Source organism: Acomys minous, assembly GCF_964271855.1.
Source record: "Acomys minous genome assembly, chromosome: 7".
Taxonomy (NCBI): domain Eukaryota; kingdom Metazoa; phylum Chordata; class Mammalia; order Rodentia; family Muridae; genus Acomys; species Acomys minous.
The window spans coordinates 74419783-74563961 of NC_140488.1; the positions used below are offsets into that span (position 1 = coordinate 74419783).

Sequence of the window (144179 nt, forward strand, 5' to 3'; positions counted from 1 at the left end):
CTTGTGTAGAAATGTTTACTGTCTAGCCCCCTTGGCAACATAAGAAATAAACCCTCAAATGCTGCTTCAATTTCTTGGATTCACTGAACAAACAGTGAGCCATGGATACGAGTGCAGAGAAAGTTGTTAATAATGTTATTTTCTTCTGCTCCATGGAATCACAACAAGTAGTGAAAAAAGAAAGCTCACCACACAAACCGTCCTGGACATTGCCTTGGCTTTTCATTAGATAGACTAGCAAGCCCCTCCCCCAGCAAGTAGCCACCTTTTGTGAAGGCGCTCAGCTTTTCTGCTTTAAGAGCAGGCATCTCAGATTCTCCTAGCAGATGTTTAGGCCTTCTTGATTAGTGCATGATAATTAAGTCAAATTTGTTAGATGTCAGCTCGTGTTCCCAGGCGGACGGCTATTTGATTCATCAGAACTGATCAGGGGTTCCTTCATCTGGGAGGGGAGTCCCAGGCTGCTATTATTACATTTTGCTGCTATGAAAAATTGCACTGTGAGACTCCTGTAGCTCAGCAAGGAAAACGTCAAAGAATCGGTCCAGGAACCTTCCAATAATAGCGCCTTGGAGGTTTGGTTCCAGAGACTTAACAGGTGAAGCATATCTTCTTCAGCCAATAAAATAACATTTGCCAAAATCTCTATATTCAAGGCACTGTGGGGAACATAAAATGGAAAAGACAAAATCTTTGCCCTCAAGGAACTTCAAGTCTGGTTATTTAGACCCAAAAGATCACTTCAGAATAATACCGGGGATTATTGGAATGAGGTACATTTGACTCTAGAAAGGGACCTTCAGATTAGAGCGGGTCTGACAATGGAGGCTTGCGCTGGGCATTGCTTTGAAGGTGGTGCTTTTGTGCTCCTTGCACTTTTTCTTTTCTATTTACCCCCACCCACCCACCCTGGTTTCTTCCTTTTTTTATGCAGCAATTCTAAATCTATCAGCTGTTTACGTTCTAATTCCAGCCTCTGGTACTCCAACTTTACTATCCCTTGTAGCATCCCCAGAAGTGTACTGATTTAAAGCTCAGGAGTTTTTTTTTTTTTTTGCAGTAGTACCATGAGCGCTGGATAAGGAAGCTGGGAGATGCGTGCCCAGTTGCAGTCACTAAAAGATTTTTCCAAAGGTTAAATGAAGCTGAATGAAGCGCATTGACACAGCACCCCAGGCTCTCCAGCTGTGTGGAGATATTACTCCAGAGGCCCCTTGGATTTTGTAGCCAGTCACAATGTGCATGCAATGTTATTCGTGTGGAAGTCGAAGGGAAACTTGATGGAATTCTCTCCACGTTTGGTGACTGAACTCAGGCCGCCAGGCTTGCAGAGCAAGCGTCTTCACCTGCTGAACCATCTCACTAGCCTCCCCCATATTTTTAAAAATTGGAATAAGATTAAAGAAAACCAAACTGGTTTTGTGGTCATATAACACCATTAGCCAGTGAACTTATGAAATGATCACTTCTTTTTTTTTTCTTTTTTCTTTTTCCTTTTTTCTTTTTCCTTTTTTTTTTTTTAAATCATTTCTTATTTGGTGGGTGCTGTGATGAAAACAGTGACCAGCTGGAAAAACAACACAGCTGTAACCATGAAAGCCTTAGGAATACATTATGAAAGGTAACTTTGTGCAAAACAAAAGCAGAAAAGCTTAGGGCAGGCATCCTGCTGAGGTCTACCCAGTAGTCTTTAAAGATGTGAGAAACATAAAGATATTAGGGTTCAAAGACCTGTCAGGTCCACTTACCTCTTCGGTCATCGCTTGACCTATAAACTAGTTAGTTTATCATAGTTTATCAAAATAAAGGCAATTCTGAACCTGATCTCGGTCCTTCAGGCCTGGAATCTCAGCACTTAGGAGGTTGAGGAGAAGCTCCTCCCCAGGGATGCATGAATGAATTCCAGGTTATTCTGAATTACAGTGTGGGACTTGTCTCAAAAACAAAACAAAACAAATAGCAGCCCGACATGGTGGCGCACGCCTTTAATCCCAGCACTCAGGGAGGCAGAGGCAGGCGGATCTATGTAAGTTCAAGACCAGCCTCATCTACAGATTCATTTCCAGGACAGCCAAGGCTACACAAAGAAGTCCTGTCTCAAAGAAGGAAAAAAAAAAGTCCAAAACAAAAGCTGGGCGTGGTGGCGAGGCCAGCCTGGTCTACAAAGCGAGTCCAGGATGGCCAAGGCTACACAGAGAAACCCTGTCTCGAAAAACAAAAAACAAAACAAAACAAAAAAGTCCAAAACAAAAAGCGACAGCCCAGGGGGGCTAGAGAGATGGCTCAGAGGTTAAGAGCACTGTCTGCTCTTTCAGAGGTCCTGGGTTCAATTCCCAGCAACCACATGGTGGCTCACAACCATCTATAATCTGGCCTGCAGGTGTTACATGCAGGCAGAGCACTGTATACATAATAATAAATAAACCTTTTAGAAAAAGAAGAAGAAAAGTGAGAGCCCAGAACCTTGGTTCATCCTTCCAATCCAAGTCTACCATGTAATGTCCAAAAAGATGTTCACAGTGTACAGCCTGAAACCATGTGCAAAGAGAGAATAAATAAATAAAGAAAGAAAGAAAGAAAGAAAGCCACTGAGGAGCTCAGAATATCAAAGTAGAGACTTGCATCTTCTCCTTATGGCTTATGTGCCTGTGGTACTATTTTCTGTGCTTGTAGCTAAAAGGCTATTGTCTGCTCAGTTCTCTTCCTGATTCTTTTCAAGTGGGAGCAAACTCTTCCCTAAAGAAGAGAATCACGGTTTATTTATTGGCACCAACAAGACTTTCACTGCAGAGGAGGCCTGGAGTGAGTCATGCTGCCCCACTAGTTTACCCAGTGTGGCAGAACAATGAAATCCAAAGGATCTCTAAGGGCTCTCCAGCCCGGAGGCTATGTGACTGACAGTGTGTGCTGTCCTTTAGATTTTGGGCCTGACTCTTTCCCTGTGGTTTCAGCAGACAGTGCTGATCATACGGTCCTGAGAAGCCTTCCAGATAGGCTTGCAGAGGACAAGGAAGAGAGCGGAGACAAATCACGCTAAAAGACAGATGGAAGAATAGTACAGGTGCTAGATAATTCTTTTGTTGTTTTTTCTTTTTCTTTTCTTTTCTTTCTTTCTTTCTTTTTTTTTTTTTTTTTGGTTTTTCGAGACAGGGTCTCTCTGTGTTAGCCTTGGCTGTCCTGGACTCACTTTGTAGACCAGGCTGGCCTCGAACTCACAGCGATCCACCCGCCACTGCCTCCGGAGTGCTGGGATTAAAGGCGTGCACCACGCCCGGCTTGTTGTTTTTTCTGGGTGGCTCTGAGGACCTTTTTTTTTTTTTTTTTTTAAACTGGAGCTTTCCTGTCCACGGTAGGCACTTCACGGTAGAACTGAACACTCAAATGGCAGATTTGGCTTTTCTGAACAACCAGATGTAGAAGGACAATTGGCTGATCTAATTGAGCATTCTGAAAATGGAGCTCTTTGTTATTCAAGATCTACTTTGTCTGAATGTGCAATTTCCTCTGTTAGATTGACCAATCCAATATCACAGTGCATGTGCCATTTGCATTATGTCAGCATATTCTAATAGATTTATTTCCAAAAGTACCTTACCAAAAAAGTGAAGATTTTCTACTATTGCTGAGAGATTATGAAAACACTGCACCTTGCATTTTGTCACCAAGAAAAAGAGTTTTGAAACACAGTTAACAAATTCTCAGTGCTATAGAATTTTTTGGGCTGCTGTAACTATTTCAGTTATATATTTGAAATTTTAATCACTTTCTCAGCGAGGGGGGTGGCATATTGCCTTGATGTGTTTTTGGTTCTTTGTTTGGAGGCAGGGTTTCTCTTTGTAGCCCTGGCTGTTCTGGAATCACTCTGTAGACCAGGCTGGCCTCAAACTCACAAAGATCCTCCTGAGTGCTGGGATTAAAGGCGTGTGCCACCATGCCTGGCTGGTTGTTTTGGTTCTTTAAGAAGGAAACTCTAGCCAAGAGTGGTGTTCAGTCTAGGCCACCCAAGGCCACACAGACAAACCCTGTTCAGGGGAAAAATTTTTCATGAGTACCCAAACAAAAGTTGAATAAAGTTTTGGGGTTTTTTTTGGTTTTGGTTTCGGTTTTTCAAAACAGGGTTTCTCTGTGTATCCTTGGCTGTCTTGGACTCACTTTGTAGACCAGGCTGGCCTCATACTTACAGAGTTCTGCCTGCCTCTGCCTCCCAAGTGCTGGGATTAAAGGCATGCGCCACCTTGCCCAGCTGAATAAAGTTTTTTAAACTAGACATTGTCTCTTTTAAGTAGCCTATATTTGTTTATTTTGAGACAGGGTTTCCTGGCTGTTCTGGAACTTGCTATGTACACCTGACTTGCCTGAAACTCACAGAGATCTCCCCGAGTATTGAGATTGAAAATTTATGCCACCACGATAGGCCAGAGCCTGTTTTTGTTGTTGTTGTTGTTTGTTTCTTTGTTTTAGAAAGGGTTTCTTTGTGCAGCTCTGGCTGTCTGAGAACTTACTCTGTAGATCAGGCTGGCCTCAAACTCACAAAGATCCATCTGCCTCTGCCTCCCGACCTGTTTCTAATAAACCATGTAGCTAGGCAGTGGTGGAACATGCCTTTATTAATCACAGCAATTAATCAGAAGGCAAAGGCAGGTGGATCTCCGCGAGTTTGAGGCCAGCCTGGTCTTCAGAGTAAGTTCTACCTAGGACAGCCAGGGCTACATGGAGAAAACCCTGTCTCGGAAAACCAAAATAAATAAAGAGAGCATGGTAGTAACCGCTTGTAATCCTAGTACTTAAGAGGCAGAGACAGGAGAATCAGGAGTTGAAGGCCAGCTTTGGCTATGAAGAGAGTTGGATGCCGTCGTGGCTAGACAGTCAGATCCGGTCTCAAAAATAAATAACCGACCCTAAGAAATTGGATTTTTCTGTTGCTTTCATTTTCATCGATGTTTTGTGCATTTTAAAAATATTTCATTTATTTATTTTATGTATATGAGTGTTCTACCTGCATGTACACCTGCATGCCAAAAAAAGGGCATCAGATCCCTTTGTAGATGGTCGTGAGGCATGATGTGGTTTCTGGGAATTGAACTCGGGGCCTCTAGAAGAGCAGCTAATGCTCTAAACCACTGAGCCATCTCTCCAGGCCCTGTTTTGTGTGTTTTTAAAAGTAGCTTTGTGGGCTGGAGAGATGGCTGGGCGGTTCCAAGCACCAGCTGCTCTTCCTGAGGTCCTGAGTTCAATTCCCAGCAACAACAGGGTGGCTCACAGCCATCTGTAATGTGATCTGATGCACTCTTCTGGCCTGCAGATGTACATGCAGGCAGAGCATTGTATACATAATAAATAAAAAATTTTTAAGTAGCTTTACATTTTTAAAAATCTTGCCAGCCAGGCGTTGTTGGTGCACGCCTTTAATCCCAGAACTCAGGAAGCAGAGGCAGGCTGATCGCTGTCAGTTCTTCCAGAGGTCCTGAGTTCAATTCCCAGAAACCACATGGTAGCTCACAATCATCTATAATGTGATTTGATGCCCTCCTTTGGCCTGCAAATATACATGCAGGCAGAGCACTGTGTACATAATAATAAATAAATAAATCTTTTCTTAAAAAAAGAAATTAGCCGGGCAGTGGTGGCGCACGCCTTTAATCCCAGCACTTGGGAGACAGAGGTAGGTGGATCTCTGTGAGTTCAAGGGCAGCCTGGTCTACAAAGTGAGGCCAGGACAGCCAGGGCTGTTACACAGAGAGACCCTGTCTCGAAAAACAAAAACAAAAACAAAAAAAAAGAAAGAAAGAAATTTTTAAAAATAAAAAAAGTAAATACATACATAGATTAAAATTTGTTTTTTGGGGTTTTTTGTTTGTTTGTTTCTTTCTTTCTTTATTTCTCTGTTTTTCGAGACAGGGTTTCTCTGTGTAGCCTTGGCTGTCCTGGACTCACTTTGTAGACCAGGCTGCCCTTGAACTCAGTGATCTACCTGCCTCTGCCTCCCAAGTCCTGGGATTAAAGGCATGTGGTACCACCACCCTGGCGATAAAAATTGTTTTTAAATAGTCTTTGTTTCTTTTTGTTGTTGTTGTTGGTGGTGGTGGGTCTTTTTGTTGTTCTTTTTTGTTTTTGTTTTGTTTTTCCAAGACAGGGTTTCTCTGTGTAGCCTTGGCTGTTCTGGATTCATTCTGTAGAACAGGCTGGCCTCGAACTCACAGTGATCCACCTGTCTCTGTCTCCCAAGTGCTGGGATTAAAGGCGTGCGCCACCACCGCCGGCTCCTTGTTCCTTTTAACCTAGTAATTTGGGGTCATTTTTCCTCTGAATCAGTCATCAGTGCAGCAGTTGTTATTTTCAAAAGTGCAGCCTTGCAATTTGGCACTTCAGGAGGCCTTGCCCAATTTGAAAGAAAAACGTTTCCTTTTCACATGGGAAAAAAAAAAAAAACAACTCTGAGATACTTGTTTCCATCCTTCTCCCTGTCCAATTCCTCTTCCCCACCCCCTCCTCCACCCCTGCAACCAAATCCCAACAAAAAAAGCCTGCGAAGAGGCTGGCTCCCATGAAATCGGATAAATAATAATAATAATAATAATAATTGAAAGTAAAAGCGCAGCACTGTGGGTTCTGCTTTCTTCTCCAGCAATCCTCAGTGTGGGGACAAGCAGGTGCTGCAGCTGCACGGCCATGGCTGATTTTTCCATGGCTATTTAGTATTCTGAGCAATTAATTTGGATAGCCCTTAAGTGAAGAGTGTGAAACACACTCAGGTGGTCCTATTTACTGGCAACAAAAGGACTTTTCTACCAGAAGCCTACTTCTCCTTTCATTGTCGTCTGTCTCTTCTAATACTTTAATTGTACATCTGACAATGCTGCCTCGTTTATGTTGTGCTTGGAAATTAATCCACTTACAAAATTAAGATTGAATAGCCAAGCTTGAATTCTAGCTTTACAACCAAATGTGAATTTCAGTTTTCATATATTTATTCTTTCCACACCTTAACTAGGAGGAAAGGGGGTTCATTATGCCTCCTGCAGTTAATCTCTGGTTATTTAAACAAAAAGGTTCAGGTTTGTCTTTGGTGTATTTGTAACTTCTAATTTTTAGAATGTCTCAAGGATCCCAATGCTTATTCTTTTGGTTTGTTTGCGTAAAAACCAGCCCACCATCTTATCATTTCTTGGGAGAGGGCCATGCAAAGTTTCAAAAAAAAAAAAAAAAGGTAAACAATAAAAATAGAAAAAAAAATTAAAAAACAGAAAAATTACCATCCTAACCATTTTAAAATATTTTTTAAGATTTAGTTTTATTTTTAAGTGTGTGTGTTACAGGTGCTTATGAGCCACTTTGTTGGTGATCAGAATCAAACCTGGGTCCTCCGAACGCCAGTCCTCTCAAGAGCACTTTGTGCTCTCTATTAACTGCTGAGTATTTTCCACACCCAAAGCAAAACTTTTTTTAAAAAAATTTTTTATGCAGGGTCTCACCATGTAGCCCTGGCTGTCCTAGAACTCACTATGTAGACCTGGCTGGTCTTGAACTCATAGATATCAGCCTGCTTCTGCTTCCTAAGTGATGGGATGAAAGGAGTGTACCACCACACCCGTCTTAACCATTTTAAATTACATCTTTTATTTATTTACGAGGGGAGGGAGTCACATGTGTCACAGTATGCTTGTGTAGGTCAGAGAACAACTTTGAGGACTTGGTTCTCTCCCTTTACCATGTGAATCCCCCAGGGAATGAAATTCAAACCACGGGTTTAGCCAAAACAGCCTTTATTACCTGAGCCCTCTTACTGGACCGTCTTAATCAGTTTTTTTCTTGTATTTTGAGACAGGGTCTCACTATGTAATCCTGGCTGGCTTGGGATGAAGGAACCCCTGATGGCTCAGAGGTTAAGAAGCACTGCCTGATCTTCCAGAGGTCCTGAGTTCAATTCCCAGCAACCACATGGTGGCTCACAACCATCTGTAATGTGATCTGGTGTCCTCTTCTGGGGTGCAGGGGTACATGCAGGCAGAGTACTGTATAAGTAATAAATAAATCTTTAAAAGAGAGAGAGAGAGAGAAGCCAGTCGTGGTGGTGCACGCCTTTAATCCCAGTACTCGGGAGGCAGAGGCAGGCGGATCTCTGTGAGTTCAAGGCCAGCCTAGTCTACAAAGTGAGTCTAGGACAGCCAAGGCTACACAGAGAACCCTGTCTTCCCTGTCTTGAAAACCCAAAGAGAGAGAGAAAGAGAGAGAGAGAGAGAGAGAGAGAGAGAGAGAGAGAGAGAGAGAGAGAGAGATCCTGTATATGTGTGCATACATTTTTTTTGTTTTTGTTTTTGTGCACCCATTTTTTTTCTGCTCCTGACTGAACACGATGTACTAGTCATTTGAAGTTCCTGCCTTGATGTCCTCACCACAATGGTAGACTGCTAACTGGAATTATAAACTGAAATAAGCCCCCTTCTCCCCTAAATTGCCTTTGCTGGTATTCTGTTTGTTTACTTGTTTTTGAAACAGAGTCCTTCTGTGCAGTTCTTGCTGTCCTGGAACATAATGTAGACTAGGCTGGCCTCGAACTCACAAAGATCCACCTGCCTCTGCCTCCTGAGTGCTGGGATTACAGGCGTGCACCACTGTGCTGGCTCCCTGGCTTTCTAAAAATTGAGTCACAGCAGCAGAAATGAGATTAGGGCCAGGCAGAGGTCTATGCCTTTAATCCTAGCACTCCAAAGGCAGAGGCAGGCAGTTCTTTGTGAGTTTGAGGCCAGCCTGGTCTATAGAGCAAGTTACAGGACAGCCAAGGCTACACAGACAAACCCTGTCTCAAATAACTTTAAAAAAAAGTGTTCATATTGTTATGCAACAGATCTCCAGAACAAATGGAAACTCTGACCCATTTAAAAACAACTCCAAGGGCTGAGGATGTGGCTCACGTGGTACAGTGCTTGTGGTGTGCACAGAGTCCTGGTTTCCACTCTCGCACTGCAGTAAAGAAAGGGGGCACAGGGCTCTAATTCTAGCACTCAGTCACAAGTTCAAAGGTGTTGACTCTGGTTTGGACTATGTATCACGTTCAAGGCCACTCTGGGCTACAGGAGACCCCACCTTAAAAAACAAACAAACAAACAAACAACAACAACAACAACAATAATAAATCCCCTCCGTGCTAGGGGTGGTGCCAAACAATAATCCCAACAGTCAAGGCAGAAACAAAAAGAGCCTCAGAATTTTGAGGCCAGTCTATATAGTGACCCTCTAGCAAACAAACCTCTCCCTTCACGGGCGCCTGTAGTGACTACTCTCTACTCCCACCCCACCCCCACAGAGAGAGGAGGGAGGGAGGGAGGGAAGGGGAGAGGAGGGGAGGGGAGGGGAGAGGGTGAGAGGGAGATAGAGTTTATGGGGCAGGGACTGAAGAGGGCTTCATGAATGTTAGGCATACACTCTTTTTTGTTTTGTTTTGTTTTCCCGAGACAGGGTTTCTCTGTGTAGCGTTGCCTGTCCTGGACTCACTCTGTAGACCAGGCTGGCCTCGAACTCACAGCAATCCGCCTGCCTCTGTTTCCCAAGTGCTGGGATTAAAGTTGTGTGCCACCACCACCCGGCTAGGCATACACTCTTAACAACTGAGTTATCCCTAGCCCCAGTATTTATATGTTTATGTATTTCTGGCCCCATCCGATAACTCACCCAAGTTGAGGCTTAACAATTAAAAGCTCCAGCTGCTCCTCCAGAAGACCTGGAACTCAACTCCCAGCACCCAGACGGGAGCTCACAAGCATCTATCTATAAGTCCAGTGCAAGGGAGGGTCTGGTACCTTCTTCTAGCCTCAGCAGGCACCAGGCGCACAAGTAATACACAAACATACATGCATACTCCATACACACAAAACAGGTTTAAAGTCATCTGATTGACTTCCTTGATGCCTTCTACACTATTCCTTCACAGCAGCTCCTTCATCGGTGTTTGAGTAAGTTCCTGGGAGAATATATGTGTGCCCAGACTGGGTGCGAACACTGGGTACTGTCCTAGGATTCTGCCTACTCATAAATGGCAATAAGTGCCGGATGGTGGTGGCGCACACCTTTAATCCCAGCACTCGGGAGGCAGAGGTAGGTGGATCACTGTGAGTTCGAGGCCAGCCTGGTCTACAAAGTAAGTCCAGGACAGCCAAGGCTACACAGAGAAACCCTGTCTCGAAAAACAAACAAACAAACAAAAGGCAATAAGTAACCCTGAAAATAGAGGGAGAGTGCCTACCAGGGTGGGAAAGGCTGTCATGTAGTGTCATATTCTAAGCTCAACGTTCTTTTCTATTATGTTGGTTTGTTTATTATAAGGTTTTTTAAAGATGTATTTATTTATACAGTGTTCTGCCCACATGTGCTCCTGACCACCACAAGAAGGCACCAGATCTCATTACAGATGGTTGTGAGCCACTATGTGCCTACTGAGAATTGAAGTTGAGACCTTTGGAAGAGCAGCCAGTGCTCTTAACTCCTGAGCCATCTCTTCAGCCCTAAGTTTGTTTGTTTTTTAAAAAATATTTTATTTAATTTTAAATGTGCCTTGGTATAGGGGTGTCAGATCTTAGAGTTACAGACAGTTGTGAGCTGCCATGTAGGTGCTGGGAATTGAACCCTGGTCCTTTGGAAGAGCAGGCATTGCTCTTAACAACTAAGTCATCTCTTCAGCCCCCCTAAGTTTGTTTTTTTTAATTTATTAATTTTACATCTGGATTGTAGCTCCTTCCCTTGTCTCCTCCTGGTCCAACCCTCTCTCCCTCATCCCCTCTCCCCCTCCCCTAGTCCTCAGAAAAGGGAGCCCTTCTCCCCTACCATATTACCTCAGCCTAGCAAGTCTCATCTGGACTGCCTGCATCCTCTTCCTCTGTGGCCTGGCTGTCCCACTAGGGGGAAGTAATCAATGAGTGGGCACCAGAGTCCATGTCAGAGGTAACCCCTACTCCCCTTATTACGGGACTCACAAGGAGACCGAGATGCCTATCAACTACATCTGAGCAGGGGGTCTAGTTCCTCCCCATGCGTGGTCTTTGCTTGGTGCATCAGTCTCTGCAACGCGCGTGTACCCACACCCACACGCACATACACACACACACACACACACACACACACACACACACACACACACACAAATGCACCCTGCCCAGATTTGTTGGCTCCATTAGTCTCCTTGTGGAGCTCCTGACCCCTCCAGGTCCTTCTATTCCCCAACTCTTCCATAAGATTCCCTGTGCTCCACCCTTTAATTCGGCTGTGAGTCTCAGCGTCTGCTTTGATCCCCTGCTGGGTGGAATCATAGGCTCGCTTCCTGTTGCCTCTCTTCAAGCACTATTACTTTGTGTGATCACGACACCTGAGTGTATGAGGGTCGGGGCAGAGGACATGTGCATGCCAGGACATACCTGCGGAGGTCAAAGGACAACCTGGACAGTCAGCTCTCTCCTTCCACCATGTGAATCTAAGGGATCCAATTCAGCCCATCAGCCCCGATGGCAAGACCCACTAAACTATTCACGACATGTGGAACTTGTATTTATTTACTCATTTATTTATTGTTGAGACAGTGTCTCTCTACATAGTCCTGGCTGTCCTGGAACTCACTATGTAGACCAGGCTGGTCTCTAATTCAGAAAGCTGCCTGCCCCTGCCTCTGCCTCCCAAGTGCTGGGATTAAAGGTGTGCACCACCACCCAGCCCTAGAACTTTTACTTAATTGCTTTTTTTATACATGTATGGGTGTTTTTTCCCTACATGTACGTATGTATGCACCTGGTGCCTATGGAATCCAGAAGAAGGTATCAGATCTCTTGAAACTGGAGTTACAGATGATTGTGACCCACTATATAGGTGCTGGGAATCGAACATGGGCCTCTTCTAGAAGAGCAGCCAGTGCTTGTAACCATTGAGCCAACTTTCCAGCCCCCATACATGAGACTTTAGGTATAATATAGCACTAAAAAATATCAGAATGCACACCTGTAATCCCAGAACTAAGGAGACAGAGGCAGGTATATCTCTGTGAGTTTGAGACCAACCTGGTCTATAAAGCAAGTCCAGGACAGCCAGGGCTACACAGAGACACCCTGTCTTGGATAAAAAAAAAATCAGAACAGCTTGGTTCTATATTATTCAGGGCTTTGTGCTCCTAACTGAAGGATTTAAAAGAGGGAAACAAGCAAGTTCAGAAAGCTAATATTATCTGGCACCTGAAAACCTTTTTGGTTTTGTTTCTTTTCTTTCTGATTTTTCAAGACAGTGTTTCTCTGTGTGTCCCTAGCTGTCTTGGAACTCACTCTGAGGACCAAGCTAGCCTTGAACTCAAAGAACAGCTTGCCTCTACCTCCAAGTGCTGGGTTTAATGTCCTGTGCCACTACTACCCAGCTAGCACCTGAAGAAAAGAATTATTTAATTATTATTATTATTATTATTATTATTATTATTATTATTATTATTAGTTTTTTAAGACAGGTTTCTCTTTGTAGACCACGCTGGCCTTGAACTCACAGAGACCCACCTGCCTCTGACTCCTGAGTGCTGGGAATACAGGCGTGTGATACCATGTCTGGCTGCCCCTGAAATTCTTTGATTATTTGTCTTTACATGTGCAGACAGGATATATTAGTAATAGAGACCCCATTCCCAAAGATCCTACCAGCTACTTCTGGGTTGAAGAACTGGACCATAAAATAGCATCAGTGGAAAGGAAAAATACCCCAGGCCTTATATTGCATGCTGAAAATAGGTGAAAGGGTGTGGGACCAGAAGAACACATATGAGATACCAAATTAGCTCTGGAATTCAGCCTGGACCTCTACCTCAGTGCTGCTCCCCTCGGTCTTCACCAACTACAACTGCTCTCTACAGCTGGGCACTAGTATCACCTGACTGGTCTTCCACACTTGAACTTAGGCCACTGCAGATGCAAGCCAGAATGAAGCCAGTATCCTGCATTAAAGGCCTCCGTGGCCTTATGTCATCCAGTTTCCTGCACAAGGCCCTCCATATGTCAGCTCCCTGTACTAACAACAGCCACATCTGCTGCCATTTCTCTAAAAAGATCAGACTGCTTCACACATCCAGCTCTGCCTTTCCCTCTCTCCTCCTCAAGCCAGAATGCCCATCCCCACCATCCTTGACTGCTTAACAAATTCTTTTATTTCATTTATTTTTTTAATGGTTTTTGAGACATGATTTCCACGCACCCCAAGCTAGCCTCAAACCTGATGGCTTTGAAGTTCTGATTCTAGTTCTTGCGTTATAGGTGTGGGCCACCATACCTAGCCATTTGATTTTTGATTTAGTTAGGTTTTCTTATTTTGTAGGTATGGGTACTTGTACATCTATCTGTACACCATATGTATGCAATGTCGCTAGATGCCAGAAAAGGGCATCACATACCCTAGGACTGGAGTTGCAGAGCTGCATGTAGATGCTGGGAACTCAACTTAGGTCTTCTGCAGAGTAGTCAGTGTTCTGTTTTTGTTTTTTGTTTTTGTTTGTTTGTTTGTTTGTTTGTTTGCTTTTCAAGACAGGGTCTCTCTGTGTAGCCTTGGCTGCCCTGGACTTGCTTTGTAGACCAGGCTGGCCTCGAACTCACAGTGATTCTCACAGAGATTCACCTGCCCATGCCTCCTCAGGTGCTGAGATTATAGGAATGTGCTGCCATGCCTGGGTAAAGCAGAACGTTGGGTTTGAACCCAGCACCTCCAGACTTAAAGTCTGGAGTCTTGCCAACTGTGCCATCTGAGGTCTCTAGCACTGTTTTTCTTTCCTTTTCTTTCTTTCTTTCCTTCCTTCCTTTATTTCTATTTCTGCCACTGTTTTATTTGTTTTGTTTTTGTTTTCATTTTTTTGAGACAAGGTTTCTCTGTGTAGCCCTGGCTGCCCTGGACTCACTTTGTAGACCAGGTGGGCTTTGAACTCACAGCGATCCGCCTGCCTCTGCCTCCGGAGTGCTGGGATTACTGGGATGTGCCACCACTGCCTGGCTCTCCTCTGTTTGGTTTTGTGTTTATTTTTCAAGACAGGGTTTGTCTGTGTAGCCCTGGCTGTCCTGGAACTCACTTTGTAGACCAGGCTGGCCTTGAACTCACAGAGATCCACCTGCCTCTGCCTCCCGAGTGCTGGGATTACAGGCGTGTGCCACCACGCCCAGGTGAAGCAGAACGTTGGGTTTGAACACAGGACCTCCAGACTTAAAAGTTTGGTGTCTTGCCAACTGAGCCATCTGAGGTCTTTGCTACTGTTTTTCTTTTTTTTTTCTGCCACTGTTGTGTGTGTGTGTGTGTGTGTGTGTGTGTGTGTGTGTGTGTGTGTTTTGAGACAGGGTTTCTCTGTGTAGCCTTGGCTGTCCTGCAACTCCCTTTGTAGACCAGGCTGGCTTTGAATTCACAAAGATCTGCCTGCCTCTGCCTCCCAAGTGCTGGGATTAAAGGTGTGTGCCACCATGCCCAGCTCAATATCTTAGTGTCAATAACTTACAAACAAAATATTTGTATTTAAATGATCCAGTAGTGTTATATAACAATGTTTTAATACATTATATATAAATTTATGCAATTTTTTCCTAGTAAAAATATTTTAGAAAATGCTCCATAATAATCAAGAAACAAAGATCACAGGCAACATTTTTTTTTCAAGACAGAGTTTCTCTGTGTAGCCCTGGCTGTCCTGGACTTGCTTTGTAGACCAGGCTGGCCTCGAACTCACAGAGATCCACCTGCCTCTGCCTCCCGAGTACTGGGATTAAAGGCATGCACCACCACGCCCAGCCAACATTTTTTTCTTTTTTAAAAATTTATTTATTTATTTTATGTATATGAGTGTTCTATCTGCATGTACACCTGCAGGCCAGAAAAAAGAAGGCATCAGATCACATTATAGATGGTTGTGAGTCACCATGTGGTTGCTGAACATTGAACTCAGGACCTCTGGAAGAGCAGACATGCTCTTAAGCCCCAACATGTTTTTTTTTTTCTTAAGAGGAAACTAAATATATTTATGCCCAAAATTAATTGCATTGGAAAATCCTATTCTAAAATTTAAAACGTACTGCATGGATTGATATTAAGAAGCAGAGAGCCGGGCATGGTGGTGCACGCCTTTAATCCCAGCACTCGGGAGGCAGAGGCAGGCAGATCTCTATGAGTTTGAGGCCAGCCTGGTCTACAGAGTGAGTCCAAGAGAGCCAAGGCTACACAGAGAAACTGTCTCAAAAAACCAAAAAAAGAAAAAAAAAAAAAAAAAAGAAAGAAACAGAGGAAGTCGGGCATGATGGAATTAAGGGTGTGTGCCACCACCTCCCTCTCAGCTTCTAGTTTGCTTTTTATTGCTGTAATAAAACACTGAGTTGGAGAAGAAAGAATTTCTGTGATTACAGCCCCTCGGCAAGGTAAACCAGGGCAGGAACCTGGAGGCAGGAACTGAAGCAGGAACCATGGAGGAATGCTGCTCACCAGCACAGCCTGCTTTCTTACATAATCAAGGGCTACCAATCACAATAGGCTGGGTGGGCCCTCTCAAGTTCATCATTAGTCAAGAAAATGTCCCATAGACGTGCCCACACTGCCAATCTGATGGAGGCTGTTCCTCAGTTGACATTCTTCCCAGGTATCTCTAGTTCATGTCAAGTTGACAAGCATATGCATGTATTTAGCATGTCTATCTTCATATGTGTATGCACGTTGTCATGTGTATGGGTACAAGTGTGTGTGTGCCGGTGCACACGGGGGTATGTATATATGTGCATAGAGCCAAGATTGATGTCGGGTGTCTTCCTCCATTACTCTCCACCTTGTTCTGGGGATCGTGGTTTCACTTCCCCCACACTGGGATGATGGGTGACCATGCCCACCTGGCTTTTACATGGGTTCTGGAGATCTGTATCCAGTCTTCACACTTGCAGAGCAAGCACTTTACCCACTGAGCCACCTCTTCGATTTGAGAGAGGGTCTCATGTCACCTAGGCTGGCCTTGAATTCCTATCAACCTGCCTCGATTTCCCCGGTGTGGGGATTACAGGTGTGCACCGCCACTCTTTATTTTTGTGATATTGGGACTCAAACATAAGGCTTTGTGTATGTTAGGGCAACTAAGCTTCATCGCTAGCTCTTTTTGTCCCTTTATTATTTAGTCTGGGACCCCATCCCGTGGGACAAGTCCTGCCCGAATTCACAAAGAGTCTTTTTTCCCCCCTCTGTTAAATCTCTCTGACAACAAATTCAAGGCAAGCCCAGATGTGTGTCTCCTAGATGAATCTTTCTTTTAAAATTATTTTATATATAAGTGTGTGTGCATGTCTACACATGCTCACTTGTGTGAATGCAGCTGCTCAGGAGTCCAGCAGAGGATATTGGATGCCCCGAAGTTGGAATAACGCAAAGCTGTGAGCTGTCTCATATGGGTACTAGGAATCCAAACTGAGTCCTCTGCAAAACCAGTATGTACTCTTAGTTGCTAAGCTACTGTCCAGCCCCTAATAGGGGCATCTAAATCCAGACAAGTGGACAATAAAGGTTAACCATCACAGCTAAACATTTATTTATTTATTTATTTATTTAGTTAGTTAGTTAGTTTTTTAAAGACATGGTTTCTCTGTGTAGCCCTGGCTGTCCTGGACTCACTCTGTAGACTACGGTGGCCTCAAACTCACAGAGATCCACCTGCCTCTGCCTCCCGAGGGCTGGGATTAAAGGCGTGCGCCACCACGCCCCACCCATAGCTAACCCTTTAGATCTGATAAAATCAACAAAAACATGACTAGAGATGTTGTTCCCGTTGTTTTTGAAAATGAAGCCGGACTAGAGATATTGTTCTTTTAGGTGTATAAAAAGTGAAATGTATCTAGGGAAAGTGAAAGAAAACCTTCTCTAGATTATGCACGTAAGCAAGTAAGGCTTTTTACAGGGGCATGGAAAATTCCAGGCAAGTTTTTCTCCCCAGACTCAGGATTCTCTTTTCTGTCTTCCCATCCCACCTCACAGTCTTGCCCTAACTGCTACCTGAATGCTAAGACTGTCACATGCCCTGGCACCTGCTAGACATCTGTATCAGGTCTCCAGACACCGGAAAGAGTACATGCTTCAAATGGAAACACACACACACACACACACACACACACACACAGGCCAATACAAGGAAAGCGCTCTTTGCGGAGCTTCTTCTGCCCTCCTCATTCCCCTCTGCTTTAATCTTCCTCAGCCAGGGAATTTCCAGTGTTGTCAAGGCTGACTTCTTGCAGCAATGAAAGCAGTTTCCTGATGTCCTCTGTGTGGGCGAATGTGTGTCATTCAGTCTTCCTGGAAGCTGAGCCTCCAACAGGCTTCTCCACATCTCCCTGCATTCTGGAAGGCCGCTCTTGAAAAAAAAAAGTGTCTTTTCTGCCCAGTCAGCCTTTGTCATTGTTGTTGTCAATAAATAGCTGTGACAAATGTAGACTTCATCAGGAAACAGGAATCTGAACTCATTCTCGACTCTCCAGAGACACATGTAACCAGTCAGTCCTGGAGTCCTGTTATTTTTATCTTCCAGTCATTTGATTCTTGTCCTTCCTGTTTATGCTAATTACCACTTCCCTGACATTTTTTTCAGTACAGGGGAATCAATGTAGGTCATTGGACATACTAAGAAAGCTCTCTACCACTAGGCAACATTCCTTTTTTTATTTTTATTATGTTTATGTGTGCTGTATGTGCGTGTGCATGCATGTGCATATGCATGAGTGTGTATGTGCATATGTGTGAGTATACACATGCCATGATGCATATGCATAAATCAAAGGACCACCTGCAGAAATTGGTTCTCTCCTTCCTCCATATGAGTCCCAGGTAATGGACCCAGATCATTAGGTATATCGACAACTTTTCTATTGCTGTGATAAAGCAACTTATAGAAAGAAGGATTCAAGGGCTGTGCATGGTGGCGCACACGTTTAATCCCAGCACTTGGGAGGCAGAGGCAGGCGGATCTCTGTGAATTCGAGGCCGGCGTGGTGTAGAAAGGAAGACTGGGACAGGCAGGGCTGTTACACAGAGAAACCCTGCCTCAAAACAAAATAAAACCAAAAGAAAGAAAGTGGTGGGGGGGGAGAGAGAGACATGGGGGGGAGGAAGGAAGGGTTTATTTGGGGCTCATAGTTTCTTTTTTTTTGTTTTGTTTTGTTTTGTTTTTCGAGACAGGGTCTCTCTGTGTAGCCTTGACTGTCCTGGACTCACTTTATAGACCAGGCTGGCCTCAAACTCACAGTGATCCGCCTACCTCTGCCTCCCAAGTGCTAGGATTAAAGGCGTGCGCCACCACTGCCCGGCTGGGGCTCATAGTTTCGAAGGACAGGAGTCATTCACCGTCCTAGCAGGGAGCACACATCAGCCAGGCAGGCATGGTACTGGAGCAGCAGCTGAGAACTCACATCCCGATCCACAGACGGGAAACAGAGAGCAGTTGGAAACAGCTCATTTCTTCTGAAACGTCAAAGCCCCACTCCCAGATCCCAGATCCAATTCCAGGGGATCTGAAATTGGACTTACAGATGGTTGTGAGCTATTATGTGGGTGCTGGGAATCCAAACCAGGTCCTCTGCCGAAAACACAGCCAGTGTTCTTATCCCTGGAGCCATCTCTCCAGCCTATAGGGTTGCACGTGTGCTCTTTGGATCTAAGCTCAGGTCAACCGACTCAGGTGTCATTTACTCAATGACTCATCTCCCCAGCCCAGGTAGTCTTTCTCACAAAATTTCAAAGAATTTCCATACTGCTCTCTACAGAGGCAACATCTTCTGACACTCTTATGAGGGCTTTCATTTCTCCACATCCTCACTCACCCTCGTTAGTGTTCCTTCCTCTTCCTCCTGATTGTTTTTGTTTGTTTGGTTGGTTTGGTTTTTCGAGACAGGGTTTCTCTGTGTAACCTTGGCTGTCCTAGACTCACTTTGTAGACCAGGCTGGCCTCGAACTCACAGTGATCCACCTGGCTCTGCCTCCCGAGTGCTGGGATTAAAGGTGTGCGCCACTATGCCCGGCCCTCCTGATTGTTTGTTTTTTGTTTTTTTTTTTTTTTGCTTTGTTTGCTATGTAGCCAAATTCAAACACTTGGCAGTTCTGCTGTCTCAGCCTCCTGAATGATTCTTTTAAAATTAAGTTTTAAGACAGTTGCAGTGACACATGCCTGAAATCCCAGCAGCAGGCAGCGCCAGGCAGATTGCTGTGAGTTTGAGGCCAGCCTGGTCTATAATTTATTTTTATTTTATGTGTATTGATGTATTGTCTGCATGTATGTCTGTGCAAAAGTGTCAGATCTTACAGACAGTTCTGAACTGCCATGTGGTTGCTGGGAATTGCACCTGGGTCGTCTGGAAGAGCAGCCAGTGCCCTTAACTCCTGAGCCGTCTCTGTTATTAAATTACCAGTACAGCCTAATAATGTTTATTGTCAGGCTTATAATTATTATTACAGCAGTATAACCTGCTAGCAATCAATCAAGACACAGACACCTGTTATATTTTTTGTTTGTTTATTTTGAGACAGGGTCTCTCTGTGTAGCCTTGGCTGTCCTGGACTTGCTTTGTAGACCAGGCTGGCCTCAAACTCACAGCGATCTGCTTGCCTCTGCTTCCTGAGTGCTGGGATTACGCATGTGCACCACCATGCCTGGCCCAAAATAGAATTTGATAGGAGAGTCTGATTCTGTAGAAGGATAGGATAACTATACTCTATAACCATTTTGGCTATATTTGAAAAAATATCAAAAACAGTCTGGTGTGGTGTGGTAGGGCTCATCTGCAATGTCAGCACTTGAGAGGTTGAGATGGAATTATTGTGGAAAGTTTACAGATGGCCTGGACTATCTAGTGAGTTTCAGGCCAGCCAGGGATACATAAGAAGATGCTGTCTTGGGCTGGAGAGATGGCTCAGAGGTTAAGAGCACTGGCTGATCTTCCAAAGGTCCTGAGTTCAATTCCCAGGAACCACATGGTGGCTCACAGCCATCTGGAATGAGATCTGGTGCCCTCTACTGGTGTGCAGGCAGAATGCTGTATATAAAATAAATCTTAAAAAAAAGAAGAAGAAGAAGAAGATGCTGTCTTTAAAAAAGAGGCAGAGGGAGAAGAAGCTGTGTCTGGTTGCAGAAGACTGTACTTCTAGCACTTGGGATATAAAGGCAAGGACCAGAACGTCAAGACTAGCCTCAATTATATAAAATCACGTTGTCAGGATGGCTCAGAGGATAAAGGCTCTTGCCTACATGGCAGAAAGGAAAGATCTGCTACCTACAAACTGTCTTCTGACTGCCACAAACACTGTTGCACATGTGTAGTCCCCACACACTAATAAATAAATGTAACATTCAAAAATAAAACCTCAGCCAGGCGGTAGTGGCGCATGCCTTTAGCACTAGCACTCAGGAGGTAGAGGGAGGTGTATTGCTGTGAGTTCGAGGCCAGCCTGGTCTACAAAGCAAGTGCCTGAAGAGGTCAAAAGAGGGTGTCAGATCCCTTCGTACTGGAGTTACAGATGTTTGTGAGCCACCATGTAGGTGCTGGGAACCAAAGCCAGGTTTTCTGCAAGAGGAGCCAGTGTTCTTACTTGCTGAGCCATCTCTCCATCCCCAATAAATAACTTTTAGTGGTGGTGGTGGGAGTTTCTCTGCCATAAAATAAAGTACTATTTTAAAGGAAGTCGGTGTGCAGCCTACACCTAATGATTAGAGAGTACTGGCCACCTCCTTAAAGTCAGCATCTAGTCCCCACAATTACTTGGAATGCCTCTCAGACGGACACTGTGTCTTCTCTTTCTTTATCTAGTTATTCGATCACTATTTCTATTAGTTCGGACTCAGATGTATATACTTTTTAAGCTATTGTTTACTCTCATCAACCAAGCAGCAATATAGTGGTTTTACGTGACAGTGCTAGCACACTGCTTCTGACACTGGGAAACCCTTCTCTGGGGCGGGGAGTATGGATACCTCCCCCTTACACACCCCCTCTCCTGTATGTGTTTGGAAACAAATGTTTTGTTTTGTTTTGGGTTTTTTGTTTTTGTTTTGTTTTCTTTTTCTTTTTTCTTTTTTGGGGGTGGGCGGTTCAAGACAGGGTCTTTTTGTGTAGCCGTGGCTGTCCTGGAACTTACTTTGTAGACCAGGCTGGCCTAGACCTCACAGAGACCCACCTGCCTTTGCCTCTGGAGTGCTGGGATTAAAGGCACATGCCACCACTATCCACTCTGGAAAAAAATTTTTTTTTGTTTTTTGTTTTTCCTGCATAAAAAAAAGGTTTGAGCCAGGCGTGGTGGCGCACACCTTTAATCCCAGCACTCAGGAGGCAGAGGCAGCCGGATTGCTGTGAGTTCGAGGGCAGCCTGGTCTACAAAGTGAGTCCAGGATGGCCAAGGCTACACAGAGAAACCCTGTCTCGAAAAACCAAAAAAAAAAAAAAAAGGTTTGGCGGCTGGAGAGATGGCTAAGGGGTTCTGAGTTTAATTCCCAGCAACCACATGGTGGCTCACAACCATCTATAATGAGATCTGGTGTCCCCTTCTGGCCTGCAGGCAGAATATTGTTTCATAATAAATAAATCTTTAAAAAACTAAACAATTTATTAGTCGGGCATGGTGGCAAACACCTTTAATCCCAGCACTTGGGAGGCAGAGGCAGGGGGATCACTGTAAGTTCAAAGCCAGCCTGGTCTACAGAGCGAGTCCAGGCTAGCTAAGGCTACACAGAGAAACCCTGTCTCGAAACAAACAAACAAACAAACAACAACAACAACAAAAAGATTTGGGGCTGGAGAGATGGCTCAGAGGTTAAGGGCACTGTTAAGGACTTCCAGAGGTCCTGAGTTCAATCCCCAGCAACCACATGGTGGCTCACAGCCATCTGTAATGTGATATGGCGCCCTCTTCTGGCCTGCAAGTGTTATGTGCAGGCAGAGCACTGTATACATAATAATAAAAAATTTTAAAATCTTTTAAAAAAAGAGATTCTATTAACAACAACAACAACAAAATGAAACCAAAAAGTACCACAAAAGGAGAAGGTGAGTGAAGGGAGGAAAGTAAAGGGAAAATGTGTAGGCAGAAGAGAAAAAGGAAAAAGAAGAAAGGGAAGAGGAAGGTGCCTGGTAGGAGACTGGGCAAGAAGCAGGGTTAGGACGAGCACAAGACCCTCTGAATTTGAACAGTGCACAACACACAAAGCGGTCTCTGTAAAGCGTTCATACAGACCCACTAGACAAGATGCCGATCACACTGCTGCCGGGGAAGCGCTAGCTGCAAGTGTCTGGCTTGTGACAATGAGACCACTGGAGAGGCTGAAGAGGTGGCTCATCCAGGAAGAGCACTTACTGCTCTTGCAGAGGAAATGGGCTGGGTTTCTAGCACCCACGAGCTGGCTCACATGTATCCATAATCCCAGTTCCAGAAAAATCTAATGGCTTCTTCTGCCAGCACTCAGCACAAGCATGCTACAAAGACGTACAAGCAGGCAAAACCACTTATTCACACAAAAATCATGTGTATATACACACACATATACATATATATATATATATATATATATATATATATACACACACACACACACACACACACACACACACACACACAGTGTTGGTACTGGAAAGCTGGTTCAGCAGTTAAGAGTTTTTGTTGTTGTTTGTTGTTGTTCTTGTAGAGGACCCAAGTTTTGTTTTGTTTTGAGGCAGGATTCCCATAATTTTGAGGCTAGCTGGAGTTGCACACCGAGTTTTATGTTTACATGGTGAGTTTCTTTTTCTTTTTTCTTTTTTTTTGTTTTTTGTTTTTTGTTTTTTCGAGACAAGGTTTCTCTGTATAGCCTTGTCTGTCCTGGACTAACTTTGTAGACCAGGCTGGCCTTGAACTCACAGCGATCCGCCTGCCTCTGCCTCCCGAGTGCTGGGATTAAAGGCGTGAGCCACCACCGCCCGGCTTTTTTTTTGTTTTGTTTTTTGAGACAGGGTCCTGAACTGGCTTTGTAGACCAGGCTGGCCTAGAACTCACAGCGATCTACCTGCATCTCTGCCTCCTGAGTGGAGTTTCTTAGTTATTTATTAGCATGTGAACATGTTGTGTACATGAGGAGGTTAGGGGACAAGTTTACAATGTTAATTCCAGGGACTGAACTCAGGTCATTAGGCTTTTGAGGCAAGTGTCCATACCCACTGAACCATCTCACCAGCCTTCAGGCAACTATTAAAAGTGACCATTGAGCCAGGCGTGATGGTGTGCATCTTTACTCCCAGCACTCGGGAGGCAGAGGCAGGCAGATCACTGTGAGTTCGAAGCTACAAAGCAAGACTAGGACAGCCAAGGCTACACAGAGAAACCTTGTCTCGGAAAAAATAATAGTGACCATTGAACAGTGTGGTGGTGGCAGCACATGACTTTACTCCCAGCACTCAGGAGGCAGAGGCAAACTGATTTCTGTGAGTTTGAGGCCAGCCTGGTCTACAAAGTGGAGTCCAGGACACCCATGGCTGTTACACAGAGAAACCCTGCCTCAGAAAACTGTGACCATATGGAGGCTGAAGAGATGGCTTAGCAGTTAAGAGCACTGGCTGCTGCAGAGCATCTGGTTTCTATCCCTAACACCACATGGTGGCTCACAACCATCTGTAACTCTAGTTTCAGGGGATCAAAAGGCATCTTAGGGCCTCCATGGATACTATACTTAGGAGATACATTTAGGGTGACACTAACACATGGAACCTTGTTTTTGAGACAAGGCCTCACTACATAGCCTTAGTTAACCTGAAGCTTCCTATACAGATTAGGCTGGCCTTGAACTCACCTTCCTATGCCTCACAAGTAAATGCCTGGTTGAAAGAGGGGTTTTTGTTGTTGTTGTTGTTGTTCTGTTTTGTTTTTTGTTTTCATGCAGCACAAGCTGTCTTTGAGCTCAAAGTAGTCCTCCTGTCTTAGCCTTCAGAGTTCTGGGATTATGCATGTGTACAGTAACACTGGGTCACTTGGGAAGCTTTTTTTTGTTTCGTTTTATTTTGTTTTGTTTTGTTGAGACAGGGTTTCTCTGTGTAACAGCCCTGGCTGTCCTGGGCTCACTTTGCAGACCAGGCTGGCCTCGAACACACATGGATCAGCCTGCCTCTGCCTCCTTGAGTGCCGGGATTAAAGGCGTGTGCCACTATGCCTGGCTGGGAAGCTTTTAATACTAGTTTCTGGGCAGGTGAGAGGGTTCACAGGGTAAAGATGCTTGCTACCAAAGCCTGTTGATGTGAACCTAGGCCCCAATTTACTTTGTGGAAGGAGGGAACCAATTCCCAAAAGCCTTCCTTTTTTAAAGATTTATTTATTTATTATTATGTATACAGAGCTCTGCCTGCATGTACCCCTGCAGGCCAGAAGAGGGCATCAGATCACATTATAGATGGTTGTGAGCCACCATGTGGGTGCTGGGAATTGAACTCATGACCTCTGGAAGAGCAGTCAGTGCTCTTAACCGCTGAGCTATCTCTCCAGCCCCCAAAAACCTTCCTTAGACCTCTACAAGTATGACACTGAATGCTGTATGCCCCCCCCCCCACGGAATCAGTGTAAAACGTTTCTAAGACTCCATACCAGGCACACTAGATCTGATTATAGAGAGGCCTAGAAACCTCAACAGGTACCTCAAATGGATAATCAGATTTGTTGCAGGGGTTGCTGAGAAAAAACACCCATAGGTATCAGGATGTCCAAGGCAAGCTCACCACCCCTGTGAAAAAATCTGAAGTGGATATGGTATCTATCTTATAGTGACACTAAAAGGAGAGGCAAATTGTAAAACTCATAAAATTATTATTGTAGAGAGAAAGTGTGTGTGTGTGTGTGTGTGTGTGTGTGTGTGTGTATGAGAAACGTACTTTGTTCTGGTATTCTGTAAAATGCCCAACTCCACTCTGATAATAACAAACAGTATCAGACAAATCTACAAAATACTATGGATTCGCTGGGCAGTGGTGGCACACGCCTTTAATCCCAGCACTTGGGAGGCAGAGGCAGGAGGATCTCCATGAGTTCGAGGCCAGCCTGGACTACAGAGAGAGTTCCAAGACAGCCAGAGCTATTACATAGAGAAAACTTGTCTGGAAAAACCAAAACAGAAAAGAGAGAGAGAGAGAGAGAGAGAGAGAGAGAGAGAGAGAGAGAGAGAGAGAGAGAGAGAGAGAGAGAGAGAGAGAGAGAGAGAGAGAGAGAGAGAGAGAGAAATACTATGGACTCTTCCAAGATAAACTAGTCATAAAAGGCATAATATCTAAATGGAATATGAAATCCCAGATTGGATCCTGCAATAGAAAAGATGACAGTACAAAAAAGTAGTAAAACCTGAACAAATGAACATAGCTCCTGAAACTGTGCCACTGCTCATTTCCTGGTATTATTATTATTATTTTTTAAAGATTTATTTACTTATTATGTACACAGTGCTCTGCCTGCATGTAACACCTGCATGCCAGAAGAGGGCACCAGATCACATTATAGATGGTTGTGAGCCACCATGTGGTTGCTGGGAATTGAACTCAGAACCTTTAGAAGAGCAGTCAGTGTTCTTAACCTCTGAGCCATCTCTCCAGCCCACTTCCTGGTTTTAGTACCTGTATCATGGTGGGTGCTGGTGTAAAGGAAGGCAAGAAAGGGGCGATATAGCAACTCTCTGTTGTCTCTACAATTCCTCTGTGAGCTAGGTGCACACCTATAATCCTGGCACTTTGGAGGTAGAGACAGGAGGATCAAGATTTTAAATCACCCTTAGCTACTTAGGAGTTTAAGGCCAGCCAGGACTATATGAAACCATGTATCAAATGAACAAGAAAAGAAAAACTTCCCTGTGAGTCTAAAATTCTTTAAAAAGTAAACTTTACTTTTTTGTTGTTGTTGGTTTTAAGACAAGGGTTCTCTGTGTAACAGCCCTGGGTGTCCTGGAACTTGCTTTGTAGACCAGGTTGACCTCAAACTCACAGAGATCCACCTGCCTCTACCTCTCAAGAACTGGGTTGAAGCTGGGCGGGGTGGCACATGCCTTTAATCTCAGCACTTGGGAGGCAGAGGCAGGTGGATCGCTGTGAGTTCGAGGCCAGCCTGGTCTACAAAGCGAGTCCAGGACGGCCAAGGCTATACAGAGAGACTCTGTCTCAAAAAGCCAAAAATAAACAAACAAATAAATAAACAAACTGGGTTGAAGCTGGGTAGTGGTGCATGCCTTTAATCCCAGCACTTGGGAGGCAGAGGCAGGTGGATCTCTGTGAGTTCCAGGCCACCCTGGTCTACAAAGTGAGTCCAGGACAGCCAGAGCTGTTACACAGAGAAACCCTGTCTCGAAAAACCAAAAAACAAACACAAAAAAACCAAAAACCAAAAACCAGCAACAACAACAACAAAAAAAAAAAAAAAAAGAAAGAAAAGAAAAAGAAAAAGAACTGGGTTGAAAGGCTTGTGCCACCACACCAGCTTAAAATTACTTTTCTTTTAATAAAACTATTGAAGAAAAGTGATTTATCTAAGCTAGGCAGTGGGTACACATTCAGTTTTTAAAAATTCTGTTCTAGGTGTGGGGTTTATTGGTAAAGTATATGTTTAGTATATGCAAAGGCCAAAATACATAAAAGGAATAGATACCAGTTTAAACTCCCAGCAGGGCTGTATAAGAGTACACGCTGGGGATGGCTCAGAGGCAGACCATATTCTTAGTATGCAAGACATCCTGGGCTCTGCCCCCAAGCTTGTATATGAACAGGCTCACACACCCGCGCACACACACTCACTCACTCTTTACCGAGAACCAAACATTAATCTAAGCACTGCAGGATATATTTTTTTCTTTTTTCCCTTTTGAGACAAGGTCACCCATGCTGCCTAGGCTGGCCTCATCCTCTCACTCAGCCTTTCAGATAGCTGAGACTACAGACACTCAGCAAAGTGCTTTGGACGCTCATGTTTACAATGATCTTATCGCCTTTCATCTACAGAAGATAAACTAAAGCCTAGAGGATTTGCCGGAAGGTCAGAATGTGAGCAGAGCAGCTTCCCTCCAGGGACATGCCGGAAGGCAGAGCAAGCTCCAGGAATTTTTTTTTTTTGTTGTTGCTGCTTTTCAAGACAGGACTTCTCTGTGTTGCCGTGGCTGTCCTGTACTCATTTTGTAGACCAGGCTGTCCTCAAGCTCACAGCGATCCACCTGCCTCTGCCTCCCAGAGTGCTGGGATTAAAGGTGTGCACTACCACACCTGGCTTTCCAGGGATGTTTTTAAAGTTGTTTTTGGCTTTGGTGTTTTTTTGTTTTTTTTTTTTTTTTTTTTTTTGTAATTTGACTCAAAACTTACCCTGCCTGTAAGACATGCAGGGATAAAGATAGAACAGATTGAGAAGACAATAGGGGAAATGTCCAACCAAAGCCTGGCCCAACCCAAGACACCCCTACCCCACCTCCCCATGGGAGAGAGCCAACTCTTGCTTGCAGACAGGAGCTTAGCAGAGTTGTCATCTGAGAGGCTCTACTCAGTAATGGTTAGAAACAGATGCTAAGGCTCACAGACAAACATTGGGCAAAACAAAGGGAGTCTTGTGGAAAAGTAGAGGCAAGGATAGAAGGACCTAGAGGTGACGGAAGCTTCAGAAGAAGGTCAGCAGAGCCAACTAACCAGGGCCCAGAGGGGCCTGTGGAGTCTGAAGCACCAAGGACCTTGCATGGCCTGGACCTAGGTCCTCTACATAGATGTAGCCGATGGGCAGCTCAGGCTTCATGTGGGTCCACTAGTAAGGGGAGCGGGGGCTGTCTCTGACATGGACTCTGTTGCCTGCTCTTCGATCACTTCCCCCTGGTGGGTCTGCCATTGTCAGGCCACAGGGGAAGAGGACACGCTCAGTTCTGATATTACTTAAGGAGCTGGGGTAGATAAGAAGAGGGGACTCCCCTTTTCTGAGGAATAGGGGAGAGAGGATGAGGAAGGGTGTGACTGGGAGGAGAGGAGGGAGGGGGCTATAAGTGTGATGTAAAAAATTAATTACCAAAAAGGTATTTTTTGTTGTTGATGTTGTTGCTCGCTTTTTGGAGACAGGCGCTCTCCTGGCTGGCCTGTAACTCACAAGAAACTGCCAGCCTCTGCCTCCCCAAAACTCCTATTAAAATAAGGACTGTGAGGAGTGCTAGGATTAAAGGCATGTGTTACTACACTTGGCTGTATTTTAGATGTTTAAGTGTTTTGCTTGTATGTATGTATGTGCAGTGCATTCCTGTCTTGTGCCCATGGAGGTCAGCTTTGAGTTGCTGTGTGGGTGCTGGGAACCAAACCTAAGTCCTATACAGGAACGGCAAGTGTTCTTAACCTTACTTCCCCTCCTTTCTTTTTTTTTTCTTCCTTCCTCTTTTTTAATTTTTTTGCTTTAAAAATATTTATTATTATTATTATTATTATTATTATTATTATTATTATTATTATTATGTACACAGTGCTCTGCCTGCATGTACACCTGCATGCCAGAACAGGGCATCAGATCACATTGTAGATAGTTGTGAACCACCATGTAGTTGCTGGGAACTGAACTCAGGACCTCTGGAAAAGCAGCCAGTGTAACCTCTGAGCTGTCTCTCTAGGCCTTGTTTTGTTTTTCTTTCTTTTTTTATTTTTTATTTTTTTTATTTTTTGGTTTTTCAAGACAGGGTCTTTCTGTGTAGCCTTGGCCATCCTGGACTCACTTTGTAGACCAGGCTGGCCTCGAACTCACAGCGATCCGCTGTTACAGTATTTTCCAGCATATAAGACGACTTTTTAACCCCCCCCCCAAAAAAAAAGTCCGTGCCAAAGTCAGGGGCCTGCAAATAGACACATGCCCAAGTCTGCTGCACAGGGTGTGCATTGGAAGAGTAGTCGTCTCATATAGTGAGTATATTCCAAATTCTATTAGTAATACTAATATTATATCACTTGTCTTCTATGCCAGAAAATATGGTATATAGTTTTCAAGGAAAACAAGTTTATTTAGCTTTTGTTTTGGAAGAAAGTTCAAACTTGGGTAACCCCATCAATCCAGCCTCTGGTGAGGATCTCCTTGGATGTGTCACATGATAAAGGATGGCATCATGTGAGAGTTAGAGGTTATGAGGTGAGATAGAGAGTGAGGAGGCGCTACTCTTACAGTCTTACTCTTATGATGATTCACCATCTAAGGTTCTGGCTGGACTTCCAGATAGTATTTGACTCTCATTTCAGGGCAGCACCCCTAATGACCTAAGGAGCCTCAGTGAGGATGCCACAACCTCCTAACCATGGCACACTGAGAAGAAAGCTGACCACATGTGGGGCACATTCAAGCAAATCACAGCAGCCACATGCTTTAATGACAAAATCACCCCTGAGGAACACAACCTGAACTGTTCAAGGTCACCAACAGTGCAAGCCACCCCACATAACAAAGACTGCAATAGCACACCTCACATTACAATCCTAAGACACTTGGGTCTGAAATGTGCAGTTTTTAAAAAAAAAAAAGATTTATTTATTATTATTATGTATACAGAGCTCTGCCTGCATGTACATCTGCAGGCCAGAAGAGGGCACCAGATCTCATTACAGATGGCTGTGAGGCACCATGTAGTTGCTGGGAATTGAACTCAGGACCTCTGGAAGAAAAGCCAGTGCTCTTAACCACTGAGCCATCTCTGCAGCTCCGAAATGTGGAGTTTTGCTAAAATGTTTTCTTCCTTCTGGTCCAGATAGCACTTGAGCTGGAACCTGGAGCCCCAGCTGGCATTTCACTTAGAAGGCTGGAGGAGGTAGAATGAATGGAAAGTTTACTTCAAGCAAGAAAAGTATGTTGGCCAAAATTACCTACTATAAATCAGAAAACCCAGCCTGCAAATTGGCTATGACTCTTAATCTCAAAATACAAAACTATTTAACTATAGATGTGTATTTCTGTTTTCATGGTCACCTAGAACATTATTCTTTTTTTATTGGTTTGTTTGTTTTGTTTTGTTTGAGACAGAATTTCTTTGTGTAGTTTGTAGCTTTGGCTGTCCTGGAACTAGCTCTATAGACCAGGCTAGTCTGGAACTTAGAGATCTGCCTGCCTTTTCCTCCTAAGTGCTGGGATTAAAGGTGTGTGCCACTACAACCTGGCAGAACACTTGTTTTTTATTTTTTATTTTTTTAAATACGTGAACAATATTAAGACTTCTGAAGAAAATTTCTTTCTCTCTCTCTTTTTTTTTTTTTTGGTTTTTTGAGACAGGGTTTCTCTGTGTAGCCTCGGCTGTACTGGACTCCCTTTGTAGACCAGGCTGGCTTGAACTCACAGCGATCCGCCTGCCTCTGCCTCCCAAGTGCTGGGATTAAAGGCGTGCGCCACCACGCCCGGCTGGAAAGTTTCTCTTTTTAAAAATACTCTTGGGGTTGGGGATTTAGCACAGTGGTAGTGCAAGGCCCTGAGTTTGGTCCTCAGACAGGAGCAGCAAGCACGGGGCCTCCACTGGGTCCTCTGCATATATACTGTGGCTTTCCGTTTAGTCCTTTTGGGGCGGGGTGTTGAGAAAAGGGTTTCTTTGTGTAGCCCTGGCTGTCCTAGACTAGCTGTGTAAGACCAGGCTGGTCTCGAACTCACAAAGATCCATCTGCCTCTGCCTCTTGACTGCCGTTTAGTCCTTTTATGGGACTCCTGAAGGTGTGAACATCTGATTCTTGTGCCTTCCCTTCGGGCTCTTTGATTTTTCTGCTGGCTTGTCCTGCCCAACTCCAGTATAAGGCTTCTGCTTTATATTATTTTAAAAATAAAATTAAGGGCTGGAAGATGGCTCAGTGGTTAAGAGCACTGCCTGCTCTTCCAAAGGTCCTGAGTTCAATTCCCAGCAACCACATGGTGGCTTACAACTATCTATAATGAGATCTGGTGCCCTCTTCTGGCCTGTGGACAGAACATTGTATACATAATGATAAATAAATCTTTAAAAAAAATTATCTGAACACCTAGTCACGGAAAAAATAGTTTGGCAGTTGCTTATTAGATTATTAGAGTTATCAACTAGCTGGGCAGTGGTGGTGCACACCTTTAATCCCAGAACGCACTTAGAAGGCAGAGGCAGAGAAACCCATTCTCACCCCCTGCCCCCGACATACAAAAGAACTAGCAACTACTTTTGTGAGAATTGTGTTGCCCAGGCTAGCCTTGAACTCGTGGGCTTTAGTTGCCAGTGATCCTCCCATCTCAATCTAAGAGTGTGGGGCCACAGACAACATGACATTCAGATTATATCTAGCAAATATTGTACTGTAGTTTCTAAGATCCCCAAACCTCAGAGAAAACTTAAGCTACAAATAGAAGTAACCTTCTTAGTTTTATTTTTTTCAGACAAGCTTTCTCTGTGTTAGCCTTGGCTGTCCCAGAACTCACTATGTAGACCAAGCTGGCCTCCAACTCAGAGATTCATCTGCCTCTGCCTGAGTGCTGGGATTAAAGGTGTATGCCACCACACCCAGGTATTTTAATTTTTTAAAAAAATGATTTTTTTTTAATGTGCACTGGTGTTCTTCCTGCATGTATGTCTGCATGAAGGCTTTGGATCACCTGATACTGGAGTTACAGACAGTTGCGAGCTGCCATGTGGGTGCTGAGAATTGAGCCTGGGCCCTCTGCAAGAGCAGCCAGTGCTCTTATCTCTTATCCACAGAGCCAATCCTCCAGCCCTTGCCTTTGGGGGGGGGGTTCGAGACAGGGTTTCTCTGTGTAGCCTTGGCTGTCCTGGACTTGCTTTGTAGACCAGGCTGGCCTTGAACTCACAGCGGATCTACCTGCCTCTGCCTCCCTGAGTGATGGGATTAAAGGTGTGCGCCACCACCGCCCAGCTCTTGCCTATTTTCTTTAAAAAAAATTTTTTTTTTCTCCTTTTAAATTGTGCGTGTGGGTGGGGAGTTATATGCAAGAAGGCATCTGCCTGCAGATGCTAGTTACAAAGAGTTGTGAGCTGCTGTGCTGGGGAATCAAACTCTAGTCTTCTCCAAGAGAAGAATATTCTTTTTTGTTCCCTGTATTGGTGGTTTTATCTAAACACAAATAAAACACGCACAAGCCATCTACTCATTTTCTTTGCTGCGCAGTCTGGTGTTGGAATTGGTGACTCTGATGCTAGCTGTGCTGATCCTTTTATGATGGCTTTTTGCTTCTGGAAGAAACGTTATGGGCTATCAAAGCACAGCAGCGTTTCCAGCTCCTTGACATTGTGGATCAGAAACTTCCAGAAGCTGCCAGGCAGCATGTCCTTGGTTTTCTTGTTGCTCCTGTAAGAATGTTGGGCATCAGGATCCGGCCCTTGAATCTTCTCCACACCCTGTTGTCCATACCTCTGGGTGCCCCTCCCTGTGTCACTTGATTTTGTCCTATCGGTCTGACTGGAGCCTGATGAGCATCTTGGTCCTCTTTTGATGAATTTGGGCTTCACCAGAGGCTGCAGGGCAGCCACGATGCCACAAAAGAGTCGGCAGCCACCTCGCACCTCAGGAAGAAACACAGAATATTCTTTTAACCCAAGCCCAACCTAGTCAGTTCACACTGAATTGCCAACACAACGTAAAGGTCACTTTTCCAGGCTCTATGTCACTCCTACTGGCTTACCCTTACTTTTAGGAGAAAAACAAATCTTACCAGGATTCACAATGACCAGGGAGAAGGGTTTGTTTCTTTCCTAGTTTTTTTTGTTGTTGTTGTTGGTTTTTTGTTTTTGTTTTGTTCTGTTTTTCAAGACAGGGTTTCTCTTGGCTGTCCTGGATTCACTTTGTAGATCAGGCTGGCCTCGAACTCACAGTGATCCACCTGCCTCTGCCTTCCCGTGCGCCACCACGCCCGGCCTCTTTCCTAGTGTTTGCAACGAATGAGTGTCTCTCTGTCTCTGTCTTTGTCTCATTCTCTCTGTCTCTCTCATACACACTAAATAAATAAGTCCTTTTAAAAAAAGTAATCTTCCAACCTAAGGCTAATTATTTCTCCTTGTGTGAACACAAACCCGTTACCTCCTTTTTAAACTGAAATAGCTACTTTCCTAAAAAGTTCAGGGTTGGATAAGATCAAGGAAAGAACATACCCAAACCAGCGCCTAAAAATGATGCTGATTTCTACAAGCTACTTGCCATCTGGTTTCTGCATTCATCATTGCCAAGAACCTGCTTTTCCCAGGCTCCTCAATTTCCACATCCAAATCACAACACTTAGGTCTTCTGTGACTGGCCATTCCTAAGTATAGGAAATTGACCACCACTCTGTCCTTTGAAAGACTCTTGGTAGGCTTTGAACTTTTTCAAACCTACTTTATTTGGGGTTCTTTAGTGCTATGCCTCCCTTCCAACCCACCTATCCTAGAAAGGAGAGAAAAGAGGTTACTGGGAACTGGAGAAGTAGACCTTTCTGGATGCAGCTACTTGGAGTGACTCCACTAATTGTCCACAGGACTCCAGCAGACTGTTAAACCAGCAATTCAGCAAAGTTGACTACAACCGCAGTAGCCAATTTTTGAGAGTATTTTTTTTTTTTTGCTGGGCGTGGTGACGTATGCCTTTAATCCCAGCACTCTGGAGGCAGAGGCAGTCAGATCACTGTGAGTTTGAGGCCAGCCTGGTCTACAAAGTGAGTCCAGGACAGCCGAGGTTACACAGAGAAACCCTGTCTCAAAAAATCAAAAAAGCATGGCCAGGTGTGGTGGGCTACACCTTTAATCCTAGCACTCTGGAGGCAGAGGCAGGTTGATCACTGTGAGTTCGAGGCCAGCCTGGTCCATAAAGCTAGTCCAGGACAGGCAAGGCTACACAGAGAAACTCTGTCTCGAAAAACCAGAAAACAAAACAAAACACAAAACAATACAAAGAGTATTTTTTTCACTGCTTCTCATAAATTCAAAAGTTGTTTTCCCAGTGCTGGAGATGGGATGTAGGCCTTCACACACACTAAGGAAGCCTTCTATGGGTGGCCATTGGACTACACCAGCCCTACATCTCCTAATTGTAAAAAAGTGCTTTAATTTTGCCAATGACAGCTGCACAGCAAAGCCTGCTCTGACCATTAACCTAGCACCTACATCTCACATTCTTCACAACACTTTTGAAAAAAATGTTTTGGGGGCCAGACATGGTGACACATGCCTTCAATCCCAGTACTCGGGAGGCAGAGGCTGGCAGATCACTGTGAGTTTGAGGTCAGCCTGATCTACAAAGTGAGTCCAAGACAGCTAAGGCTACACAGAGAGACCCTGTTTCTAAAAACCAAATAAAAGAAAATCTATTTTGTGAAGTGAGGTCAGCAAGATGGTTCAGCAGCCAAGCCTGACAACTTGAGTGGGATCCTTGGACCCATATGATAGGAGAAACTCCTGCAAGTTGCCCTTACACACACACACACACACACACACACACACACACCATAGTATCTATATACAATTACATAAAGCATAAAACATTACTCTTTAAAAATTGAGGTGCCGGGCAGTGGTGGCACATGCCTTTAATCCCAGCACATTGGAGGCAGAGGCAGGTGGATCGCTGTGAGTTCAAGGGCCAGCCTGATCTTCAAAGGGAGTCCAGGACAGTCAAAGCTACACAGAGAAACCCTGTCCCGAAAAACCAAAAAAAAAAAAATAAATAAATAAATAAAATTTGAGGTAGGGTATTGCTTGCTAATATAGCCCAGCATGGCGTCGAAACTGCCATTACAGGACTGGAGCGATGGCTCAGTGGTTAAAAGAATTTATTGATCTTGTAGAAGGCCTTGGTTTGATTCCCATCACCCACATGGTGGCTCACCAGCATCCATAACTCCACTAACAGGGGATCAGATACTTTCTTCTGCCCTCTGCAGGCACCAAGTACACTTTAAATACATGCAGACAAAATACTAATATATAAATGAAATAAATTTGGTGCACTCCTTTAATCCCAGGCAGAGGCAGGTAGCTCTCTGTGAGTTGGAGGCCAGCCTGGTCTACATAGTGAGCTTTAGGACAGCCAGAGCTACACAGTGAGATCGTCTCTTTAATAAAAGGGGCAAAGCAAAAGGTAAAATTGTAAACTTCTTGCCTCAGATAACCTTCCAAGTGCTGAATTAAGGCAGGAGCCACCATGGAGCTTTGTCACCAACCTATTTCTTATAACCAGGTCCCCTGTGTGTGTGACAGAGAGTCATATTATTTAACCCTGGTCTAGCACACAATGTATTTTCTCCTTCTATACCCTAACAACTGTGTTGCTAAGAACATCTGGAAGAAAAAAAAAAGGACAAATAAGTTGGTACCATCTACAACGAACACTGATCTGACTGACCCTGGTGGCAAACATCTGTAATTCTAGCGCTTGAGAACTGGGACAGGAGGGTCATTGAGAGTGCGAGGCCAGCCCTGACTGCTTAGTGTGTTCCAGGATAGCCAAGGACCATAAACCAAGTGCCTACCTCTCCTCAAGCCCAAAGACACTAAGCCAAAAGGAAACAGTACTTCTCCTGTATATTAAATGCACAGTAACTCTTTGATGGAGCTCCTCGCCAGCTCTAGCTCCCGCTCATCCTTGGTGACCATTAGGGAAATAGCAACAAGAAAACTAGTAAGATGGCAAGATGGCTCAGGGCCTAAAACAGTTCCTGAGCAAGCCCAACCTGAGTTCATTCTCCAGGGCCCATGTAAAGGTTGGAGAGAAACAACTCCCTCCACAAACTTGTTCTCTGACCTTCACACAGCTCTGGTATGCTTGTGCGCTCTCTCTCTCGCTCTCTCTCTCTCTCTCTCTCTCTCTCTCTCTCTCTCTCTCTCTCTCTCTCTCTCTCTCTCTCACACACACACACACACACACACACACACACACCTTGCCCATTTCAGCTCAATCTGAGGTGTCAACAGTTCAAAGGGCATCTTGTTCAGTACTTTTTATACTAAGTACATGAGCATAGAGTAAAATCCTCCTTTGTTCAAAGGAAATCGAACCCTGCCTATTTTATGACTTCAAGGATATCGCTCCATACTAGCAGGTCATATACTTTCTTCTTTTTTCCCCCGTTTTTCTTTTTGCCTTTTCAAGACAGGTCTCTCTGTGTTACGCTTGGCTGTCCTGGACTCCCTTTCCAGGGCAGGATGGCCTTGAACTCACAGGGATCCACCTGCCTCTGCCCCGCCCCTCCTCAGCGCTGGGATTAAAGGCGAGTGGCACCACCGCCCAGCTTATACTTTCCTTATTAACGACTATATAGTTTTCCACTGACTATACAGAGAAGCTTCCTCCCACAGCAGAGGGAAACGCAGAGATCCACAGGCAGACATTACACATATACATGACATGAAGCGCCCTTCAACACAAGTTATGGCAGCAAGTCCAGAAGGTTCGATCCAATAACTACGTAAATAATGGCTAAAGAAAATTGAGGACCAGATCCCCTTGTGACGCACAGTTGGAATAAGCAGTCGAAGCCTAGGAAGTTTTCTTCTTCTTGGCAGATGGTGCCTCCCAGCTGCCTTTTGTTTAAAGAACTCGGTGTGCTGGGCACTCTGTTGGCCCTACGCAGAGTCAAAGGAAGTGCTATCTTGATCCACAAGGTGGGTGTACTTGGTGCGGCCACAATGTCCAACCTTCTTGACCTGCGTGACCTTTGGAAGCACGGGTTTTGTTCAAATGGTCCTCCAGAGTAGGTGCACTACAAATCCCTCCGGTGCACGCCTTCACCCTCATCCATGAAGAAGGCACCAGTGATGATAGTTTAGTGAGAAATTGTACTTGCCTTTAACAGCCTTGTTGGTAATGACTTTGCCTTTTGCCCGAAGTTCGGCCTTCCTTTCTTCCTCACTCAGGTTTCGTATGTGGTCCACTTTGGCTTTCGCCTTTGCGAGAGTTTCTCCATCTTCTCTGTCCCTCTTGACTCTTTTGAGCTCTCGGACTGTCCATGCCTCCAAGTCCTCCTTGTTGTTTTTGTCGTTGATATTGAGTGAGTCCAGGGCGGCGAGGGACCTCTTGTTCTCTTTAGCTCTTTCTGGGGCTCTTCTTCTACAATCTTTAGTGTGCACCTGCGCCGCTCCCCAGCCATGTGCTTTGCTAGCTGCTCCAGCGCCTTCTGTTTCAATGTGTTTGTCATTCTGGACCTGTCATTCTGTCCTCCTTCCGAATGAAGACAGGCGTCAGTCGAGGCTCCATTACATCTTCACTGTCCGTCTCCTCCTCATCTTCTGACTGGGACTCTGACTCCTCCGCAGAGCAGCCTCCATCTATCATTTCCATGAATTCTTCTGTCTCTTCATTTCTCCTCCCGCACATCATGCCACGGCGCCGCTCTATTTCCTTGTCCTTAATTTCTTCCTCTTCACTGCTATCTTCTAGTTTTGTTTTGTTTGTTTGAGACAGGGTTTCTCTGTGTAGCCTTGGCTGTCCTGGACTTGCTTTGTAGACCAGGCTGGCCTCAAACTCACAGCGATCCGCCTGCCTCTGCCTCCCAAGTGCTGGGATTAAAGGTGTGCGCCACCACCACTGCCTGGCTGGATACTTGATTTTTGACAAAGGAGCGAAAACCATATACAATGGCAGAAAAAAAAAATACAGCATCTTCAACAAATGGTGCTGGTCTAACTGGATGTCTACATGTAGAAAAGTGCTAATAGATACCTATTTTATCATCCCACACAAAACTCAAGTCCAAGTGGATCAAGACCTCAACATAAAACCAGACACACTAAATCTGTTAGAAGAGAAGGTAGGGAATGGCCTTGAACTCATTGGCACAGGAGACACCTTCCTGAACAGAGTATCAACAGCTCAGGCTCTAAGATCAACAACTAATAAATGGAACCCCATGAGCGGCTGGAGAGATGGCTCAGAGGTTAGGAGCGAGCACTGGCTTTTCTTCCAAAGGTCCTGAGTTCAATTCTCAGCAACCACATGGTGGCTTACAACCATCTATAATGAAATCTGGTGCCCTCTTCTGGTGGGCAGGTGTACATGCAGGCAGAACATTGTAAGTATAATAAATAAATCTTTAAAAAATAAAAATAAAAATAAAACAAATAAAAACTTCCCAGTGGCCCCCACCAGGCGCGGTAGCATATGCCTTTAATCCCAGTACACGGGAGACAGAGGCAGGCAGATCGCTGTGAGTTCGAGGCCAACCTGGTCTACAAAGCGAGCCCAGGACAGGCAAAATTACACAGAGAAACCCTGTCTCGAAAAACAAAAACAAAAAACAAAAACAAACAAACAAAAAAAGGGACCCCATGAAACTGAGAAGCTTCTGTAAGGTAGAGGACACTGTCAATAGAACAAAACAATACTTTACAGATTGGGAAAAGATCTTCACCAACCCTACAGCAAACAAAGGGTTAATATCCTAATTATATAAAGAACTCAAAACATTAAACACCAACAAACAAAATAACCCAATCAAAAAATGGGGCACTTAATCCCAGCACTCGGGAGGCAGAGGCAGGGGGATCGCTGTGAGTTTGAGGCCAGCCTGGTCTACAAAGTGAGTTCCAGGACAGCCAAGGCTACACAGAGAAATCCTGTCTCAAAAAACAAAACAAAAAACAAAAAACAAAAAACAAAACAAAACAAAAAAAGAGCAGATACAGTAAAGACTGAGGAAATGCCCAATCAATGACTGGCCTAACCAGAGACCCACCCCATGGGAGAGCGCCAACCCCCGACACTATTAATGGTACTCTGCTCTGCTTGCAGACAGGAGCCTAGCAGAGTTCGTCTTTGAGAAGCTCCACCTAGCAGCAATTCAAAACACGCTGAGACTCACAGCCAAAGTTTGGGCAATGCATAGAGTCTTGTGGAAAATTGGTGGTGGTGGTGGTGGTGGTGGTGGTGGGGCAGGCAGAGAAAAATGTCTTGGAGACAGGAACTTCACAAGGGGACCAACAGAGCCAAGTAACCAGGGCCCAGAGGGGCCTTCTGAGACTGAACCACCAACCAAGGACCTTGCATACACTGGACGAAGGCCCCTTAGACAAATGTAGCACATGGGCAGCTCAGGCTTCATGTAGGTCCTCTAGTGAGTCGAGCGGGGGCTGTCTCTGACATGGACTCTGTTGTTTGGTTTTGGATCACTTCCCCCTGGCAGGACTGCCTTGCCAGGTCACAGGGGAAGATGACAGGCTCAGTCTTGATGCAACGTGATGGGCTGAGGTGGATGGGAAGTGGGGCTGTCTTTTTCTGAGGAGCAGGGGAGGGTGGGAGGGTGCGACTGGGAGGTGAGGAGGGATGGGACCAGCAGGGTGCAAGGTGAATAAAAAAAAATTACATTCTAGATTCCCCAGATCAAGAGCAGGCCACATCAGCCAGAAGAACTAAGAGCCAAGAGCCTAGAACCTAGCCAAATCATCATCAGGGAGGCTTCATCCAACAACTAATGGGAGTAGATGCCAAACATTACACAGAGGTTGAAGAACACCAAGGAAGACGGGGAGGAAGGATTGTGGGAATCAGAGGGGTTGAGGACACTACAAGAGCATGCATAATGCACAGAATCAACTAAGTAGGGCTCATAGGACTCACAGAGACTGAAGTGACAATCACAGAGGAGGAGCCTCTGCATGTGCCTGCGCTAGGCCCTCTGCATATATGTTATGGTTGTGTAGCTTGGTGTTCTTGTGGGAGTGGGGAGGGTCTCTGACTCTTACACCTGTTCCTAGGACCATTTTACTCCTACCGGACTGCCTCATCCAGCCTTGATATGAGGATTTGTACCTAGTCTTGTTATAACTTGCTATGCTGGGTTCTGCTAACACACTTGGGATACCTGCTCTTTAATGAAAGGAAATGGAGGAAGAGGGGAAAATAAAAACTTACTTTCTAGGAATTCAATTAATAACTAGTACCCATTAGTAGTTTAGGCATTGGTAAGTAATTGGTCATTGATAGCAAATGGTGGCAATCAACCACAGCCTTTCCCTTTCCTTTCTTGCTATGTGACCATAGCCAAATCCTTTAATGGTCATTGTGCTGTTTTGTTTTCATTGTAAATTTGACATAACCTGCAGTCACCTTCTTAAGAAGAAATAGCCCTGAGGGCATGACTTTGGGGGATATCATGATCATGAATCTATGTAGGAAGACCCAGCCCATTATGGGTATCATCATTCCCTAGACAAAGAGTCCTTAGTACATAAGACAACAGGAAACTAGATGAGAACCAATAGGCAGCAAAGATACATTCCTTTCTCTCTGCTCTTGACTGTAAATGGGATGTGGCTGGCTGGATGTGGTTCTTGCCTTGACTTCACTTCAGTGATGTACTGTAATATGGAATTGTAAGCCAAATAAACTCTTTTCCTATGTTAAAAAAATTCTAGAAACCCTTGCCAGTCTTCCTTTTTCATCCCAAGTGCCAACTGGTAATTTAGTCCTGTTGATCACACCCCTTGCCGTCCCACTTATCCCCCATTCCAATGGCATCACTATACTTTAGGTTCCATGCCCCTTAGCTTGAATTACATTTGCTTACCCCTCCAAACCACTCTTCACACTGTTGTCAAAATTTTTTAAGTTTTATTATAAAAATAACATGTACTATAAAATTCAAATGATACAGAAATAAAAGCAGAATACCTACCTACTGGTACATATAAACCACCTCCTCTCCACTCCCATGCCCCAGAGGTTATCACTGTGAACAATTTTACGTTATTCTTTCACATCTTTTCCTTTGCACATACAAACATGTCATATACACCTGATTTTTTTACTCTTAGCACAAATGTGATCATACATGTCATTATTTGACTCAATTTCTGTCTTCAATCAAGATTCAGAAAATTTCTGAAACAAAACTTCATTTCTTTAAATATAAAATTACTTAATTCACTGGTATCCAATGCAAATCTCTCTCTCTCTCTCTTGCTCCCTCTTTTTTTTTTTTTTTTTGGTTTGGTTTTGGTTTTTGGATACAGGGCTTCTCTGTGTAGCCTTGGCTGTCCTGGACTCACTTTGTAGACCAGGCTGGCCTTGAACCCACAGTGATTTACTGCCTCTGCCTCCCAAGTGCTGGGATTAAAAGTGTGTACCACCACCGCCTGGCACTTTTTTTTTTTAAGTGTTTTTTAGACACATTTTCTCAGTTTAACAGCCCTGTCCTGGAACTCACTTTGTAGACCAGGCTGGCCTTGAACTCAGAGATTCACCTGCCTCTGCCTCTCGAGTGCTGGGACTAAAGGCGTGCACCACCATGCCTGGCTCAAGTGCAAAGCTCTTGAAGGTATGCTTCCTGTCCGTCTTTCAGTGTCATGTCTAGTCACTCCAGCATCCTTTCTGAAACAAGGCAGGTACAAACAAACAAGGAACATGTTCTGTCATATCTGGACTGCGACCGTTCCCCTTCATGGTAACATGCTGCCTGGACTTGTGAGCTGGTACACTCCTATCAGTAACTTCTCATCAACTTCCAGGTGGAAGACTTCCCTGCTTTTCCACACATGATCTCGTCTCAATTTTTTCCTTATACTTTACAGCTAGCTTAATTGTACTCGTCTAAGAGTTCTATGATTTATCAACATGGTTTGAATTCCACCCTCCCTGCCCCAACTTGATGGTGCGCTCTTATTTAACATTTGCACTTCAGGGATCTGACAGAGAGCTTGGCATGGAATAGATACACAGTAACATATCTGTTGGGATTTCATGATTTTAAGAACATTAACTGAGCGGCTATTTTGCATGGAACCATATCCTAAGCATCAAAAAAAACAAAAAAGACAGTCTTTGCCCAAAGGAACTTACCATTCTCCTATAATTTTTCCTAGGGTGGGGGAGAGCACATTCACATGGCCACCCATCATTTTGGATACACAGGCTGTTTCAGAGATTTACAGCCACGCCCCTGTAAGCCATTTAGGAACGAGGTATTGTATATCCAAGTGAGTAATACACGAATAAACCATTTGTCCAATAGGTTTGTATCTTAAGTGCGCTACAGAGCCAGCCCATCAGTACCGAATTCTCTATTCTAGCAGAGGAGTTTTCATCTATTCCAGTCTGCAAGTTAGAGAGGGAAATGGTGCCATGCCTATACACCAGAAATAATAAATGGCACTAAAGGAGTGTAGTGGGGAGGGGTGAGTCTGCTCTCTCTTCTTAATAGTGGCTAGGGGAAAGAACTTGCTACTCCAGGATCTGGAGAGGTGATTATTATTTTACTCATTACTAAAGCTAAGGTATTAATCTGGTAATATCATTATTAGTCACTATACACAAACAAACAAGCTGGGGAAAAGGTAGTAATCAACCTAGGCTGACTAAAGAGGCTTAGTTAGGAAGCCTCATTCATCAGAGTCCAAGTCACTGTCTCCAGCAATGGAGTGGAAATCCTCACTGTCCTCCTCATCCTCTGACAGGTGGACCTGGCTTAGTACGCTGGGCCCAGAGCGCTGCTCTTCCTCATCTTCTTCCTCCTCTGATACCTCATACCCACCGATGCTGCTGAAGCTTGTGTCCTGGGTGTTCGACTTGGGATCAGGCTCCTCATAGCTCCCATAACTGAGAAGAGAAAACAACATCTCTCAAGCTTGGGCACCATCCCCTAGCTGAGCATTTGCATGCTTTGTACTGTCAAGGGATCAGGCCATCTCACCTCCCCTGGACACTAAAATAATGGGCTCTCGAGGGTTTCATGTGCCCCTAAGAAGAAATGATACATTCAAAAACATCAACTTGCTGGGCTTGGTGGCACATGCCTGTAATCTCAGCGCTTGGGAGGCAGAGGCAGGCAGATCACTAAGAATTCGAGGCCAACCTGGTCTACAAAGTGAGTCCAGGACAGTTAAGGCTACACAGAGAAACCAAAACCAAAAAAATAACCAAACCAAAAACAAACACCCAACAACAACCAAAAGCATCAGCTTGTTGACTTTATATACGTGAGAACCTGAAATAAACTTCCACACTGACCACAACTCACTACTGGCTACCATGACCACAGATTCTATCAAGCCCCAAAGTTTTATACTTAAACATTTTATATTTAAAAATAAAATGCTTGCCAGGAGTAGTGGCACATGCCTTTAATCTCAGCCCTCGGGAGGCAGAGGCAGGTAGATCTCCAAGTTTGAGGCTAGCCTGGTCCACATAGTGAATTCAAAGATAGCCAGCATTTCATATGGAAACCTGTCTTGAAATAAACAAAAAATTATAAAAAGATTTTAAAAATAAAAATAAGGCTGGGCGTGGTGGTGCATGCCTTTAGGGCATGGTGGCACACACCTTTAATCCCAGCACTTGGGAGGCAGAGGCAGGCGGATCACTGGTCTACAAAGTAAGTCTAGGACAGCGAGGGCTATACAGAGAAACCCTGTCTTGGGAAAAAAAAACACAAACAAAAAATATGCTTATTCTTCAGAAATTTGCTTTTTTCAATAATGACTACAATAAACATCCTTCTGTGTCAATACAGTCTACAGCATAATCCCCTGGGTGGTTTTCTGAGACAGTCTTACTACTTAGTTCAGTCTAGCCTGAACTTTGTGATTCTTCTGTCTCATCCTAAGTGCAAGGATTACAGTGTATCAGACTTAACAGCTGCATGGTATTCTGGTATATATATGGCTATAACATGATTTACTTAAGGGTCTCTCAATAGTAGGTTAGCTGTTTCTGATTTATTTCACCATTAGAAACAATGGCCTGTGATAAAATCTTTGTACATTTTCTGTTTGTTTGTTTGCTTGTTTGAGATAGGATCTCACTATGTACCTCTGGCTGTCCTGGAACTGGCTTTGTAGACCAGGCTGTCCCAGATCTCATAGTGACTGGCCTCATACTGTGCTGGGATAAAGGGTGTACACCATCACATCCAGCTATACAAACATCTTAATAAAAGTGTTCACATAGGATAATTTCCTAAATGTGGTATTTTAGATCCAAAGGGGGTACATATTTAATTTTTTATTTATACTGAAAAAATTGTTATATTTCTCTCCCACTCACCCTATTTACATATTATTACCAGCCATTTGGGAATGTCCTTTTTTTTCCTCATACTCTTTTAAAAAAATGATCACCAAATTGACAGGTAAGAAGCTATAAAATATAGTCTTGGCCATTTGAATTTGTGATTTTCTTAGTTCACATCTTTTATTCTCTGCTCTTTAGGACACAGAACAATTGTTCTAAAACAAAAGCAGATCATACCGTTCTCTTAACGTGTCCCACAGGGGCTCACAGAGACTGAACCAACAACCAGGGAGCCTATATGGGACTGACCTGGGCCCTCTGCACATGTGTAACAGTTGTGTAGCTTGGTCTTTAAGCAGGACTCATAACAGCAGGAGCAGGGCCTATCTCTGACCCTGTTGTCTGCCTTTGGGAAGCATTTCCCTGATTTGGGCTGCCTCGTAAGCCTCAAGAGGAGAGGATGAGCTTAGAATTACTGCAACTTCATAAGCCAGGGCTGGTTGGTATCCATGGGAGACCTCCCTTTTTCTGATGGAAAACAATAGATGGGGTGAAGGAAGACTGGAGGACGAGGACGGAGGGGAAACTGTGGTCGGGATGTAAAGTAAATAATTTTTTTTTGAGACAGGGTCTCTCTCTCTGTGTAGGCTTGACTGTCCTGGACTCACTTTGTAGACCAGGCTGGCCTCAAACTCACAGCGATCCACCTGCCTCTGCTTCGAAGTGCTGGGATTAAAGGCGTGCGCCACCACCGCCCAGCTAATAAATAAAAAGTGTCTCGTGCCTCTGGGTTTTCACAACGCCATTCTGAGTCTCTGGGATACCCTATGCTTCTTACCCTATAAAACTACCATTCATATTTGACTCAGTGTCCTTCTCTAATCAGCTTCCCTCCCCACCCTCCTGCATGCCCCAGAAAACCCTGTGGTTGCCTGTCATGTCTCTCATGTCACACTGCTACATAATCCCTGATAAGCAGGACTCCTTAAAGGAAGGAATCTCATGGCTTGTGTTGTCACTCATGATAAATACATGCCAGATAAATAAATAAAAGACTTTATCTACTTGCTGGCAAGATGGATTGTTTGTGCAACATAAATCCAACATATTTGAAGGCAAAATCACTTTCCCATCCTTTGTTTTTCTTCTTTCCTCAATAAAATCTCCTTATTTATCAGGCTTAATTCCCAAATTCAAACTCAATACTGCTGTTATCTGTTCCATATGCCATAAAAGTTATCTAACATAAAAAGCTGATGTTCCTTTCTCTTCCTTTGGTTGTGTAGCCCTTGCTTTGAACTCACCCTGTAGCTGAGGATTATCTTAAATCCCTATCTTCCTACGGCTAGCTTGCAAGTGTGCACAGGTGAGCAACACCACACCCAGATAGTTTTGTTTGTTTTTAGATAGCACTTTAATACTTAGCCCATGTTTAGGGTTTTCTTTTTTCTTCCTTTTTCCTTGGAGGAGGAGGACACAGGGTTTTACTGGCTTGGACTTCACATTATACACCTGGCTGGCCTTGAATTCAGAGACCCACCTGCCTCTTCTTAGGCATGCACCACCACATCTGGCTAGCGTTGAATTTAGGGTCCTCCTATTTCATACCTTAAGTACTGAGATTATAGAAATGTGCCAGCAACTTCCTTTTCCTCAAAGTACAGACTCCTAACAGAACAAAATCCAAATACCTTGGCATGCCACTTATGGTCCTCCATATTTATATCTCTTACTATTTCAAAAATCTTTTTAAAAAATATTTACTTATTTATTGTTACATATACAGTGCTCTGCTTGCATGTACACCTGCAGGCCAGAAGAGGGCAATCAGATCCCAGTATAGATGGCTGTGAGCCACCATGTGGTTTCTGGGAAACTGAACTCAGGACCTCTGGAAGAACAAGTCAGGGCTCTTAACCTCTGAGCCATCTCTCCAGACCTATTTCAAAAGTCTTAATTCCCCACCCACCTCCCTTTTCTCTTGAACACACTTTATGTTATATTTCTATGCCTCTGACATATTATTTCATCTGTAAAGATCCATCCCTCTTGCTGTCATTGCATATGCTTAGCAGACTCCTATCCATCCTTTAAGCATAAGTTAAATGCTTCTACATGAAATTTACCCTGATTACTTCAAAGCACAGTAAGTCACTCCCTAGGAATACCTCGGCACTTTATACTTACTTGTGCTTAGGTACTTAGGACATCATACCTATAATGATTTGTGTCAATCTCTTCCACTACAAGTGATCCTCAAGGGCAGGTTATATTTTCTTCCTATGTGTATTCCCAGAGCCTGCCCAAGCAGAGGTGCTCAGGAAATGTTTGACAAATGAAAGCTTTCTTATGCTAGGCCCTTTGTCACCACAGCTGGGAAATGATGCACGGCCCCGTAGTATATTGCTGTCTATTACCTCATGTTGCTATCCTCCAAACCGTGGGACACCTCGCCACCATCGCCCTCATAGGACATCATGCTTTCTTCGTTTTCCATGTCCATTCTTGTATTCTCCTGAAGCACACGGGGCTGTTTGGGTCTTATACTGCCGGATCCCACATCAGAGTCGCTTCCACTTTCACTGAGCTGAAGACCTGTAAAAATAGATTGTGGTTCATTAAGAGATCAGCTTGATGGACTAAGGGTATGGCTCAGTGCTACAGTGTTTGCTTAGCATGCACAAGATAGTTATGTTTATTTTTTTTATCAAAGATTTATTTATATTTATACAGTACTCTGCCCACACGTGTGCCTGTCCACCACAAGAAGAAGACAGCAGATCTCATTATAGATGGTTGTGAGCCACCATGTGGTTGCTGGGAATTGAACTCAGGACCTTTGGAAGAGCAGATGGTGCTCTTAACCTCTGAGCCATCTCTCTAGCCCCCTAGATAGTTATGTTTAAAACAACAAAGACAAAACAAGAGCTAGCGAACAGAAAAGGAAATTCTTGTCAGAATTAGCATCTTTATCTAGTATTTTAAAATTAGTCTATATGGCCTTCGAGTATATGGTCCTCACCTCTCAAGCATGCATCTCTTTTAACTACCAAAGGTCAATAGTGGCAAAATACATAGTTTAGAACCACTAACTTGTTTCCTCTATTTTAGTCTAATCTATCTGTTTTCTATCATCTCCAATATTTTACTTTCTTTTTTTTGTTTGTTTGTTTTCAAAACAGGGTCTCTCTATGTAGCCTTGGTTGACCTGGACTCACTTTGTATACCAGGCTGGCCTCGAACTCCACCTGCCTCTGGGATTACAAGTGTGCACCGCTGCACCAGGCTCATCTCCAATACTTTTACCTTACCATTTCTATTATTTTGCTTACTTTTCCTTTCCTATTCCCAAATACAACCCTTCAAAGCTGCTACTTGGGCACTGACTTTTCTACTGTTACCTTTGTGCCTCCTGTGTCTGTTAATCTTCACTCCTCTGAGCGTGGGTTCAGTATTCTCAGGTCCACTAAATAGGACTCCAATAAAAGAGATAGCTTTTTTATACAAGCATATAGTAAGAAGCAAAGACTTTCCTATTCAGACCTGAGGTACAACAGAAACAGAAGCAAAGGAGCAAGACTCACCAGAGAACGGGTTATCTCCTTCTTCATCACTCCCAGCATCTTCCTCATCATCCTCTCCTTCAGACATAAGTAAATCCTCATACAGGACACTGGCTTGGGGCTGCTGTACAGTTCCTTCCTCTTCATCTGCAAGATCACCTTCTCTGTCTTCACCTTCCTAAAGGAGTCCAGGCGGCAGTCCGATCAATGACTAAAATCCCAGCACACCTTCTTTCCCCCGCACAACCCATTTGCTGCCTCACAAGAACTTAAATAATTGTAGTGGATGGATTTGTCTAGCTTGTTTCAAGAATCCTAAGGCTGACTATGGAGAGACTCTAAGATGTCACCTTGGGCTTTGGCCTGCCCTGCATGACTGGGGCTCCTCCTATCATATAAATATAGAATGTAACCATAAGCTTTCTGGGGCTGGAGTCTTAGGTTTCCCATCCTCCTTCCCCTCATACCCTTCAATATCTACACCAGAGTCTTTCTCGCCCAGCCTACCTCGGCCCTGGCGAATCTGAGTAAGGAACACAAGTAGCACACCATTGAAGGATGTGCCTGTAGGAGTTAAGCAATGGTTCTTTATCTAGGACAGATGTTCTTCCCTGATGACCCAGCCAACCCCATCGCTAGTGGAGGCTGTTTACACAGCTCAAGGCATGTGTATTTTCCCCAGTCATTCTTTGGAAATAACAGACAGGGCAAGAAAAACCAAAGAACAAGGAAGGTTTTGGTCCACTCTTAACTGTCATCAGAAGGGATGTTTCCTTTCTAACCCAAATTTTTGAGATAAAAAAATCCTTCTGGGTTTTGTACTCTCTTATGGAACTTTGAGAATGGGTACAGTTTTAGATGAGAATTATTTTTTGATACCTCTGGCAAAGGCCAGTATACATAGTTAGAGCTGGGCGTGGTGCCTCATGCCTTTAATCCCATAGAGACCCTGTCTCAAAACACCAGAAAAAAAATACACACACACACACACACACACACACACACACACACACACACACACACACTTTAATTTGATTTATAACTTTTTTTCCCCTGAGACAAAGTCTCTCTGTATTAGCCCTGGCTGTCCTGGACACTTTGTAGACCAGCCTGGCCTCAAATTCACAGTGATCCTCCTGCCTCTGCCTCCCTGAGTGCTGGGATTAAAGGTGTGTTCCAACACCCCAGCACCAGTTTATAAGTTTTAAGAGACACAAAACAGTACACCAATTGTTGTGAACTGAACTCTGTCTCTGAATGCAGCTGTTCTTCCTATTAGGCTGCTCTGATGCCGCAAATATTTTCCCTGAAGGTTTGCTGTGCTTAAATTACATTTCAAAGCCTTGTTTTCAGGGCCAAAGGATCCAGCCATCCTTCATGGTGCATGGTATCAGTCCAGCCCTCCACAATCACCCACCAGGCAGACCACCAATCTCACGAGAAATAACATCCTACCTGTGCTAGCTGCTTTTCTGAAGTAGCACCGGGAATATCCAAGACAGACATATTGCTCTCATCTTGATATACAGAAGCATCTCGAGAAACACCGAGGGATGTGCTGTTATACAAATCAGGAGGCTGTGGCATAAAACATACAACTAAGTGTCTACCAAGAAAACAGCTAGAAGAAATACAAAGAATTCTCCTTTACAACATTTACTGAAGAAAAAGGACATGCAGGACAACCTAGAGGAAACACAGCCTGGACCAACTTTGTAGCCACATTTTTAGAATCCCATGATTAACAGCCACTCTGGCAGACTGGCATCTAGAGTATATGTTCAAAAACTAAAGCAGAATTGCATAAAGCTTAGGGACAGGTTTGTGTATTAATAATAGCCTCTCTGCTCAGTAGCCTACTTTCTTCTTCTAAGCCTTGCCTTGATGTTTTAGGTTCAGGGACTCACATTAGTTAATAGTTTCAATGACTTAGAGACATGTAAGGAAATTGGATAAAGGAATTTAAATTTCAACAAGAGCATGGAATGGTTTGATAGTTCATGAAATTGTGGACAATGCCTCACAACGGTATGGGGTGTCTGTCTGTCTGTCTGTCTCTCTCTTTCTCACACACACACATGGCTTTGGAGTAAACAGACCTGGGATTGAGTCTTGGCTCTACCATAATTAAGCCCCTTTTCTCTCCCCCGCCTCTTCCTCAACTGTAAAATATCTACCTCACATGGTTGTAGTTAGAATTAAGAGCTACGTGTACTCATATTCAATAAATGGTAGCTTCCCTCTTATCATCCCTGAAAAGAGCAGAGATTTAGCAAATGGATTCCAGTCAATAATAAGAGGGACTAGATAAAATATTCATAAAGTGAATAAGAAAAAATATCAATTTTACTTTTTGGGTTTTTGGTTTTATTTTGTTTTGCTTTTTTGAGATAGGGTCTCTCTATGTTAGCCTTGGCTGTCCTGGACTCGATTTGTAGACTAGGCTGTCCTTGAACTCAAGCAATCCACCTGCCTCTGCCTCCTGAGTGCTGGGATTAAAGGCGGGTACCACCATGCCCAGCACTCAATTTCACTTTTTAAAGTATATTTACAGACATAAACACACACACCACAGATATGAAAAACCTCAAAATAGTCACTGGTGGATGTTATAAAAGATGGAATTGATAAACACACCTCTTATTTTTATCTTCCAATTTTCTTTTTAAAAAGATTTTATAGCCGGGGGCAGTGGCACAGGCCTGTAATCCCAGCAGTCAGGAGGCAGAGGCAGAGGGTCTCTGTGAGTTCAAGGCCAGCCTGGTCTACAGAGGGAGTTCCAGGACAGCTGAGGGTACACAGAGAAACCCTGCCTTGAAAAAACAACAACAAAAAAATTATGTATATATGTGAATGTCTGAGTGTGGGTTTGTGCGAGTGCAGTATCTGTAGGAGACAGAAGGAGGTGTCAGAATCTCCAGATGTGAAGTTAAAACAGCAAGCCATGGATGTGAGTGCTGGCAGCCAAAGTGAGGTCTTCTGCGAGATTAGCAAGCACTCTTAACTGGCTGAGCCATCTCTCTAGCCCCATCTTCTAATATTTCCTAATCATAGCATTACTTTCAATGAATATAAAACTTGCTTATATTGGAACTCTAGATGAGAGAAGCATGGGAGAATAGCAAAGTGGAAGGATCCAGAGGGTCCTAGAAACCTACAAGTAGAACATTATGATAGGCAGATTTGGGCCCAGGGGTCCTGCTCAAACTATGGCACCAGCCAAGAACAATACAGCCCATAAACTTCAAACCCCTACCCAGATCTAGCCAATGGTCAGAACATTCTCCACAGTTGAGTGGAGAGTGAGGTCTGACTTTCACACGTACTCTGGTGCCTCATATTTGACCATGTCCCCTGGAGGGGGAGACCTGGGGGCACTCAGAGGAAGGATCGCAGGCTACCAAGAAGAGACTTGATACCCTATGAGCATATACAGGGGGAGGAGGTCCTCCTCAGTCACAGTCATAGGGGAGGGGAGTAAGGGGAAAATGGGAGGGAGAAAAGAATGGGAGGATACAAGGGATGGGATAACCATTGAGATGTAAGAAGAATAAATTAATAATAATAATAAAAAAAACTTGCTTATAAGCAAAGAGTAGTGGTACAAGCCTATAGACCTATCACCAGAAAAGTTCAAAAAGTTCAATCAGGAAGATGACAAACTTGAGGCCAGTCTGGACCACACAGCCAGACTCTGTCTCAAACAAACAAATGTACACTCACACATGTGTTGCTCTGTAAACAGGCAAGCAAACAAGATTAATTGAGAAGATTTGAGTTTCCAAAACAGAGGCGGCAAAACAGATTCCATAACATTAGCACACAGATAAACTTTCTACAAATGTTAAAATGTAGTATGAAAATAGAGGATTATGGAAAATTGTAAAATAAATAATTTCAAAGTATTGATCTTACTGGGTGGTGGTGGCGCACGCCTTTAATCCCAGCACTCAGGAGGCAGAGGCAGGTGGATCTCTGTGAGTTCGAGGCCAGCCTGGTCTACAAAGCAAGTCCAGGACAGAGACACAGGACACAGAGAAACCCTATCTCGAAAAAAAAACGAAAACAAAAAACAAAGTATTGAGCTCACTGCAAGCTCAGTAGAAATATACAGATGCAAATACATTATTGACTGCCACCATTTGGAAGTTGGAAATAACATTATTACTGCTGTGCTTCTTCTGTATAATCAAAACTGTATTACGTAGCCAGGTGCAGCGGCACATGCCTGTAATCCTAGCACTTGGGGAGGTAGAGGCCAGCCTGGTCTACAAAGTGAGTCCAGGACAGCCAAGGCCCCACAAAGAAAGCTTGTCTCAAAACAAACAAACAAACAAACAAACAAAAAAAAAAACCTGTATTATGACAGATTAATTTCATATAGATACTTTCTAGCAATGTTTTGATTTTACCTAGCAAGGGTAGTCACACATTGGGAATCTACCTTGTGGAAACTGTGCCTATTAGCAAGCAAGGCCTTCCTGGGCAACATCACTCACCCAAGCCCAACTGACCCAATTTGCCCATAGAACTCTAAGAGCCTTTCCTTATTCTGGACCTTGAAGAAGTATCTGAGGGTTCTCTTTACCTGGCCCCTCTGTAACCTATGTTTTGGGATGAAAGAGACAGTCAAAGATAGATAAAGTGTATGAATAAGACACAGAGACAGCAAAAATCCAACAGAGAGCATGTATGTGGCATTTAAGTTCAGACTGAAACTTGGGTAGAATGAAAAATAATACCTTAAGAATTAGAAGAATTGTGCATTCAAGTATTCAGTTAAATTTGAAAGAGCGGGGCTGGAGAGATAGCTCAGAGAGGTTAAGAGCACTCTCTGCTCTTCCAGAGGTCCTGAGTTCAAGTTACGACAACCACATGGTGGTTGTTCCACAAGGTACTTTCTGGTAAGTTAAAGCTTGGGTATTAGCCATCATTCTCCAGAAGACTCTAACCAAGTGGCATGTGCTTTTCTCAGGTCTTGGATAGTCATAAACCCAGTCCATTGGTGAGTCAAAGCTTTGTCCCTCCTGAGCATAGCTGCTTTAGTATACTTAGTGAGCTTCCTCTGGAGAGTGCAGTGTGGACAGTGCTGCTTCATTCTTTTCAGCTCACTGGAATGTGATCTAGTCCCCTCTTCTGGCATGCTGGCTGGTGTTTATGTAGATAGAGCACTTATACATAAAATAAACAAATCTTTAAAAATATTTGAAAGAGCCTCTGGGAACTTTACAAAAAAAAATCCTTCACACAAAGAAGAAAACAAATACCTACTGGATGCCTACTATGTACCATACAAATTAACTCCTTTAATGTTGGAAACAACATCTTAGAGAAACGGGAGTAGAAATGTTAATTTCCCAATATCACAAAACTAGACAGTAGCAGAGCTAAGACTCACACCCATGTCTGTTTTACATCAAACCTCATATCCTTTCCATTCCAACACTGTCTCCAGTAATAGAAACCAAGGACCTGTTAATATTCCACTTAAAGTCTATTCTTCGAATATGCCAACGTTCTAAGACCATAAGATAGAGGAAATACTCAAAAAGGTTCAGCCAGACCAGAAAAAACTAAAAATGTCGTATTTACCTGCTTTCTAGTTTTCTAACATATTAACTTAAAACAGCCTTCATTCAGTAGGAAAGGGAATTACCCCTGGACATTGAGTCGTGAGAGCTATGCTGACATACTTCTAAAGTAATGGGCGGTCTAGTCTCTAGAAGGCACAAGAACAACACGCCCCCATGTGTAACTGAGCAGCCTACATTCTAGGGATGTCCTAGGACCCCAAAATTTACCAATGAGACAACTGGAGACCTAGAGGATGCCTCTGCCTATAGTAGCAGGAATCTGGTATCCTCGCACATTGACAACCACCCCGCTCATTCATCCCATAGTTGCCTCTTCTGGATTCAACAAGGCCACGAAGACCCATGGCCCTCACTCACCTTAGCCTTTGAGAAGACAAGAAAGCACACGAAAGGCATATGAAGAGGAAGGACAGAGAAGAACGGTATCTCAGTAAACATATTTGTTAACATGCTCCCAACTTCCCAAACCGTGAGAAAATTGTGGGAAATTCCTAATCCTTTGGCTTACCTGAGGTGTATAAGGTCCTGGAGTCATTGGGTCCAGGCTTTCTAATTCTGCTTCCTCCAGAGCTGCTTCTTTGGCTGTACAAATATCTTTCTCAAGTTGAGTCAAATGTTCATCATACTGAGAAGTAAATAAAATTAATGAATTCATTCAACATTTAGGTACTGGCATACAAAAACAAACAATTCAGGGCTGGAGAAATGGCTCAACAATAAAAAGCACTGGCTGCTCTTCCAGAGATTCTGAGTTCAATTCCCAGCAACCACATAGTAGCTCATAACAATCAGTAATGGGATCTGATGCTCTCTTCGGGTGTACATTAAGACAAAGCACTCCTATACATAAAGTACATGAATAAATATATCTTTCTTTAAAGAATCGGTTTTCATAGTGGTCCTATACTAATAGCAGGACATAGCTAATAACCTAAACAAAGCTGAGAAAGAAATGACGGAATGAGGGTGGAGGTGGAATACTACATTTGAAAGCAAACAGGGTAGTCAGGGAAAGCTTCAAACCCAAGGACACAGCAGAAAGTTTTCAGGGAGCCCGATCTTCTGTTACCTACCTCAGTTAGTGTCTGGTAACAAACGTTCACAATCTCCTGAGCAGTCTTAGTATACTGACTCTCAGGCCCTATGAAACAAGTAAAATGCCATCACCTTTGTAACGTCAAGAACTTTACATTTCTCCAACAACTGATTTAATACATTATTTATTAAAATAATTATTAATTTTATTTATTTATTTTTGAGACAGTGTTTCTTTGTGTAGCCCTGGCTGTCCTGGAACTAGCTATATAGATAGGCTGACCTCAAACTCAGAGATCTGCCTGCCTCTGAAGTGCTGAGATTAAAAAGTGTTTAAAAAAAAAAAAACACCACATGGCTAAATTTTACTTTTTATGTTATATAGGTGGGTGCTTTGCCCGTGTATATTTCTACACACAACATGCATGCCTGATGCCCAAAGAGGCCAGAAGAGGATGTTGAACTGAAGTCACAAACGGTTAGGGGCTGCCATGTACATGCTGCCAAAGTCAACCTGGGCCTCTGGAAGAGCACCAAGTGTTCTTAATCACTGAACAATCTCTCCACCCTCATACATTGCAATTTAAAAACAAGATTTTGTCACCCAATAGTGTATGATTATTTTATTTTTTTGATTTTTTTGAGACAGGGTTTTCTCTGTGTAGCCTTGGCTGTCCTGAACTCGCTTTGTAGACCACGCTGGCCTTGAACTCACAGTGATCCACCTGCCTTTGCCTCCCGAGTGCTGGGATTAAAGGTGTGCGCCACCACCACCCTGCTAGTATATCACTATTTAAGACTCAGAAAACTTGTGTTTAATCTTTAACTTAACCTTCTGCTTTACTTTTGTAAATGAAAATTGTCATTTGATTTTTTGATTCCTTTTATCTTTGTTTTTTGAGGCATGGTCTCACTGTGTAGCTCTGGCTGTCCTGGAACTCATTAGAGACCAGGCTGGCCTCAAACTCACAAGAGATCTGCCTCCCCCTGTGCTGGGATTAAAAGTGTGTGCCACATGTGTTGGCACATGTCTTTAATTGCAAAACTCTAGAGGTAAAGGCAGGTGGATCTCTGTAAATTCAAGGTCAGTTTGGCTTACATAGTTCCAGGCCAGCCAGGGCTACATAGTGAGACTTTGTCATAATGACAAACAAATGAAATGAATGAATGAGTAAATAAATAAATATTTAAGATAAATAGCCTCTAGACAATGTTCAAATTACAGGCCTGTACCACCATGCCCAGTTGATGTTTTCCTGGTGATTGAACACAGAGCTTTATGCATACTAAGCAAACACTCTATGAACTAAGATAGATCTCCAGTTCCTATATGCATTTTTTTGTTGTTATTTTTCGAGACAAGGTTTCTCTGTGTAGCCTTGGCTGTCCTGGACTCGTTCTGTAGACCAGGCTGGCCTCAAAGTCACAGAGATCCACCTGCCTCTGCCTCCTGAGTGCTGGGATTGCAGGCGTGTGGCAATGCACTTGGCTTCCTATATGCATTTTTTGGTAAGTTACATCTCAATGAAAATGTAAAAACACTAATTAATATGCCACATTTATTACAAGATTTCAGGTAAGAACCCAATGGTTGATATTCTTTAAAAATTAAAAGCTAAGTTAATGACCAGGCATTGTAGCACACACCTGTAGTGCATTCCAGGCCATTCAATAAAAATTAAGATGGGCAAAAGAAAGAGTCAGCATCTTCCAGCACACCAATGACCTGGAACTGAGTTTTGTTTGTTTTGTTGAGATAGGGTTTCTCTGTGTAGCCTTGGCTGTCCTGGACTCACTTTGTAGACCAGGCTGGCCTCGAACTCACAGTCATGCGTCTGCCTCTGCCTTCCAAGTGCTGGGATTAAAGGCGTGCGCCACCACCACCCGGCTGTTTCAGAATTTTTGATCTAGTTCTAGTTGAGCAGTAGCTTGAGACTCACAATACTGATGGAAAGGAAGCTACACAGGTCCTCGGGCAAGCCAGACACGGTGGCTCATTCCTATAATTCCAGCACTTGGGAAGTTGAGGCAGGAGGATTGTTACAAGTTCCTGCCCAGCCTATACAGCGAGACTTTTTTTTTCCAAGATAGGGTTTTTCTGTGTACCCCTGGCTGTCCTGGAACTTACCACCTGGTGAGACTCCGACCTAATAAAAGTTTATTGCAGGGGCTGGAGAGATGGCTCAGTGGTTTAGAGCACCGCCTGCTCTTCTAGAGGTCCTGAGTTCAATTCCCAGAAACCAGATGGTGGCTCACAACCATCTATAATGAGATCTAATGCCCTCTTCTACAGATAAAGCGCTCATATACAATAAATAATAAATAAATAAATCTTAAAAAAAAACTTATTAGAAAAATTTTATTGCAGACCCAGAGAAATGGCTCAGTGATTAAGAGTATCTGTTCTGCAGTACATACATAATTAGCTGGATATCCCCTCTAATACCTGTAACCCCAGATCTGAGCAGAACAGAGACAGGAGGATTGCTGGGGCTTGCTGGCTTCCTGCCGAGCGAGACCAAGTTGCAGGTTTAAGAAGAGATCTTGCCTCAAAGGAATATGCAGAGAATAAGAGAAAAGGACATCCAATGCCTTCTAGTCTCTGTGCCTGCACATAGGCACATGCGCACACACACACACAATTTTAAAAGCCAGACTTTATAAGTGAACTTAAAATGATCAAGCTTTCATGTGATGATTATGTAATGATACAGACAAATCAAGGTTGCAGATAGGCTACAGGCCTCCTTAAATTAAACTAATATACCACCAGTTTCTGCATATGGCTCTTATGCCTTACAAGGATATGGGTTAGGAATTCAGTCTTCATTCTACTTCAGCTTCAACCTGTTAACACAGATCAACTTCTCAGCATGTCACTTATAATAAAAGGGCAGTTTGTTTGTTTGTTTTTCGAGACAGGGTTTCTCTGTAGCCTTGGCTGTCCTGGACTCACTTTGTAGACCAAGCTGGCCTCGAACTCACAGCGATCCACCTGCCTCTGCCTCCCGAGTGCTGGGATTAAAGGCGTGCGCCACCACGCCCGGCTAGCAATTAGTTTTATATGTTCGCAATGCTTCTCTCAGGAAATCACTTTGAAAAGATCTCTTCCCTTCCTACTTCCTTTGAGACAAACACCTCTAAAGAAATAATTACTAACAATGCCTCTAAAATATAAAATTAATTTACAAGTGGTATCTCTTGCCTGTTTTTATCACTAGCTGTTTGTAACTGCTGCTAGTTTTAGACAGCCCATGTTCAAGAGTTACAGGGTTTCCACCTATTTAATTCCATCATAATACTATAAGAAAAGCAGCACCAAACATGCTAGAGTTGGTAAACTGCTGATGAGATAAGTGGATTAAAAATACCCGGACATATTCTTACTGTTAGCTATAGCAGCAGTTCTTGAATGAATGAAGAAGTAACGAGGCAAAGAGATTCACAAACTTCCTGAACAAAATTCTGTATGTAATGTATCTTTCTCTGGGTAGAATAAAATCAGCAAAAGGTTCATATCCACCTCCATAAAGCTAAAAATACTATTGTATATCTTGAAATACATCAAGAGCTTACTAAAAGTAGATGATCAGCTGTAGGTTTTATAGCTTTGGAAAAAAAAGATAAAGAGACACAAGGGTTACAGGGCCTCCTCTGGGAACAATGAAAGTGTTAAGGGAGAATTAAAGCGAAATCTAGGAAAACACACACGAGAGAGAGAGAGAGAGAGAGAGAGAGAGAGAGAGAGAGGGAGGGAGGGAGGGAGGGAGGGAGGGAGGGAGGGAGGGAAAGAGAGAGAGAGAGAGAGAGAGAGAGAGAGAGAAAGAGGCGCGCGGAGAGAGGAGAGAGACCAGTTGACTGGTGCCACAATTACCAGGAAAGGTAAGATAAATTATCATTCTACCCAATAGATCAAGTGACCCACTAACAAAAAAGAACTGTTGGAGTATATTTCACTTTTGTATTAAATCATGACCAAAGGAATTTCAAATGCCTTACAGAAAAAAAAAACTGTATTTACTTAGAGTTTCTCAAATTAAATAATGGCAGGGCATGGTGCTATACACCTTTAATCCCAGCGCTTGGGAGACAGATTGCTGTGAGTTCGAGGCCAGCCTGGTCTACAAAGTGAGTCCAGGACAGCCAAGGCTACACAGAGAAACCCTGTCTTGAAAAACCAAAAACCAAAAAACCTAGAGAATTACATGCAATTCACACTCACACCTTCTTTTTCTTTTTCTTTTTTTCCTTCAAGGTCAGACTAGGATAAACCAGACCATGTCTCAAAAACAACAACAACAACAACAAAACCAATTTTAACTTTTACTAGTTTATGAAGCCTTCCCTAACCCTCAGGTTAAATTTGTTTTCTAATAGACTTCTTTTTGGTTTTGGTTTTGTTTTTTTCGAGACAGGGCTTCTCTGTGTAGCCCTGGCTGTCCTGGACTTGCTTTGTAGACCAGGCTGGCTTTGAACTCACACTGGTCTACTTGCCTCTGCCACGCCACCACACCCGGCTTCTAATGAACTTTCTACATCCTTCTATTATAGGCCTTGTCAAGCTACTATCAACTGAAACATGAAGTACTTGAACACGGAGACCATCCTTCCTATTAGAAGCCAGCTACACATTTCAGCCTCAGATACATGTAGGGTTAGGATGTAACTTTTCAAATCTTACAGAAATATGATGATGACTCAAAGGTCAGGAAACATCCATTTGATTGTTATTAACGCCTCATTTTCCCATGCTTTACAGAAGGGACAGATTGATTTCCATGATTAAAAGTTTAATAGTGATTCTTACAACACACACACACACACACACACACACACCAAAATATGCACCTACTTAAAAAAACAATAAACAAATAAACAAAAAACAAAGTGAGCAGATGAAATGTATCAGCACCAAACCTGACAACCTAGGTTCAGTCCTGGGAACCCACATGGTGGAACAGAGAACCCCCTCTCCAAGTTGTCCTCTAACTTCCAAAAGCAGACCTGAACAGCATCCCCACCCTTACAACAAATAGCTAAATACATAAAAGAAACTTAGTAAGTAAACTAAGTTACTTGATTTACCTATCACTGCTGTTTTTGTTTATGCCTGAAAATTTTAATAATGCAAATTAATGCTGGATACATAAGACTAATGAAAGAGGGGGAAAAAAAATACCCACCATTGTACTTAATGCTGTTGGCCAGAATCAGGTTTACATCATCTAGAAAGCTCTCTCGACTCTGGTATTTGTGCTTGGAGATATTCTATGATAAAAAACAATCAGGGACTCAGCTATATATACAAAAAGAAACCTTGATTATTAAAAGGCATTGATTTGATTATTTTTTAAAAAGCGCTTACCTTACGTATAGTCTCCAAATCCATTGGGCTGACAATCACTTTGTAATAATCTGGAACAAACTTCTTATTAACGGGGTGATGAAATGGCCATGACTAGTGAAAAGAAAGCACGGGAAGGCAAATGAAAACCGTCACTTATACCAGAGGGCCACAATTTTCACTGAGTTACAAATATGTCTGATGAAAACTATAAGCTCTTTTCACAGAAGTACATATCCTCACACAAAATTGTTTGTAATTTAAGGCTCTCATTAAGGAGTCTTATACCCTGACAACGTAATAATTCCTCCTCTAAACTTATAATTAAAATCTTATTTGTATGTTGAAGACTAACTTTTGCAAAAGTAGGATAAAATTCCTTAGTCCAAAGTTGCATCTAGAAATTTTATAACACTGTAGACAGACAGTGTAACTATATGCAACAGAAAACTTAATTTAGAATTTCTGAGGGGACTAATACAGTAAAACAGCCCACAGAACCAGTATGCATGATAGATGATAGCCTTGCTATAAAAACTTGAAAGAAAACGAGAAAACAAAAGGACAACAAATATTGAGTAATTATTAAACTGTTTTCTGTGAACATACAAGATGGCTCTGTGGGTAGAGGTGCTTACCAACAAGCCCAATGACATGAATTTAATTTCTGGAACACAGAGGATAGAAGCGAGGCCCAAGGTTTTTTGTTTTCTATTTTTTTAAAAAGATTTATTTTATATATATATTCTGGCTGCATGTGTGCCTGCCCACCAGAATGGGGCACCAGACCTCATTATATATGGTTATTAGCCACAATGCTGTTGCTGGGAATTGAACTCAGGACCTCTGAAAGAGCAAATAATACTCTTAATCTCTGAGCCATCTCTCCAGCCCTTGTTTTTGCTTTGTTTTGGTTTGTTTGTTCTTTTTAAGGCAGGGTCCTTCTGTGTAGCCCTGGCTTACCTTGAATTCACAAAATTCTACCTGCTTCTGCCTCCCAAGTTCTGGGATGAAAGGTTGTACCACCACACCTAACCAGGTTGTTCTGCCCACACACAAACCACGACTTATGCCCTCCTCCTCCACATACACAAATAAATACATGTAATAAAAATGTTAAGAGTGTCATTTTTCTAGGAACATTTCTAAATCAAGAACCTACTATTAGTTTCTAGTTCTTCCCTGGGCTACTCAAGAGTATCCAAATACTAAATAAGGACAAAAGGAAGTCAGAACCTCTAAATATTCAAAGACATTTGGCATCTTTGCTTTCAATGTTAGTGAATTTATACAGCAAACAGTTGATATTTAAATTACATACCAGTTCTTTTGGGCATATGTACATCACTACACAGAATCTCTTAATGCACACATGCTTACCCTATATAAGTCTTTTCATCCCTGAGTACTATCCTCACAAAATTTGGCATGAAAATTACTTACATCTGGAACTGCCATCATTTTCTGAGTGACAATGTTATCCAGAATAAAAGAAAACGCAACTTGGTCATCATCGTCAAGCAGGGGGTTGATAGCTTTCTCTAAACGTGCCAACTTATCCTCTTTCTGAAATAAAGCAAAGCAAAATGAAGGCAGTTTTCCTGAACTGTGATCACCACAGAAACACTGAAGCTAATTTAAATTCCTGCTAGCTGTCTGTGACTTTAGTCCCCAAAAACTTACTTATCTACTATTATCTATTCAGTTTCAGGCCAACCTAGATAAAAGATACTTTAGCTAAAGGATCACAAAGGAAAATGTCAGCAAATCCTGGTTTTTTCCAGACAGGGTTTCTCTATGTAGCCCTGGCTGTCCTGGAACTTGCTCTGTAGATCAGGCTGGCCTTGAACTCACAGAGATCTGCCTGCCTCCGCCTCCTGAGTGCTGGGATTACAGGCGTGCACCACCACCACCCGGCTTCTACATCTCATTTTTGTATAGTACCAAGAGTAGAAGGCTCAAGACAACACCAGTTGAGCTACAACAAGAATATCTTTGGGGGCCTGGAGAGGTGGCTCAGCAGTTAAGAGCACTGGCTGCTCTTCCAGAGGTCCTGAGTTCAATTCCCAGCACCCACATGGTGGCTCACAACCATCTATAATGAGATCTGATACCCTCTTCTGGCGTGCAGGTGAACATCCAGATAGAGCATTCATACATTAAATAAATGAATAAATCTTTAATGAAGAGTATCTTTGCCAAATTGCGCTCTTTTTTTTAAAAGATTTATTTATTATGTATACAGTGCCTACATGTACAACGGCATGCCAAAAGAGGGTACCCGGATCTCATTATAGATGGTTGTGAGCCACCATGTGGTTGCTGGGAATTGAACTCAGGACCTCTGGAAGAACAGTCAGTGCTCTTAACCTCTGAGCCATCTCTCCAGCCCCCCCAAATTGCGCTCTTATAACATTGCCTTTTTTATAAAATGAATGATGAGAATATAGAACAACATAATCATTAGTTAATGGCTCTTTTTGTTTTGCTAATAAATAGGTATCCTATTTATTCCAGGCTGGCTTCACATTCAATGTATAATCCCAACTTGACTAGTGACTTATATAAGGAAACTTAATCCAACAAATTCACTTCAGCCTGCTTACTATGAAAACCTCTGTAGTCTCATTGCCTCTATCCTCAGTCCTTAGTCTCAGGAGCCTTATTAAAAAAAATATTTATTTATCAATATGTATACAGTTCTCTACCTGCAGCCAGAAGAGGGCACCAGATCACATTAGAGATGGTTGTGAGCCACCATGTGGTTACTGGGAATTGAACTCAGGACCTCTGGAAGAACAGTCAGTGCTCTTAACCTCTGAGCCATCTCTCCAGCCCACTCTCCCCCCAGTTTTTAGACAGGTTCTCCTAACCTTGAACTTGAAATATTGCCATAATTATCTTGAATTTCTGAATCTCTTACCTCCACCTCCCCTGTGTACCAATACTGAATTTCCATACTGAATTCAGGACTTTAGCCTTCTAACAGATACAAAGAGGATTCTAATTGGTTTTGTTTTTCTTTTTGTTTTGTTTTTCTCTGTGTAGCCTTGGCTGTCCTGGACTCACTTTGTAGTCCAGGTTGGCCTCAAACTCACAGAGATCCACCTGCCTCTGCCCCAAGGGTGTTTTGTTTGTTATTTTGAGACAGGGTCTGGCCCAGAACTTGTATTCATCCTGCTTCTGACTCTTAAGTGTAAGTGCTACAATTACACTTATGGATTACAATGCTCAGCTAACTCTAGCTTAAACATGAGATTTATATCCACCAAGTTGAGATATTTTTCCATGTTCAATCATGTTCTCTTTTATAAATTATCTACGTCAATATCAAGCTTCATTGTTACCTGTGCTTTTTAAAAAAATTTTATTTACTTTTATGTGGTGTTTTGCCTGCCTGTATGTCTATGTGAGAGTGTCAGATCTTGGAGTTGCAGACAGTTGTGAGCTGCCATGTGGGTGCTGGGATTTGAACCTGGGTCTCTGGAAGATCAGTCAGTTCCCTTAACCCTAGAGCCATCTCTCCAGCCCCTTACCTGTGCTTTTATAAACTTATAAGGTACCACAATCTTCTTTAGTAAGAACAGAAGTTTATAGAGATAGTGATAAAATGCTTACTTAGTAAGACAAGACCCTGGTTCAGCTTCCAGTACAGAGGGAAAGAAAAAAAAAAACAACACAGCACAAAGCCGGGTGTGGTGGTGGCATACGTGTTTAATACCAGCACTCGGGAGGCAAGAGTCAGGTGAATCGCTGTGAGTTCAAGGCCAGCCTGGTCTACAAAGTGAGTCCAAGACAGCCAGGGCTACACAGAGAAACTCTGTCTTGAAAAACCACCAACCAGCACAAAATATTATCCTTTAATTTTTTTAGATTGCTTTTTAAAAATTAAATCGTCAGCAAGGCATGGGCGTGGTGGCGCCCGCCTGTAATCCCAGCACTCTTGAGGCAGAGACAGGTGGATTACTGTGAGTTTGAGGCCAGCCTGGCCCACAAAGCTGTCTAGGACAGCCACGGCTGCATAGGTGTATGTCACTATACCTATTATTTGCCTTATCTTCAATTCTTACCTCTTTGAGTTTTTCATCACAGAGATCCAGCATTGATTGAGAAATCTGAGTCAGTGAGTGTTTTGGCCCTACAGAGGAATAAGAAATGGCCATTATAAATGGGAGCTCAAAGTTGCCACACATTTCCAACACTTAACACATTTACTAAAGAACCTAAAAGGTCCCAGGTACCAGCCTAGTAACTAAGTTAGGCAGACATACCAGTCTTCCTTTTTTTTTTTTTAATCTTTCTAAGACAGACTGCCATGTATCCCAGGCTGGTCTAGAACTCGCTATGTAGCTGAGAATGATCTTCAACTTCAAATCCTCCTACCTCACCTTGTTGGGACTACAGGTGTGTGCTACCACACCAGGTACAGACACTACCAGTCTTTATTCCATTTTTCAATGCCTAAAATATAATGGGTAAACAATATGATTGAAAATGAATTTTAACTGTTCTTTATGTCCACACATTCTTGTATTACAGCTAGTTTATTTATTTATTATTATTATTTTTTTGGTTTGGCTTTTTTTTTTTTTTTTGAGATAGGGTTTCTCTGTACGTAGCCTTGGCTGTCCTGGAACTCACTTTGTAGACCAGGCTGGTCTCAAACTCAAGAGATCCGCCTGCCTCTGCCTCAGCCTCCCGAGTGCTAGGATAAAGGCGTGTGCCAGCACTGCCTGCCTGGCTATTTTGTTTTTTGAGACAGGGGTGTCACTATGTCGCTCTGGCTAGCCTGGAATTCTCTATGTACACAAGCCTGGCCTCAAACTCAAGAGATTCACCTGCCCCTGTCTTCCTAGTGCTGGGGGTAAAAGCATGAGCCAGCTTTATTGCTGCTTTTAATACCTTGAAAATCATTTTGTAGATGGAGAAGGATGTGTTTAAGAATAGTGAAGAGATCAATGAAAAGCTCTTTTACTTTTCTACTTACTGGACAGATTCTCTAGCACACAGATTATTATTTTCAGTTACCCAGGAATCCTTACCAAGAATTTCTTTTTTGTTGTTTTTTGTTTTGTTTTGAGACAGGGTTTTTCTGTTGTAGCCTTGGCTGTCCTGGACTCGCTCTGTAGACCAGGCTAGCCTCAGCCTTGAACTCACAGTGATCCACCTGCCTCTGCTTCCCTAAGTGCTGGGATTAAAGGCGTGCGTCACCACAGCACCGGATCTACCTAGCATTTCTGACCACTTCTTTTCAGTTATCATTTACTAGATTATTTTCCTCAATCTAACTCTGGTTAGTGTTCCCACAGAGCCTTAACCCCAGCCCTACCATTTTTTTCAGCATTTGGTTATTCACTCAAATGTTTTATGCCTTGTCTAAGACATGGTCAATGATAGGAACATAAGGATAACTAAGGGTTCCTATTATAGGAAGTTCTAGATTAGTCAAAGAAAATGACTTGAAAATAAATCATTGCAGGGCAGTGTAATCCTATCAAATATCTATAGATGAAATGATACACTGCCAGAAAATACATAATAATCAAGAATCACCACAAACTGACAAATTGTTAAAGTCAGTAAGTAGGTACACTAAAGTGTATTCCTTTTACAAATTTCCATAATAAAGTATAAAAATCTCTATCAGTATAAATGAAATACATTGGTTATACATACATCATATTCTGTGTTAAGTGTACACCAAATCTACTCATTGGAAACCAAGACTGGTGGTATTGGCTGGTAATTTTAGCTCCTTGGGAGGCTGAGGCATAGATTATAAGTTCAAAATCAGGCTAGACTACAAAAAAGTTCAGGCTAGTCTGTACAACTTAGAAAGACCTCATTCCAAAACAAAAAGTAAGAGAGAGGCTGGGATATAGCTAAGAGTTAGAGCATTTGCCTAGCATGCTGAATACTTTGGGTTTAATCTTTTTTGTTTTTAAGATTTATTTATTTATTATGGACACAGTGTTTTGCCTAGTACACCTGCATACCAGGAGAGGACACCAGATCACATTAGAGATGGTTGTGAGCCACCATGTGGTTGCTGGGAATTGAACTCAGGACCTTTGGAAGAGCAGTCATTGTTCTTAACCTCTGAGCCATCTCTCCAGCCCTTTGGGTTCAATCTTTACTGCAATAAAAAGCAAGGAAAATAATCTGCTTTGGTGGGGAGTGGGTAAGTCTTATTTAGGTAGTCATTAGAGAATAAAAGTCCAAAAGGCAAACAATGGGAAAGGACATGCCAGAAAAGGAAACATATACAAAGACAGAAGGGAAAGTCAGAAGGGACCACATTTGAAGATCGTATAAGTTCTAGAAAGCTACTGAGTATTTTATTTTATTGGTTTTTCAAGACAGGGTTTCTCTGTGTAGCTTTGGCTGTCCTGGACTCACTTTGTAGACCAGGCTGGCCTCGAACTCACAGAGATCTGCCTGCCTCTGCCTCCCGAGTGCTGGGATTAGAGGCGTGCGCCACAGCACCCAGCTATGGTGCTTCTTTTCTTTGTTCATTTTTTGTGGTACCTGGGTAGCAAACATGCTAGCCAAGTGCTCTACCTCTGAGCTATACCCCTCAGTCTAAGACGGTACTTTCCTAAATTTGAGTTCTAGGGGAGAATTGCCACCCTATCAACAATAGGAAGAATTAGGCAAAAACAATGTTTGGAAGCAAGGGCTTCAATTAACAAAGTAGCAATGATGACAAAAAGTAAAGGGACAAGTTTCAAAGAAAATGCAGATAGTATACTTTATAGGACTTAGTTATGAGTGTGAGAGAAAGAGTGTGGGGTCAATTGTGACTAAAATGTCTAGGTTGTATAACTAGGCACCTGGCAAAACCGCTTCTCTACAACAGGCAATCAGATCATGAATTGCCAGCAGGACAGTGAGAACTGTCGTGTCTAGCAAGCAACTGGAAGCAAAGATATGAAGCCTTGACTAGATGGAGAGACAGAAGACAGGGGCATCAGTGGACATACAGTAGTTGAAGTAGGAAGGAAAAAGTAAAAGGCTGCTCACTGAGTGTGTACTGCTCTGGCAGTTCAGTTCCCAGCACCCACATCAGGTAGCTCACTACTGCTTTTAAGTCTAGTTCCAGGGTGATTCAAAGCCTCTGCTCACTGTAGATACTTGCAATCACATGCATACACCGAAATACATACAAATAATTAAAATAATAAAGTAAATCTTTTTAAAAGTAGAAAGTAAAAAGTGCTACACAGAACACTCCTGGAGGGCTAGAGAGATGGCTCGGTGTTTAAGAGCACTGGCTGCTCTTCCAGAGGTCCTAAGTTCAATTCCCAGTAACCATATGGTGGTTCACAGCCATCTATAATGTGATCTGGTGCCCTCTTCTGGCCTGCAGGCATAGAGTCAGGCAAAACATTGTATACATAAATCTTAAAATAAATCTTTAAAAAATACTCCCAGAAAGCAGAGAAGAGAGTATCAAGAAGGAAAGGGGGGGCATCATCCCAAGTACATGCAAAGATCCTCAGTACCATCAAGGACACATAAGCACACACAATGTGCTACTTCCCATGCACTAGGATGACTACTACAACTAACAAGTGGGGGTGAGGGTGAAGAGAAAGCAGAATGTGTATAAAATGTATGTTCCATTTCTAGTAGAGTTGCAAAATGATACAGCTACTCTAGAAACTGGGAATGTATCAGGTTTTCAGAATGCTAGTCACAGCGACCCTATAAACTTACGGCTTCCTCTCCTATGCATATACCAAAGAAAAATGAAAGCAAATGTCCAAACAAAAGTTTAAACATAAATATTTACAGATGCACTGTTTATAGTAGTTTAGAAGTGGAAAAGTCTCACACATACTCTGGTCCCCCATATTTGACCATGTCCCCTGGAGGGGGAGGCCTGGTGGCACTCAGAGGAAGGATAGCAGGCTACCAAGAAGAGACTTGATACCCTATGAGCATATACAGGGGGAGGAGGTCCCCCTCAGTCACAGTCATAGGGGAGGGGAGTAAGGGGAAAATGGGAGGGAGGGAGGAATGGGAGGATACAGGGATGGGATAACCATTGAGATATGATATGAATGAATTAATAAAATATATTTTTTAAAAAGGGAAGTGGAATAATCAAAAATGTTTAATTTATTAAAAAAACCAAAATTTGTTACTATCTATATATTAGGTTGTAATAAAAAGGAAATAAGCTAGGTGTGGTGGTATGTTTCTATAGTTAAAGAAATTAGAGACTGAAACACTTAAGATAGCCAGTCTGGAGTTAACAGCAAGTTCAAGACCAGCCATGGTATTTAGAGATCCTGTCTCAAAGAGAGGGATGGTGGGATCAAAGAACAAGCAATAGCTGCATTATTGAGGGGGAGGGAAGAAAGGGAAGGGAGGGAGGGAAAGAAGGAAAGGAGGAAGGCAGGCAATCAGCAGGCAATCAAGTCAAAACATTTCATGCCATTGTTACCACCATCAACACTGACACATGAGGAAGGATACAAGGCTGGGAGAATTAATTAATTAATTATTTTTTAAAAATGTATTTTCCCACTATTGGGGACTGAACCTAGGATCTCCTGGGTGCTGGTTAAGTGCTTTATCAAAGAGTTACATCCTCCTGTGGGGCTTTATTTCTCTTTATCTTTCTTTCATTTTTATTACACTGGCAATGGGAGGGGGTAGGGGGAGTGTGTGTGCAAATGTAGATACATAAGCCATGGCACGTATGTGGTCAAGGCAACTTTCAAGAGTCAGTTCCCTCCTTCCACTGTAGGTTCTGGGGTTGAACTCAGGTGCTTTTATCTGTTGAGCCACCTAGCTGGCCTTATTTGTTATTTTTGAGAGAGTCTTATGCAGCCCAAGCTGGCCTTGAACTTGCTATGCAGCCATCAAGGATGACTTTGAAATCCTGATCCTCTTGCCCCTACTTCCCAAGCGTTGGGATTATAGCATGTGCCCCACACCCAACCTCCTGACTCTTCCCTTTTATACAATCTGGCACGCTGCTTGGCTCTGGGAACTATAAACATAAATAACAGTATCTCTAACAAATCACAAACTGGCCAGACATATAAATAATTATGGGATAAGAGCTTTAAGGTTAATTTCATTGTGCTCAGAAACACAGAGGATTAAAAAAAAAGCTTTTTTTGTTTTTGTTTTTTGATCAATCTGATACTCAGTCTTTTGGAAAAGATAATATGACTAAATGTGGAATTATGAATGGAAATTCACCACTGAAGGGAAGAAAGTGAAGAAAAGACTGTAAAGACATGGAAGTACCATGGGACATTCAAGTGAAATAGAAAGGTGAGCGTGGTTAAGTGGACATAGAAGCTAGTCACTGAGAGGAAATCTGATAAATAAGTTGGACTGGCTTGTGGAATGTTTCAGAATCTAGGTATCATTTTTTCCTGTTTATACATAAGAGAACAGAAGAGGTTATGCGACAATAAATAGCATATTCATCATAGCTCTACTGGTATTATCTATTCTCTGGATGTCAGTATTTATATATGAATTAATGCACACTGATTTATTCCTCCTTGCCGTTCCTGGTTTTTCTTTTTCTTTTTTTTTTTTTTTAACAAAATGGACATCTAACCCTGTAACAAAAATGCAGACGGAGTTAAAACACACAAAATAAATATGGCTCCAGGAACATCCTTTGTAGAGTCTACCCACACCCAATGCCTTTTCAACTTACCTAGGTTTACTTTTTTGTCTCCCTATTCATCCCAACTGTTTCAACAGAAAGACTTCAATCTCCCCAGAGAATACATTAAAAATGAAATAGTGGGAGGCTGGGTGTGGTAGAACATAGCTTTAATTGCAGGACTCATTTGAGAGAAAGAGGCCAAAGTATTTCTGTGATTTCTAAGGCCAGTTTGGTCTACAAAGTTAGTTCCAAGCCAGCCTACGTATTGAGAACATGTCACAAACAAACAAACAAACAAACAAACAAACAAACAAACGGGTTAAATAGCGGAGGTAAAAAGAAGTAACACTTATTATATGATTGAAATGTGCATTACCTGGTGCTCATACTTAAGAATGCACATTATAGGGGCTGGAGAGATGGTTCAGAGGTTAAGAGCACTGACTGCTCTTCCAGAGGTCCTGAGTTCAATTCCCAGCAACCACATGGTGGCTCACAACCACCTATAAAGTGATCTCACGCCCTCTTCTGGCCTGCTGTGTATGTGCAGGCAGAGCACTGTATACATAATAAATCACGAAAGAAAGATCATCCTTGGCTACATGATAAGCCTGCTGTCTTTAAAAAAAAAAGAATGCACATTATAGTGTTTTCATCCATTCTAATCTACCAGCAAGAGGGTAAGAATCTGAAAGGTGACCTTTACAGTCAAGGAACAAGGGACTGTTACCATTATAGGTTGCACTATTTTTCACAATTAGTTCCAAATGTTCTCTGAATTCTTCCCGAGATGGATAGAGGCGCTTGCGCACGTTTTCACGGAGTGTCTGTAGATCCATTGGCCGAGTGATGATTTTGTAGTAGTCCTTTACAACCTTTGCGTTAACTGGGGTATGGAAAGGGTATGTCTGTGAAAACAAAGAGCCAGCATCATTTGTGAGCAAAGAACGCCTGACAGAGCCAGCTACATCTTACTGGTTTACCAACTCTCAAAGGGGTGTTTTGGATGTAGTAAGTCTGTTTCTTGCATTAAACCACTTTCTTCTTTTCCTTCCTTCCTTTCTTTCTTTCTTCCTGGTTTTTCAAGACAGGGTTTCTTTGTGCAGCCTTGGCTATCCTAGAACTAGCTATGTAGATCATATTGGTCTCCAACTCACAGAGAGCCACCTGCCTCTGCCTCCCAACTGCTGGGATGAAAGGTACACCACAACACCTAGCAAGGCATTGAATTTTTTTGGAGCTAGAGTTATAGATGGCCGGGGGCCACCTAACATGGGTGCTGGTAACCAAGTATGATTTATTTTTATTAGTTTATGTGTGAGTGTTTTACATACATGTAGGCCTATGCACCACATGTGTGTCTGGTGTCTGAGGAGGTGGTGAGTTTCCATGTGAGTGCTGGGAATCGAATCTGAGTCCATTGCAACAAGTGCCTGTAACTACTGAGCCAACTATCCAGCCCCAGCCGTATGTATTCTAAATCAGTGGGTTGTCTTTCTAGCTCCAAATATATTAGACACTTATGGAATGCAAAAATTGGTCTTGTAAGTCATACAAGTTTGAGGCTGGAGAGATAGCTCAGTGCTTGTAATAACACAGTATGAGTCTCCAGAGGACCTAAGTTTAGTTTCCAGTTCCCATGTCTGGGAACTCACGATCTCCTGTAATTCTGGTTCAAGGTGATCCAATGCCTCTGGCCCCCAAGAACACTTGCATATGCATACAGAGACATAGATAGATAGATAGGTAATCTTTAAAAATGATTCTTGCTACTTCAATTCCCAGAGAGTTGAATTTACATATCTATCACAAAAAAAGAAAAATTGAATGGAAACTAGAAAAAAATATTCTCTTATAACTCATGTGTCCTTCTGCCTACATTCTGTCCTACTTTATCACCTAGTAATCTATTAAATAATTTAAAAACAGACAAAATCTCAAAGAATTAGGAGTTCCAGATATACACATATACACACTACTGCCATCTAGTGGAAGTAACAGGAAACACAAAGAGCCTTGGTTTTCCTATTCTATACATCTAATGTAACGAACTCACATTTGGAAGATCTCTCATGTCATTGATGATAGACTCTAAGATGGAAGACAGTGTCACCATAGGGTCTGTCCGGCGCCGATGGATGGATTTATGAGGTCTCTAGAAAGAACAACAAAAACCAACCACACATACAAACAAGGTATCAGAATGCTTTAAACAAACAAACAAACAAAAACCCCAAACCCCCACAAAAACAAACAAAAAAATCATTTTCCAAATATACAGATACATTTTATAAATCTTCAATAAAGCCAGACTTGTAGGGCTTAAGCCTATAATCCCAGCAATTGGGAGGCTGAGGTAGGAGGATTGTTGCAAGCTCAAAGGCAGCATAGATTGCATAGTAAATTCCAGACCAGCCTGGACTAGAGGGAAAAAGCAAAGTCACAGGGGAGCGGTAACCTGGAGAAGTGGCTCAGTGGTTAAGCACCACTGTTGCTTTTGCAGAAGACCTGGGTTAAAGTTCCTAGTACCCACATAGTTGTTTATAACTAACTCTACAACGCACTCTCTTCAGGCTCTGCTGGCACCAGGCATGCATGTAGTGCGCTTACACACATGCAGGCAAAGCACTCATGCACATCAAAAAGAGGGGTGGGCAGTAAGATAGCTCGGTGGGTAATGTCACTTGTCATGCAAATAGTGACCATAATTTGATCTCTAGCCTCCATGTAAAGGAGAGTAACTCAGTACTAGGGAGGCAGAAGCAGGCAGATCTCTGAGTCTGAGACTAGCCTGGTCTACAGAACGAGTTCCATGCAAGTCCTGGGGCTACACAGAAAAACACTAACTCAAAAACAACAGCCACCAAAAAAAACCCACATAGATTTTAATAAATTATATAATGAATAGTACACAAAATTCTCAAGGAATAGACATAGGGAACATTGGACACCAACAGAGCCATGTCACAGAAGGCTGGCGGAATCAATGAGAGCCCATCTGATAAGAAGAAAGTGCAGATACTCACATTTAAATAGTCACAGTGAACAGTGGTTCCAACCCGCCGTTTTTTCTTGGGAGGAAGTTGTTGTTTAGGGAACTTCAGGACCAGAGATTTTCTGCGAACTTCATCTGCACTACAATCAATAACATTAACATATGTGTTATTTGCAGTAGTTACCAAAAATAATAGTGGAGAGATGGATCAGTGGTTAAAAGTACTGGCTACTCTTACAGAGAAGACCCTGGTTCAGCTCCCAGCACCTACATGGTAGCTCACAACTAGACAGTCAATTTCAGGGGATCCGATACCCTCTCTGACCTCTACGGGTACCCGGCACACACAATAGTGTACTTACATACATGCAGGCAAAATGTTCATACACATAAAATAGATCATATAACTCAAATATATTTTTATAGTTCCCAGAAATAAAACAACTACAATGAAAGGCCCAAACTACCTACGTGTGAACACAGGATGCTAAGTCAAAGAAACCAAAGGGCAAACATTCATCTTCTACGCCTCAGATTGCACAGGGCCTGAGGACCTCCACAGGTAAGTTTTGCCTCAGTTTCCTATTTAGAAAATGAGGGAACTAGGCTAAAGGCATATCAAGATTCCTTCTACTTCAAATATTCTATCTTGGGGTTCAAAAGCTAGAACATTTGACTCATTCAGAATATAAACGAAGCTGGGTGGTAGTGGCGCATGTCTTTAATCCCAGCACTCAGGAGGCAGAGACAGGCAGATCTCTGGGAGTTCGAGGCTAGCCTGATTTACAGAGTGAGTTCTAGGACAGCCAGGGCTGTTAACACAGAGAAACCCTATGTCCAATAAACAAACAAACAAACAAACAAACAAACAAAAAACCAGAATATATGTGAGTCTGGACATGTTGGCATACCAGTGAGGCAGAGGCAGGCAGATCTCTGTTAGTTTGAGGCTAGCTTGGGGCACTGGAGAGATCGCTCAGAGGTTAAGAGCACTGGCTGCTCTTCCAAAGGTCCTGAGTTCAATTTCCAGCAACCACATGGTGGCTCACAGCCATCTACAATGTGATCTAATGCCCTCTTCTGGCATACAGGCACACATGCAGGCAAAATACTATATTAAATAAAAACTAAATCTTTTAAAAATATATCATGGCTCATATATGTTGATAAATAAAGGATGGTCAAACCTAAATTGAATACAAAAGGAAATATAGTAACTGGCTGGGTGTGGTGGCGCACGCCTTTAATCCCAGCACTTGGGAGGCAAAGGCAGTCAGATCACTGTGAGTTCGATGCCAGCCTGGTCTACAAAGTGAGTCCAGGACAGCCAAGGCTACACAGAGAAACCTTGTCTATAAAAAAGTAAAAAACATTGTTAACTGTACCAAATTGAAGTTTAAAATTATATGCAGAAAGAGTAAATCTAGGACCTTGCCATACTAAGCACAAAATCTACAGATGGGCTATTAATATATTCCCACCCCCTCCTTTTACTTTAAAAAAGACATTTTTATTTTGTGTGTATGAATGCTTTGCTTGCATGTATGTATGTGCAGTATATGTGTGTCTGGTGCCTGAGAGACCAGAAGAGGTGTAGGATATCCTGTTTAGAAGTGGAGTTACAAATCATTGTGAGCTGCTATATAAGCGCTGGAAACTAAATCCAGATCTTAGGCAAGAGCAGCAAGTGTTCTTAACCACTGAACCATCCCTCCAGAACTTATATTGTTTTTTTGTGTTTTTTAAAAGATTGTTTATTATGTATACAATGCTCTGCCTGCAAGTGTGTCTGCCTGCCAGAAGAGGGCACCAGATTTCATTATAGATGGTTGTGAGCCACCATGTGGTTGCTGGGAATTGAACTCAGGACCTCTGGGAGAGCAGACAGTGCTCTTAACTGCTGAGCCATCTCTCCAGCCCTGTATCACAGGTTGGATATTTGTTTGTTTTTGAGACATTTATAAAGGAAGAATTTTAGAATCCATAGTAATGTATTAAAATCGAAAGGATGATGCTTACCTTACCAAAAAAAAAAGAAAAAAAGAAAAAGAAAAACAAACAAACAAAAAACAACCAACCAAACAAAAAACTCAGCTAGAATAGAGAATTCTAGAATTAGAAAAATCACCACTTTATAAGTCCCAATAAAATAACTTCACAGTGATCATCAATGGTGCTAAAACCACTAAAGCTGTTAAGGTTGGAACAGGATATCCATTCTTATGTTAATTGCAAAATGAAAATTACACTCTTCCTACCTATCTGGGGATAGCTACTTTAGGAAATGATCAAGAGGTCTAGAGACACGGGCCAGTGGTAAGAGTACTTGAGCACTTGCCTAGCAAGCACAAGGACCCAGTCCCAGAAAGATGATCAGAATAGTGGGGAAACCTGACATTATGTGCTCACTGATATGGTAAATACATAATATGAACCAGGTAGGCTATTAAATGTGTAGTCAAAAATATTTAATATGAGTCCAATCAGTAGAAAACAAGGCAGGTAATACTTCCTTGGAGCCCCTCATACTCTTGAGTTTTCATTTTTTTAAAAATAAATCTTTGTACTACTTAAAACAAGATCTAGAAAGCGGGGTACTTTGTGAAACAATTGGTTTGATGGCTGTAAAAATGTCAATGTCACAAAACATAGTGAGGACCGTTTAGATTAAGACAGACTCAAAATACACTAATGTTTAAACTGGTATTGAGAACTACAAAATGAGCCAATAAAAGACAATGAGATGACTTGGATAATTTGGATAAAATGCCTGAGCATTGCATAGTACTAAATTAATGCTAGTTTCTTAGTTATAAAAATAGTACCATGTACTGAATCCCAATTCTTAGAAAATATTTGTTTATAGTGAACTGTCATGATACTTGTAATTTAGTTTTTAATGGTTCAAATTACAAACGTTTTAGGTATACAAAGGTTAAGCAAAAAGGTCAACAGGTAAGTCTGGAATACGTCAATAGGTTTATATTTGTGTGGGGGGTGGGGGCACAAGTTGAGAGAGGGTTTCCTTGTAAAGATAGTCCTAGCTGTCTCGGAACTCGCGCTGCAGACAAGGCTGGCCCTGAACTCAGAGATATGCCTGCCTCTGTCTCCTAAGTGCTGGGATTAAAGTGAGTGCCACCACAGCCCAGCTTGGTTTATATGGTTTTTAAAAGATTTATTTATTTATTATGTATACATGGTTCTGCCTGCACATACACCTGCAGGCCAGAAGAGGGCACCAGATCTCATTATAGATGGTTGTGACACCATGTGGTTGCTGGGAATTGAACTCAGGACCTTTGGAACAGCAATCAGTGCTCTTAACCACTGAGCCATCTCTCCAGCCTGGTTTATAGTTTTAAAAAAGTTTTTATTTATTTACTTTACATATATGAGTGCTCTGTTTGTATGTGTACCTGCACACCAGAAGAGAGCGTCAGATCTCAGTGTAGATGGTTGTGAGCCACCATATGGTTGTGGGAATTGAACTCAGGACACCTTTGGAAGTACAGACAATGCTCTTAATCCCTGAGCCATGTCTCCAGCCCCCTTGGTTTATAGTTTTTAAAATGGGAAAATTTCTAGCATCTCCATTTTTATCTACTAAATTCTCTAAGGGCAAGAAGGTTGGGCATAAGCATAGTTTGCTTTATAGTCTCTCATTTTACCTTAACTACCCTCATGCCAGCTCTGTGGTGCTCCATGCCTGTAATCCTAACTCCGTGAGAACTGAGACAGAGTGAAAGTTTGAGGCAACATGGGTAATTGAGCAAAACCTGAAAAAACTTATGCAAGGGTTTGAGACCACAGCTTGGTCACCTACTGTGCCTGCCAGTACCACAAGAAACAAGCAAAGCAAAACAGAACAAAAAACTACTCCGGTAAGGTACTTATATAAATACAAAAACTACCAAGGCTTGATGGCACACGCCTTTAATCCTAGCACTCCAGAGGCAGAAGCAAGTGGATCTCTGAGTTCAAGGCTAGCCTGTTCTACAGAGTCAGTTCCAGGACAGCCAGGGCTATGGAGAGACCCTGTATCCAAAACAAAACGAAGAAAACCAGAAAACAAAGAACAACAAACAAACAAACAAAAAAACAAACCCAGGAAAAAAAAATTCCAACACTCAGAAAACAGCATAAAGGCAAGCAGTAAGCCCTAATGATCGTGTAGTTTCAATACTAACAAACACTGCTGGTGACAATCCCAAGTTCCTATAACCCCTAGCTCCACGTCAAAGAACAATCGCATCGCATCTGCCCCTGCCACCCACCATCAACCTGGAACAGATCTTTGCTTCAGCACTCCCTGCCTGCTTTCCTCTTTACCTCTCAATCAGCTGTTTTCCCAAAACGATCTTGGTCCCTTCAACCTTTATAAGTTCTTCATTATCATTAGGAATGACTGTCTTTTCCAGCTCCTCCTCCTGTTCCTCTGTCATAGCAACAGGGTTAGAAGGTGGAGCATTTGTTTGATAATAAAGAGGGCAGAATTTATTTGTCCTCATGTGCCCGATGGCACCACATGCTCCACATTTCAGCTGTAACAGAAAAAAAAAATGTTAAAGGTAAACAGGGTGAAACATGTCAAAATCAGGAAGAAATATATATACGCCAAGGGAGAAACAAGAACAGACATCATATTTGGGTGGGAGGCAGTGAGGTCGAGACAGACTTTCTCTGTGTGGGCCCGGCTGTCTGGGAACTCACTCTGTAGACCAGGCTGGCCTCACTCTCAGAGAACAGCCTGCTTCTGCCACGCCCACCGCTGGGGTGAAAGGAGTGTGCCACCAGCCTTCCGGTGAACTGCTTTATGGAAAGCTGGCTTGGAAAGGTTCAGGTCACAGAGTAGCAGAGCCACATCTTCTGTGTCCAAGTTCACAGTTCTTTGCACTGCAGCAGTTACCTTCTCTTACTGTGCACATTACATGGAATCTCTAACCTGAGTGATGCAAAACAACCTGGATGCCAGGTCTTCTTGCCAGTTCTTTGAAGACTTTTTTGTGTGTATGTGTAGTGGTTTGTATAGGTGTGTGTGCACAGGTAACTGAGGCCAGAAGGAGGTGCTAAGTCCCTTGCAGCTGGAGTTACAGGTGTTTTTCAGCCACCTTTGACTCAGTAAGCACTCTTAACCCCTGAGCCATCTCTCCAGCCCCTTCTTTTAGTAAGTTACCATTTAAAAAAAAAAAGGATTATGAGGTTAGGGAAATAGCTTAGCAGTGCCCAATGCATCAGGTCCTGGGTCTGATGCCCAATAACAAAGGTGTATGAGGGCTGGAGAGATGGCTCAGTGGTTAAGAGCGCCGCCTGCCCTTCCAAAGGTCCTCAGTTCAATTCCCAGCAACCACACGGTGGTTCACAGCCATCTGTAATGTGATATGGCACCCTCTTCTGGCCTGCAGGAGTACATGCAAGCAGAGCACTATATACCTAATAATAAATTAAATCTTTTTTTAAAAAAGGTATATGAATATAAATAAAATATACCAAAGATACCAACTCCTATAGGAAAGTGAGTACATGTGTTTTCTTTCTGAGGCCCTCATGTAGCCCAGAGGAGCCTGAATTTGCTATGCTACTTTGCTCTCGGATCCTCTGCTTCAGCTCCCCTAGCCCTGGGGTTGCAGGTATTGTTACACGTATATTATCAAATAATATAATCTAGCATTCCACAGCATTGCCTTCATTTCCAGTAACCAAAGATGACAAAAGCTGAGGGATAAAGATATGCTTTCTTCATTTCCTTTCTTAGCTGTGATCACATCATGAAACATTTCTTTTTCTTTTCTTTTTGAGACAGGGTCTCTGTGTTTCAAAGTCACAATCCTAAACTGGGTGTGGTGGTGCACGCCTTTAATCCCGGCATGGGGGGGGCACGGATCTCTGTGAGTTCGAGGCCAGCCTTGTCTATGAAGCGAGTCCAGGACAGTCAAGGCTACACAGAGAAATCCTGTCTCAAAAAACCAAAAACCTCACAATCCTGCCTCAGCCTATCAGGTGCTAGAATTACACTGTGTCCCACCACACCTGGCTATAATATACATGTTTGTTTGTTTGTTTCAAGGCAGGGTTTCTCTGTCTGACCGTCCTGGAAGTCCCTTTGTAAATCAGGCTGGCCTCGATCTCTCAGAGATCTGCGTTCCTCTGCCTCCCGAGTGCTGGGATTGAAGATGTATGCCAACCATGCCCGGCTTACTATACTTACTTTTAAGTCTGGACGTTCTTTCATTTTTTTGGGCTTTTTCTCAGGAGGACCCTTCAGCTTCTCCTTTTCCTGGTTCCGTTTGAGTCTCCTCAATTGCTCTTGAATCCTCCGCCGTTCTTTTCGCATCTCTTCTCGATGTTGCTCATCAAAAAGAGCAAATTTTCGACTAAATAACAGGAAAAAGATACAGGACCATAAGCAACCTAAGTTAAGATGACTATCCTGAAATCTCCATCTCAGAATATAATTAATTCATCCAGGCTTCAGTGAAATAACCTGCCTACCATCTTCACTTTCCTTGCTACTGAGTCCCCCATATGTATAGAGTAACATTTCTCAGTCTAAGTCCTGAATAATCATTAATATTTTGCTGTTGACTTTTGAGACAATGTTCTGCAAACCAGACTGGTCTAGAATCCCTGTTCATCCTGCCGAATCTCATTATAGGAGTGGCTTTTGCGAAAATTTTGCAAAGCCAAACCACCATACTCCAAACACAGCAAACATAGTTACTTTCCCAGTGATTTGGCTCTGTTAAAATCTTAAAGGCAAGATAGAGCAGATTTCCAGGGATGACAGTGTATGCTACCATCACTGCAGCTCACACACATACCATGCTTCCATCACCATTTTCCCTGCCACTCTCAAAAGCAGCACCTCAAACTCACATGAATTCTTCGTCTTTTGTGGTCCGTATGCGCACATAAGCATCAATAACAGCCGGTTTTCGGACTGTCTCACAACGAACATACTCCTTCCCCTCTTCATCTCGAAATGTTCGATAAATCTTGAGACAGCGGCCAGTGGCAGATGAGTTAAGGCTAGTCACCGAAGCTGTGTCATCATCTCTGTGACTGTTCCCTGCTGCTACCGAGCCTGCTGCTGCAAGGTTAAGAAACAAAAACCAGTGTCCAAACATTCCCCCTAACACCCGAATGGCCACTTCTTGGGGTTGAATGGAGATATTCAACACACCACAAAACTACAGTTCTACTAAAAATAGAGTTGCTGCCAGCTACAAGAACAGCCTGACTTGCTCCCCACAGACTGGAGTGCAGTTTGCAGCAATGTTATCACCTCATCCACACGTTTCTCTATACTCAACCCCTGCTTTGTCTCCAGCTTGGACTCATTTGCAGCCTGCACCTGCCCAAGTTCTGCCTTTGATCCTTTTCTTTTCTTGTCTGAGAACCCCCCTCACCCAGCAGCATCCGCTGGAGTTCCTTCCGCTCCTGCTCCTCCCGCTCGTGAGAGAGCTGAGAGCTGGTTTTCTTGTTCTGCAGCATGTTCTCGATGTTCTTTCCCATTTCCTCAAAGTCACTGTCTTCAGCTGAGCTGCTGTCGGTGTCTGTTGATAAGACTTCAGCTGACGACAAAACCCTAGCAAGAGAGGGGAAAAGTTAAAGGCCAGGGGAAACACAAGCATACAAAGAAACAGGATTAGGTAGAAAGTTAAGAAGTCAACCTTAAAAAGATATCCTCAGAATGGGTATATCCACAAAGACATGAAACCCTAACAGAAAAAATTATCTTTCTAGACATTTCACAAGTTTTTAAAATTGCAGTAACTTTCTCAGAAATCCTGGAAAAAAGCTGGCACCCAAACCTCATTTGTCTTTCTTGAAAGAGACTCTCACTGTTTGCTTTCTCTCCCCCACTACAAGTATGTCTTTAATTGTTTATCCTTCCTGCCTCAGCCTCCCAAGCCCCGCTCAGTTCTCCAGTATACCATCACATTTACACTCATGGATCATTTTAATAGCACATTACAATTCTTTCCTAACTAAAGTCACTAGAGGAAAAAAAATATGCCCATTACCACACTTAAAAGTACTAGGCCCAGCAGCAACTAGGCCACAGGAACTGTCACAGAACCAAGAGAGACCAAGCTTAGCATTTTGTAACATTCAAACTTTTTGCTGAATTACTTTGAAAACAGTAGGTTCATCAGATGTGGTGGCACATGCTTATAATCCCAGCACTCAGGAGGCAAAGGCAAGTTGACTACCAAAGGCTTGAAACCAATATGCATGACATGACAAAACCCTGCCTCAACAACAACAAAAAAGCTTTTTTAAAAAGTTGTGTATGGTGGCACGTGCCTTTAATCACAGCACTCAGGAGGCAAAAGACAGGTGATGGGTTCAGGGCCAGCTGGGTCTCCATAGTGAGTTCCAGATCAGCCAGAACTAAATAGTGAAACCTTGACTTCAAAAAACAGTATCAGGAAAAAAACAAAACAAAACAAAACAAAACAAAAAAACCAACCCAGTATCAGGCAGTGCTCTTCTAGAGGCCCTGAGTTCAATTGCCAGCAACCACATGGTGGCTCACAACCATCTACAATGTGATCAGATGCCCTCTTCTGACATGCAGGTGTATATACAGATAGAGCATTCATATACATAAAATAAATAAATCTTTAAAAAAACATTATCAGGTACTCTGGCAGTATTATTACAGACAGTGACTGATATTTCAGATGCCCAAGTTACATTTTTCAGGTGACATCCTCTTCATTATACAACATCTGGCAGGGCATGGCAGAGCATGGATATCTGTAGCCCAGAATTTAGTAGATGGGTACAGGAGCATCATCAAACATTTGAGGCCAGCCTATCCTACACAGCAAGTTCCAGATCAGCAGGGCTACATAAGACCTCATCCCAAAATAGAAAAAATTCTATCTGGGAGCTGGAGACAGAGTTTATTGGAAAAGTGTTTGTCTTCCATGTACAAGACCATTAGTTTAAAACAGAACATGTCCAGGGAACCTCCCCTTTCCAGCTTATACTTTCTACACTACTGGATCTACATACTTGTTCTGTAGGTCAAAGATGCGCTGACATTCCTCTTTGTAACGCTCTTGATGCTCAGCCACAGAAAACCTTGATCCACGGGCAAATTTACTCATGGGGCCCTCTCCAGAGCGAGCCTGTTCTGTTGACATTGTGCGTACTACATCAATAACTTCCCAGCGGGACAACTTTTTAATCTGAGAAAAACACAGAATTACATATATACATTTATATCTATAATTCAAGAATGTAAAAAGGATAAACCAGGCCCATGATGAGAAACATAGACAAGAAAGCAAAATCCAAATGAACTTTAGAAAGTTTTAGGAAAGTATTTAGGATGATCTACACCACATAAAAACCCCAGATGGTTCTTTACAACACCGTCCTAGCCTTTGTATCTGCATACAAAGCCTGTTACTTGGACTTTCCCTCTATGCCCACCTCTTCCTCAGGCACACCAAATTTACGAAGAAGTTGCTTGGCATTTTTCAGAGACAGACGACGAAGGTCTGCATCTGTTCCTGTGACTGTCTTCTTCACTGGCTGAGGCTCCTTATCATCCTGTCTCAAACAAACAAGCAAACAAACAAACAAGTGAGACTATGAAGCTGAACTGCTAACAGTAAGCATCCTTGCCGTTCTGACAAAGGAAGCATTTCCAGGCCCTCCACGCTATTCATCTCTCCTGCCCAAACCTCATTCCTTTCTCTTTTGATTTCTAGAAACCCAGAACTCTCACCTTCTGCTGTGTTGGTTTGTTTGGAATCTTCACATAGGAGAACCCTTCACCACAGCCTGTGGGATCTGCTACTCCAGTCACCTCCAGGAGACATTTGCCCTTCATGGCAGCAATGAAAGCCCTTGTAGTATTCCAAGGAGCCGTACGAACCTGAGATAAAGAAAAGGATTCTCGGGGTTGTGGAAAACATTGTTCCATGCCTAGCCACCACCCTAAAAATGGTAGAAGAATTACCCTGATCATTTTCATGGTTTCCTAAATTATCCAAATATCAAGTGAAATATCGCAGCTATCCAAAGCTCAGCTCTCTTCTCTGGTAAATCATGATATTAAATAGAGAGTCAGGGTGCAAGCAGGGACAGAAATATGGGGAACAGTGCTGTTCTTCAGTCCATCATCCCTAGGGCTTCAGTAGGTAGTGTTGTACCCACATTCATGATGCTCATAGTTAGGTGGACAACTGCATTTGACTGCCCAATTACTTAAATGGATTCCTTATTTTGATTTTTTTTTACAGTAGGGTCCCTAGCCCAGGTTCGTCTAAAACTCCCTATGTATTAGAGCTTAACTTTGAATATCTGGACCTCTGGCTTCCAGAGTGGTAGGATTACAGATGTGCACCATCTCACCAGTCAAAAACCTTCTTTTTAAGAGATAATGAGAAGCACTGATAAAAATGAGTGTTGAGGGCCGGAGAGATTGCTCTGTGACTTTTAAGCATTTGCTATACAACCGTAAGGACTGGGGAAACTGAATCCAAGCACCCACATAACAAGCCCCGTGTCTATAAATGGCTCTAACTACAGCTCTAAGGGATCTATGTGATCCCCTCTTTTGGACTGCATACACAGGTACACACAAATAAATCTTTAAAAGTCTTCTCTGAATTAAGAAAAAATACAGAGCACCTGGGAGACAGAGGCAGGCAGATCTTTGTGAGCTCTAGGTCAGCCTCATCTACTTAGTGAGCTCCAGAACAGGAAGGAAGGAAGAAAGGAAGGAAGGAAGGAAGGAAGGAAGGAAGGAAGGAAAGAGAGAGAGAGAGAAAGAAAAGCAAGAAATACTGAAATATTACAAATTGGGGGGCTGGAGAAATGGCTCAGAGGTTAAGAGCACTGACTTTTTTTCCTAAACCACATGGTGGCTCAGGACCATCTATAATGAGATCTGGTGCCCTCTCTAGGTGTGTAGGTGTACATACATGTAGGCAGAACACTGTATACATAATAATAAAGAAATAAATCTTTTTTTAAAAAAATAACAATTGGGGCCAGGCGGTGGTGGTGCACACCTTTAATCTCAACACTCGGGAGGCAGAGGCAGGTGGATCGCTGTGAGTTCAAGGCCAGCCTGGTCTACAAAGTGAGCCCAGGACAGTCAATACTACACAGAGAAACTCTGTCTCAAAAACAAACAAACAAACAAAAAATTACAATTGGGGCAGGAGAGATGGAGGTTAAGAAAGCTTGCTATTCTTTCAGAGGACTCTGTTTCCGTTCCCAATGCCTATGTCAGGTAGCTTACAGCCAACCCACCTACAGAGAAATCCAGTGTCTCTAGTCTTCCACAGGCACCTACAGTCACTTACGTATGTGCACATAGGGGCACACAGACACACATACACACAATTAAAGATTAAAAAATACAAGTGTGCTGGGCGTGGTGGTGCACACCTTTAATCTCAGCACTTGGGAGGCAGAGGCAGGCTCACTGTGCGTTCGAGGCCAGCCTGGTCTACAAAGGGAGTCCAGGACAGCCAGGGCTACACAGAGAAACCCTGTCTCGAAAAAAAAAAAATACAAGTGGTTCTGGTGATGTGTTTCTACTCTCAACACTTGGGACACAAAGGTAGGAAGATTTAAAGTTCCAGGCCAGACCTGGTTACAAAGCAAGTTTCATTCTCAGAAAAACACAGTTTGTAAAGTCATACTTCATCATCAATCTTCATCTGGAAATCTTCTTCATTTTCTTCCTCGGGAGCAAAGAAAGACTTCTCTCCATAGCCAGCATCCTGAAAGAGGGCAATTCTATGCATAAGTAAAGTCAGCTGAAAAAAACACAAGTTTTTTTTTCTGAAAATACAGTTTTACCGAATATCAAATATATATATATAAACAAATCATATTGTGCATAGAACATGGATTCTATAATTGTTAGTATATGTATTACTGTTGTGCAGCCTTGAGACCCTTGAGCTACTAGAAGATGAGCCGAATTCCAAGGAATTTTGGTGGACTAAGGACTGCCTAGCGTGCACAAGGGCCTGGGTTGAAACAAGTCTTTTTTCTAGAATCTCTTTTTAAATAATTTATTCTTACTTTATATGCATTGGTGTTTTGCCTTCATGTGTATGTCTGTGTGGTGGTGTTGGATCCAATGGAACTGGAGTTACAGACAGCTGGGAGCTGCCATGTGGGTGCCGGGAATTGAACTCAGGACCTTTGGAAGAGCAGCCAGTGCTCTTAACCACTGAGCCATCTCTCCAGCCACCATACAAAAAAGTTTCCAAAGAACCTATGTGGACATGTGGATAGCTAGGGCCCATTTAAAAAGCAAACAAACTAAAGAAAAGAGAAATTCTAACTTGTACCTTTTCCGTTTTGGCCTTTGTAGTAGTTTCCATAGCCTCCATAGGCTCATGGGGAGTGGCACTATTGGGAGATGTGGCCTTGTTAGAGTGGGTGTGGCCTTATTAGAGGAAGTGTGCCACCGAGGGTGGGCTTTGAGGTTCCAATGCTGAAGGCCACACCAGTGTCACTCTCTCTTCCTACTGCCTGATAATCTAGATGTAGAACTCTGGCTACCTCTCCAGCACCATGTGTGCCTGTGTGCTGCCATGCTGAGTCATGCTGATAATGGACCACTGAACTGTAAGAGCCCCAATTTAATGTTTTCCTTTGTAAGAGTTTCTATGGTTATGGTGTCTCAGCAACAGAACCCTAACTAAGGCAGCCTTGTATGTCATGCATCCCTAACTAAGGCAGCCTTGTATGTCATGCATCCCTAACTAAGGCAGCCTTGTATGTCATGAATCCCTAACTAAGGCAGCCTTGTATGTCATGCATCCCTAACTAAGGCAGCCTTGTATGTCATGCATCCCTAACTAAGGCAGCCTTGTATGTCATGCATCTCTAAGCCGCTTTTCCAGCTACTATCATCTCTCCCTACCTGGGAATCTGAAAAAGTCCTTTTCCTGCTTCTTTTCCAGAAGAGATACCACTCAAATTTGTAAGCTATCATTTCTTTTTTTAAAATATGTTTTATTAATTTATTCATGTTACATCTCAATGGTTATCCCCGCCCTTGTATCCTCCCATTCCTTCCTCCCTCCCACTTTCCCTTTATTCCCCTCCCCTATGACTGTTCCTGAGGGGGACCTCCTCCCCCTGTATATGCTCATAGGGTATCAAATCTCTTCTTGGTTGCCTGCTATCCTTCCTCTGGGCCTCCCCATCCCCACAGCTGACTGAAAAGTGGGGTCTGACTTTCATAAGCTACCATTTCTAAGCCAAGGCAAAATGGCTGAAGTCCTTCACTGAGCCCCACATTGACAGTGAGCTACACTGCAGCTTTCCTTAGAACCCATACTCACAGAAAGTACTCGTCCAGTTTAAATTATTGAATAACTGGTAATGATGTAGTAACTATCGCCTCTACAGAACTCTCTTCTATTTCTCTGAAAAGAAATATAGGCATAGCCTGGTGGTGGTGCACGCCTTTAATCCCAGCACTCAGGAGACAGAGGCAGGTGGATCTCTGTGAGTCTGAGGCCAGCCTGGTCTACAAAGCGAGTCCAGGATGGCCAAAGCTCCACAGAGAAACTCTGTCTCGAAAATGAAAACAAAAAAAATATATAGGCATAAGCAGTCCCTAACGAGAGGCTCACCTTTAGTCTCTGCTCTGCAGCTATCATGCTGTAATAAGCACAGCACTGTTCTGGTGAGACCATGGCTCTGATCTCCTCTTCCGTTGGTAAACGAAAATCAGACTTCAGCACCCACCAGTTTGAATCCATCCCTGGAAAAGATACGGGGAAATTGTTCTGAATTCTAAAGACCCAAAAGCAACAGTATAGTAAACAGACAGTGAGCCAAGAAATGCCCTAGATATGACAAAACCCCTGCTGCCAGGTTTCTTGCATCTTATGTAAGACATGCAAATACTCACGTGGACTTTACTAGCAACCAATCACCATCAAATTATCCAAAAGGCAACCAATGCCTCTAGTTACAAGATTTGGTACCTTCTTATTTTGATAGCCATCAATTTCTATTCTATTAGCTATGATTTCTCTTAACTTAAAGTCATAATTCTTTGGGATCATGAGAGCCTCAGAGAAGGCAAGTAGTCACACTGATGACCTGTACGTTTGAAGTCAGCACAGAGCTTTAGCCTCTTCCGGATGCTGCTTTCTGAATGTGAAGGAAAGGCTTTCTTTATATCTTCCATTCGGATCCTCCGTGGCCGATCTTTACTCTTCCAAAAGAGGCGGTAAATAAAAACCTGTCCAATAAGACAAATACATTTTACTAGATAAAGGATAAAAGTCCTCACCAGGGTCCCTTCCCCAACTATGCTCCGATGTGTTTTCATCTTTCTATTAGTGTGTGCGTCTTAGCCCAACTCCCACACTCCCGCCTTACCTGAAGAAAGTCTCGGATGTGCGTATTGGCCCTTTTGGAGTTAGGACCCGGAACTTCAAACAAGGGACACTGTTGGCCCACCACAAAAATATCCACTAATTCTCGAACATAGTAACCCTGCCGTGTTCGAATGATCAGGAAGTCAGTCTCTGGCATCTTATGAAGATAAATTGGAGCACGAAAGAGGTTGTTCTCAAATGCCTAATGAAAATAAACCACAAAAGTTATTTACAGAGAAGCTCTAGAAAATTCAGGCAACTACTGAAAAAGGAAAGAATTTACTTCAATCTCTATCTTTGGTCTAAAGTTATACAATAAAATAAGCAGCTGGGCAGGTGGCACATGCCTTTAATCCCAACAGAGGCAGGCAGATCGCTGTGATTTCGAGGCCAGCCTGGTCTACAAAGGGAGTCGAGGACAGCCAAGGCTACACAAAGAAACCCTGTCTCAGAAACAAGCAAGCAAACAAACCAAACAAAACCCCCCAAAAGCCCAAAAATATAGAAAACAAAACAAAAAAAGAAAACCAGGAAGATTAAGAGTCAAGGCCTGCCTTGACTGCATAGTAAATTTGAGACTAGCTGGTTGTATTAGGACCCTCCCTCCCCTGAAAAAGAAAATGGGGCTGAGAGGTGGTTCAGCGGGTCAAAATGCTTGTGGCCCAAGTATGAGAACGAGTCTGGATCCCCAGCACTCACATAAAAAGGGGAGCACAGAGGGCTATGCCTACAATCCCAGTGGGGGAAGGGAGAGGAACAGTGGAGACAAAAATCTATAAGCTCGCTGGCCTGCTAGTCTAGGCAAAGTGTGAACTCCAGGATCTATGACAGATGGTTTTATCTCAAAAAATAAGGTAGCGAGTAGTAGAGAAAGACAACCAACACTGACCTCCAGCTCTGGCTTCCACGCACACATATAAAGCACTCACATACGCACACACGCAAGCCCGCAATTACCCATAATCCCAGCACCTGCAAAGTAAAGGCAAGAGGATCAGGAGTTCAAGATCATCCTTGGTGGCGACATAGCAAGTTTGAAGGTATAGCACAGGCTATATGAGACCTTGACTCAAAAACAGAAAGTATACTGTTTAGAGTCAGAAGAAAACAGCCTTTGCCAATCAAAGTTTCTGAGCTTAAGTTTCCTTAGTGGCACAATGCAGGACACTTAAAATACCTATACTCCAGCCGGGCGTGGTGGCGCACGCCTTTAATCCCAGCACTTGGGAGGCAGAGGCAGGTGGATCGCTGTGAGTTCAAGGCCAGCCTGATCTACAAAGTGAGTCCAGGACAGCCAGGGCTACACAGAGAAACCCTGTCTCGAAAAAAAAAAAAATACCTATACTCAGGGCCGGGCGTGGTGGCACATGCCTTTAATCCCAGCACTCGGGAGGCAGAGGCAGGCGGATCGCTGTGAGTTCGAAGCCAGCCTGGTCTACAAAGTGAGTCCAGGACAGCCACGGCTACACAGAGAACCCTGTCTCAAAAAACAAAACAAAACAAAAAATGCCTATACTCCACAGGACTGCTATGAAGAATTCCATAAATTACCACAGTAATATATTCCTAACCTAAAGACACACACAAGAGATGATGACAAAATAATTTAGGGGAATAAGGTCTCACAGAAGGCCAAGGAGGCCTCAAAAATAAGGCAATCCCCCTGTATCCTCAGACTGTTGAGTACTAGGATTACAGGCATGCTGCCACCATAATCTGGCTTCAGAATATATTTTATAAATTAGCTAATTTATTAAAAATAAACTAAAACAATGAAGCTAAATATGCTAAGAGGACATAATAAGCACAATTGCACAGAAATATTTGAGATAGAAGTAAGAAGCCAGATAGGTATCTACTATTAAAAGCTTTGAATCAAGCTGGGCGGTGGTGGTGCACACCTTTAATCCCACCACTCGGGAGGCAGAGGCAGGAGGATCGCTGTGAGTTCAAGGCCAGCCTGGTCTACAAAGCAAGTCCAGGACAGCCAAGGCTACACACAGAGAAACCCTGTCTTGAAAAGCCAAACAAACAAAACAAAACAAACAAAACTTTGAATCAAAAAGTATGGGAGTCAGGAAGAAAAAAAAAAGAAAGAAAAGTATGCCCCCCCCCACATACACACATCATAACTTCCTCAGAAGAGGTAAAGAAATGGCTAAGCAGGTCAAAGTACTTGCTGCTCTATGGTGAGGCCTGGCGTCCTAATTTTAGCACGCGCATCTGACAGCTAACAAACACCCATAACTTTAGACTCAAGGAACCAGACACATTCTCTTCCACCTCCACAGGTGAACTCACATGTACGCACACAAATAATAATTCGTTTGTTTGTTTTCCAGACAGGAATTCTCTGTGTAACAGCCCTGGCTGTCCTGGAACTCACTTAGTAGACCAGGCTGGCCTCGAACTCACAGAGATCCATCTGCCTCTGCCTTCTGAATGTTGGGGTTAAAGGTGTGAGCCACCACTGTCCAGCTTAAAAGTAAATTGTTTTAAAATCCTAATGAGTGTTGGAGAGATGGCTCAGTGGTTAAGAGCACTTGCTGATTTTCCAGAGGACCCAAGTTCAATTCCCAGCACCCACATGGTAACTTACAGCTAGCTGTCTGCTACTCCAGTGCTAGGGGATGCAGTGCCTTCACACAGGCACAACAACAAATACAGGAAAGATTTTTTTTTTAAATCATTTTTTTAGAAGCCCTAATAATGACCCGGGCATGGTGGCACAGGCCTTTAATCACAGCACTCGGAAGGCAGAGACAGGTGGATCGCTGTGAATTTGAGGCCAGGACACCCAAAGTTACACAGAGAAACCATGTCTCGAAAAACCAAAACCAAACAAACAAACAAAGCCCTAATACTGAACACTAGAAAGAAGACTTCTACATTGGTGGAAAATTGAAATTCATTTTTGGGGGAGGTGGTTTTGAGACACGGTTTCAATTGCTTTGCATAAGCAAGGCTGCAGGCTTAATCCTCCAGCACTGCCTACCCACACAAACCTAGAAGGAAGTGACTAAAAAGGGAACTCTGCAGGTACATGAGCTAGCAACAGTAACAGTGAAGTAAATAAGATGCAAGAATAAAGGAGTGCCTTATTAAGACTGCTATGACATTGTCACACACCTGTAATTCTGACACCTGAGACAGAGCCAGGAGGATTGCTACAAATTCAAGGCCAGACTTGTCTATATACCAAGTTCGAGGCCACTTCTGGACTACAGAGAAAGTCCCTGTCTCAAAAAAAGAGGAGAAAAGAAAAGATTAGCATGAGAAATGAAGTAGGGGGAAGGTAGGCAGTTCTGGACACTGTCCCACATCATTTGTGCACCTCCAGAATTCTTTTTAAAAAGCTATTAACAGCCCAGCTCGGTGACACACACCTTTAATCCCTGCACTTGGGAGGCAGAGGCAGGTAGGTTGCTATAAGTTTGAGGACAGCCTGGGCTACAAAGTGAGTCCAAGACAGCCAGGGTAGCACAGAGAAAACCCTGTCTTCAAAAAGCCAAAAACAAACACACACACACACACACACACACACACACAAACACACACACAAAAAAAAGCTATTTCCAACGGACCTGACTATAACCTTCAGAAGAAAACACAAAAAGGAGCACTTTACTCTGGCAAGACTGTAAGGTTCACGTATGGTTCAGTATCATCCCAACATACCACTTTTTGCAGTAGACACAAACCCAGGGCCTTAAACAAGCTAGGTAGTATTCTACTACTGAGCTACATCACTAGCCCCTCAAACACAGTAATTCCACACAAAGAATTTCAAACACTCATAACTTATATTAATTCCTGGTGTGTTGTTTGCTTTTTGAGACATGACTTTGCTCGATTGCTGGGGCTCACTTCAAATTTGTAAGCCTGTGACTTCCTAGTACTGAGATTACAAGTACATACCACCCACAGCAGCCCTGGCTGTCCTGGAACTCACTCTGTAGACCAGGCTGACCTTGAACTCAGAGCTCCACCTGCCTCTGCCTCCCAAGTGCAGGGATTAAAGGCGTGTGCTAGCACTGCCACCACCACCACCATAGCCAGTGTGTATTTTCAAAAGCTGTTTTAGAGTAGCTCATATTTGCAATCCCAGCACTCATAAGACTGAGGATTGACCCAAAGCATGAGGTCCAGGCTACAGAGTAAATTTCAGGCCAGCGTGTGCTGTAAAGTAAGATCCTAGCTCAAAAAAGCCACACAGAGACACACTCCCACAGATCAATAAAACAAACAAACAAAAAACTTCAGTATTCTATATTTAGACTAAAAATTCTGAAAATAACATAGAGAATTATTTTTAAATAGTTTTTACATAGAAAAAAGCTTGTCTTAAATTTTAAATTATACTAATCTTTTCTTGTTTTGCTGGGTTTGGGGGTGTTTTGTTTTTTAGGACAAAGTCTCCTATATACCTACCAGACTGCCTTCAAACTTGCTACATAGCCAAGGAGGACCTTGAATTCCTCCTAATCCTCCTACCCTCCATGTCCACTGGATTATACTAATGTTTTATTTTTAATTCTTCTTTTGTATTTTTAAATGTGTATGGGTGTTTTGCCTTCATCCATGTCTGTGCACCACATGGATGGTACCCAAGGAGGCTAGAAGAAGGTTCAGGTCTCCTGAAATTAGAGTTATAGATGTTTGTGTGCTGCCATGTAGGTGCTAGGAAATCAAACTCAGTCAGTCCTCTGAGAAGCCAGTGTTCTTAACTGCTGAGTCATCTCTCCAGATCCCTCCGTTGCTGGGCGTGGTGGTGTACACCTTTAATCCCAGAGGCAGAGGTAGGTGGATCACTGTGGCAGCCTGGTCTACAAAGCAAGTCCAGGACAGCCAAGGGTACACAGAAAAACCCTGTCTCGAAAAACCCCTTTTATGAGGTATGGTCTTACTATATAGGATGATCTGGAACTCAGTATGTAGACCAGGCTGGTCTCAAGTTTTGCCTCCCAAGTGCTGAGATTAAGGGTGTGCACACCACACCCACCATCACTCCCAGGGGATTATACTACCTCACTCCTAATACACAAACAGTACCTCAGTCAACCAAAATTTCTTTAGGAGAGAAAAGACAGGAAAGAATTCTTCACCTGCAGTAACTGCCCAGGATGAAGAGAGCCCAGGAAAGGAGAGGTGTGGCAATAAACAGTTTCTCCATATTTGCAATCTGGGGCTCCAGGATCTTTTCCGGGTTTCTAGGAGAAACACAGCAAACTCAGTTAGACTCACAGAGTACATGACAGACATGTAAACTTCTATAAGCATAGCACTTGCTATTAGCAAGAGACACCACTCCTTTCTCCCAAGAAATATATATGGCAAAATACATGTTCACATATTATTACCGCATACCTAATTAGTTATATGGATCACAAAAATTTCAGGGCCTGGAGAGACAGCCCCACAGTTAAGGACACTTGTTCTTACAGAGGACCCAGGTGTGGGGTCTCATAACTAATCCACATTTCCAGTTGCAGGGGATCTGACACGCTCTTCTGGCCTCCTCAAGCACCAGGAGCACATATGTAGTGTACATACATTTGTGCAGCAAAACACTTGTACACATACAATAAATGAGTATTTTTTAAAAACACACATATAGAACATTAAAAATTTCTTTGACTATAGTCTCACCCGTTTGTAGTAGTTTTTTATCTTGGTTGCCATGCCAACTTGCATCATTAATGGTCCATTTTCTTCACTGTATTCTGCAAGAATAAGGTCGCCATCTTTGCCTGTGAGGTCTTGAGGTGTGCGCATAAAAAACATCTCTCCACCACCTGAGGCTTGCCTCTCTTGTTCTCTCATCTGTCCAGAATGAAGATAATACAGCCTATTTCCAACAGGAAGATAAACTACACACATTGATATCATCCACTCTGAGAAAATAGCAAAGTGTTCTTTACATGTTATTTTTTTCAATTTCATTGTGAAAACCTTCAAACATACCACTAAAATGGAAGGACTAGTACTCTGAATCTGAATATCTTCTCTCTCACTACTTAAACGTTTTCCCTATTTATCTGTAAATTTTCTACAGATCTAAAAGTAACCAGTTCTGAAAGCTGCAATAGTTTAGCCGTGTGTGTGCGTGTGCATGCGTGTGTGTGCACACACGCGTGAATAAGGACATTATTCTGAATAACCAAAACAAAACTATCACATCTGAGAAAATAATTCCCTAATATAATCTTAATATCCAGTATAGTCTCCCAATTTGTACCCCCAATTATCTTCTAGAACTCTTCTTCTACCCAGGATTCAATTATACCTTGGCCTTCTTTTTGATGTGCTTCAGCAAAGGCTGGACCGAGTGTGGACCTGGCTGAGATAGTGCCCCGAAGGAGTACTTTTTTAGAGGTGGACGGTGGAACTGCCGGAGTTTGATGGGTCCCATGTGGGTGGGGAAGAAGGGCTGCCTTAATTCTACAGCTGGAATTGAGTGCTAAACAGGGAACAGAAGAGTTAAAAGTAAATACTAACTCCTTCCCAGGCAACAGGTACCCCCTCCCCCAAAACACAGCAGCCATTTGTACCTGGATAATATTCCCTCCGAAAGTACCTCGAAGACCCTGTTGCTTGGGATAGTAATACTCGTCATTGGAGAGATTCCACGGATCTTTCACTTCTGGCTGAGACATGTTCTAATGACAGATCAAATAAGCCGCAGTCACACTACCGTTTCCTAATACCTTTCTGTGTTCTTCTAAATACCAAGTCCTTTTCTTTTCACAAACCTGCTGTGGCTCTTCCTTGATGACCCCTGTTTTTCCTAAGAGAATTCGACTCTTCTTCAGAGATGATTCTTTCTTACTCTCCTTGGAAGGGGAATTAGAAGTAGCTTCTTCCTTCTCATCAGGGATCTCTGAGGATGTAACAAGAAATTACCTTGGAATTGCTATCCCGAAATGCTCGTTTTCTTTCTTTCCTCCTCTCCCTTCTTCCCACCCTCTTCCCCATCCCTCTGTGTAATACTAAGAATTGAAACGAAGGTATTACACTGGCTGGGCAAGGACTCTACAACTGAGCTACATCTCCAGCCCTCTTTACCTCTTTTGCATTTTTTTTTTTTAGATAGAATCTCATTAAGTTTTCAAAGCTGCCCTAGAAAACATTCTGTAGCCCAGGCAGACCTTGAACTTAATCTTCTAGCCTTGGCCCCAAGTAACTGGGATCTATGTTACCAGGTCCAGCTATAATTCATTGCTGTTTTTCGAGTTTCTAAGTAGATCTCTTACTCCACTTCCAGACCACTTTTAGTTGGTAATTTGCTCCAACTAAACTACATGTCTGATGTCTTTTGTTTGGCTGGTTGGTTTTGAAACAGTTTCTCTGTGTAGCCCAGGCTGTCCTGGAACTCACCTTGTAGACCAGGCTAGCCTTAAGTTCTGCCTCTGCCTCCCAAGTGCTGGGATTAAAGGTGTGTACCACCACTGCCCAGCCATGTCTGATGCTGTCTTAAAAGATACAATTTTCAGCATTCCTACATGTCCTAAACAATACCCAAACACTGGAAACTGGCGGCTACGACTGCTTTTTTTGTTGTTGTTTTTGTTTTTCAAGACAGGGTTTCTCTGTGTTATCTTGGCTGTCCTGGACTTGCTTTGTAGACCAGGCTGGCCTCGAACTCACAGTGATCCACCTGCCTCTGCCTCCCAAGTGCTGGGATTAAAGGTGTGCACCACCACGCCCAGCTTCAACTGCTTTTTATAAGTCATCACCTAGCAGTTTCTAGTTTTTGACTTTTCTAACATTTTTATTTCCTCTTGCCCTTTGACATTAATAGTAAGATGTCAACGATAGAGAATATTGGTTTCTGCCATCAACACACCCAAAATCAAGTTCTCATCATTGGGATCTAGTGTCAAGACAGGAGGCTCCAAAATCCTAGGCATGGCCTGAGCATCCCAAATGATATTGTCCTCCCAACGTCCATATACCAGATCTTCATTATCAATGGGGAAAATGGAGTACCAAGGCTTATCATCATCCAATGTAGCTGCAAAACCTGGCCAAAACAAGAAAACAGTTAAAAAAAAATTAATGTTCCTTTCAGGCATGAATCTAGCAAACAGAAAAAGAACAAATATTAGGTACTCATATGACTATTCAAAAGAACCCTACTAGAGGTCATGTACATCTCACTTTGACAGAAAACACTGCTGACAAAATGTTCATTACAATATTGTTTATAATAATTAAAACTTAAACAGCTGTTGGGCGCTGCATATGCCTGTAATTCCAGCACTCAGGAAGGCAGAGGCAGGCAGATCTCTGTGAGTTTGAGGCCAGCCTAGTCTACAAAGTGAGTCCAGGACAGCTACGGCTACACAGAGAAGCCCTTTCTCGAAAAACTGAAGAAAAAAACAAACCCAAGCCCTTAAACAGCCTACTTACTAAGGGACTAGCTAAATAATTATGGTTCAGCAGGTAAGAGCACTGTCTGCTTTCCAGAGGAACCAGGTTCAATTCCCAGCACCCACATGGTAGCTTACAAATGTAACTCCAGTTCCAAGGGATCTGACTCCCTCAAAAAGACACAGACACACCCTCAAACAGGCAAAACGTTAATGCACAAAAATTAAAAATAAATAAGTCATTTAAAAATTATGGTGTGAGCCCAGCACTAAGGAGGCAAGAGGCAGGAGGATTGATATGAGTTCGAGGCCAGTCTGGTCTACAAAGTAACTCCAGGACAGCTAAGGCTTACAAAGTGAGTCCAGGACAGCCAAGGCTACACAGAGAAACCCTGTTTTGAAAAAAATAAAACAAAAATTATGGTGTGTAATATTGGTATTAAACTATGTTACCAAATAAAGCGATTATTGGAAAATAAGGAAAAAGCACTTCTAGAAACATTGTGCACAAAATATGAGACTGCAAGGAAGACTGTGAGCTTCAGGCCTGACTGGCTATACATCAAGATCTTCTATCAAAAGTACTACTTAGCTGACTTCGGTATGGTATGGTAGCACTCTCCTTTAATCCCAGAGCTTGGGAAGCAGAGATACGAGGAGGCCAGCCAGGGATGTACAGCAAGACTTTGTCTCAATAAAACAAGAGAAACTATGCAACCTATCAAGTATTTAACTAGAACTGAAGAGAAAAACCTTCTCTCAAAATTTTAAAATTTTTTAGCCAGGCCATGGTGGCGCACGCCTTTAATTCTAGGACTTGGGAGTCAGAGGCAATGGATCTCTGTAAGTTTGAGGTCAGCCTGGTCTACAGAGTGATTTCACGACAGCCAGGGCTACACAGAGAAATCCAAACCAAAACTAATACATGTTTTGAGTTGGCTGTGGTGGTGTGTATGTATAATCCCAACACTCAAGAGGTAAGTAAGGACCAAGGATAGTGAATTCTAGGACAGCCTGAGGTATATATATATACACACACACATATACATATACATACATACACACACACACACACACATATATATTACTCAAAACAAAATAAAACAAAAAACAAACCACTAATGGTGGGGGGATGGTGGTGGAGTGTGGCCTGAACTATACATTGAATCCAGGGTAACTGAGAAAATGTAGGGATTAGAGAATGATAGAAAAAAAAAAACTGATGAAACTGAAACTACCAGTGCAAATGCTTTAGAATATTTTTTAGTCAGATTTTTGTTTACTGTTCTATGTTTTTCATTTTTACCAGTGAATACCAAATATCCCATTTCATATCTTGTTTTCTTTCCATTTTAAACGTTTCCTGCTTTTGTTTTTGTTTCTTGCTTTTTGAGACAGGGTTTCTCTGTGTAGCCTTGGCTGTCCTGGACTCGCTTTGTAAACCAGGCTGGCCTTGAACTCACTGTAATCACAGTACTCAAGAGGCTAAGGTAGAAAGAAAGAAAAAGGTAAGCCTGGAGTACACATATGGCAAGCACTAGGCCAGCAAGAGATACAGAGTGAAACCAATCTCAAATATTCAATAAATCAAGTTGACTTTTTTATTTTGTTTTTTGGGTTTTTGGGTTTGTTTGTTTGTTTGTTTTTTGTTTTTGTTTTTTGAGACAGGGTTTCTCTGTATAGCCTTAGCTGTCCTGGACTTACTTTGTCGACCAGGCTAGCCTCAAACTCATAGAGATCGCCTGCCTCTGCCTCCTGAGTGCTGGGACTAAAGGCACACGCCACCATCACCTGGCTTTATTTTGGTTTTTTGTTGTTGTTGTTTGTTCGTTTTTTGAGACAGGGTTTCTCTGTGTGTGGCCTGGCTGTCCTGGACTCACTTTGTAGACCAGGCTGGCCTCGGACTCATATCGATCCTCCTGCCTCTGCCTCCCAAGTGCTGGGATTTAAGTCGTGTGCCACCAGGGCTCAGCTCAAGGTGACTTTTTAATATGTCCCTCTGATCTCACTGTTGGTCAAAGGGTTATCAAGATCACCAAGAATAATTTAGAGACTGCCAAGGACTTCTTTAAAAGTGCTTTCAAGCCAGGCATGGTGGTGCATGCCTTTAATTCCAGCAGAAGCAAGCGGGTTTCTGTGAGTTCGAGGCCAGCCTCTTCTACAGAGTGGAGTTCCAGTTCAGCTAGTGCTACACAGAGAAACCCTGTCTTGAAAAACCAAACCAAAATAAAACAAAACAAAAAATATCTTAAAAGTTCCTTCAAGGGCCAGGCATGGTAGTGCACACCTTTAATCCCAACACTAGGGAGGTTCAGGTCGAGACCATCCTGGTCTAACAAAAAGTGAGTCCAGGCCAGCCAGGACTACAGAGAAACTCTGTCTCGAAAAAACCAAGAAAAGAAAAAAAGAAAAAAAATGCTTTCAAGTCTGACTCACAGCTGCTCTGGCATAAATAGATAAGATGGAGATATTTAAAACCATTTTTCTTCTAAAAATTCATAATATTTCCCACATCATTAACATCTTATATACACGACTTTGAAAACCTACATATAAAAGTATATTAAGAGCAAACTAGCCAGGCATGGTGGCATATGCCTGTAATCCCAGCACTGAAGAGGCAGAGGCAGGTGGATCACTGTGAGTTCAAGGCCAGCCTGGGCTACAGAGTCTAGGACAGCCAGGGCTACACAGAGAAATCCTGTCTCAAAACACCAAAACAAAACAAAAAAGAGCATTATAACAGGGAAGTCAAACCAAGCATGGCAACAAACACCTGTAATCACAGCACTTGGGGCGCTTGAATTAGGAAGATGGTGAGTTTAAGTGCAGCCTGGGCTACACAGTGAGCTCCAGGTTAGCTTCAGGTATTAAACAACACCTTATCTCAACATCAATCAATTAACGAAGCTTAACCACATCCATGCAGAAGACAAAACATCAGAAAGCTATTATAACTAATAATCTTTAAAATATCAGAATTTTCCTTTGTGACACTGTTTTCATACTGTTAAGCAGTTTTTGTGGGTTTGGGTTTGGGTTTGGTTGGTTGGCTTTTTGATGCACGGTTTCTTCGTAAAGCCCTGGCTGTCCCAGGACACACTCTATAGACCTGGCTGGCCTCAAACTCATAGAGATCAGCCTGCCGCTGCCTCCCAAGTGCTGCCACCACTGCCTGGCTAAGCACAGTAGTTTTTATTTTAACTGGGTTGAGAAAAAAAAGCACACAATTTTAAAAATGCCTTTATGAACAAAAAGATTTTTAAATTCTAGATTTAAAAGCATTTCACTATCCCTCGGCTGCCTACAAGACCATGTAACTAGGATTCCTGAGATGAAGAACTGTGTTCTAGATACTGCTAGCACAGAAACACACCTTGCTGAACATTGTAAGCCATAGCATTCCTAGTCATACTGGAAGGAAGCCAGCCTGCCAAACTTGCACGCTGAGGTTTTGTTCCTTTGTGTTTGACATCCTCCCCATCCCAGATGATATCATCTTCCCAATGCAGTTGTGTCACCATTAGGAAGTTTTCATCTGCCAGGAGATCAATGCCATTGCTTTCCTCAAGTTTCCTTAATTTCTGTACAAGTAGAGAGAATAAACAATCACTCAGTACTGGCCATGAGATATCACAAGTGGTGCTTTTACAGGCTTAGTGTCAAATACCTACCTGAAATCCTAGCACTTGGGAGACTGAAACGAAGATTTCCAAGTTTGAGGTCAGCCCAGGATACACAATGAAACCTTATTTTTCTAAAAAGATTTATTTATTTATTATTACATATACAGTGTTCTGGCTGCATGTACATCTGCAGGCCAGAAGAGGGCATCAGAACACATTATAGATGATTGTGAGCCACCAACCATGTGGTTGCTGAGAATTGAACTTAGGACCTCTGGAGGAGCAGTCAGCGCCCTTAACCTCTGAGCCATCTCTCCAGCCCTGAAACCAAAGCCAAAGATTGGCCATGCATGGTGGTACAAGCCTTTGATCCAGCACTTGAGAGGCAAAAGCAGGAGGATCTCTGTGAGTCCGAGGCCAGCTCAGCCTACAATGGAAGTCCAGGACAGCCAAGGCTACACAGAGAAACCCTGTTTCAAAAAAGAAAAAGCCAACGATTTGGGGGGGGGGGTGCTGGTGAGATGGCTCAGAGGTTAAGGGAACTGATTACTCTTCCAGAGGTCCTGAGTTCAATTCCCAGAAACCACATGGTGACTCAAAACCATCTATTATGTGATCTAATGCCCTCTTCTGGCCTGCAGGCATACATGCAGGCAAGCTGTATACGTAATAAATAAGCCTTTAAAAAAAACAAACAAACTAGGACTGGGAACGTAGCTCAGAGGTAAAGTGCTTGCCCAGCACATGCAAAACTCTGGGATCGATCTCCAGCACATACAAAAAAATGTTTTTTATGCAAACTGACTGATAGTGAAAAAATAACTGCCTCCTCTCCAACTCTTCCTTTTGAATAGCACCCACATTTCAAAAGTAGAATCCTTAAAATAGGGCCTAGTTAAAGATGATATGCCCTACTAAAGGAATAAATCTACTAAAGGTTCTACCCAAGAACTTCCCAGCTGAGAAACTTGTAAACCTGCTAGACCCCTAAGCACACTGAGTCCTCCCTGATGCACCAGAGTTGCTTACCTGCATCATGTTGCATTTTGTTGTAGGTTCCTGCTCAGCCTTCCTTATTTTGAAACCATAGTCAAACCCACTGCCATCTTCAGGGACACCTAGCATATCGTACCACAGCCGGGCAGGCCCATAGCGCCACTCTGCCACTCTTGGTTTAGTATCCATCACTTTATCTGTGTCTCCAGTTGACTGGGAAAACTTTGACTCCACGGGTGCCATCATTGTGATCTGCAACAGAGTCAAAGATGTAGAGGTTACCCATTCCAAATGACTTAAAGCTACAGAGAACTAACAATTATAAGGTGATTTCGGGGAGCCACAAGGATGATTCCTGAACAGGAATTTTTACCTGGAGTTAGGACATGAAAAAAAAAAAAACCAACAGGTATATCATGGCATGCTCTGTTCACGAGTCCAAGTTTTACATTTAGCCATCTACCCTGCCTTGCCCTACCCACCAAATATCTTTCTGTTACAACAGGGATTCAATTCATAATTATTCATTGACGGGTAGCAAAGAACTCATAATGCTAAAGTGTCGGTTCCGACTTTGACACACACTAGACAGCTTTCTTCATGCCCCCTTGTGGACTTTGAATCCCATGTCTACTTTGCCTACTTCATCATCAGAGAGACACTGCTCTGGAGGTGGTGGTGGAGCATAGTCATAGTTCCACAGAGGTTTCTGGTTGACTTCTAATCCTACTGAGCAGTCCTCCTGGATCTGCTCTTCCTGCACAAGTTCACGGTGCTTCTTTTTCCTCTTTCTCCGAGCACTCCTCCAAACAGATGGGACATTCTTTCCTGGCCCAAAAAGTCGCAAAAAGCGTAACACCTAGAACACAGAACAAGATTTAGTGTCTGAAAAACTCTCAAGTCATCTATTCAATTACAGAGCAAAAAAATGAAGGAGTGCTAAGTTCAGACCACAAAACTTTTGTCCCTGAATAGGACAATTTCTTCTTTTCTTTTTTCTTTCTTTTTCTTTCTCTTTTTCTTTCTCTCTTTTTCTTTCTTTCTCTTTTTCTTTCTTTCGTTGTGGTGCTAGGATTTGAACCTAGGCACTTGCATTCCATCGATGAGTTCCAGTCTCGATCCTTAGCTTTGTTTTACTTTTCTTTTGTGCGACAGGGTCTTGCTATGCAGCCATGGCCTAGAACTCTCTACATAGAGCATGCTGGCCTCAAACTCGGAGATCTACTTGCCTCTGCCTGGGTTTAAAGGCGTGCACCACCATACCTGGCTAGTCTTCAGTTTCTTGAGACAGGGGTCTCACTAAGCTGCCCAGGTTGCTCTTGAACTCACGCTGAAGCCCAGGAAGCCTTCAACTTATGATCCTCCTGCTTAGCCTCACTAGTAGCTGGGGCCAAAAGTCTATGCTACTAGGTTGGATGTGGTGCTTTGAAAGAGAATGGCCCCCACAGACTCATATATTTTTTAAGGTTTTGTTCCCAGTTAGTGCAACTGTTCGGGGAGGATTAAGGGGTATGGGGGTATGGCTTTATTGGAGAAAGTGTGTAACTGGGGGTGGGCTTTGAGGTTCCAAAAGCCCAGGCCAGACCCAGTCTCAACCTCTCTCTGCCTGCAGATCCAGACGGAAGCTCTCAGCTACTGCTTAGATGCCATGCCTGCCACTGTGCTCTCTGTCATAATATTCATGGATTAACCTTCTGAAACTATAAGAAAGCATCCAATTAAATAAGTTGCACTGTTCATGGTATCTCTTCATAGCAATGGAACAATAACTAAGACACTTGGTCTACTTTTCATTTTAACTGGAATTTTACTTTTCAGCCATGTATTTCTCTCTTTTTTTCTCTCTCTCAGTCTGTGTGTGTGTGTGTGTGTGTGTGTGTGTGTGTGTGTGTGTACGTACATGCCATAATGCATGTGTGGTATGTGTGGAGGTCAGAGGACAAGTCTAAGGAGTTGGTTCTCTCCAACGTGTGTGTGTGTGTGTGTGTGTGTGTGTGTGTGTGTGTGTGTGTGTGTGTGTGTGTGTGTGTGTATACATGCCATAATGCATGTGTGGAGGTCAGAGGATACATCTTAGGAGTTGGTTCTCTCCAACCAATTTGTGGGATACAGGGTGCAAACTCAGATTATCAGGCATGCATGCAAGTGTCTCTACTCAATGAACCATCTCACCAGCCACTAACAGGAAACGTCAGTTACTGCTGGTTTTTGAGACAGGTCTCTTTACATAGCCTTGGCTGTCCTGGAACTCCTTATGTAGACCACAGTGGCCCTCATGTCTCCACCTCCCAAGTTGGGATTAAAGGCGTGCACAACCACATTTGGCAACAGGACGGTTTTTAATGCAAACATTCTAAGCCACATTCCCTATGAATACATACAGCTTCAAAAAAAAAAAAAGATCTAATACAGCACGAAAAGTTCCTACATAAACAATCATCTGCCACTGAATAAGAACACGATTACATCTCACGCACTGTACATTCAACATTATAACAACAGAACTTGGAATCTGGAAAAAGTCAGTTTTCACTATGGACATTCTCCATACAAAGTACCTTTCCAGGCCTAAATTCTGGAAAAAGTTCTGTGACACTTGGCAACAGCTTGGTGGCATCATGCTGCATAATCCCGGCCAATGGTAGAGTTAGCTTTCCATCCTTAGATTCTGCCTGTGTTGCTTCCTGAGGTCCCACCTCAGATTCTGAGTCAGAGGAACTACTGAAGTCCACTTTCTCTGAGGCCAAAGAGGAAGGGGCAATGATGGAGGGCAAGATGATGCCTTCTCCATCTTCAGACACTGCAACAAGGAAGAGAAACCCCTTTGACATGTAACTGTAAACACACTTCCTCAAATTCAGCCAACACCCTCTTCTCAGCTAATATGCACAGTTCTGTGGCAGGGGATGCAGTCCCAAGCACCCAGATTACTAGTATGCAGGCCAGAAAACGCATTCAGCTTATTATTTCCCACCATCCCCAACTCACCTTCGACCTGGTACCCTAGGGTTGTGATGAGAGAAAATAAACACTATTACTACATTTACTACTTTCCATAAATGACTAATACTGTGCCCAGTATTGTGATGAATAGCAAAATTATATTAATACTTCACATTAATCAGGCCCTGTTATGTTCCAGTTCAGAGATCTACATGATAGAGAATTGTTAAAAGCCCACAGAATAAAAACTAAATTCTATACACAAAGTTAAATAACATTTACCCTGTAAACTAAAGAAAACAGCTCAAAGCTTCACCTGGAGGAATTTAGGTTAATACAGCCTCAAAATATAGAAGGCCAAGACTGGGCATGGGGACATACACCTTTGATCGTAGCACTCAGAAAGCAGAGGCAAGCAAATCTCTGTTGAGTTCAAGGCTGGCCTGGTTTACACAGACTTCCAGGCCAGCCAGGGATACACAGTGGTACCCTGTTTAAAAAAAAAAAAAGAGAGAGAGATGCTGTTCTTTCCCTATTGTCTAACCTATGACAGGATTAATACTGTTACAGGGATAAGAATGGTAAAATGACAACTCAAGACTGTTATCAATCTTTGAAAATCTCAGAATACAGGTGATGCCGCATTCCAGTAGATGGTTTGATTTCTCAGACAGTGCCTTGTTACACAGTCCTGTCACCCTCCTGCCTTCGGAGTACTGAGAACATACTTAAGCGTACACTACCATGCTCTGATTAAAAGGTTTTTTAAAACACGTAATTTCCAAATATGACTATATAATTCAGTTATGTCAGACACTCCTGGAGGAACAAAGAATGTGGCAGCTCATACATGTAATCCCAGGACTAAGGAGGCAGAACACAAGAGTGCTGCAGGTTCGAAGACAGTCTGGCCTATTATTGAAAACTCCAACGAGGGGCTTCATAGCGAGACCCTGTCTTTAAAAAAAGTTCTTAGAAAACTCTTCTGCATTGAACACTCCAAAAGAATCAGGTAACTAGGTAACTGTGATGGGCAGCCTAATTTAAGAAGTACTGAGTTAAATTTCTTTTATTTTCCTTCCTTCCTTTCTTTTTTCTTTCTTCCTTGTTTTTCTGTGTAGCCTTGGCTGTCCTAGACTTGCTTTGTAGACCAGGCTGGCCTGAAACTCACAGCGATCCACCTGCCTCTGCCTCCAGAGTGCTGGGATTAAAGGTGTGTGCCACCACACCCAGCTAAATTACTATTTCTTGACTGTGTGCTATTGAACTTCTTTAAAATTTCTATTCAATATCAATTTTTGACAGTATATAAAATTTCTTCTAGGAAGTGCCATCCTTTTCTAACAGATATTTTCTAAAAGCTCCTTAAACATGCCAAAAGCCTGGTTTTATGAATAGAAACTCTTTCCTAAAAGCAAAGTAGACCATTTTTACTTACCACCAGTAATACCATCTTGGTCCTTCTCTTTCTTCACTGGTCCTAGGGGTGGAGGTGGAGGAGGCATCAACTTGCAATCAATATCTTCACAATCAGCATCATAGTCATCTTCATCATAATCTGGCAAACCCAAGCAGATCTCCTTAGTATGAAGACTGATATACAATACCCTTGAGCTCCCTTCAACTCTAAAGAATTGAAAGCACCACAGAAGTACTACATACCTTTTAAAAATACACAACAGTCTTGTGTGTGTGTGTGTGTGTGTGTGTGTGTGTGAGAGAGAGAGAGAGAGAGAGAGAGAGAGAGAGAGAGAGGCCTTTAATCTCAGCACTCAGGAGGCAGAAGCAGGTAGATCTGTTTTGAGGCCAACCGGGGATACATATATGAAAAAACAGGGAACAAAACACAGTAGCTTCTGCCTTCAGAAAGATATGGTATAGACAAATGCTCATCTCTCACATGGGGTCGTATGAGAGCTTCCAGGAATTGTTTGAAACCTTTCCCCTATCATGCTAGGTTTAGTTTTCCACCTTGTTCCATCTCCTAATTGAATATTCTTCCCAACTTAAAATAAAATTAAAAAAAAACAAGCGGGGCATGGTGGCGCACACCTGTAATCCCAGCACTCGGGAGGCAGAGGCAGGTTGATCTCTGTGAGTTCAAGGCCAGCCTGGTCTACAAAGCTAGCCCAGCACAGCCAGGGCTACACACAGAAACCCTGTCTCAGAAAAAAATTAAACAAACAAACAAACAAACTGGATTTTCTTCACAGTTCCTAAATCCTTGTTACATCTTTTCTGCCTCTATTTTGGCAGCTGGTTATTCTTTTCAGTTGTTTTGTTTTGTTCTTTCGAGACAGGGTTTCTCTTGTAATCCTTGCTGTCCTTCACTCGCTTTGTAGACCAGGATGGCCTCGAATTCACAGTGATCTGTGACCTCTGCCTCCCCCAGTGCCGGGATTACAGGTTTATGCCACCACGACCAGCTCTTTTCAGTGTTTTTTTTAACTATTGGCAATACTCAATAATTGGTCCTGAGCAATTTTGGTTTGGTTTGGTTTTTCCCTTTTTTTTTTTTTCTTTCGAGACAGAGTTTCTCTGTGTTAGCCTTGGCTGTCCTAGACTCACTTTGTAGACCAGGCTGGCCTTGAACTCACAGCGATCCGCCTGCCTCTGCCTCCCGAGTGCTGGGATTAAAGGCGTGCGCCACCACTGCCCAGCTTCGGTTTGGTTTTTCAAGACAAGATTTCTGTGTAGTCCTGGCTGTCTTGGAACTTGCTCTGTATATGAGGCTGGCCTTGAACTCAGAGATCAACCTGCCTCTGTCTCCCAAATTCTGGGATTAAAGGTAAGCACTACCATGACTGGCTAAAGGTCAGTCGTGTATTTTATGTATATAGACACTTTGTCTTTATGTGCATCTATACACCAGAAGATGGCATTGGATCCCATTATAGATGGTTGTAAATTGCCATGTGGTTGCTGGAAATTAAAACTTAAGACCTCTGGAAGAGCTCTTAACTGCTGGGGCATCTCTCCAGGCCTCCATATGTTGTTTTCAATGTTCTGACACAACGTCTCATGCACCCTATGTATTGGCATTACAGGTGTGCTACAGGGCTAATTAACTATGAAGGCTTGTTGTTGTTGTTGTTTGGTTTTTCAAGACAGAGTTTCTCTGTGTAACAGCTCTGGCTGTCCTGGAACTCACTCTGTAGACCAGGCTGGCCTCGAACTCACAGAGATCCACCTCCCTCTGCCTCCCAAGTGCTGGGATTAAAGACATGCACCACCACCCCACTGCTATAAAGTGTTTTAATCTACAACTCAACAGCCTAAAATCTAAAATTCGAATGGTAACAATGAACAACATCATCTAAATTTTGAGCAGTGAAGTATCACAGGACAATTCAAAGAATAAACTGTAACCGACAGCTAGACGTGACTCTAAAATTCAGATAACAGACGTTACCTTATGGTACCACACTGTTTATCAAAGTTTATCACAAATGCCAAATGGTCCATCAATGCCCTACGAACTGACTTAAATCAGTCAAGTTCTGCTAACTGCAGAACATCTAAAAAGTTCTACACCTTTTCAAAGTTCTCCAGAGTTCAAGTTATCTTTATCTCATAGAGGGTTAAGAAATAATAAAGTCAAGCCAGGTGGTGATGGTGCATGCCTTTAATCGTAGCACTTGGGAGGCAGACACAGATGGATTTCTGAGTTCAAGGCCACTCTGGTATAAAAAGTGTTCCATAACAGCCAGGGCTACAAGAAGAAACCCTGTCTCAAATCCTGTGCCAAAACACATTTGCTCACTGACATGAGATTGTAGATTTAATCCTTCTGAATCTATAAACTCTTTGATGGCAAAAACTGGGCTTGTTTTAATCCCTAACTTTGAAGAGAATCTCAAACCTACAGGCACTTAAATATATCAGATGACAAGAAATCATTATCACCCTTGTCATTAATCAACAATTTGAGACTGAATATTACAAAAATAAATGTCTGAGTTTGGTTTAAAAAAAAAAGAAGAAAAGAAAGCTGGGCGGTGGTGATACACGCCTTTAATCCCAGCATTCAGGAGGCAGAGTCCAGTCGGGTCTACAAAGTGAGTCCAGGACAACCAAGGCTACACAGAGAAACCCTGTCTCAAAAAACCAAATCCAAAACAAAACAAAACATACACCACTCCCCCCCCAAAAAAGCAAGCACCCTACTTGGAACTGAACTGACAATGGGAATAGCAGACAGAGCAAACATATAGGCAGTCAAGAACAATGGCAGAAATCACGCATAAAAGTCAGAGTCCAAGCCGGGTGTGGTGGTGCACGCCTTTAATCCAAGCGGAGGCAGGCGGGTCACTGTGAGAAATCATCTTTAATCCCAACACTTGGGAAACAGGCAAGTGGCTCTCTATGAGTTCAAGACCATCTCACATATATAATGAGTTCCAGAACACACAGGGCTATGTTGAGAGACCCTGTCTCTGAAAAAACAAAAACAAAGAGAATCACCTTCATGGCAAAGGGGTTGCAAGCTCCCCATTGTCTGCTGATATCTTCGGCTTTCATCTTCTGCCACCTCATTGATGTCTGAATAGTCCACAGCATCTTCTCTACTCCTAATCCATCCTATGGACCAAAAAAAAAAAAAAAAAAAAAAAAAAAGAAAAGAAAGGCAAGTAATTATTACTTCCTTAGATAATCCACACTTAAAAGTAGGTGTGTGATAGCTAGCCTCCTCCCCTGACCCACAGGATAGTCCCCATGGCCCATACATCACCTTCATCATTTACCAAGGTACCGTCAGCCCCAGCCAATTCTTCATTTGCCGTGAGTTCAGTGATCAGGCTGCCCAGACCCAAAGCCCCCAGGCCTGCAAGATGCTTCTTACACTCCTGAAAAAGGGACAGCATGAGAGTCGAAAGTAACAACTAAACCGGAAGATCCAACAGTTATTTATTTCCCTCGCTCATAACAAAGTCACAAATACATTTGAGAAATGATTCCACAATGTGCTCAAAAGAACATCACATTCAAGAACTGTACAGGAAATCCACTAAACTCCATATAGAGCGGATGCAAAGGACGCGGGTTCCATGTACAGATCAGCCAAAGCCAAAACAGCAACGTTCCAAGACAGCGTGGTTCACAAAGCAAGTCCAGGACAGCCAAGGCTAACACAGAGAGAGACCCTGTCTTGAAAAACCAACCAGCCAAACAAACAAAAAGACTCTTCGAGAAGGATCCTACACAGCAGCGATTCTGATCACTTTACTAGGTTTAATTATAGTTTTTCCATCCCGGGCAAGTAGAATGCTAGTGACAGCCACTTAACTGTTTTCCTGTTTTCTCTCTAGACTTCATCAGACTTGAGCCGCCCCCGCCTCCACTATTCCCCAAACCCAGGACAAGGAGGGCTGTTCCTCTGCATCCCCAGAACCGGCTGTAACGCCCTCTAATTGCCGGTTCCTACACAGCCTCCACTCTTCCACTACCAGCCTCACCGCCCTCCGTCTCGGGCCCCTGCCCACGCCTCCGCCCCTGCCCACGCCTCACATCATCCAAGACGCTTTCGCCCTCCAGCTGCCCTGCTCCATTGATGTTGCCGAACAGGAACCCGGTTAGAGAAAATGGGCCTCCTCCAGCGGAATCTTCATCGCTGTCTGTGTCTGACATGATGGCGGCACGTCTGCCGGCATCGGTCGCCGGCAGCAGCGCAGCACAGCCTGGCCCCATGGGCCGGAAACAAACACGTCAGTCGTCTGTCGTCAGTCGCACAGTAGTGACTAACCGAGCTTGACCCGCCCAGTCCGGAAGTTGAGAAGAAAACCGGAAAGACCTGGCTGGCCCACGAGATCAGCGTCTAAGGAGGACTTCTTCATTAACTGTTTTTGATTGGTCCAACCAAGATCAGGAGGCTGGGTAAATGGAAGGTGATTGGTTAAAAAAATAAACCGCTCAGTCCCGCCCGCCAACGGGCGGCTAGGGTAAGAGCGGCATATTTTCCTCCAATAAAAAATAAGTTCTGAGGTCACATGACCTCGCCCCCGGGCCCCCCCCCCCCCGAGAATCGGGGGGTCACCGATTCAATACAAGGAAGTAAGGATTCGAGCAGGTTTTTCCGGTTTGAGCCGATCCCCAAAGGGCCATTAATTTACATCTTCCCAAAGCAAAATGTTTAGTTTGGTAAAAATGAGCAACCGGAACATCGAGATTCACAACGTTTAACATTTTCGTAGTTTTTTGGTTAATTAGGGCACTTGTGGACAAGACCCTAGGGTTGATAACCAGCGCCAAAATATATTAATGAATGAATAATGAAAAGCTGGAGGAGAGAGTGAGAGGGGTGGAGGGGCAGTGAGACAGTGAAAGGGAGAAAATATAAAAGGCTGGAGAGCCGGGCGGTGGTGGCGCACGCCTTTAATCCCAACACTCCGGAGGCCGAGGCAGGGTGACTACTGTGAGTTCGAGGCCAGCCTGGTCTACAAAGTGAGTCCAGGACAGCCAAGGCTACACAAAAATAAAACAAAACAACAACAAAGAAAACATACAAAAGTAGACATTTTATGTTTCAGCCCTCCACAAAGTGGCACACAAAGAGTCCTTGGAATTGGAGCATCTTCTTTGTTTCCAAACCCGGGATTTATTCAAGGTTCCTACTTTGGATTATTTGTGCAGGTTTCTTTGTTCTTGTTTTCTTTGTTTTGAGACAGGGTCACATTTAATTTTCCTGGCCTTGAGTTTTCCATTCTCTTGCCTCAGCTTCCTAACTGAGATGACGATGACAGGCCTTTGCCACCAAGTTCAGCCCTGCAATTACATTTGATCTCTTTCTTTCAGTGTATGCAGGGGAAGGTTTTTTTTTTTAAGATTTTATTTTTTAATTTAGGGGTGTGTGTGTGTGTGTGTGGAAGCATCTGCAGTGCCGTTGTCTACAGAGGCCAGAGATGACCGCCCCTGGAGTTGGAGTTCCAGGTAGTTGTGCACTGCTTGATTGTGAGTACCAAGAACTGAATTCAGGGCCTCAGGAAGAGTAGTAGCAAGCACTCACTCGCTTTATTCTATGTGCATTGGTGTGAGGGTGTCAGATCCCCAGGAACTGGAGCTGCAGACAGTTGTGAGCTGCCATGTGGCTGCTGGGAATTGAACCCTGTCTCAAAAAACAAAATAATAACAATGCCGACGATGATAGATTGAAACTTATACTGTGCTCCTCCATAACATGCTTTTTAAAAAAAGATTTACTTATGTTATTTAATGCATGTGAGTGTGTTGTCTGCATGTATGTATGTGCACTGTGTGCATGCCTGATGGCTTCAGAGGTCAGAGGAGGACATTTGATTTTCTGTAACTGGAGTTAAAGACAGATGTGAGTTGTCATGTGGGTACTGGAAAGTGAAATTGGGTCTTCTACAAGCCCAGCAAGTGCTCTTAACCACTGAACCATCTCTCCAGCCTTTTATTTTCCTTTGTTTGTTTTCTTTTGGTTTGGTTTTGCCATAGGGGGTTTCTCTGTGTAGCCCTGGCTGTCCTGGCCTCACTATGTAGACCAGGCTGGCCTCGAATTCACAGAGATCTGCTTGCCTCTGCCTCCGAAGGGCTGGGACTAAAAGGCGTGCCACTGCATCTGCCGCCGCCGCCACCACCTGGCTGTTTTATTCTTGTGAAGACTTTTTTCATTTTTAGTTTTACATAACTATGTGTATCAAAAGCATATAGGACCCCACAGAGTCCAGAAGATGTCAGATCCCATGGAACAGGAGTTATAGGAAGTAAACCAGCACGTGGGTCCTGGGTAGTGATTCTGGGCCCTGGGCCACATCCTCAGGAGTAAGCATTCTTGAGCAGTGAGCCATCTTTCCAGTCCCTAGTTTTCCTTATTTAAAAGTACACACAAATTAGGGCATGGTGGTGCACGCCTTTAATCCCAGCCCTCAGGAAGCAGAGGCAGATGGATCACTCTGATAGAGAGGCCAGCCTGGTCTACAAAGTGAGTCCAGGACAGCCAAGACTACACAGAGAGACCCTGTCTCAAAAACCCAAAGATCAATAAATAAAATTACACAAACAGTATTTTTATGTGTATATATGTGCACACTGAAGAGTATTTTTATGTGTATATATGTGCACACTATAGAAGCCAAAAAGGGCAATTAATCCCCCCAGAACTGGAGTTACAGATGGTTGTGAACCACTTAATGTGGGTTCTGGGACCCCACACTCAGGTCCTCTGCAGTAGCAGCAAGTGCTTTTTTTTTTTTTTTTTTTTTTTGGCAGCAAGTGCTCTTAACTACTGTTACCTCTCTAGTTCCTGGGATGACTTTTTGTTTTGTTTTTTTAGACAGGGTTTCTCTGTGTAGCCTTGGCTGTCCTGGACTTACTTTGTAGACCAGGCTGGCCTTGAACTCATAGCGATCCGCTTGCCTCTGCCTCCCAAGTGCTGAGGTTAAAGGCATGTGCCACCACCACCCGGCCATATTGGTAATTTTAATAAAATTGAAAACCCAAGCTGGGCACGGTGACTTACACATGTAACCCCAGAATATTGGGAGCTAAAGCAGGAGGACTGCCAAGAGTTGTTTTTGACCTGAGCTGCAGATTGAGACCCTGTTTCCAAAAATAGTGGAAACTGAAATGTCTGTTATTTGCGAAGCCAATAAGCAAACATGAGACAACTGTGCAGTGCAATAATCAACATTTTAAAGAATGACACATTGGGCATTGGTGGCGCAGGCCTTTAATGCCAGCACTTGGGAGGCAGAGGCAAGCAGATTTCTGTGAGTTCTAGGCCAGCCTGGTCTACAAAGTGAGTTCAAGGATAGCCAGGGCTACACAGAGAGACCCTGTCTCAAAAAGCCAGAAAATGGAGAAAGTATACACTATAGCTTTCAGGTTAGTGCTTTTATGGGACTCCCTAATGTGTGAACAAGGGGTCTCTGATTCTCGTGCCTTCTCTTGGGTCTCTCTTATTTTTCTGTTGTCTTGTCGTGTCCAACTTCAGAATAACGTTTTTTAATTTTATGTTATATTTTGAAATTAAAATCCACTGAACAATTAGTCATGAAAAAAATCAAAATAGTTGCTTGTTTGATTATTTGATTTAGCAACTTGCTGGGCTGTGGTGGTGCACACCTTTGATCCTAGCATACACTCGGGAGGCAGAGGCAGAGACAGAGAAGCTCTACCTCAATACCACCCCCACCCCCCACCCCACCCCACCCCACCCTGCCACCGCAGCCACAAGTTGCGTGTGTGAGAATCATGTTGCCCAGGCTAGGCTTGAACTCATAGGTTTTAGTTGTCGAGTGATCCTCCCATCTCAGCCTAAGACTATGGGAAAACAGACAACAAGACACTCAGATTATATTTAGAAAACATTGTACTGTGCTTTCTATGACCCCCAAGCCTACAGAAAAAACCTTAAGATACAAATAGATATAATCTTTTTGTTGTTGTTTTTGAGACAGGGTCTCTCTGTATAGCCTTGGCTGTCTTAGACTCACTCTGTAGACCAGGCTGGCCTCGCACTCACAGCAATCCGCCTGCCTCTGCCTGCTGAGTGCTGGGATTAAAGGCGTGCACCACCATGCCCAGCGAAATAGATATAATCTTAAAACTATAAATAGAAACAATTGGTTGAGCCCTGCCCTGTGGCCCAGGCCTTTATTCCCAGCACTTGGGAAGCAGAGACAGGAACATTTCTGTGAGTTCAAAGCCAGCCTGGTCTAAAAAGCAAGCCCAGAACAGCCAGGCCTATACAGAGAAATCCTACCTAAAAAGAAAGAAAGAAAAGAAAAATAAAATAAAAAAGAAGAAATGATTGGTTTTGTTTGTTTCTCTTTCTTTCTTTGAGATAGAATCTCACTGTGTAGCCCTGGCTGTCCTGGAACTCACTATGTACACCAGGCTGGCCTCCAACTCAGATATCCACCCGCCTCTCCCTCCTAAATTCTGGGATTAAACGTATGCCCCAACATACCTAATATATATATATACACACACGTTACAGACAGTTGCGAGCTGCCATGTGGGCGCTGGGAATTGAGCCTGGGCCCTCTGCAAGAGCAGCCAGTGCTCTTAACCACAGAGCTAACTCTCCAGCCCTTGCCTATTTTCTTAAAAAAAAAATTCTCCTTTTAAATTGTGCTTGTGGGTGGGTGGGAAGTTATATGCAAGAAGGCATGTGCCTGCAAATCCAGCTACAGTGTGTGTGTGTGTGTGTGTGTGTGTGTGTGTGTGTGTGTAAATATACGTGTAGGTACAAACTCATGTGGAGGCCAGAGGGTAATGCCAGATGCCTTTACCTAATCATGCTCCACCACTGTTCTGTTCTGAGACAAGGTGCCTCAGTGACCTGGAGGCTCACTGATTTGGCTAGACTAGCTGGCTAAAACACTCAGAGCTCTTCCCTATGCCTACCTGATTCTTCACCATCACCTCAGTTAAAGAGGCCCACACCACAGTGCCTGGCTTTTTACATGGGTTCCTGGACCAGTCAGATGATCAGAGGGTAAAAGTGCTTGCTGCCAAGCCTGAAGACCTGAATTCAATCTCTGACACCCACGTGGTAGGAGAAAAGGACTCCCGGAAGGTGTTTCTGACCTCCACATGCATGGTGTAGCATGCATGCGCATTCAGACATGAGCAGGAATTAACACTAGTGAGATAAACATGTGGTATGGGCATCCAAACCCAGGTCCTCAGGATTGTGAGGTAGATGCTTTACTGCCAGAGCTATCGCTCCTGCACTGCTGTGCTTGTTTCTTTCTTTGGTTCTTTTTTTAAATGTTATTTTTCTTTTTTTTTCCAATTTTTTTATTAATTTATTCTTGTTACATCTCAATGGTTATCCCATCCCTTGTATCCTCCCATTCTTCCCTCCCTCCCATTTTCCCCTTATTCCCCTCCCCTATGACTGTTCCTAAGGGGGACTTCCTCCCCCTGTATATGCTCATAGGGTATCAAGTCTCATCTTGGTAGCCTGCTATCCTTCCTCTGAGTGCCACCAGGTCTCCCCCTCCAAGGGACATGGTCAAATATAAGGTACCAGAGTTTGTGTGAAAGTCAGACCCCACTCTCCACTCAACTGTGGAGAATGTTCTGACCATTGGCTAGATCTGTGTAGGGGTTTAAAGTTTACCGCCTGTATTGCCCTTGGCTGGTGCCTTAGTTTGAGTGGGACCCCTGGGCCCAAATCTGCCTATCATAATGTTCTTCTTGTAGGTTTCTAGGAGCCTCTGGATCCTTCTACTTTGCCATTCTCCCATGCTTCTCTCATCTAGAGTCCCACTAGAATGTCCTTCCCTCTGTCTCAGTTTCCTGGTAAGCGAAGGCTTTCGTGGGACATGCTCCTTGGGCTAGTATGCAGATATAAGTGAGTATATACCATTTGAGCCTTTCTGCTTCTGGGTTAACTCACTCATCATGGTCATTTCTAGCTCAATCCACTTTGTTATTTTTTTTTTTAAGATAAATGTTTACTGGGTAACCCAGGCTGGCTTGAAACTTGTAGTCCAGGCTAGTCCGGTTTGGTTTTGTTCTTGTTCTGTAGCTGTTAGGCTGGAACAGGGGTGACACAAGTATGGGAGTACACAGGGGAGCAAGTAACCACGTGCGTGTCCCACAGCGGGTCAAACTGCTCCTGCAAACGATGCAGTTTGCTATTCGAATTCAAAATGCCATACCGTATCAGAATTCAAATGATTCTGAGTAGCCACAGTATTGGAAGCTTCCCTTGACAACTTGTGCACAGTATTGACAACGGTTACTGATTGAGAAATGGCAATTCCTGCTGCTGTGCCAGCTGTTGCAGCCAATGAAATGGCAAGGACAATAGCTGTGGTGATACCAAAGTCTCATTTCAAGGTAAATGCACAATCCCAGGGACTTTAACAACAGCTGTTTCATTAGTCCAACAGCTGCAGGGATGGCATATCTGCAGGGAGCAATTACTTCTCTGCGAGTCCTCTGGTATCGCTGCCTTCTCCAGGGTTTCTTTCACTTTCCTATCTTCGCTAAGTAAAGTGTCTCTCACTGACCTCCAGAGAGAAAAGGTAGCTATAGGAATCGTCTCCCGGCCTTCCTTTATTTATTTATTTATTTATTTATTTATTTTTGGTTTTTCGAGACAGGGTCTCTCTGTGTAGCCTTGGCTGTCCTGGACTCCCTTTGTAGACCAGGCTGGCCTCGAACTCACAGCAATCCGCCTGCCTCTGCCTCCCGAGGGATCCACCTGCCTCTGCTGGGATTAAAGGCGTGCGCCACCACGCCCGGCCCTCCCGGTCTTCCTTATGTAAGACCTTTCGCACATCTGACTTTACCTGGTCCCAGTCAGAAAGACTTAGGCCCCCAGAGACTAAAAACCATGGGCTGCTCTGTTCCACAATTTGGATAAAATCTCTTGTAGTTTTATACTTAATCCCGGTGCCTTGTTCCCTAAGTAGTTTCACTAGTGCCCCACCAGAACGGCGGAAGAGCTAGCGGCACCCATCCCAACACACTCGTGTCTTACCTCCAAGAGAGGCGCTGTCGATCCGATCCGTCAGACTTCCCCTGCTTTCCGCATGCAGGGCCCACGCTGCTTGTCTAGGCTACAGCGAGGGTCTGCAGCTTGAAGAGATGACACAACAATGGGTCATTGGTGCTAACAGAGCTGCTTATATAGGGGAGGAACCAGCACTCAAACAGCACTGTGGAAAGTCCCCAAGAGGGAGCAAACCAAGACCCAAATAATGAGAATCAAAACAAGGAAAATGAAGGCAACCAGTGGAGCACAACGTTTCAACTGCAGAGAAAAACAAGTAATGTTTCAACTGCAGACAAAAACAAGTAAAGTTTCAACTGCAGGCAAAAACAAGTAATGGTCAGTACCAGCACAGCTGCGGTTCCCCCACAAGGCTTGGCTGCTGAATCATCTTCCAGACCTCACTCCACAAAACATATTTTCTTTTATTTGGTTTTTAAGAGACAGGGTTTTTCTTTTGTAGCCTTGGCTGTCCTGGACTCACTCTGTAGACCAGGCTGGCCTCAAACTCACAGTGACCTGGCAGCCTCTGCCTTTCGAGTGCTGGGATTAAAGACATGTGCCACCTCCATGCCTGGCTCCCAAAATATCTTTTCAAAAGTGTTGTGAAGAATGTGAGATGTAGGTGCTAGGTTAATGGCCAGAGCAGGCTTTGCTGTGCAGCTGTCATTGGCAAAATTAAAGCACTTTTTTACAATTAGGCGATGTAGGGCTGGTGTAGTCCAATGGCCACCCATAGAAGGCTTCCTTAGTGTGTGTGAAGCCCTGCACCCCGTCTCCAGCACTGGGAAAACAGCTTTTCAATTTATGAGAAGCAACGAAAAAAATACTCTTAAAATTGGCCAGATGAATTCAGGCATGGTGGCGCACGCCTTTAATCCCAGCACTTGGGAGGCAGAGGCAGGTAGATCTCTGTGAGTTTGAGGCCAGCCTGGTCTACAAAGTGAGTCCAGGACAGCCAAGGCTACACAGAGAAAGCCTGTCTCAGAAAAACAAAAAACAAAACCCAAAAGCCAAGTTTATGTGGGTGTGGTAGAACACAGCTTTAAGCTCAGTGTGTAAGAGGAAGAGGCAGGAGGATCTCTGCAACCTTGCAGCCAGCCTGGATTCTGTAATGAGTTCCAGACCAGCCAGGGCTACATAGAGACCTTTTCTCAAAAATAATGTTTATGAAGCTGCAGAGGGTGGTTGGCCGTTAAGAACATTCAGCATAGGCAGGAGCGGTGGCACACGCCTTAAATCCCAGCACCCGGGAGGCAGAGGCAGGTGGATCTCTATGAGTTTGAGGTCAGCATGGTCTACAAAGCGTGTCCAGGACAGCCAGGGCTACACAGCGAGACCCTGTCTTGGGAAAAAAAAAAAAACAAAAGAAAACCAAAAATAAAATAAAATAAAGACGTCAACATTCTTGCAGAAGACCCAGGTTCCATTCCCAGCACACACTTGGTGGCTTACAACTGTCCATAACTCCACTTCCAGAGGCTCCGATGGTTTCTTCTGACATCCCTTAGAACATCCAAACTTGCCTATTTTAGTTGCTCCATGTTCCTACCTCCAGGTGCAGACAATTCTTTCTGGTTCCTGTAAATGTGTCATTTCTGGACACTTAAATTGTTACCACCTGTAGTGAGACTAGTCCTTTCCCCCTTAAGTCATCCTGTTTGTTTGTTGGTTGGTTTGAGGGGGGTGGGTGGGTTGGGTTTTGGTTTTTGGAGACAGGGGTTTTCCGTGCAGCCCTGGCTGTCGGGGAACTCACTCTGCAGACCAGGCTGTACTCCACTGACCTCAGAGGTCATCCTCCCTCTGCCTCCCAAGTGCTGAGATTAAAGTCTTGTGCCACCATCACCCAGCAGGTAACTCCATGCTGAACCAAGTCACCAGACAACCATTTTATGCACCAGACTTCAGTACAACTGCTCAGTGTTTGCTGAATGTAGAGATGTCCCATATCAGGACAAAAATGGCGTGTACAGAAAGATAATGTTCCCAGAATCGGCTATCAAGCCTGTAGGCACCTCTGCTATGGAAACACTAGGTGGCGCTCTAAACACAGGTTTGTTAATTCTGCTGGAGCCTTAGTGCCATAAAGCGTAGGAGGCTGAGAGGCAGGAAGTTGGCAACTTTGGGAAAATGCAACTGCCCACATTGGTCCTTCCATCTGTAAGACTTTCTAATATATTCTTCTTCCTCTTTGAGGCTAACCCAGGGCCTTGCAATGCTTGGTAAGCACTCCATCACTAAGTGCTATGTCCAGCCCTGCAGCCTCTATTATTGAAGATGCACTGGTATGGGGCATTCACGGTTTGGAGTCAGAAATGGGTTCTTCTTGGCCTTTTGACTAAAATCATGTGTGGAGTCAGATGTTAATTTATATCTCCCTGGCATAGGCTCACATGGGTATGTCATCTTTTGTGGTCACTTAAGGTTATCTGTCTTACAGAGTACATCAGTATTTTATCTACTTTAATACCTAACTACATTTCTTTGTGGGTTTTTTGTTTTTGTTTTGTTTTTCGAGACAGGGTTTCTCTGTGTAGCCTTTGTTGTCCTGGACTCACTTTGTAGACCAGGCTGGCCTCGAACTCACAGCGATCTGCCTGCCTCTGCCTCCCCAGTGCTGGGATTAAAGGCCTGCGCCACCATGCCCAGCTTCTTTGTGGGTTTTGTTTTGTTTAGTTTGAGGCATGGTCTCCTGTAGCCATGTCTAGCTTAGCTTTAAACTCATGAGGCCGTGTGGATCTCTCCCAAGTGCTGGGATTACAGGCATCTGTGTCAGCACACTCAGCTCAGCACAAACTCTTTTGTATTCAATCTATTTTCTTCTTTTATAAATTCATCTTATGGGCTAGAGAGATGGCTCAGTGGTTAAAAGCACTGCCTGCTCTTCCAAAGCACCCAGGTTCAATTCCCAGCAACCACATGGCGGCTCACAACTGTCTGTAACTCCAAGATCTGACACTCTCACACCAATGGACATAAATTAAAATTAAATAAAATATTTTTAAAAGATAAATAAATTCATCTTATTACTTTCAATTATGTGTAGGTGTGCATGTCTATATGTGAGTATATGTGCACATAGGTGCTAGGGCTTTAGGGTTCCTGGGAGTTGGTCTTACTGATGGTTGTGAACCACCTGAAGTTGGGTCTAGAAATTGAATTTGGGTGTGGGAGAGCAGCCAGTGCTCTTATCTGCTGAGCCACCTCTTCTGTCCCTTCTTTTATGTTTCATTTTCCCTTCATTTTGCATTTTCCTTTTTGTTTATTTTTCTTTTAATTTGTTGCTTTTCATTTTTTGGTGATTTATTTGTATTTTTTTGTTTACTGGTTTAAAAATATTTAATTTACACTTATGTGTGTGTGTGTGTGTCTGTCTGTCTGTCTGTCTGGGGGAGTACATGTCTTTGATGTGTGATGGCTTTGCAGGCCAGGAGAAGGTATCTGATCTTTTGGAGCTGGAGTTACTTACAATCAGGTGTGAACTGGCCAGCGTGGGTGCTGGAACCACACCTGGACCCCATTATACACTCTTAGCCACCGAGCCAACTCTCCAGTCCCTTGTTTACTAATTTTCCTCAGTATGATTGTGAGACTTATGCAACAGGATAGGGAACATCAATATTTCCTTCATTTTAGTTGCCTGGTAGTCATCAATCACATGAATACATTTAAAAAATTGTTTCTGTTTCAGCCACTGTAAAGCTGTTATGAACGTGTGTCTCTCTTTGTTTTTTTTTTTTTTTTTTTTGGTGGGGGGGGAGCTTGGTTTTTCGAGACAGGGTTTCTCTTGTAGCCCTGGCTGTCCTGGACTCACTTTGTAGACCTGGCTGGCCTCGAACTCCCCATTGGTTACTATTGCCAGTGGTCCTCACCTCTGCCATTCCAGTGGACACATAGCCGTAGTCCACTGTAGTTCTTATTTGTATTACCTGATAACTAATGGCCTGAGTATTTTCTCAGTTAGCTGTAGTTGTTGATATGTGTTCCTCTGTGGTCTGTTCCCTTTTTATAATTTTTTGTCATTTATTTTTGAGATGGTCTCACTACGTAATCCAGGCTAGCCTCGAACTCATATTAACCTTCCTGCCTCAGCCTCCTGGGTGCCTGGAGACTTGAGTAACTACACTTGGAAACGTGGTGTCATCCTGATGTTGTCGTCGTTGTTAAATCCCGTGTTGCCTTGGCTTGTCCTGAGCTTGCAGTGGAGACCAGGCTGGTTTTGATCTTGTGGTGATGCTCTTCTCTCGGCCCACCAGGTGCTCAAATTATAGGTGCATACAACCATTCTCAGCTCCCTTTAAACTGTTTATTTCAGTTTATTACTTTAGTGTACCTGGGGGTGTAGCCGAGGGCAGAACTTTTGCCCAGCAGGCACAAGGCCCTGGCCCAAATTCCCAAAATTACAGAGAAGACAAAGGATGCTATCCTAAGCTTAAACGGTAGCTAAATTATAATTGGGTTTCAGGGAATAAGAGGAAGACTACCAACCAGGCATGGTGGCGTACGCCTTTAATCCCAGTATTTGGGAGACAGAGGCAGGCGGATCTCTATGAGTTTGAGGCCAGCCATAGCTTCATAGTGAGAGCCTGTCTCAAAAAAACTAAAAAACACATAACAATAAAAGATACCATGAAAGTTAGTGATGGCACTTGGGAGGGAAAGGCAGGCAGATCCCTGAGTTTGGGGACAGCCAGGGCTATACAGAGAAACCTTGTCTCAAAAGGAGGAAGAGGAGAAAGAAAAGGAAGAAAGCAGAAAGAAGGAAGGCAGGCAGATAGAAGAGAGACACAAACACACACACACACACACACACACAGAGAGAGAGAGAGAGAGAGAGAGAGAGAGAGAGAGAGAGAGAGAGACAGAGACAGAGACAGAGAGACAGAGAGAGAGAGAAGGAAGGAGGGAAGGAAGCTTTTTCTAACGATAGATCTGACATGCTAACTTTTATTCATAAAAATACACTACTGTATTTGTGTTGAACAGCCCCCACACCACAGTCAAATGTGGGATTGTAGCACACTTAGGTGTGTGTATATGGAAGATTCTCCAAAGATTTCGCTAAATGAGATTGCCTTTGCAGTCAGGGGAGTGTTTACTGCACTGACCTATGAATGGAGAGAATTGTACTCCGTGTGAAACAAGACATTATTTGAAGGCAGTTTCTAAACATCAAGCAGCCTTTTGTGTGTGTGTGTGTGTGTGTGTGTGTGTGTGTGTGTGTGTGTGTGTGTGTTGTAGGGAGAGGGAGAGCATGCAAGTATGTAAGTGCCACAGCACAGGCATGACAAAAGGATCTTGGGTTCTGTTCTCAGTACCCATATCAGGCAGCTCACAACTGCAAGTACGTCCAGCTCCACGGGCCAGTCTTCTGGCCTCTGTTGGAGGAAGGTCCAACTGTGTTTTCAAATGCTGATTTCAGTGCCTTGAGATCTGGTTACCGCCCTGCCCCAGGCATTGCTATGAATGTTGAGCTATCTCCTGTAACCATGTGATGATAAGGAGTGTTCCCCAGTTATCATTGATTGGCTAAATAAAGATGCTGAAGCCTATTACTGGGTAGAAGAGAGGTGTGTGTGTGTGGGGGGGGGGTGTATTTAGTTGCCTGGCTTGGCTTCAACAGGGAGAACACAGCAGAGCAGGAGGAGAGGAAGCCAGAGAGAAGGAAGATGGTACTGAGCTCCTGGCTGGCTGTAGGTACAGACTGATGGGACAGAACCCACCTGGGAGTCATCAAATGGGCAAGTGATTGGTTTTTATGTGGGTTTTAAAGGTACGAGGATTAGAGTAGTCCAGAATCTGCCCAGCATAGTGCTTACAGCTTAACAATAAATCGTAGTTTCTCTGTGTCCGTCGTTGGGGATCTAGCTGATTAAAGAAAACTACAGCCTTGGGCCAGGCATGGTGGCACACACCTTTAATCCCAGCACTGAGAAGGCAGAGGCACGGGGATCACTGTGAGTTCGAGGCCAGTCTGGTCTACAAAGCGAGTCTAGGACAGCCAAGGCTACACAGAGAAACCTTGTCTCAGAAAAAAAAAAGAAAGAAAGAAAAGAAAAAGAAAACTACAGCCTTAATACTTTACTGTATTGATTAATATAAAAAGAATAATTCATCTATGTACAACAGGCTTCTGCTGGCATCTTCACACATGGCATACACACACAAATACAATATTATTAATCCCAGCACTCAGGAGGCAGAGGCAAGTGGATCTCTGAATTCCAGGCCAGCCTGGCCTACAAAGTGAGTCCTGGACAGCCATCCTACACAGAGAAACCCTGTCTCAAAAAACCAAAACCCAACCCAAAACAAAACAAAATCCCACTCCCCCCCCCAAAAAACCCCACAAGGACAGGGGGTAGAGATTCCATTGTCAATATCCCTCCACCAGCAGAGGCAGGCGGATTGCTGTGAGTTTGAGGCCAACCTGGTCTACAAAGGGAGTCCAGGACAGCCAAGGGTACAGAGAGAGAGAGACCCTGTCTCCAAAAACCAAAATAAATAAATAAATAAATAAATAAATAAATAAATAATATCCCTCCACCAGGTTGTACATGGAGAAGCTGGCCACTGCTTCCAGGAGGCTCCCAATGTCTTCTTCATAACATGAAACTCCCAGGTCTCCAGGGGTTGGTTTCTTTCATTTGAAACTGGGAATTAGTCTTATGGGCTCTCACACGCTCTTCCAATGACAGAGCCATACTCTCAGCTCCCAGGCATGTTACCCCAACCCCTACACTGCAGGGAAGGTATTAATCTATTTATTGATTGGTTGAAAAGGCTTCATTTAGCCCAGGCTGGACTCAAAAATTCATATATAACTGAGGATGACCTTGAACTTCTGATCCCCTGCTACCACTTCCCAAATTTAGGAACTACAAGGCATGAACCAACACATCCCACATGCAGAGCTGAGGGTTGAACCCAGGACTTCCTGCATGCTGGAGAGGCACTCTACCAACGCAGGCCTGGTTGTGACTTTAGCATATTTTTCACATTTATTTGTTGTGTGTTTTGTGTGTGTGTGTGTGTGTGTGTGTGTGTGTGTGTGTGTGTGTGTGTGTGTGCGCGCGAGCAAGCACGCGTGCTCTCTGTGGAGCATTTGCCGTATGAATGTGACATGGGACAATTTTGGGGAATGAGTTGCCTTCTTCCACTGTGTGTGTTCCAGGGATCTAACACAAGCTTGAGGGCTTGTCTGAAAGTACCTGTGCTTTAGTTGAGCAATTTTTCTGGCCCTTTTATATAACTATTAATAAACAATTACTAAGGGGCTGGAGAGATGGCTCAGAGGCTAAGAGCACTGTCTGCTCTTCCAGAGGTCCTGAGTTCAATTCCCAGCAACCACATGGTGGCTCACAGCCATCTACAAGGAGATCTGGTGCCCTCTTCTGGCCTGCGGGTGTACATGCAGGCAGGATGTTGTATAAGTAATAAATAAATCCTAAGGGGGAAAAAATGATTACTAAGTCATATATAGGGGCACATGCCTATAATCATGAGACTCTGGCAGTGGGAACAGATAGATCACCTCTTTGAAGCAAGCCTGACTTAAATAGTGAGGCCTTGTCTCAAACAAACAACAAGGCTAAGAATGGGCTCCATCCTCGGCAGTGTATAAACTAGGGGCATGGTAGCACATACATCCTTGTAATCCCAGCACTTGAGAGGTGGAGCCAGGAGAATCTTGAGTTCAAGGCCAACCTGGGTTACAAGAGAAATCGTCTCTTACACACACACAAAAAAAAATAGCTAAGAACTTGCTTTTTAAAATATCTTTAATTGAAAAACAATCATATCACTTTCTTCCTTCCTTTCTTTCTTCCAGGCCCTCCCGGGTACCCTCCTCCAGCCCTTTGTATGCCCTCGCAAGTTGACAACCTCTTTTTGATTTTTATTGTTATACACACACACAAATATGTATAAACACAACCTGCTTAGTCTGTTTTTGTTGTTTGTGTATATATTGTTTTAGGGCTGACAATTCTGCATTGGACAACAACTAAGAAGAGGGCTCATCCCTGGAAGAGTCTAATTCTCCTTTTCCCAGCAGTCAGTTTTGTTGCCTGTAGGTCCTTGTCCAGGGGTGGGACCCTGTGACAGTTTCCCCTTCCATGTTAGAATGCCCATTAATATAGTCATTGTCCTGGTCTTGTCTTTGCAGCCATGCCTAGGAGAGACTGGTTCACAGCAGACTCCTGGTATTCAGCCTCTTACAGTCTTTTGCCCCGTCCTCCTCAATGCTCCCTGAGCCATAGACAGGGGAGGCGTGACATAGATGTGCCCGTTACGGCAGGGCGGCAGGGCTCCGCACGATCAGTTGATCTCTGCATTGTGTCCAGCTGTGGTTTTCTGTGATTTTCTCCATTGCTGTAAAGAGAGGCTTCTTTGCTGAGGGGTGACATGTATACGTATCAGAGGATGTAAGGAGAAGCTTTAGAATGTAGTAGGGAACTTTGCTGGCCCAGCAAAGTGGCAGTAGTGGATTCTTCTCTAAGGTCCATGGCCTCACTAGCCCTGGGATGCTGGCTAGGTTTCTAGTTCCAGGCATGATTTCCCTCCTGTTGAGTGGGCCAGTTGGGCAGCTGTTGTTTGTCACCAGCATGTGAGTACCACTTACTGCATCGTTACAAACGCCTTACCTTGCTGGCCGTCGTCATGGTTCATAGGCGTGGCAGCTGGGTATGACTACTCTGTTGCCTCCTCTATTGGCTGTGCGCATCATACTTCCCTGTCACTGCGGGAGCTAGAGTGCAGGAAGGGGCTTTCAGATCATCTGAGTCCTCTAAGTGTCTTCAGCAATAGGGGCCACCGTCAACCTGAGAGGCCACCAAGGCCTACATGGATAGTCTAGTTTCGAAGGTCACTTGGGCTATGCTGACCAACCATTCCAAGGAAGGTTTACTCTGCGTGGTACCAGAAGTTTTGTTATCTTTGTCACTACATATCTGCCAGAGCACTAATACCAAGAATATACAAAGAACGTTGAAAAAGTCAAGGAAACAAATGATCCAATTAAAAATGAGGTGGGAGCCAGGCATGCTGGCACATGCTTGTGATCCAAGCACTCAGGAGGCAGAGGTAGGTAGATTGCTGTGAGTTTAAGGCCAGCCTGGTCTACAAAGCCAGTTCAGGACAGTCAAGGCTGTTACACAGAGAAACCCAGTCTCAAAAAAATGGAGTGGAGGGCTGGAGAGATGGCTCAGTGGTTAAGAGCACAGCCTGCTCTTCCAAAGGTCCTGAGTTCATTTCCCAGAAACCACATGGTGGCTCACAGCCATCTGTAATATGATCTGATGTCCTCTTCCAGCCTACAGGTGTACATGCAGCCAGAGCACTGTATACATAATAAATAAATAAATCTTTTTTAAAAATGGAGTGGAGGGCCTATAGAGTTCACTCAGCAGGTAAGAGCTCTGGCTGCTTTCTCAGAGCACCACTGTTCAATTCCCAGCACCCACATGGCAGTTCACAAATGTCTGTAACTCCAGTTCCAGGGGATCTGACACTGCCTCCACACACATATGCAGGCAAAACACCAAAGTACAAAAAGTGAAAATAAAACCCTAATTTTTTTTGTTTGTTTGTTTGTTTTGGTTTTTCGAGACAGAGTCTCTCTGTGTAGCCTTGCTGTGCTGGACTCACTTTGTAGACCAGGCTGGCCTCGAACTCACAGCGATCCGCCTGCCTCTGCCTCCCAAGTGCTGGGATTAAAGGCGTGCGCCACCACGCCCGGCCAAAACCCTAATTTAAAAAAGATTTATTTCATCATTTTTAATTATGTGGGTGGGGTATGCACATAAGTACACAGATGCCAGAGGCACCATGTCTCCATTGAACTGGAGTTACAGATGGTTATGAGTCAACTGATGTGGGTGCTAGGAATTGAACTCAGATCTTCTGCAAGAGCAGGATGTGCTCATAACCACTACACCATCTTCCCAGCCTTAAGAATTTAATTTTGCCAGGCGGTGGTGGCTCATGCCTTTAATCCCAGCACTTAGGAGGCAGAGGCAGGTGGATCTCTGTGAGTTCCAGGCAGCCAGCCTGTCTACAAAGTGAGTTCCAGGACAGCCAGGACTACACACAGAAAAACTCTATATTAAAAAAAAATAATTTTATAAACCTGGAGCCAAAACCTCAAACAATTTTATGAAAACATTATAAGTGGAGAAGAAATTAAAGCCAAAAGTAAAATCAATCACAAATCTTACCTGGGGAAAGAAAAAGACTATTCTCATTGAATAATTACTATGTAAAGAAAATATGTTTAAATATTTATCTTAGTTAGGGTTTCTATTGCTGACCAAAAGGCAAGTTGGAGAAGAAAGGGCTTATTCAGTTTATACTTCCACATTGTAGTTCATCACTGAAGGAAATGAGGACAGGAACTCAAACAGGGCAGGAACCTGAAGGAAGGAGCTGATGCAGAGGCCATGGAGAGGACGCTGCTTAGTGGCTGCTCCTCATGGCTTGCTCAGCCTGCTTTCTTATAGAACCCAGGACCACCTGCCCAGGGATGGCACCATCCATTTCACTCACTACTAATTAAAATGCTCCCAGGCTTGCCTACAGCCTGATCTTGTGGAGGCATTTTCTCAATTGAGGCTTCCTCTTCTCTGATGACTCTAGCTTGTATCAAATTGACACAAAGTTGACACAAAAAACTATCCAGGACAATGGTTTTTTTAAAAAAAAGATATAAAGGCAGTAATTTGTTGACTTGGACGGGTGTCTAAAACTAGAGAGGAAAACCAAGAAAGACAATTTGATCTGTCAAGCAAAAGTCAGGGAACCAATTTTTTAAAAGTCAGAGCATCATACTCAGAAGACATGAGACAGGATGGTAATAAGACCCTTCACTGCGTCTACAAGATGGTCCAGCAGTAAAAGCACTTGCTGCACACGCCTAATTGCCCGAATCCAGCCCTCCAGCCCTGTGTAGTGGACAATTGACTCCTGCACACTGTCCTCTCCACAAGCACATCATGGCACGAGCTCTAACACACCCGTCACACAAATTGTAAATCTAATATTTAAATTAAAACTGTCAATAGCGCACTGGAGAGATGGCGCAGAGGTTAAAAGCACTGGCTGTTCTTCTAAAGGTCCTGAGTTCAATTCCCAGCAACCACACGGTGCCTCACAACCAACTGTAACGACATGTGGTGCCCTCTTCTATCGTGCAAGTGTACACACAGGCAGAGCACTGTATACGTAATAAATACATCTTTAAAAACAACAACAATAACAACAAAAAACTGTCAGTAGCAACACATAACAAGAAACATAGGCTGCAAATGTAGCTTATAACAGTGACAAACAGATGGCTGTAACTTTCAACAAACAAAATCCACTAATCGTTGGAGAGTTAGGTTTCCAGAGCTACCATAATAGAACACTTGCAACACCCAGATTTCAAAAAGAAAAGTGAGCCGGGCGTGGTGGCGCACGCCTTTAATCCCAGCACTCAGGGAGGCAGAGGCAGGTGGATCGCTGTGAGTTCGAGGCCAGCCTGGTCTACAAAGTGAGTCCAGGACAGCCAAGACCCTGTCTCGAAAAACGGAAAGAAAAAAAAAAAGCGACAAAAAGACAAATAAAAAGGAAAGCATGGCTCAGTCTTCAAAGTGTTTAGTGAGCAGAAGGAAGCAATTGGATAAAGGACATCAGCCAGGGGTGGCGATGACTCCATAATCCTAGCACTTGCAAGAGCTGGGGAGGGAGGGCCAACTACAGAGCCAGAGGAGGTGGAGAGGCTATGAGACAGAAGGCGACGGAAAAGGAAGAAGAGAGGCTTGGTTCTGCAAGCCTGTAAGCCCGGCCTCAGGAAGTACAAACAGAAGGATCGGGTCAAGGCAACCTTTTCGAGTTAATAGTTTGGGGTCCGCTTGGACTTACTACAAAAGACTGTCTCAAAAACCACAAAGAAAATGTCAGTGGTAGGACAGGTGCTTAGCCTTAAACGAAAGCCAGGATTTGATCACACACACACAAACACAGAATCAGAGACTATCACTAAAGAGAAATTGCGCAGAGACGCTGTGAGGCCTGGAGACTCAGCCTGGCACGCTTGCTGCCATGAAGAACACTGCCAGGGAGCCTGGGATCTTGCTCATTGTCGCTTTTGCCTTTCCTTGAACGAACCATCTGGAGATCTGCCAGGGGCGGGAATGAACCCAGCTGCAGTGGGAGCACAGGTACACTGCTGCTCATAGACAGGATTTCCTATAGAGAGATTTTTTTTGAGATAGGGTTTCTCTGTGTGTAGCCTTGGCTGTCCTGGCCTTGCTTGGTGGACCAGGCTGGCCTTGAACTCACAGAGATATACCTGCCTCTGCCTTACGAGTGCTGAGATTAAAGGCGTGTACCACCACTGCTGCCACCACCCGCCTGGATTTCCTATTTTCTAAGTGTTTTTTAATTTCAATTTTGAAAAAGCGCATGCATACATGTGTACAGGTGACTATACGTGCCCATGACAGAAGCATTAGAAGAGATTGTGGACTGAGGCCATGAAGGTTCTGGAAAGTGAACCCAGGTCCTCAGCAAGAGTAGTAAGTACTTTTATTTTAATACAAAGTCTCATCATGTAGCCCAGAGCTGTTCTGGAACTCTCTATGTAGGCTTGACTGGCTTCGAACTCAGAAATCCACTTGCCTCTGTTTCCCAACTGCTGGGAATAAAAGTGTGCATACCACATCTGGCCAGTGGTATGTGCTCTTAATAGCCACGCCAGTCATTTTCCTAGCTCCACAAATATTTAAAGATCTATTTTATTTATTTATATGCATGTCTCTGTGCATGTGAGTGCAGTGCAGTGCCTCAGAGGCCAGAAAAGGGCATCAGCTCTCCTTGGAGCTGGAGGCACAGGCTGCTGTGTGTTCCCTGATTCAGGCGCTGGATTCCAAACTCAGGTCCTCTGGAAGAGCAGTATGTGCTCTTAACAACCCAGCCAGCTCTGCAGCCCCAGGGATTTTCTTTCTTCACTGGGACCCCAGAGACTGTGTGGCCCTAGCTGAGGACACATAGCAATCCCTCCAGAGCCAAGACAAGAGTCCAGTTACCCTCACACTACAACATGGCAGTTGTGCTCGGGCATAGCCTGTCCCTCTCACTAGTGAGCACTTCAACAGAACCCCCATGAGATTTCAGCTGAAAAGCTGTAAAATGTCTGTTTTAATATGCCAGTGGATCAGCCTAGACGTAGTTGTATTTAGAACAATCTAGAAGGGTAGGAGATGGGAAAGGAGGAGGAATACATCAGTTGCCTATGTTTTTTGTATAAGGGGTGCTGAGTACCAGAACCCAGGGCTTTGTACATGCTAGGCTACTCTCCTAGCCCATTTTCTTTCTTTGTTTTTCGTTTGAAGCAAAACCTCTTTTAGCCTAGGTTGGCCTCAAACACCCTCATATAGCTAAGGATGACCTTGAATTTTGCTCCGAGGCCTAGGATTATAGACATACACCACCACAGCCAATATATGAGGCACTGGGGATGGACCCCAGGGCTTTGGGCATGCTAGGCAAGCACTCTACAGAGTCCATTCCTTGTTTTACTTTCTCACTATGCAGCTGTGGATGGCTTTGAACTCACAGACATCTGTCTGCCTCTGCATCCCAAGAGCGCTGGGACTGTAGGCGTGTACCACTTTGCTTAGAAACCTTTGATTTGTCCTTCTGTTTCTTCTTCTGTGGAGGCCAGAAGAGGGCAGTGGCTCCCCTGGACCTAGAATTACAGATGGTTGTGAGCCATCATGTGGTTAGGTGCTGGGAACTGGTTCTGAGTCCTCTGCAAGAATAACACATGTCCTTAACCACTGAGCCACCTCCCTAGCCCCATCTCAGTTTTGTTTTGAGACAGGGTCTCACCATATAAACCAACCAGGCTGCCCCCAAAACGCAGGGACCCACCTCTTGGCTGCCTCTACCTGCCCCCCAACCCCTGCCCGCATGAGTGCTGGGCTTAAAAGTATGTACCATCATGCCCACCCAATCTTTGTTTTTTTTTTGTTGTTGTTGTTTTTGTGGGGTTTGTTGCTTTATGTTGTGTGTATGTTTTGCCTGTTTATATGACTGTACACCATGTGTGTCTGGTGCCCATGGAGATCAGGAGGGCATCAGGCTGGACATGGTGGCTTGTGCCTTTAATCACTGCCCTCGGGGTACAGAGACAGTTGGATCTCTGTGAATCCGGGTCAGGTTGCTCTATACAATGAGCTCCAGGACAGCCAGGGCCACACAGAGAAACCCTGTCTCCAGAAGAAAAAGAGGAGAAAGGAGCGGGAAGAGGGAAGGGTGGGGAGAAGGGAGCAGCATGGCTTCCCGTGGAGCTGGAGTTAGACACGGATGGCTGTGAACCATCATGTCGGTGCTGGGACTTGAACCTGGCTTCTCTGCAAAACGTACAAAGTGCTTTTAACCTCTGAGCCATCTTTCCAGAACCCCTTGTTTTCTTAAGATATGGATGGTGTCATTATGTAGCTTATATTGGCCCAAACTGGCTATGTCACCCTAGCTGGCCTTAAACTCTGCTTTCTTCTGATGCATTAATTGCAATATATTTTCTTTTTTAAATATTTTATTTAATTTTTAATTTATGTGCATTGGTGTGAGGGTGTCAGATCTTAGAGTTACAGACAATTGTGAGCTGCCATGTGGGTGCTGGGAATTGAGCCTGGGTCCTTTGGAAGAGCAGGCAGTGCTCTTAACCACTGAGCCATCTCTCCAGCTCTGCAATATATTTTCAAGAGAACCTTTTGTTACTTTGAACTTTTTTTTTTTTTTTAGCATTTTAAAGATTTTCCATGGACATGGTGGCAGAGGCGCTGTCTCAAAATAAAAAAATAAAAAGAAAAGAAAGACGGAAAGAAAATTTCTAAATAACGGTATTTCCCAGGCCCGTTTAATTTCTACCTCATTGTCATTCTCTGCCGCCATGTGCCAGAGCCTCTTAGCGCTCATAAGCTCTGCATTGCCTTAAGATGGCCGCCAGAGGGAGCAGGCTCTCAGCCTTCCTGGAAAGCTGGCTTTAGGCTGAATTTTGGCAGAGGGAAGCAAGTAGCAGGAGACTGGCAGGCAAGAGGAAGGAAAAGCAGGGTACTCCTCCCTTCCTTTTTCCTCCCTCCTCCTCTCCAGCTGCAGACAAGGTTGCTCTGTGGTGCCAGCTCTTTTGTTAATCCTTAGGTTGATTCGCAATGCCCTGTTGGGCTGCTCAGTGCCTGCCATTGAGTCACTACTATTTTCCTATTTTAGAAACCTAAGTGCTATTTCTAGTGTCGTACCAGGAACTTACTAGACATTATTTCTTTTTAAGTAGATGGTATTGCCCATATTTTAAAGAAGTTACTGTGTGTGGGGGGCGGGGGAAGGACAGCTCACAGGAGTCAGTCCACTCCTTCTATCACGTGTGTCCCAACACTCAAACTCAGGTCATGAGGCTTGGTAGCAGGTGAGTTTTACCTGCTAAGCCATCTTACCAGCCTTTCGCCCATATTTTATGAAACAAAACGCCGAGAGTTAGGTTAGATGACTAGCCAGGTGCTGTGGCTCATGCCAGTAACCCCCACTACATGGAAGGGTGAAACAGAGGGCTGGCAAGGTCAGCGTCAGCTTAGACATCACGGTAGACCCTACACCCACAAGCCAGGGTTATATTACTCACTCAGGATGAAAGAACAAGAACTTACTTTATCAAATCTAAGATGAATCAGACACAGTAGAATATATGCATGTGAGTTTATACCATGGTTCAAAGCATCCATAGCTCCAATCCCAGAGGATCCAATGTTTCTCTCCTGACCTCTGAGGCCATCAAGGCTGATGTGGTGTGTGCACATATTAAGGCAAAACACTACACACAAGAAATAAAATGAATTAATCTAATAAAAATTAATCTTTCTTTAATGCATGTGTTTTATCTGCATGTACACCTGCAGGCCAGAAGAGGGCGCCAGATCACATTAAAGATGGTTGTGAGCCACCATGAGATTGCTAGGAATTGAACTCAGGACCTCTGGAAGAGCAGGTGGTGCTCTTAACCTCTGAGCCATCTCTCCAGCCCATATCTCCTCTTTCTTTGAGACAGGGTTTTACTATGTAGCTCCAGCTGTGATGGAATTCACTATGTAGACTGCGTTGGCCTCGAACTCACAAGTATCTGCCTGAGGCTAGCTCCAGGCTCAGTGACAGACTTTGTTTACAGGGAGTAAGTGAAAAGTGGTAGAGCAGGGCAACCAATGGCAAAGCACAAACATGGGTACATGCATAGACAAATAACAACAACAATAATAAAGAGAATAGGGTTAGCAAAATGGCTAAGCTGGTACTTCATTGCCAAGCTGGTCTAACCCCAAGCCCCATGGTCCATATGACAGAAGGAGGGAACTGACTCCTCCAGGTTGTCTTGTGACTTTCTCTTTACATACAGTGTGGTAGACACGCACCTACCCGCCCATTCTCTGTCTCTCTCACGCACACAATGATGAATGAATGAATGAATGAATGAATGAAAGTGAAACACAATGGGCTGGAAGGATGGCTCATTCCCAGAACCCACGTAGTTGCTCACAACCATCTGTAACTCCTGGCTCAGGGGACCGGACACCCTTTTCTGGCTTCCACAGGCATGCACTCACACGGTGCACAGATATACATGCAGGCAAAACACCTGAATCCATACAAACCAAATAAAAAAGTTAAGACCTAGGTTCAACCCCCGGAAGTCCACTGATAGCAACAGAAACTAACCGCAGGCCAGTAGCAGTAGCCTGTACCTGCCACACCACTCAGGAGACTCAGCAGGAGAGTTGCAAGCTTGAGGCCAAACTGTCTAACTTAGTGAGGGCCTGTATTGAGATAAAAAGGAACTGGTAACGTAGCTCAGTGGTAGGCTGCTTATGTAATATGCACAGGGCCTTCGGTTCAGCCTCCAGTACTGAAAAAGATCAAATGCAGGCCAGGTGAGAGTGTGCACTCTGATATTCAGAAGATTAAGGCAGAATTTCTTAGGCCAAGGAGTTTAGGCCAGTCTGGGCAATACAGCAAGACACAACTTCTTTTTCTTTTCTTATTTTTAATTTTAATTTTCAAAAAAAATTTTTTTTCTGTTTGTTTTTTGAGACAAGAGTCTCTCTGTGTGATAGATAGCCCTGGCTGTCCTGGACTCACTTTGTAGACCAGGCTGGCCTTGAACTCACAGCGATCCACTCGCCTCTGCCTCCCGAGTGCTGGGATTAAAGGTGTGTGTCACCATGCTAGATGCCATTTTTAATGGTTTTTCCCCCTGAGACAGGGCTTCTCTGTGTAGCCTTGGCTGTCCTGGACTCATTTTGTAGACCAGGCTGGCATCGAACTTACAGAGATCCGCCTGCCTCTGCCTCCCTAAGGGCTGGGATTAAAGGCGCGTGTCACCACCGCTCAGCTTTTTTAATGTTTTAAAACAAAAGATTCTCACATTCAGTGTGTGTGTACCTTTATCCACTGAGCCATCTCACCGGCTCTCTTGTTATATTTGGTATTACTTTGTTTTGTTTTTGAAACATGCTCTTTCTACATATACATCTTTCTACAGCTATGTATAGCTGTGTCCAGCCTTGACCACAAGGCACTATTCCTGACTCAGCCTCCTAAGTGCTAGGAGTGTAAGCATACAACCCTATGCTCACCTAGCTCAGATCCAGTTTGTCTGTGTATATGTATGTTTGGGTGGTATACATTTGTACATGTTTGTGTGCTTAAGAGGGTACACATACATATGGAAGTCAAAGATCAATATCAGGTATTTTCCACTGAAGCTCACTGAGTCGGCTAGACTGTCTGGTCAGTGGTAGAGTAATCTCCACTTCCATCCCAGTAATGGGTTTCAGATACATGGTGCTATGGCCAGCTTTATTTTTTTTATTTTTGTTTTGTTTTGTTTTTTCGAGACAGGGTTTCTCTGTGTAGCCTTGGCTGTCCTGGACTTGCTTTGTAGACCAGGGTGGCCTGGAACTCACAGAGATCCGACTCCCTCTGCCTCCCGAGTGCTGGTATTAAAGGCGTGCGCCACTGCACCTGGCTTCTTTTTTTCTTTTTCTTGTTTCCCTTCTTTTGGTTTTTTGAGACAGGGTTTCTCTGTGTAGCCTAGTCTAGCCTAGAACTAGCTCTTGTACATCAAGCTGGCCTCTGTAGAGCAAATTCAGAAATCTGCCTGCCTGCCTCCTGCTGGGATTAAAGGTCAGTAGCACCGCCTACCTGGCACAGCTTGCTTTCTGATAGAACCCAGGATCCCCGGCCAGGGATGGCCACAGCGGGCTACCGGTCCATTTACAGCTGGATGTCCTGGAGGCATTTTCTCAACTGAGGCTGCTTCCTGTCTGATGATTCTAGTTTGTATCAAATCCACACAAAACCAGCCAGTATACCTTGTCTCAAAAACATACTGTTATAAAACCCCATGCTAATAAAAATATAGGGTTTAAAGGAACCTCAAGTAGACAAAATTATATTAAAACAAAACAAAAATTGTCAGAGAACTCGCTTCTGGACGTCAAAACTCATTGCAAAGCTTCAGTAATGAAAATTGTGGTCCTGATGCTGGGGATGCAGTTCAGTGGTACAGTGAGTGTTTTGCATGTGCAATATCCATGCTACAAAAGCACTTCATCACTGTGCTACACTCTCATGCCTCTTACTCATTTTTAAATGTACCGTATACTACTGTTTACTACATTCAACACACAATATAATACATCTCAAAGAAAATTAAATTTATTCACTCTAATTGAGGTTTCAGACCTTTGCCTATCACCTCCACATTCTCTCTACCCTTCTCAACGTCTATTTATCACCATTCTGCTCTCTGCCTCATTCAATTTAATTATAATTGAGAAAATACAGTAATTGCAGCACTATTCACAATAGCCAATTTGTAGAAATCAGCCCAAGCATACATGAACAGATGAATAGATAAGGGAAAAGGTAATATATGTGCACAGAATGAAACCCTATTTAGGTTTCATAAAGAGACTTTGGGGCCAGTGGGATGGTTCAAATGGTAAATGTACTTGCTGACAAGCTGAGTTCAGTCCCTTGGACCCACATGGTTGGAAGTGAGAACCAATTACTACAAATTGTCCTCTGTGCATGCTGTGCAGAACAATGTCTGCTGAAGCTCTCCTTCTGCATATTTATGGTCTGCAGGTAGCTCCCCTACAGAAAGTGATTTTTTGTTTTATTTTGTTTTTTTCAGGACAGGGTCTCTCTGTGTAGCCTTGGCTGGCCTGGACTCCGTTTTGTAGACCAGACTGGCCTCGAACTTACAGAGATCCGCCTGCCTCTGCCTCCTAAGTGCTGGGACTAAAGGTGTATGACACCATGCCTGGCCAGAAAGTGCTCTTAACCCAAGATTAGCTCAACCCTTTTTGCTACATTCAATAGCCTGCCTGCCTGCCTGTTCAACTGAGTATAATAAATACATTGAGCTTCCGGGATGCTGCAGCTTCTCCATCAGAGAGCCTGGTCCACCAGACCCCAGTTTTTCTGCACATCCCCGTGTGTGTTCTTCCTTCCTTCTCTCACATCCCCTATTAGGCCAATCCCTGGAGCCATGAAGGATGTGGCAGTGAAAATCAAGCCAACCTAATTTTACTGGTCATATAGAGATTATATATTAAATACAATTTTTATTATAAAAGTGGTAGTATCAGGGACATTCCAAACACATCCCTACCTCAGGAATCATTGAAAGACTGTACGAGTCAGAAACGGGGGATGGCTACATATGGATGCACAGTGATATGGCAGAATGGACAAGACCTTTAATGGCTCAGACCACACAAAGGACCAGAAATTGGGTGGGGTTTACCACTGCGGACATGAAGTCCCATCCCTAGCGGAGGAGCTATTGGATTTGATAGCTGCTGAGAAAGGGAGAATCAGTTTTCTCTTAGAGATGTGACCCCTGGTAGGTCTACTCCAGGGCAGGCCTCCCACCAAGAATATTTGGGCAACACAAACTGGACTAGATGGGTAGGTAGAGAGGTGGGGTGAATCTGGAGGGTTTGGGGGGTATCAGGTGAATATGATCAAAATACATTGTATGACATTTTCAAAGAATAATAAAAGAAGTTTTAAATGGTAATATCAGAAAGTATGATAATATATTATTTTGGCAAGACTATAAAGAAAGACACCCTTCCTGTATTGCTCGCCGTTGAACTGTTGGTATAAGTTTGGAAAAGCAATTTGTCAAAACATATTAAAAGTACACATCCTTGCCTGTCACAGTGGTATACACATTTAGTCTCAGCACTCAGGGCACCAGCCTGGTCTACTTAAAGAGTTCCAGGACAGCCAAAACTACACAGAGAAACAAACCCTGTTTCAAAACAAAACAAAAGAAACATACAAAACTACATATACTTTAAAAATTATTGGTAAGTAACAAAAACTCCAATTCCAATAGGCTTCAACAATAAGGAGAATTTCTTGGTTCATTCAACTGCAAACTTGAGAGACGCAGGTATTGTATTGCTTTGATTGCATAGATAACAATATCAAAGATCTAATTTCCTTCCATCAGCCTTGCAAAATATGAGCTTCATTTTAAAATTGATTCACTCCTTAGTAGCAAAAGAAATGAAGTATTTGAAAGCAGTCACACGACACTGTCTAAAAGAAAAGGTTGCTTTCCTGTTCCTCGCTCAGAAAAAAAAACAACTTCTACCCACAAATCCTGTAAATCTCCTCAGTCATTTTACTAGGGCTCAGTGCATTCCTAAACAATCTCCTTGAACAGGAACATGGTGTCACTGGGCAAGCCTGGGTTGTCGGAGCCAATCTACGAGGCTTACGGACATGATTGGGTTTTATCCGTGGTATAGCATTCTGGTGAAATTATTCTGCCTCTCCACCTCCAAAGTTATGAGTACTAAAGGACGAGGAAGATGTGGGGTGAGCTAAGGAGTGGTATCAGCTGCTACATGATACCCAGCAATATCTAGGAATTTATCCTGCATTATATTGCACATGTCTACAAATAAGTGTGTTCAGGGAATCTGCGTGACAGGAAACTGCAAATAACGGAAATATTAGGGACTGCTTAAATTATGACATAGCCATATAGAAGAATAAAGCGCTGTATGTATATTGGTATGATACAGTCTTACTTTGTTTGGTTTTGTGTTTTGGTTTTTGTTTTTCTTTTTTTAGACTTTTAAAATTTTTTTTATTATTGTTGTTGTATTTATTTATTTATTTATTTTTATTTTTATTTTAGCTAGAGTTGCAGACAGTTGTGAGCTGCCAAGTGGGTACTGGGAATTGAACCTGGGCCCACTGGAAGAACAGCCAGTGCTCTTAACCTCTGAGTTATCTCTCCAGCCCATATTTTTTTATTTTTCAAGACATGGTCTCTCTGTGTAGCCTTGGCTGTCCTGGACTCACTTTGTAGACCAGGCTGGCCTTTAACTCACAGAGATCCACCTGCCTCTGCCTCCCGAGTGCTGGGGCTAAAGGCGTGCGCCACTATATGCAGGTGTATGATACAATATTAGAGATGTACTAAATGAAAAAATAGAATAATAACCGGCAGTCTTTTCTGGAAAAATCAGAAAGATATGATATATTCCAAGAAAAAAAAGAAAGTAAGCTTCTGTTTTCATCAATAAACCAGAGCACACATACAAACACATGTGCCAGCACACATAGTGGCATAAGCTGTAATCCCAGCACCCAGGAGGAAGTTCACCTCCTAGACTATGTAGCAAGTTCTAAGCCATCCATTAGAGGCTAAACACAGTGAGACTGCTTTTGAAAACAAAACATCAAAAACCATTAGCAATAGTGGTTGTCTCTGGAAAAGAATCTGGGAACTGGAGTAAATAATACATGACTTTTAAAAACTCAGCCTGGTGGTGGTGGTGGTGGTGGTGCACAACTTTAATCCCAACACTCAGGAGACAGAGGCAGGCAGGTCCCTGTGAGTTCAAGGCCAAAGTGGTCTACAGAGTGATTCCAGGACAGCCAGGGCTACACACAGAGAAACCCTGTCTCAAAAAACTTAAATTAAAACAAAAACAAAAACAAAAGCCAGGAGTGGTGGTGCATGCCTTTAATCCCAGCACTCGGGAGGCAGAGGCAGGTGGATCACTGTTGAGTTCGAGGCCAGCCTGGTCTACAAAGTGAGTCTAGGACAGCCAAGGCTTCACAGAGAGACTCTGTCTTGAAAAACCAAAAAACCAAAACAAACAAACCTCAGCTGGGTGGTGGTTGTGCACGCCTTAATCCCGGCACTTGGGAGGCAGAGACAGATGGATCTCCATGAGTTCCAGGAAAGCCAGAGCGGTTACACAGAGAAACCCTGTCTCAGACAAAAACAAACAAACAAACAAAAAAACACTCTGTGTGTGTGTGTGTGTGTATTTCTGTCTGTATTTCTACAGAATCTAGAAGAGGGTATTGGATCCCCTGGAGCAGAAGTTACAGGTTTTTATGAATTACACAATGTGGATGTTGGGAGTTGAGCTCAGGTCCTCTGGAAAAGCAGTAAATATTTTTTAACCATGGAGCCATCTCCCCAGTTCCCATATTTAACTTTTATTCTCTATCTTTTTATAATGCCTGCTTTTAAAAAAAAAGATTTATTTATTTATTATTTATAGTGTTCTGCCTGCATGTACACCTGCTTACCAGAAGAGGGCACCAGATCTCAGGTTGTGAGCTACCATGTGGTTGGTGGGAATTGAACTCAGGACCTTTGGAGGAGCAGACAGGGCTCTTAACCACTGAGCCATCTCTAGCCCATAATGCCTGCTTTTAAAAATTATATAAACGAATGTTTAGCTATACTTTAAAAACATCTTAAGTTACACGTTTCTAATTTCTACAGTTCAGATTGTCCATGATACAAGTATTTGCTAGCCTAGCATGGATAGTCTTGCCTATTTGCTTGTTTTTATTTGTATTCTTTCTGTTGCTGTGATAAATGCCATAACCAAAGTCAACCTAGGGAGGAATGTGGTTATTTCATTTTATAAGTTATAGTCCGTCGTAGAGGAAGCTAAGGCAGGAACTGAAGACAGAAACTGAGACCATGGATAAACACTCCTTCCTGCCTTGCCCCTAGGCTCATCATGCTCAGCTAGTTTGTTTGTTTTTGTTTTGGTTTGGTTTTGGTTTTTTGAGATAGGGTTTATCTGGGTAACAGCCTTGACTGTCTTGGACTCGCTTTGTAGTCCAGGCTGGCCTCAAACTCACAGCGATCCGCTTCCCTCTGTCTACCGAGTGCTAGGATTATAGGCACGTGCCACCACCACCCGGCTTCAGCTACAATTTTTATATAGCCCAGGCCCACCAGCATATGGATAGTACTGCTCCCAAATGAAAATTTATTTTCTCCAACAGTCTCACTGGGTATACAAACCACACTTAAAAGCTGGGCGTGGTGGCACATGCCTTTAATCCCAGCACTCCGGAGGCAGAGGCAGACGGTTCACTGTGAATTCGAAGCTAACCTGGTCTACAAAGTGAGTCCAGGACAGCCAGGGATACACAGAGAAACCCAGTCTTGAAAAAAAAAAACCCAAAACCAAATAAACAAAAAACAAAACAGAAAAAAACCAAAAAGCAAAACAACAACAACAACAACAACAACAACACACTTAAGGGCCAGACCCATGCCTAGCAGTATGAACTCAATGGTATTTTGGGAGATGTTTTCTCATAATGCTTTGGGCATTTATAACTTAACTTGTCTTTTGCCTATCTATTATGGTTTCTGATTTTGCGGTTTTGGGGGTTTTGTGTGCATAAGTGTGTGTACATATGTATTTGCTCCTTGTGCCTCTTCTATTTTTAAAAATGATTTATTTATTTATTATTATGTATGCAGTGCTCTGCCTGCATGTACACCTGCAGGCCAGAAGAGGGCACCAGATCACATTATAGATGGTTGTGAACCACCATGTAGTTGCTGGGAATTGAACTCAGGACCTTTAGAAGAGTAGACAGTGCTCTTAACCTGTGAGCCACAGTCTCCAGCCCACTTCTATTCTCTTTCTGCTTGTCTATTTGGTTTGTTTTATTCTGGTTTGTTTGTTTTTTTATTGGCCTATTTGTTTTCAAGAGAGAGAGGGGGAGAAAGTAAGCATGGAGTTGGATGAGTGGGAATAGGAAGGATCTGGGAGGAGGTGAGGAAGGGAAACTGATCAGAACATGCTGTATGAAACAAATGTATTTCCTTCCTTCCTTCCTCTTTTTGGTTTTTCAAGACAGTTCAAGTCAATGACTATACTTGCCCTGGTTTTGATCTCCAGTCCCACACAAAATGGATTATAATTTGGGCTGGAGAGATGACTCAGAGGTTAAGAACACTTGCTGTTCTCCCAAAGGTCCTGAGTTCAATTCCAAGCAAACACATGGTGGCTCACAGCCATCTATAACGTGATCGGGTGCCCTCTTCTGGCCTGCAGGTGTACATGTAGACCACTGTATAAATAATAAATATTTTTAAAATGGCTTATAATTTGATATTGTTAACGGTTACAGAATTTACAGAACACTATTACAAAATGATTGTAGGCTTGGGATGCAGCTCAGTGGTAGAATGAATGTTTAGCATGTTCAAAGCCCTGGGTTCAGTCCCTAGATCCGCCTGCCTCTGCCTCCTGGGTGCTGGGATTAAAGGACTATAACATTTTTTATTCAAAATTATCCATAAATAATAATAATAAAAAACAGGGCTAGAGCCAAGCGTGGTGGCGCACGCCTTTAATCCCAGCACTCGGGAGGCAGAGGCGGGCAGATCGCTGCGAGTTCGAGGCCAGCCTGGTCTACAAAGTAAGTCCAGGACGGCCAAGGCTAACACAGAGAGACCCTGTCTCGAAAAACCAAAAACAAACAAACAAACAAACAAACAAACAACCAGGGCTAGGTGTGATGGCACACACCTTTAATCCCAGGACTTGGGAGGCAGCAGCAGGCGGATCTTCGTAAGTTCGAGACCAGCCTGGTCTACAAAGTGAGTCCAGGACAGAAAAAAACAAAAAACTTCTACACATTAGATACTGTATCTTCTCAGACTTTTCTTAATCAGTAGTTCTCAACCTTCCTAATGCTGTGACCCCTACCCAACCATAAAATTATTCATTGCTACCTCATAACTAATTTTGCTATGGTTACAAAGCATAATGTAAATATGTTTTGAGAGAGGTTTGCTAAAGGGGTCATGACTCAGTGGCTGAGAACTGCTGCTTTCTCTAAATGTTCTAGTGTGTATTTGAAATGCCTAGAAATTAGATACATCAAGGGTCATGGTGGCACATACTTATTTAGAAAGAGGCAGGAAGATCACCACAAGTTCAAGGCTATCCTGGGCTACCCAGCCAAGATGGTGTCTCACACCCCTCCACCTGTACCCCAGAAAGGGAAAGGAAATGGATAGGTGGATGAGTAAACCAGACTGTTAAATGTGACTTTCTCTGAAGAATAAATTGGAGGAATCAAAATTCTAATTTTCATTTCACTCACTCACTTGTTCCATTTTAGAAATGGAGGATCCACATGCTGGAGGCAGAAACTGACTTCACAACGGAGCCCTTTGAACTCCATGGTGTTCACATGACAGTACTTGTAGGTGCACAGGTGCCCGCACACTTATCCTCCACAGCTAGGGCTTCCTTTTCTTTCTTTCTGTGCTTGGAGCACTAGTGCAAAACCCAGAGCCTCCCATGGGCTTAGCTTATACTATAGCCACTCAGTGTACACTGAGCTGTACCTCCAGCCCCAGGATTTCCTTATTCTCTGCCTCCCGAGTGCTGGGATTAAAGGCATGTAACACCACACCTGGCTCAACAAACATTTATTGATCACATATTATGCATATGCTAGGTAAATTTTGGTCCTGAGAATATTTTATCAAAATTCTAGTGGAAAAGAAATAATGTACAAATAAATAAATAATCATACATTAAGATAACATTTAACAATCCTAACATTTAGCACATATTTAGGTGTGCCTCCTGTACCAGGCACTGACTATGCGGAGAGTTTTTTTTGTTTTGTTTTGTTTTGTTTTGTTTTCCGAGACAGGGTCTCTCTGTGTAGCCTTGGCTGTCCTGGACTCACTTTGTAGACCAGGCTGGCCTCGAACTCACAGCGATCCGCCCGCCTCTGCCTCCCGAGTGCTGGGATTAAAGGCGTGCGCCACCACAACCGGCGCTCAGAGAGCTTCATATGTTCTTATTTAATACTTGTAATGACCTCATGATGCACTGATATTATTCCTGTTTTATAGTTAGGGTACTGAGGCACATAGCTACTAAATACTTTAGGGTCATACTCCTAGAAAGGGGAAAAGATGACTTGAATTCAATCTGACTCATAGTGTGCCCCCCCTTTTTTTTAGATTTATTTTTTGATTATGTACAGTGTTCTTGCCTGCATGTACACCTGCAGGCCAAAAGAGGGCACCAGATCTCATTATAGATGGTTGTGAGCCACCATGTGGTTGGTGGGAATTGAACTCAGGACCTTTGGAAGAGTAGCCAGTGCTCTTAACCTCCGAGCCATCTCTCCAGGCCATAATATGTCCTCTTAAACTATTCTGTTCTATTGTTTCTCATGTAAGGAAACTTCAGCTGACAAGGGTTATGGGAAAAATAATCAAGGCTAAGCTGGGTGTTGTGGTGCATGCCTTTAATCTCAGCACTCAGGGAGGCGGAGGCAGGCAGATCGCTGTGAGTTCAGGTCCAGCCTGGTCTACAAAGTGAGTCCAGGACAGCCAAGGCTACAACAGAGAAACCCTGTCTCAAAAAACCATCATCATCATCATCATCATCATCATCATCATCATCATCATCATCAAGGCACTAGGTACTGATTTAGAAGAACTTGTCTAGAAGGGCTTTCCTGAGCCAGGTGAGGTGGCGTAGGCCTATAGTCCTAACACTCGGGAGAGCTCTGAGTTCAAAGCTAACCTAGGCTTTGAGTAACTGAGAATATAGGCCTCCACTACCACACCCAGATCTGTCTTTCTGTCTACCTGCCTGTCCATCCGTCCATCTATCAAAACTGGCACTCTCTCTCTGTCTCTGTGTCTCTCTGTCTCTGTCTCTGTCTCAGTAACCCTGGCTGTCCTGAAACTCACTATGTATACGAGGTTGCTCTACAGAGATCTGCCTGCTTCAATCTCCCTAGTGCTGAAATTAGAGGCTTTTGCAACCATGAGACAGGGTTTCTCTTGTGTGTAGCCTTGGCTGTCCTGGACTCACTTTGTAGACCAGGCTAGCCTCGAACTCAGACATCTGTCTGCCTCTGCCTCACAAGTGTAGACTTTTTAAAAAAGGTAATATTCTAATTTGTTGGAATACTTTTGTAAAAAGACACAACTAATATTCTGTTGTCTAGTATCTTGGAAAAGATAGGATCATGGTGGATTCTTTCCTTTTATTGGCCAGTTTTTAACTCAATTATCATGAGAGATATTATCAACTTATAACAGGTAATCTGAAATCTACAAGAAAATTATTCTCAGCAGGAGGAGTAGTTAGTACAGAGACACTAGAGATTGAACTGTGTTATATTCAAGAACAGAGAGGGGGCGGGCTGCAGTGATGGCTCAGCTATTAAGAGAGCCTGCTGACCTTGCAGTGCATCTGAGTTCGCCTCCCAGCACCCACATCAGGTGGCTCATAACTGCTTCCAGGAGCTCCTACACTTCTTACACCCAAGGGTGCCTAAACTGTACACACACACACACACACACACACACACACACACACACGCACGCGCGCGCGCGCGCGCGCTAAATCTTACAAAGAAAAGACCAGAGCAAAACCCATTCCTCCCTCTCGTCCACCTATGGTGCTCTCTCAAGGCCAGCATATACCTACCATTTTCCCCAACAGAGCTGCTTAGTTTGGTTTTGGACTACGTTTTGTTCTAATCTGGACGTGATGGGATACAATGGTCGTCCCAGGTGAGAGTGCTGCAAGATAGCTTAAACTCAAGGCTTTTTTTTCCGAAGACATGGTTTTTCTGTGTAGCCTTGTCCTTCCTGGACTCACTTCGTAGACAAGGCTGGCCTCGAACTTAATAGCAATCCGCCTGCCTTTGCCTCTCTTGAGTGCTGGGATAAACTCAAGGCTTAAGGCTATCCCGGGCATCATGAGCCCCTGTCTCCTTAAAAACAAAACCTAATCCCTTTATCTGTCAAGATGGTTTGGTGGTTAAGTGAATAGGTTACTTTTACAGAGGACCTGGGTTCAATTCCCAGCACCCACATGGCAGCTCACAACTGTGTGTAACTCCAGTTCCAGCGGATCTTATACCCTCTTCTGACCTCCAGGGGTACTAAGTGCACATGTGATGCACAGATATACATGAAGACAAGATATTCGTATGTGTAATAAAGAATTTTTAAAAGGATTATGGGGGCAGGAGAGATGGCTCAGTAGGTAAGAGCTCTGGCTGTTCTTGCAAAGCATCAGGGTTCAACTCCCAGCACCCACATGGCAGCTCACAACTGTCTCTTAACTCCAGTTCCAAGGGATCTGACACCTTCACACAGACATACATGCAGGCAAAACACCAATGCACATAAAATAAAAATTATTTAAAAAAGGATTACGGGCCAATGTCACCACTCTTTTTCTTTTTCTTTCTTATTTATTTTATTTTATTTTTTGGTGACAAGGTCTTGCTAAGTAGGCTTGTCTGGCTTGGAACTCGCAAAAATCAGTCTGCCTTTGTATCCTGAATACTAAGATTAAAGATTTGTACTGCCATGCCTGGTTTATTTTTACATTTTCACCAACAGTTTTGGAAATTTTAAAGATTTGATAGTAAAGGGATTATTCAAATTTTTTCATTTTATGTGTATGAGTATTTGGCCTGCATATATGTTTGTGCATCACTATCTTCCAGCCCCATAATATTATTTTAAAATAACAAAGTAAGCCCAGGATATCCAAGGCTACACAGAGAAACCCTGTCTCGAAAAACCAAAAAAATAAAGTAACAAAGTAAACCGGGTGTGGTGGCGCATGCCATAATCCCAGTACTCAGGAGGCAGAGGAAGTGGGAGGACAGCCAAGGCTACACAGAGAAATCCTGCCTTGAAAAAACTTAAAAAATAAAATAATAAAGTAGGAAGACATGGTGGCACAGACCCTTAATCCCAGCACTTGACAGGCTGAGGTAGGTGGATCTGTGTGAGTTGAGCCAAGGTGGTCAACTTACCTACCACATTAGCCAGAGCTACATAGTGAGACCCTATCTAAAAAACAAACAAAAGCAAGCTGGGCATGGTGGTGCACACCTTTAA

At 43.4% G+C, this 144179-nt stretch overlaps 1 protein-coding gene and 1 pseudogene across 5 annotated transcripts; both read right to left on the bottom strand.

Moving 5' to 3' along the window:
* Nucleotides 1–29315: 29315 nt before the first annotated feature.
* On the bottom strand, nucleotides 29316–114960 carry TAF1 (TATA-box binding protein associated factor 1). 4 transcript variants are annotated; one of them, XM_084790999.1, is made up of 41 exons: nucleotides 114863–114959; nucleotides 107908–108269; nucleotides 107132–107246; nucleotides 106864–106980; nucleotides 103838–103957; nucleotides 102445–102459; nucleotides 102015–102256; nucleotides 100100–100315; nucleotides 99490–99708; nucleotides 98211–98418; nucleotides 94309–94485; nucleotides 93215–93342; nucleotides 93014–93121; nucleotides 92749–92922; nucleotides 92112–92285; nucleotides 91568–91672; nucleotides 86464–86664; nucleotides 86182–86323; nucleotides 85707–85837; nucleotides 83751–83831; nucleotides 81821–81970; nucleotides 81523–81642; nucleotides 81100–81275; nucleotides 79482–79660; nucleotides 78949–79162; nucleotides 78281–78446; nucleotides 76405–76616; nucleotides 72107–72215; nucleotides 71137–71235; nucleotides 69811–69988; nucleotides 63508–63575; nucleotides 60881–61003; nucleotides 59459–59551; nucleotides 59277–59361; nucleotides 54132–54199; nucleotides 53567–53683; nucleotides 48920–49042; nucleotides 47486–47642; nucleotides 46319–46496; nucleotides 42424–42488; nucleotides 29316–29773 (listed from the first exon to the last, which is right to left on the bottom strand). In XM_084790999.1, the coding sequence occupies exons 2-41, from the start codon at nucleotides 108085–108087 to the stop codon at nucleotides 29766–29768; spliced, it is 5541 nt and encodes a 1846-aa protein (XP_084647125.1). In that variant the 5' UTR covers nucleotides 108088–108269; nucleotides 114863–114959; the 3' UTR covers nucleotides 29316–29765. The 4 variants fall into 4 exon arrangements, with proteins under 4 accessions (XP_084647125.1, XP_084647124.1, XP_084647122.1 ...); XM_084790998.1 differs by lacking the exon at nucleotides 29316–29773 and adding an exon at nucleotides 31868–32494 and having other exon boundaries at nucleotides 114863–114960; XM_084790996.1 differs by lacking the exon at nucleotides 29316–29773 and having other exon boundaries at nucleotides 40483–42488.
* Nucleotides 32502–38548, bottom strand: LOC311602655 (microfibrillar-associated protein 1-like; annotated as a pseudogene). The gene has a single exon. The product of its transcript is annotated as a microfibrillar-associated protein 1-like (transcript).
* Nucleotides 114961–144179: the final 29219 nt, after the last annotated feature.

Bases quoted from the DNA above. Each gene is read 5' to 3' on its own strand.
- TAF1 (XM_084790996.1), bottom strand. From the start codon at position 108,087: ATGGGGCCAGGCTGTGCTGCGCTGCTGCCGGCGACCGATGCCGGCAGA. The intron at 71,236-72,106 runs GTGAGTATCTGC...TGTTCTTTCTAG, and splicing joins TTCACTGTGACTATTTAAAT to AGACCTCATAAATCCATCCA. The intron at 69,989-71,136 runs GTGAGTTCGTTA...TTGTTTTCACAG, and splicing joins ACATGAGAGATCTTCCAAAT to ACATACCCTTTCCATACCCC.